Source organism: Bufo gargarizans, chromosome 2 (assembly GCF_014858855.1).
Source record: "Bufo gargarizans isolate SCDJY-AF-19 chromosome 2, ASM1485885v1, whole genome shotgun sequence".
Classification (NCBI taxonomy): Eukaryota; Metazoa; Chordata; class Amphibia; order Anura; family Bufonidae; genus Bufo; species Bufo gargarizans.
The window spans coordinates 493174668-493318846 of NC_058081.1; the positions used below are offsets into that span (position 1 = coordinate 493174668).

A 144179-nucleotide genomic window follows, 5' to 3' on the forward strand; every position below is an offset into this window, starting at 1 on the left:
AGGTAGTGCTAGATTCCAAAAATGTGGGAACTGAAGTGTTTATTGACAGTGGGGCATGGGTTAACCTAGTTGATGGTCAGTTCATCCGTAAGCATGGGTTGACAACAAGTGCATTAGATAAAAATATTTCGGTGTTTGCAATTAATTCAGCCCACTCACACAGAAATGTTTGTCACAAATGGTGCAGGACATCAGTTTAAAAGTGGGTGATTTTCATCAAGAATCAATTTCGTGTTTTGTGCTAGAGGGTCTGCCTGCTCCCTTGGTGCTAGGTTTACCATGGTTAAGCAAACATAATCCTACCATTGATTGGCAAGCGAGACAAATTCTTGATTTGAGTGATTATTGCATAGACAACTATCTTATCACATCGCTTTCTGTTGTAACCACTAAAGTTGTACCTTAGTTTATTTCAGATTTTTACGATGTATTCTCTCAAAGTGGAGACCAGGAGTTACCTCCACATCGGGAGTATGATTGTCCCATCAACCTCATTCCCTGAGCTAAGTTGCCCAAGTCCTGGTTGTATAATCTTTCTGAACCTGAAAGAGCTGCCATGCGAGAATATATCACAGAGAGTTTGTCAGCCACAGAGAGGTCATATTAGGCCATCCAAATCCCCAGTGGCTGCAGGATTCTTCTTTGTTAAGAAAAAGGATGGAACTCTTAGGCCATGTTTAGACTTCCGTGAGCTTAATTGCATAACTGTCCGTGATCTTTACCCCCTTCCTTTGATCCCGGATTTGTTCAGATTGTTGGTACCTAGGTGTTCTCTAAATTGGATTTGAGGGGGGCATATAATCTGGTAAGGATTAAGGAGGGGGACAAATGAAAGACGGCCTTTAATACCCCTGAAGGTCATTTTGAGAATATGGTCATGCCTTTTGGGTTGACCAATGCCCCTGTGGTTTTTCAACATTTCATCAAAGACATCTTTCATCATCTGGCGGGCAGGTTTGTGGTGGTGTATCTGGATTATATTCTAATTTATTCTCCTGACATGGAGACACATCAGGATCACGTGAGACAAGTGTTACAGATCCTAAGAGAGAATAAATTGTATGCTAAGATGGAGAAGTGTGTATTTGCAGTTCCGGAAGTGCAATTCCTGTGTTACCTACTCTCATCTTCAGGTTTTCGTATGGATCCTGAAAAGGTCCGTGCTGTGTTGGACTGGGATCGACCCGAAAATCTAAAAGCGCTTATGCGATTTTTGTGGTTCACCAACTACTACCGTAAATTTATTTTGAACTACTCGACTGTGGTCAAACCTTTAACGGACATGACTAAGAAAGGTTCTGATGTCTCAGTCTGGTCTGATGCGGCATTAGAAGCCTTTTCTGTGGTGAAGGAGTGTTTTGCTTCTGCTCCTATACTGGTGCAACCTGATGTGTCACAACCATTCATTGTGGAAGTTGACGCATCCGAGGTAGGGGTAGGAGCAGTTTTGTCGAAAGGGTCCTTCTCCTAGTAAATTGCGCCCATGTGCTTTCTTCTCTAAGAAACTCTTGGCTGCAGAAAGGAATTATGACGTGGGTTATAGAGAGTTGCTGGCCATTAAGTTAGCTTTTGAGGAGTGGCGTCATTGGTTGGAAGGAGCTATTCATCCGATTACGGTGATTACCGATCACAAAAGTCTGGCTTACCTGGAATCGGCTAAACATCTGAACCCAAGGCAGGCCAGATGGTCGTTGTTTTTTTACCAGATTTTATAGTTGTCACCTATCGCCCTGAGGTTAAGAACATCAAGGCGGATGCTTTGTCGCATAGCTTTCCTGGAGGGGTGATTTGGAACATCCTGGTCCGATATTGGCTGAAGGGGTGGTAATATCCACCCTTTATCCCGACCTTGAGGCAGAGGTGTTGGAGGCCCAGGGAGATGCACCGGATTCCTGTCCTCTGGGGAAGTTGCTTGTTCCTTCTGAATTACGACACAAGGTGTTCGAGGAACATCCCTGTTCTGTACTTACAGGACACCCTGGGAGCAGATCCACTGTCGATCTCATTTCTCATAGATTCTGGTGGCTGGGGTTGCGTAAATGTGTTGAGGGCTATGTGTCAGCTTGTGGAACTTGTGCACGTGCTAAGGTGACACATACTCGGCCTTCAGGATCTCTACTTCCGTTGTCCATCCCGTCCCAACCTTGGACTCATTTATCCATGGACTTTATCAGAGATCTGCCGAATTCCTCAGGAAAGACTGTGATTTTGGTGGTTGTTGATCGCTTCAGCAAGATGTTGCACTTTATAGCATTATCAGGTCTACCTAATGCTATAACTCTCGCACAAGTGTTTGTCAATAACATAGTGAAGCTACATGGTATTCCCTCTGATGTGATGTCTGATAGGGGGAGTCAGTTTGTTTCCGGATTCTGGAAGGCATTATGTACTTTTCTGGGGGCACAATTGTCCTTCTCTTCGGCCTTTCATCCTCAGTCAAACGGACAGAATGAGCGCACTAACCAGAAACTGGAGACTTATTTGAGATGTTTTGTCTCAGAGAATCAGGAGTGGTCTTCATTTCATTCTTTGGCCGAGTTTACCAGAAATAACCGTAGGAGGAGTCCACTGATAAGGAGTCATATGGGTTCCATCCACAGTTTGGCACATTTTCTGGTACTAAGACCTCTGGTATACCTGAAGAGGAAATATTCTCCTTATCTTTGTCATCTATTTGGCGGAAAATTCTAAATCATAAAAAAAAAAAATGGCCAACAAGTATAAACGGATGGCTGACAAGAGACTTATTAATTACCTGAGAGTGGGTTATTCTGTGTGGCTGTCTACAAGAAACATTAAGTTGAAGGTACCTTCATGAAAGTTGGGTTCAAGGTTTATTGGTCCATATCAGATCTCTGCCATGATTAACCCGGTAGCCTTTCGTTTTGAACTTCCGCAGGCTTTAAAAATTCATAATGTTTTTCACAAATCATTGCTGAAAAGATATGTCGAACCTGCTGAACTGTCCTCCTTGCCTCCTGCTCCTGTCATGGTGGACGGTAATCTTGAATTTCAGATCACCAGGATAGTGGACTCACGTTCACTGGAAGGGTTACGGTCCAGAGGAGAAAATGTGGGTTCCAGCGGCCGACGTTAATGCAAGTCGCCTTGTGAAAGCTTTTTACAGGGCTTATCCAGATAAGGTCGGTCCTGGGTGTCCAGAGGTCACCCGTAGAAGGGGGGGGGGGTACTGTCAAGGTCCCTCCTGTGACAGAAGGTTAGAAGATCTGAGAGACTGGCTGCACAGTAGGTTATCTGACAGCATATCTGTCTTCACTTGTTGCAGTGTTGTTGTTGGTAATGACCACACATCTTGTCTCAGGTGTAGCTTGTGGTCATTACTGCTCCTCTATTTAGTCTGGACTCACACTTCATACCATGCGGTTGATATTATCTGCCTGGAGTTGGAAGAGCTGGTGTGTGGTCCTCATCTGAGTTCCTGATCATCCATTTTCTATTGATGATAAGTGTACTGCCCTTTGTATTTTGTTGTTCCCATTTGCTCGTTGTTTACTAGGCCTCAGTGAGACGATGGTTTGTTTATCTGGGAAGGAACCAGTGGTCTCAGACTCTGACACTACTCCTAAGGATATCCAGGGTTACTAGGGTCTAGGTTTCCGGTGTATGAATATTCCCACCTTTAGGGTCTATTAATACTGACAGGAGTTAGGGCTAGGTTTAGGGTTTCCTAGGTGGTGACTGTCTCCATTTCCCTAGCCATGAGGCCTAGTTTCTGGTCATTTTCCTTCTGTTGTCATGCTATGTACCTCCCCTCCCCCTACATTGTGACACCTAACCACCACCAGGCAAACCCTAAAAGCCCATGGTGTGCCCTGAGGGGAAGAAGGGTTGCACCCCTCCTATCACTGCTCATGTGGCCCAGGAGAGCCCTGAAATCAGGATTAGCCACCGTAAGGACTACAACCACCTTCATTGCCATTAAATTGAAATGTGGACACCTAAAGAGGACTATGGCAGACAGCAGGGCTGGCACTGTGCAGTGGCACTCACAGACCTATGGGCTGTATCAGCAGGAACATAGAAAAAGCAGAGGCAGGGTATGGCAGACTGTAGCATCTGGTTCTCTGGAAAGGCACTCAAGGACAGCCACTGCCGTACCCTGCTCCAGCCGTCTCTATGCTTTACCCACACGACACACCCACTCCACTGTGCCAGTTTCTACAGTCTGTGAAGAGGGTTGCGCTACGACCTGGCACAGCACAGGGTCACATGTGGCTTAGGTATTTTTACAAATCTGGGGCATTTGTTAAAGTTGCATATTTTAAACCTCATTATAGAAAGGTGAGTTTTGTAAATCCCACTGACTACAACCTAAAATCCAGTAGAATACAACAAATGCCAAAATGTCCGTACGGCCCTAGGGCCACATAGATCAGTCCCCCTAGTGGCAGGAGCATGTAACGCATGAAAGATACCTGCATAGTTTGTTAGGCTGACAGCTATCTCTTCCTACTCCTACACAGACATGCTTACTTCACTGGAGAGAGAAATGATAAGCCACTGCCTGACACCTCTGACAACGCTTACATCCCAGGGGATGTATTGGAGTAGGTAAAAAATATCATCTTACACAGGAATGTCTAGACAAGATTCAATTGTGACAAACCTGCTGAAATAACTATAATGAGCTGAAATCTGTGCAGGCTTCGTCGTGTGGATGGAAACAATGTTTCACTTCACTGACAACAATCAGAGATTTTGAAAACTAAATTGGAAAAAACAAGGGATACACTACTGACATAACGTAAACTGTATGGGGGATGAATGATCACTGTAATGATTGTTCGTTCCCCATGCAGTTTTCATTGGCAGGTGTGAAGGTACTGTATATCTATGGGACAGCAGCGGACAGGAAGAGAGAAGGTGGACGGCAGGTGCCTACTGCACGCCGTCTCCTCAAACAACTGATCCACAGGGGTGCCGGGTGTCAGACCTCCGCCAATATGATATTGAGGACCAATCCTGAGGATAGGTCATCAATAGAAAAAGCCTGGACAACCTCTTTAAAGGGAACCTGTCACCAGGATTTTGTGACTAGAGCTGAGGACATGGGTTGCTAGATGGCCGCTAGCACATCCGTAATACCCAGTCCCCATAGCTCTGTGTGCTTTTATTGTGTAAAAAAAAAAACGATTTGATACATACAGTTCCGAGAAAAAGTATGTGAACCCTTTGGAATTATATGGATTTCTGCACAAATTGGTCATAAAATGTGATCTGATCTCCATCTAAGTCACAACAATAGACAATCACAGTCTGCTTAAACTAATAACACACAAAGAATTAAATGTTACCATGTTTTTATTGAACACACCATGTAAACATTCACAGTGCAGGTGGAAAAAGTATGTGAACCCTTGGATATAATAGCTGGTTGAACCTCCTTTGGCAGCAATAACTTCAACCAAACGTTTCCTGTAGTTGCAGATCAGACGTACACAACGGTCATGAGTATTTCTTGACCATTCCTCTTTACAGAAGTGTTTCAGTTCAGCAATATTCTTGGGATGTCTGGTGTGAATCGCTTTCTTGAGGTCATGCCACAGCATCTCAATCGGGTTGAGGTCAGGACTCTGACTGGGCCACTCCAGAAGGCGTATTTTCTTCTGTTTAAGCCACTCTGTTGTTGATTTACTTCTATGCTTTGGGTCGTTGTCCTGTTGCAACATCCATCTTCTGTTGGTGGACAGATGGCCTTAAGTTCTCCTGCAAAATGTCTTGATAAACTTGGGAATTAATTTTTCCTTCGATGATAGCAATCCATCCAGGCCCTGACGCAGCAAAGCAGCCCCAAACCATGATGCCCCCACCACCATACTTCACAGTTGGGATGAGGTTTTGATGTTGGTGTGCTGTGCCTCTTTTTCTCCACACATAGTGTTGTGTGTTTCTTCCAAACAACTCAACTTTGGTTTCATCTGTCCACAGAATATTTTGCCAGTACTGCTGTGGAACATCCAGGTGCTCTTGTGCAACCTGTAAACGTGCAGCAATGTTTTTTGTTTGACAGCAGTGGTTTCCTCTGTGGTATCCTCCCATGAAATCCATTCTTGCTTAGTGTTTTACGTATCGTAGATTCGCTAACAGGGATGTTAGCATATGCCAGAGACTTTTGTAAGTCTTTAGCTGACACTCTAGGATTCTTCTTCACCTCATTGAGCAGTCTGCACTGTGCTCTTACAGTCATCTTTACAGGACGGCCACTCCTAGGGAGAGTAGCAGCAGTGCTGAACTTTCTCCATTTATAGACAATTTGTCTTACCATAGACTAATGAACAGCAAGGCTTTTGGAGATACTTTTATATCCCTTTCCAGCTTTATGCAAGTCAACAATTCTTAATCGTAGGTCTTCTGAGAACTCTTTTGTGCGAGGCATCATTCACATCAGGCAATGCTTCTTGTGAAAAGCAAACCCAGAACTGGTGTGTGTTTTTTATAGGGCAGGGCAGCTGTAACCAACACCTGCAATCTCATCTCATTGATTGACCTCCAGTTGGCTGACACCTCACTCCAATTAGCTCTTGGAGATGTCATTAGTCTAGGGGTTCACATACTTTTTCCACCTGCACTGTGAATGTTTACATGGTGTGTTCAATAAAAACATGCTAACATTTAATTCCTTGTGTGTTATTAGTTTAAGCAGACTGTGATTGTCTATTGTTGTGACTTAGATAAATATCAAATCACATTTTATGACCAATTTGTGCAGAAATTCATATAATTCCAAAGGGTTCACATACTTTTTCTTGCAATTGTATGCAAATGAACCTTAGATGAGTCCTGTACCTGAGATGAGTCCAGCGTGAAGGAGCCCAGCACCGCCCCGCATCCTCAGAATCTCCTCCTTGCTCCCCGACGTCAGAAAGCTAGAGCACCGTAATCTCGCGATGCTAGCTATAGTGGTATAGACAAATTTTGTGCAGGTCTAGACAGCCTAAGTTTATGTCGCTTATAGGCAGGGGCGGATTGGCTACACTTAAACTCTCCTCACCGCCACAAGCTGGGTACATAATGATCTGATTCTCTCCTACTCACCTGGCCAGCAGCTGCAGGTCCCTCCTGAATTCAACTGTATGGACATCCTCAGGACAGCTATGCAGTTGAATACTGTGGCGCAGTATTTTGTGCTGCACTGTGATATTTGGTTAAGCTGGGGAGGTTTATTGCTCTGCCCTATGGCATTGCTGGCCCTCCTTCTTCTGTGGCCCTGCCTATTATGTCGCTTTTTTCCAAAATGGACCCGCCTGCAGCTTAGGGGCACGTTTATGTTTTTTTTTTCCAGGGCCACTTTTAGTTCCCAGTGCGCCCCTACCTATAGTATTAGTAAATCTGGGCCACATTGTGCAAAAAATGCCACAAAAACCGTGGGTCTACTGTCGTAGAATAACAGCATCATAGTGATCTACTTCAAGCCTGACGATGGGTCTACTGTCCTCGACTCACAGCATCATAGTAATCTAATAGTTCCAGCACAACCGTGGATCTACTGTCCTAGACTCACAGCATCATAGTGATCTAGTTCCCACCTAACCATGGGTCTACTGTCCTGGAGTCACAGCATCAAAGTCATCTAGTTCGAGTCTGACCGTGAGTCTACTGTCCTGGACTCACAACATCATAGTGGATCTAGTTCCCACCTAACCATGGGTCTACTGTCCTGGACTCACAGCATCATAGTAATCTAATAGTTCCAGCACAACCGTGGATCTACTGTCCTAGACTCACAGCATCATGGTGATCTAGTCCCAGTCTGACCGTGAGTCTACTGTCCTGGACTCACAGCATCATAGTGATCTAGTCCCAGTCTAACCGTGAGTCTACTGTCCTAGACTCACAGCATCATAGTGATCTAGTTCCAGTCTGACCGTGAGTCTACTGTCCTGGACTCACAGCATCATAGTGATCTAGTTCCAGTCTGACCGTGAGTCTACTGTCCTGGACTCACAGCATCATAGTGATCTAGTTCCAGTCTGACCGTGAGTCTGCTGTCCTGGACTCACAGCATCATAGTGATCTAGTTCCCACCTAATAATGGGTCTACGGTCCTAAACTCACAGCATCATAGTGATCTAGTTCCAGTCTGACCGTGAGTCTACTGTCCTGGACTCACAGCAACATAGTGATCTAGTTCCCACCTAACCATGGGTCTACTGTCCTGTACTCACAGCATCATAGTGATTTAGTTCCAGTCTGACTGTGAGTCTACTGTCCTGGACTCACAGCATCATAGGGATCTAGTCCCAGTCTGACTGTGAGTCTACTGTCCTGGACTCACAGCATCATAGGGATCTAGTCCCAGTCTAACCGTGAGTCTACTGTCTTAGACTCACAGCATCATAGTGATCTAGTTCCAGTCTGACTGTGAGTCTACTGTCCTGGACTCACAGAATCATAGCGATCTAGTTCCAGTCTGACCGTGAGTCTACTGTCCTGGACTCACAGCATCATAGTGATCTAGTTCCAGTCTGACCGTGAGTCTGCTGTCCTGGACTCACAGCATCATAGTGATCTAGTTCCCACCTAATAATGGGTCTACGGTCCTAAACTCACAGCATCATAGTGATCTAGTTCCAGTCTGACCGTGAGTCTACTGTCCTGGACTCACAGCAACATAGTAATCTAGTTCCCACCTAACCATGGGTCTACTGTCCTGTACTCACAGCATCATAGTGATTTAGTTCCAGTCTGACTGTGAGTCTACTGTCCTGGACTCACAGCATCATAGGGATCTAGTCCCAGTCTAACCGTGAGTCTACTGTCCTAGACTCACAGCATCATAGTGATCTAGTTCCAGTCTGACTGTGAGTCTACTGTCCTGGATTCACAGAATCATAGCTATCTAGTTCCAGTCTGACCGTGGGTCTGCTGTCCTGGACTCACAGCATCATAGTGATCTAGTTCCCACCTAACCATGGGTCTACGGTCCTAAACTCACAGGATCATAGTGATTTAGTTCCAGTCTGACTGTGAGTCTACTGTCTTAGACTCACAGCATCATAGTGATCTAGTAGTTCCAGCTGACACATGAGTCTACTATCCTGTACTTACAGCATCATAGTGATCTAGTTCCCGTCTAACCGTGGATCTAATGTTCTGGACTCACAGCCTCATAGTAATCTACTTCCAGCCTGACTGTGGGTCTACTTCCTAGACTCACAGCATAGGGCCCCAATCATACGACCGTATTTTTGTGCTGCATCTGATCCACATTTTTTGCAGAACGGATGCGGTATAATTCATTTCAATGAGGCTGAAAAAAATGTGAACAGCACACAATCTGTATCCATATGTCTGTTCTGTAGCCTCGCAAAAAAGATAGAACATGTCCTATTCTTCTCCATTTTGCGGACAAGAAAAGGCAGTGTTACAACGGAAAAAATATGGACGTCATCCGTATTTTTTGCAGATCCGCATTTTGTGGATTGCAAAATACATACAGTTGGTTGCGTGATCTAGTTCCAGCCTGACTGTAGATCTACTGTCCTGGACTTACACCATCACTGCGGGGGTCTTCTCAACCCCTCTCCATTCACCAGAGCTGCTGAGAACTTGGATGAAGGTCACATCTGGCGTACATGTAATGTTCCTGTACCGCACATGTGAACAGAATCCTATCTACATTGGCCTTTCATAACCCAGATACAACTCAGGAATGGCTACTTATCTGGAAACCCCTGACACAGTGCAATGTTCTCCAGAAACTACAACTCCCAGCATGCCTTGGCACTTTACGCTGGGGGTTGTAAGTGTGCACAGATTAGAGACCACTGCCTCATGAACTACAACTCCCAGCAAGCCCTGGCACTTTACGCTGGGGGTTGTATGTGTGCACAGATTAGACCACTGCCTCATGAACTACAAGTCTCAGCAGGACAAAGCGCGGACGAGGCATGAATGGGGCTCCAGCTGACCCTCAGCCCAGATCCCCGCCCCTTCCCTCCTCCCCACGGGCCCGGCGGGAGCGCGCACGTCGGCGTGTCTCAGAGCGCGTCCCCGCACAGCCCATCGCGTGGTCTTCCTTGGCTTCCATATTGCGGCGATAGCCTCGGGATTCCGCCCGGTGATCGAGCGTCCGGTGTCCAGCGATCTCCTCCTCTTATCCTTACGTGATCCGTGCAGAGAGGGAAGCCCGGCTGGTCGGAGCGCTGATCCCCGCCCGGGTGGTGGTGGGCAAGGGAGATGGCGACTCAGGTAGAGGCTCCGCTTATGCCACCGCCGCCCCTGCAGCAGCAGCCACCACCGGACGCGGAGGAGAGACGGTCGGAGGGAGGCAAACCAGAGCACGGGCAGGACGGCGACGATGGGCCGGGGCGCAAGGAGTTTGTGGAAGCTCCACCGCCCAAGGTGAACCCCTGGATCAAAGGCAATGGGGGCCCCGGGGGGCCGGTGAACGGACAGATCTCCGCAGGTGGGTTATCGCCTTGTGCTGGGGGGTGCACCGGTCTCTGCATGGGCACGCGGCTGCAGGGTGGCATGTTCTGGACTTTAGTTGTTTGCGGGCGGTGCTGCCAGGGGCTCTCCAGGGCCATGTGCTTGTCATGAGCGGCTTTTTTTTTTTTTTTTTTTTTTTTAATGTAATTTTTTGGGGGTCATTATGTTCGACTTTGTATGAATTATTGAGGCGCTTATAAGGTCACCTGCTTGTCCCCCCCCCCCCAGGCTTGTGACACGGGAGATATGGGGGGCGGTGACTGGTCGAGGGGGAGGAGGTGGGGTGTCCATTACCCAGTCCACCCTTTGATGACACTGCAGTCTGGCCTGGGAGGTGGGTGGAGGATAGCTGGCTCCTTACCAGCAGCACCCCCAGACATTCGATGGGTCCCCATTGCAATGCGTGTGACGCCATGTGGGTGGAGTGTGCTGCTGGCGGCGGAGGGGTTAATCGCAGGGGTCCGCTGTGGAACGTACCACTCGTGTGGGCCAAAAGAACGTTTCCTAATGGACCGTTCCATTCAAGAACGCCCAGAGTCCAACGTTCCATTTTGGAGCGTTCACGGTCCAACGTTCTGCAGGCCCCGCCCACCTCGGCTACCCAGCATTCCTCTGCAGACAGGCAACGTGGGTCGCTGTACCTAGGCCTGAGCGCCTGTCTGCACCGTGCACACGGGCCCTGCTCGCCATGTGGGTGCGCCGGCGGCCGACTGCCTTATAGGCGCCTCCGTCGCCTGACTGGGCCTTGGCGAGCCTCCCGTGCTTGGCTGGCACTCTGCGCGCCTGCCCTGCGCTCATATAAATAGCTCGGGTGCTCTTCCCAGGCTATAAGTGGCAGTGGGACTTGGTACAGCTCCCATGTGCAGCCAGACGCACGTATGTGTGCAGCTGTACTTCAGGTGACAGGCCCTCCGAGATACCAGGGCTCAGCTTATGGTTAAATGTCATATTGTCATCACCCTCTGCTGCCCCAGACTCGGTGGTGTGTCCAGGGTGGTCCGTAACGGGGCTTCCAGCCTGCAGTTATGGATGACTGTGTACAGGACCCCCGCCAGTCAGCTGGTCATCAATATTAAAGTTGTGGAAAACCCTTTTTAATATCAGATCGGTGGGGGTCTGACTCCAAGCACCCCACCGATCAGCTGCAGGCTTGGCCACTACAGAGCGGATGGAGCCTTCTGCTTCTGGGTCTGTCTACTGTTTCCTGCAGCTGATCGATCGCTAGGGGTCAGGGGTGCCGTCGCCCAATCCCCCCTCCAAATCTCATATTAAGAACATCCGATTACATGGGGTCCGCGATCTGCTACCAACTGTCCACACCGCAAAAAAGTAGTGCATACGCTATATTTTTATTTTTTTTGCGGTGTGGAGGCAAGGACAGAAAACCCACGGAAGCATTCTGTAGTGCTTCAGTGGGCATCCGGTCCGCACCGCATCTCCCGGATTGCGTACCCATTCAAGATTGCAGGGTGCACACAGTTGTTGCCAGCACTTTGCGGGACGAGCCCTTACAAATAGTATTATGGCATTTGTGGGGAATGTTCTTCTCAGACATGGCTGGGCAATATTGACAACAGAAAATGCTTCCAGTTAATCTTAAATTGTGAAACATGTTGGTTTCCCATAATAAGTCGAGCCTTTTTCTGGGTAAAGGGCATCTGTCAGCAGTTTTGTACCTATGAAACTGGCTGACCTGTTACATGTGCACTTGGCAGCTGAAGTCATCTGTGTTGGTCAGAGAACAACACAGTCTTTAGGAGCAATGGGGGCATTGCCCTTACATGTAGAGGCTATGCTCTGTAATTGCCAACCCCCTCTCCACTTTGACCAGGCAGTGAAAATGTAATCGCAGAACCTCTAGGTGTACCGGCAACACCCCCCTTGCTCCTAGAGACTCATTTGCATAGATTAAAACTTTATTTTTTGGAGCAATGCGGGCGCATATGACCATGGGACCAACACAATGTCTTCATCTGCCAAGTGCACATGTAACAGGTCAGTCAGTGTCATAGGTACAAATCTTCTACAAAGGTTGCAAACTCTGAGATTGCAGCTTTTGAAACGTCATTTGCGTAAACATTTTTTGCTGAAATGGCCTTTTTTATATCCCACACTTGCCACTTCTGAAAAGGGCAGAATTGCCATAGTTTACACCAGTGTTCAGACGCAAGAGATGATTGAAATCTATGCAAGAGTTGATCTCATTCTTGGCACGTGGACTGCTGAAGGATGTGCTTAGTTTATGACGAGGTGGGTGCCTCATTGTAAATAAGGGCCACTTCCGGTGGATGGGGGGGATGTCAAAACGGTTGTAGAAAATGTCAGTCTTGATCAGTAGTGGCCCCCATTGTTCTTAAAGTGTATCAACTCTTTTGCATTAATCAATCTTAGGCTACATGCACACGAACGTTGTTCGTTTCTGTGTTTTTTTGTTTTTTTTACGGATCCGCAATTTGTGGACTGCAAAACGCATACGGTCGTGTGCATGTAGCCTTACAATTTTTGTCCATTATATGACTTGAATGTGGCATTTTTTAGCATCTCCTGTCCACTGCCAACAGGTGGAAGAGGAGACTGACATGAATGTGCTCGATCAAGGAAATGCGGTCCATGTGTCAACCACAGCTTTTTTGACCCCCAACTGACTGAATCATAGTGATTAATACTGTTAGTTCCTATAATAAATTCCTATGATAGTCAGGAGAGCTAACGGAGGACATTATAGAGAAGTACTGACCCGCATGGATGTGAATAAAGCACTTGGGCTGACACAGAAGTTGCCTATTTGGTGCAGTCTCTTTGTATGTCATGTCTGTAATCTGATTCTTCCGTGAGCTTGTCCATCTGGACATTGAACAGAAATTTCATAGTTCCTTTTGGACAGCTGATAACTGGAGAAAAATAAATTTGTTTAAGGCATATTACAAAGTTTCGTATAGTTAATTGAAGTATTCATTTATACAAAGTTGTAAAAAGTTATTGATTATTTAAATTGTTGCGTTTGAAATTGAGTAGGCAAACCTGTGACGCTGCTCCTTGTATAAGCTGCCCTTACACATAAGAGAAAAGTTGCTCCACTGTCTTAAGAATTACACGAGAATGTTTGTGATGGCAACGGTGGACTATTGTTTTCCAAAAATGTGATGTCAGTGTTTTTTGTTTTTTCATCCGTTGTCAGCTTAAACTCGGTGTATAGCATGATCAGCAGGTCATTTGACACTGTAAGCCCACTTGTGTGTTTTTTATTTTATTTATTCTTTTCCCCCTCCATGATCTGCCAGGTAAGTCTGGCTGTGGCATCAATATCAATGAAATGTCACATTGACAGTCACGTTCTGGTGATGCAATATCACACCTATTTTTACCGTAATGTCTTATTTCTCCATTTTTAGAACAGTGTGTCCAGATCTTTTATTTCTGTAAAATTAAAGGGATTGTCCATTGAGGAGATCCACTTTTGCTAATGCAGCCTCTCGTTGATGATTGGATTACTCAGGATCCAGCAGACGATAGCCAAAAAACATCCAGTAGTCAGGTGGACCCTTCACAACTCAGACAGTAAGAGCTTATGCACACAACCTCAATTGGTGTGGGAAACACCCATGTGTTGGCCACATCTTCTGAACCAAGCATGTTTCTTTTGACCCAAACTAAGATCATCGTAGTGATTTATGATGCAGTCAGTTCAGGTATGGAAGACGCAGCTGACAAGCCGGATGTGTTTCCTTATCCGAGCCAGAGCCTTAATGACTTGTGCTAACTACCTTTAGTCATAATTCAGAATTTGATAAGTATATGAATATTTGCTGTGGTAGACCTTTTTGCAATGAAGAGCAGCCATTTTGGTTGACAACTTTGAACTAGCTTCTTGGGTAGTCGTTGAATTGTTTTTGATGGAATTTATGGATTATGGATAAATGGTTAAATTTCATCAGTCAACTCATTTCCTGTTAAAAAAAAAAAATGGCCACCTACTACTAAACCGAAAACTGCCCATATCTTTAAGTAAATCAAATGTGTTAGGCTCAGTGCCAAAATGTAGGTGAGAGCTTTGGCAGAGCTCCATATGAAATGGCCAAGCAAGGAAGTGTTGCCTAAAGCTATCATCTTTGGAAGCGTTTGAGACGGGAGTTAGAACGGTTGCTAACAGCGCCGGAAGGATCCTGTCAGTCTATTATCCATAAGGAGAGCAGAGAATAACTCATCTGCCCGGAGTCTGAATTGTTGTAGTTCATACACAGCCATATTGTGCCTTCTTATGGCAAAATTATATAAGTAATGATTCTAGAAGATTTTTTTTCCTGTCAGACTCCTTCAGAAGAAACCATTGCATACAGTGGCTGCTCTAGGATGCTAAATCATTGAGCCAAACGTGACCACAGCCTGCCATGGCTGGACAGCGCAGTCACTTGACATTACTTCATGTTAATGCTATGTGACTGCAGCCACCAATCCTTACTAAGGGTTTTTTGGGCAGACAAGTCAGAATCCTGAACAGCCGCCTTAAATTTCTCATTTAATGGTTCCATTTATCTATAGTGTACATTTTAGGTTAGGTTCACGTTTGAAAAATCATTAAAATAAAGTAGCCTAAATGGGAGGAAACCCCAAACACTGAAGCGTGTTTATAACCGGGGGAGCAATTCCTCCGCATGTGATCCTTTGCTAGCGGCAATACCCAGCAAAAATGTATACAATGGAGGATGTCGGCAGTGGACCATATGAACCACAAAGGCATCCTACACAAGATGGAGTAGTGTGTGGATGAAAATATACAAACGCAAATGGTGATCTCACTATGGAGGTATGTGGGAGCTTGGCTGTAAAGTTGTATCTTGGCACCTCTCAGGCCATGTTCACACACACCATAGGTAGTCTAGTGGTAGAAACCCATGCCACACTGAGATACCTTGATGGTGGTGCAAAAGGGCTCTGTTGTGTTCCTGACTGGAATACATTGGCTAAAGTCTTTTTTTACCTCAGCCTGAGGGATTAGCCAGTGTTGTCAGTTGCATATCATTCTGGTGCACCTTTTGCAGTGATTTTAGGTTCACGTTTGGGTTAAGCGCAATGGTTCTTGTCGAGCTGAGACAGAAACCAGCTGGACTCCCGCCGGATCCTATTATAGTCAATGGGATCTGACGGTGAACGGCAGTATCCGTCTAGGCCGCTCACAAGTGTGAACCTACTCTAACTTTTAATCTTCAGAGTCTCACTGAGGTTTTTTTTTTTTAGCGACCTCCTAGACAATGGATGTGAGGCCATATTGAGTGCCGAATGATGAAACAAGTCCGTTGATGCTTGTTCAAAGTGCCTTCACCCCAACCGGCAGCACATTCCCAGTTGTCCCAAGCAGTGCTGCCAACGGGTCAGATTTTTCACTGGACTGTACTGTGTGGTAGACTGCCTTATTCTGTCCGTTAAAAAAAAATGGTAAAAAAAAGTCAGCTTAAGAGTCCAAAGACTGCCTAGTTCAAGACAATGTACATATCGTGGCATAATTTTGACTGACTCTGGGGTATTCAAACCTATACCTCTAGGAAATTCCCTTGGGGTGTCATAATGCTATGTGAACCCAGCCTAAATCATTGTTCCTGGGCCGCAGAGCGCTGTCTAGAGAAGACCGCATGATCTGCTTCCTAGGAACGATGACTGTGGTGTCCATATCTCGGGATCGTTTCATTCGATGAACGAGCATTTCAATCCTTCGAGTGATATGCTCGTCCTTTACACAGGCCGATTCTTGAGAGCAAGCGTTTATAGGTAGTAGGAACGCACTTTCCAGATAATCGGGCTGTGTAAATTCGGCTTTCAAAAAGTGCCCACACCCCCTGGGGAGTTCAGAGACATAACGGGTCAACTTTACAGAAACTAGTGCTTACACCAGTTCTGACAGGACATATGTGAACAATAAAGTTACCCTCATTCACAGTGCGCATCATCTCCTCATACAGCTGATCCGGTGTCGGACCCCTGCCGATCTGATATTGATGACTTATCCTGAGGACAGGTCATCAATATTAAAAGCCTGGGCAAGGAAGTATAACACAAGGAGTGACTTCAATAAGTCATAACTAGAGATGAGCAATTTTTCCACTTATGAAATTCGTTCACACTGCGTTTGGTGGTAAAAGCTGAATTGAGTTACGGATTCCATTACCACAGACCATAGCGCAATTCTATGACGGAATGCTTGTGAAGGCATTCCGTCATAGAATTGCGTTACGGTCCGTGGTAACGGAATCCATAACCCAATTCACCTTTTACCACCAAACGAAGTGTGAACGAATTTCAAAATATGAAATTCACTCATCTCTTGTCATAACCAGAAAACAATTAATCTGTTTTACATATAGACTGTTAATATGCGATGAAAAAAACGTAGAAAAGAATAAAAAACTCCTGGGGGGGGGGACGTGATTTCATTAGGGTGTGTTTCGCTGCCACTAATGTTATTTAATACATTAGTTTATGAGAAGTTTATTATATTTCAACACTTTACTACCATTTGCTGGTCCACATTGGAATATACCTGCCATAGGCTGGGGCCTGTACAAGGCTACCAGGCCTATCGCCTCCAAGGTACGGCTTTTCCAATCTCACCATCTTTAATGCTGTGGCCACAATTGGCCATGACATCTGTGGGTTTGCAATAACGCGGATCAGACATTTGACCCAGGTGTCCTCTGTGTGAAACAGCAGGCACCTAGCAGCTATAGTGCCCACTCCTCTGATCTTTAATGGGAACCTGCCATCAACTTTATGCTGCCCGTATTAACAGCAGAATAAAGTAAAGACAGGGGAGTTGATTTCAGCGGTCTGTCGTTTAAGTTAAAAGTAAGTGGTTGCCGAGAACCAACATCACATTCATTGCAGACTGGGCCTGGAAAAGAGTCATGGTTATTCATGATCTCCTGCCCACCTGCTGATGACTGACCGTCTTCTATCTAGTTTTCTCCCTTTCTCTCTAGGAGAGAACTGCCAATCATCAGCAGATGGGTGAGAGTGCAGGAGATTCTGAATTTGGTCTCTTTTCCAGGCCTGTGCTGCAATGATTATGATGCTGGTTCTTGGAAACCACTTTTAGCTCATGAGTGACACACCGCTGAAATTAGCATTTCTGTCACTGTGAGGTCAGCATGGCGTTAATGACATGTTCCCTTTAAAGACCCATGTACAGCACATCTCCTCGTCAAGGGGTTAAGTTGTACTCCTTTTACAGTTGGATGCATACCCACAACAAGCTAATGCTCTATATTTGCCACTTAAAGTGGCCATAAGATAAGCTGGCTGGACCCGCTGATGAACTTCTGTGTATGTTCTTCTTCTAAAGGTCCTTTAAGCAGGCCGATCATCAACAGTTGATCGTATGAATGCTTGTTCTTGAGGAAACGCTTATTCATCAGGTGAAAGCACCGTTGATGTGGACACCAAAATTGTTTCTGGACAGAAGATTGTTCCCGAAACAAAGAGTGGCTGGTCTGGCATGAGTGCTGTAACTGGCTACTCCAAGAACTCCCATAGAAATTATTGTGGGAGGGGGGGGGGGGGGCATTCCACAGGGTATGGGGTCCCCTGTTCTTGTGATCTTTGGGGGTACCAGCAGTAGGACCTCCACCAATCTAATAGTTATCCCCTATCCTGTGGATGTGGAATAACTTCCCATAAACGGAATACCCCTTTACCTCTCTCAAAGGCAGAATAGGGGAAATCAGGAATCGGCATGGTCATGGTTGAGTCAGAGCAAACGGCTGGGTCCTTTAACTCTAAGTGGAACCTTGGGTGCACACCCCTCTGTTCAGAATCGGACCAAAAGTTGTTGTTTTTTTTCCCCCCCTTTAGGCAGGAAAGGGGCATTAAAAGGACATGCATGAACTATATCTGTTACAATTAGTTCTTTTCAATTGGTATTTTCACACAAGATTGTATTTCGTTAAGTATAGCCTAGAAATTTGAAGCAAGCCCCATAATTGTTTTCTCATGGATCCAGCTATTCTATTAATCGTGGCCTTCTACAGCCAGGATATAATTTACAGTGTTTATGGCCAGTTTATAGGGCAGAGGATATCTGTATCTCTTTAAAGAGTTTGCGCACTTTGGAATAAATACACCACAAATTATCTTGATTGAAAGGTTGCCCTGCCAGGGCTAACTTGAGTGTCACTAAGTTTTCAAAAAACTGTTATGTCATAGAGACACAGTAAAGGTTTTGAATGTAGGGGGTCTGAGTGCTAAGACCCCCACCAGTCTCTAGAATGAGAAGAGACAAGCACCCATCTCAATTCCATCCTCTGCAGTGAGGAGAGAGAACGTGTTGTACGAGCTCCTCTCTAATCGTTCTAGGGTTCAGTGGGGGTCTTCACACTCCGATCCCCAACAATCAAAACTTTTGATTTGTCTCTGACCTTCCAGGGTATGTTAATATTGAAATACCATAAAAGGCCTTTTTAGTGTGAGAACTACATGCACCATTACTGGGCCATATCCTAATGTCCTAGACAACCCCACAGAAATACACCTGGTTCCTTCCCTGGATCTACCTACACTAACTGTTAAGTTGTCCGGTTAATATGAAAACAAAAATCGGACATCATATAGTACGTAATCTATTTAGCTAGAACCAGCCTTGTACTTGATATGAATCCAGAGCTCCCCCATTCATTCTAGTTGCACTGGATGATTTTCTTCAAGCTGGCAGTGCAGAGGACGTATCCTTTCTCGGGAAAGAGTCCCTTCTGCTGCAGTTTAGCAGGTGTGTCCTTTCAGCTGAAGCTCACTCCCTGTAAGGCCGAATGCACACGGCCGTGAGCGATCCGTGGAACCACGGGTTGGATTCCTGCTGAGAGCAGGAGCGCACCGTGTCATTGGTTGCTATGATGCTGTGCGCTCCCTGCTGCCGCCGCAATACAGTAATGCACTGGTATGATCTATACCAGTGTATTACTGTACTGTGGCGGCAGCAGAGAGCGCACGGCGTCATAGCAACCAATGACGCCGTTCGCTCCTGCTCTCAGCAGGAATCCAGCCCGTGGCCCTGTGCATTCGGCCTAACGGTCACAGCTGCTAACAGTAAATGCAGTTGGAAGCAACTGAAGTATGGACCTGTGCCTGGTAAACTATAAAGGACATGGCACTGCAGCCCTTTCAGTCCGTTAAGAGTAGAATGCCCATGGATCTTATATTAAAGGGGTTCTCCAAGTTTTTGTAAAAAGGGGGTAGTTAAAAAAGAGAACCATACTTAAATTTAAAATGTCCTGTGACAATCCACCTATCCATGCTGTATCTATATGGATGACATCACTTTCATCTGTCCTGTGACTGCTGCAGCTTGCTGTGTTCACATGTACCATAAATGGCTGCAGGCCCACAGGGAAGCGGAACAGCGGCGCTGGGCATTTTAAAGGTAGGTGCAGGTTTTTTCTTTCCTCCGTGAAATTTTTCCAAAGTCTTGGAGAACCTCTTTAATGAGCAATCCTAAAGACATAAGTCCTGGATTACCCCTTTAATTTTCTTAGTGATTCGCCTTGGATCACCCATATTGTTTTCAGGTCTACGCTTCCTGAGAGAGTAGAAATTTCACCCGATAGTTGATTAGTCAAATGAGTTAATTCCAGTAGATTGTGGCCAGCTTTAGACTTTCTCCAAAGCTAGCATTCAGCCTGATTTTCCAAAGCGGTGCATGATAAAATAAAAAATATGGAAAAACAACTAAGTATTTACATACTGGGGCAGGTTGTGTGCATTTTCAGAGTGTTGGTATTACATCCTGACAGGTGCTTCACATAGAGGCAACCACGATTATGCGTTTTGTTCCGTTAATCACTTAATCTCTTCCATTCCAGCTAAATACATCTGCTGTATAACCAGGGCGAGGGTCAGATCAGATGCTGCCGGCATATGTTGGTTTTTGCCTTCATATTCAGGGAAATAAGCTTCATGTTTCGGGTGTCCACTTAAATTTGTTGCAAGATATGAAATCCATGTGGTATCTCTTGATTAGTCCTTCGGAGTGTGTGAAAGTGGTGTTCTGTGCCATAAATGTCTTTAGCGTGTCAGTTCCCTTCACATAGCTGAGGAGGAGGCCATAGTGCTTCCAGTGTGGACAGAAGATTCACCTGGACTAGGAGAACATGGAGTCTGCTTTTCCAGAACAATCCATTATACTTCTATTTTGGGACAGAAAAATGTCCTTGAGACAATCGTAAGCCTTTTGCAGTCCACAGACCATGGCTCTGCAAAAATACAGATGCATCTGTATGTCCGTTCCGCAAAGGATAGAACATGACCTATACTTGTCACAATTCAGATCCATGAATGTAGCATACATAAGGACCGCATCCGTATTTTGCAGATGTGTGGTTGCAGACCACAAAATGTTTACGATCGTGTGCATGAGACCTTAAAGGAGTTGTGCAGGCTGTATATATGGATGACCTATCCTCAGGATAGTTCCTCAATACCTGATCTGCGGGGTTCCAACACCCAGCATTCCTGCTGATTAGCTGCTTCCTCTAAATATGGGCGCATGCACACAACCATGGTTTTGGTCCACATCCGATCAGGTTATCTTTTCCTGGGCAGGTTAACCCTTTCTTGATTTTCATTTGTATTTTGGACAATGTCATCTGAAGATGATGGTGGAACAATGTGGGAACACAACCTACTGTATTAGTTTGTGTAGAGACCATTTTATGTAGAAAAGATCAAGCATTTTGGAATCCAGTGGTTAGGGCTGTCCCCGTTTAGGCCCTTTCTACAACACGTCCTGGAGATCCGCTCTCCCATATCTTCAAGAAGAAGGGACACAGTCTTACTGTACATTCAGTTCTACCAGTGTTAAACCTGGCAGGAATGCATTCCCTTTGACAGCAGGGAAGGAAACACCTTGTCAATTTATTTATACATTTATAGTAGGAAAAAGAGGAATGGCAAAATGTACAGGACAGTGGCTGTGCTTGGTATTGCAGCTCAGCCCAAATCATTTGGATGGGACTGAGCTGTGCCTAGGCCATGTCATGAATGTGACCTCATTAGCCTAGGAAGAGGCCAGAGTACCACGGCCGCTTCACGTAGCTGATCAGTGGGGGTCCGAGGATAAGCAATCAAAATCTCAAACCCCTTTAAAGTGAATGTCATTTGAAAATAACATTGTTTACATTTCAATTTAGTGTTAAAAGTATTTTTTTTAAAATATATATTTATGGATTTTTTTTTAATACTAAAACACTAAATTGAAATGTAAATGTCATTTTCATTGTCATATTTTTTTTTCAATGTCACAATCTGTATTTAAAAAGGTGTATAATCCTGCAGTATTCACTGGGTGTATGTGTGTATGTATGTATGTATGTATATGTATATATATGTGTATATATATATATATATATATATATATATATATATATATATATATATATATACACATACAGCTGTGCGCTACTGAGGGACACTTCAGAGTCAGTTTTTTTCATACAAATTTACTTAAAGGGGATGGCCATCTTCTGGTTACTGATGACAAATGCGTTTGTAAGATTATACAGCAATTATTATGGCCTTTGATGAAATTCTGCACCCTTTTTTACTTCATGAGGTATGCCCCTTGTTTACAAAGTCTTATGTAATGTCCAGAGAACTTTTACATAAAATGGCTGCTGATGGAGGTGATTTGCCTGGTCACATGACCCTCTATGTCAAACACACCTGTCATATGTACTTGTACTGTTGGGAGTTTAGTGTATTTGAATGGAGGTGATTTGGTCACATGACCCTCTATCAGCAGCCATTTTATGGACAGGACCTCTGTGTGGACAGCACAAATGGCCAGACAAACAAGGGGCATACCTTATGAAATATCAGAATTTGAACAAAGGCTATATTAGTAAGTGCCGTAAAGTCATCTCACAAACAGTGGTCAACCCCTTTGATAAAATATATATGAAAAACTATCCTTATCATTCCCCAACACATTACAAAAATTTTTTAAACAATGGGATATTTTTGTTGGTGACTTATTCCCTTTTAAAGGGAACATGACAGTTTGAAAATGCAGTGCAGTCTGCAGGCAGCATGATATAGAGCAGGACGAGCTGAGAAGATTGATATATAGATCAGTGGGAAAAGATTCAGTATAAGGGCTCGTTCACACAAACGTGTGAAGCCCGTGCTGTGGACCGCAAATTGCAGCCTGCAATGCCGGAGGCGCATGGAGATGGCAGACCAATTCACTTGAAATGGTTTGCGATCCTTCCGTTCCGCAAAAAGATTAACTTGCTCTATCTTTTGGTGAGGAAGCACAGAACGGAACCCCAGAAAGCACTCCGTAGTGTTGCGTTCCGCATCTCCGGATTTGCGGACACATTGAAATGAATGGGTCCGCATCCGTGATGCGGAATGGCCACGGAACTGTGCCCGTGTATTGCGGATTCGGCATCAACGAGCCCTAACTTGTATTTCTTTCATTTAAATTTCTGCTCATTCTTGGCTTTGAAGTCATGGACCTCCTCCTCCGACCATATGTATTTTGCGGTCTGCGGATGACATCCGTGTGCATTCCGTATTTTGAGCAACGGAACAGCTGACCCCCTAATAGAACAGTACTATCTATATCCGTAATGCGGGCAATAATAGGCCATGTATTTTTTTTTCCGGAACAGACATATGGAAACGAAACGCACACGGAGTAACTTCTGTGTTTTTTTTTTTTTGTGGGCCCATTGAAATGAATGGTTCCGCATACGGTCTGCCAAAAAAACTGACTGACACGGAAAGAAAATACGTTGGTGTGCATGAGTCCTTAATCTGCTCAGCTCCTCCTGTTCCGATACCACGTGCAGCATTCAGTCTTGCCCAAGGCATGTTTAGATGGGGCGTTAACAGCCCTTGTGTATGCAGCACATGCCCTGTATGTTGTGTCCCTATGGGTAAAAATACAGACCTTTAATTGCCATATGGTGCTCCCATAGAAGCAATACTTTTGGGCCATAATTCTTTCATAATGTGAAAGTCATTAATATGTCGATTAGAAATCTGGTGGTTTGCATGGTCACCATTTTGTCGTATGTAGCTGCAGGCTCATCTGTTGGTCTTAAAGGGAACCTGTCACCGGGATTTTGTGTATAGAGCCAAGGACGTGGGTTGCTATATGACAACTAGCACATCCGCAATACCCAGCCCCATAGCTCTATGTGCTTTTATTGTGTAAAAAAAAAAAGATTTGATACATATGCAAATTAACCTGAGATGAGTCCTGTATGTGAGATGAGTCAGGGACAGGACTCATCTCAGGTTAATTTGCATATGTATGAAATCTTTTTTTTTTTTACACAATAAAAGCACACAGAGCTATGGGGACTGGGTATTGCGGATGTGCTAGCGGCCATCTAGCAACCCATGTCCTCAGCTCTATACACAAAATCCCGGTGACAGGTTCCCTTTAAAGGGAGAGCATCACTAATATTTTGCCTTGAATTTTCTCCACTACAACGCCTGTCCAGTTTGTGTGGTTTTTGCGGTTGTGGGACTGTAGGTACTGTATTCATGATTGCCAGATATATATATTTTTTTTTGTAATTTTTTTTTTTTTAACCCTTTGACCTTCAGGACCAAAGCCCTGTATATGCACAGTACATCTGCTAACAAAATGCACCACCCAGCGCTGGTCTACTTCACTGCAACAGTGGGGAAGACTAACCTAGTTTGTATAGGCACCTTGGCAACTGGCTGGTGACTGACTCCTCTATGACTCCTATGTTTGTTTTTTGATCCCTATGACACCTTGTGGCTTTGAATCCTGAAGTTTGTAGTAACGGCGGTGCTGTTTGTGTTCACTCTATGGCCTCTATATAGCGCCTGTCAGCACTATATGAACCAGTTACTGTGCCAATAGATTTTGGTGTACAGGCCTGGCACTGCATGTGGTGGATTTCCTGCGATTAGAGGTTTGACTATTTGTTTGGGTGGGGGTTGCTTGTATTTGCTTATCCTCTGCTAGATGTGGAGGAGGGGAGACCTGTTTATCCAGCCCCACCCATTCCCTTGAAGACATTAATTGAAGAAAAGAGTCCCAGTGGTGGTTGACCTGGGGCACGTTCTCTAGAACCAGTTCTCGTTGAGTGGTATGGCCTGTGGGTAGGTTCACATGGAGTTTTTGGAGAAGGTTTTGAGGCAGATTTTCCTTCAGGTTTTTCAGCCAAAGCCAGACGTGGGTTTGATCGGTATGGGAAATATGAAGGAAGGACTTATACTTCTCCTTCCTGCTGGATCCACTTTTGGCTTAGACCTGCATAAAAATCTGCCTAGAGGTACATTTACATGACGGTATATCTTTTTCTATCTGCAAAACAGGGATTTTTTTTTTCTCCTCTCTTCCCCCATCATCTGTTTGCTTTCCGCATCCATATGTGCGTTCTGAAAAAAGATAGAACATGTCCTATACTTGCTGGCAAAATGCCAGCAAGTGAATGGGTGTGCCAAACGCATGTTTAATGGATCACAAAATACATATGGTCTTGTCAATGTACCCTTAGGCAGACCATACACTGCAGGCAGCTGTTCCCCTTGTCTAACCCCACACTTGATGTGTGAATAGCGAGAGGGGAGTAAGGCGCTGTGAGACTCCTCTGGCCAATGGCTTATCTCCCCTGAAAACAAATGGAGCAGGTATGCTGAAATTCAACAGCTACATCCTTCTCGCCACCAAAATCTCCTGTTACGTGAAGTCTAGACATCTGCATACACACTAGAACGGTGGCTGGTTCTGAAAAACACCACCATAATATGTAAGGAATCAAGTATGATGGTGATTTGGCAAAACCTCTTAAAGGGATTCTGTCACCTCTATCTGTAAAGAATAAATCAAGGCAACGGGACGTACTGTAGATTTCTTGATTTTATTCTTTACAGATATACTATGACCTGGATAAATGAGAACCTTCACAGACATTGTCGCCTCGTTTTCGGTTATAGAGATACGGACATGCACAGCTAGATCGCTGCTAGCATGTCCACAATATACCGGTCCTATAGGGCTGTGTGCTTTTATTTTGTTTAAAAAAAAGTTTGAGATATGTAAATGAGCCTTGTAAGGTGCCCAAGGGTCTGTACGAACCTTCCTGGTGCCCAGCCACGCCTGCCTGTGAAGGAGCCCAGCACCGCCTGTGTCCTCCGAATCTCATCCTTTCGTCAGTTAGATTGCCGTAATCTTGCGATGCGCAGTGCCAGTATAGTGTTCCTCCCCTTGCTGGCATCAGCCTCAGGGAAGGAACTGCGCATCGCGAGATTACGGCAATCTAACTGACGAAAAGGAAGAGATTCAGAGGACATAGGCGGTGCTGGGCTCCTTCACAGGCAGGCGTGGCTGGGCACCAGGAAGGTTCGTACAGACCCTTGGGCACCTTACAAGACTCATTTACATATCTCTAAAATCATTTTTTAAACAAAATAAAATCACACAGCCCTATAGGACAGGTATATTGCGGACATGCTAGTGGCGATCTAGCCGTGCATGTCCGTATCTCTAACCAGAAACGAGGTGACAGAATCCCTTTAAGACCTCCATACATGTTAACTATTGTCTTCCAAACTCAGTCTATGCCCTCCCTAAAGATATCATCTTTCACTAGGTAAGTCTTTGTCAGAAGTGTCTGCCAGCGCCTTTATCCTCACATAAATCAAGTCTGTATGTAATTGAGGTAGCTGGGCGCTATAGCTATCAGCAGGTAACTGCTGAAGGTGTATGGGTGCCTTTTTAGAGCTGTATCCAAGAACAATGGTTTAAAGGGGTTGTCTCGCTTCAGAAAGTGGCATTTATCATGTACAGAAAGCTAATACAAGGCACTTACTAATGTATTGTGATTACCCATATTGCCTCCTTTGCTGCCTGGGTTCATTTTTTTTCATCACATTATTCACTGCTTGTTTCCATGGTTACGACCACCTTGCAATCCAGCAGTAGTGGTCGTGCTTGCACACTATAGAAAAAAGCACCAGCCTATGTGAGCCCCCACCATCCTGGCCACCAAGAGAGGCAGGCACTTTTTCCTACAGTGTGCAAGCACGGCCACAGCTGCTGGATTGCAGGGTGGTCGTAACCATGGCAACAAGCAGTGTATAATGTGGTGGAAAAATGACTCCAGCCAGCAAAGGAAGCAATATGGAAAATCACACTACATTAGTAAGTGGCTTGTATTAACTTTATCTACATGATAAATGGGATTTGCTGAAGTGAGAGAACCCCTTTAATTCTTCAAGGTAGAAGACGCATGCTCGAAATATAAAGCGGATAAACTTGGCCCTGGTTGTCACTATGTGACCATCCTTGATATTACTACCATTGGTTACAAGGCAAAGCCATATGACTGTGTAGTTCTATGACTGGTGGATATTGTCACTGCTGCTGGTTATCTACCCAAAATCAGGGCGGAATTATTTAATATGCCAGTCACATATAGTCTTTCAACCCATTATATTCTCTCACCGTTGTTCACTAGCGTTAAAGGGGTTGTCCCTGCTGGACCTTCTCAGCATATGGATAGGAAATGCCAGATAGAAGCAGGTCTAATGGGTGGGAGACTTATCTCCAGAACATGGTCCTCCAAGAATAGAGATGGGGTCTGAGATCATGGGTTCCCTACTGATGGCATAAAGTAGTTAATTTCTTTAACCTGTCACCTATTTAACGGGATACCTCTTAATATAGAGTTGGCTGGTTTTGTCTTCACTCTATAAAGGACCAGTATATTTAATATGGAGTAATATGGTAGTACTGGCACACAGTACCTATGGGCCCATATGGCATACAATATGGACTGTGTATCGCCATATAGGGCCAGATTTATCATTACACTTACATCTTACTCAACTTTTACATATGTACAAAGTCACTTGGCTAAGGCTACTTTCACACTCGCGTTTTGTGCGGATCCGTCATAAACGGATCCGTTCAGATAATACAACCGTCTGCATCCGTTCAGAACGGATTATTTTGTATTATCTTTAACATAGCCAAGACGGATCCCTCTTGAACAGCATTAAAAGTCAATAGAGGACGGATCCGTTTTCTCAGTGAAAACAGATCCGTCCCCATTGACCTCCATTGTGTGCCAGGACGGATCAGTTTAGCTCAGTTTCATCTGACTGACACCTGAACTGATGCATTCTGAGCGGATCCTTTTCTATTCAGAATTCATTAGAATGCAAACTGATCCAATTTGGACCGCTTGTGAGAGCCCTGAACTGATCTCACTAACGGAAAGCCAAAACGCCAGTGGGAAAGTAAACAGTCAGATTTATTAATGGTCCTTTAATAGTGTGATAAATGAGGTTTGACGGTAGCAGTTTATCCTTCAGTAAGTGGCTTTAAAAAAGTTGCACGTCTTTACGAAAAAGTCGCACGTTTATAGGTTTCTGACAAGTCGCAAGATTTACTTATCAGTTGTACCTAAGAGAACAAGGTAAACATGGGCCCATCTTTGACAGATCTTTTTGATGATGATGATAAAAGAAGTAAACAATTTTACAGAAGCCGAAAAAATATTGAAAAGGTAAAAAAAGTGTAATAAGTGTGTATAGTGTAATATTTGAATGTGAAGTGCGTATTTTTTTTGTTGTCCCTTTTTAACATCCATTGTCATCTGTTCGTGGGATCGGCGCATGCAGTTATAGGACCCATTAACTTTAAATGTGGTCTGCGATACACATCAGACTGTCCTCGTTTATAGAACAAAAAAAAATTTTTTAACAGTGCAAAACCAAAAATTTTGGAATATATTTTTAGGAAACTAAAAAAAAACTTGTTATACTTTAATATTTAACCAAATATACATTAATAAAACATTATTAATTCTAGTAAAACAAAACTAAATTTATTTTCAACATTTTTACATTTAACTTTCAACATTTTTATAGGTTAAAAGATAAACTTTTTACTTTTTTTTTATTTTTTTTTCACTCACTGGAGTGAAATTACGCAATTTATTGCGTCTTTTAAATTGTCGCAATATTAAATCTGGCTAGAGATTTAATTACATAAGAAAACACGCCCACTTTCAGAAAACTGGCGAGCATAGCGCAGAGCCATAAAGTCGCACATTTGTGCGCAGTTTTACCAATTGCGCAAAGGTTTGCAACTTTTTTACGCCATAAATTTGACTTTAGCCAATGATTAATCTGGCCCATAGTGTCCATACGTGTGTATAATGCCATAGCTGGGTAGGTTATGGACTTAGGAGCCTGTGTTCTAGTTCGGCTACTACCACACTGGCAGTTCGGCAGATGCCACACTGGAGCAGTTTTGCTTAAAGGATAACTGTCATGTTTTCATAAACAAAATAATCAATTTTAGCATATGTTACTGCTGCAGCAGCATTATGCATAAAGCAATCTTTATTTTCTTCACTAATCACTGTTTTCCTTGAGTTTTCCCCTTAGTTAGTGTTGTTTTGAATCCTATATTATGAGGATCTTCTCAAGATGGCTCCTCTGCCAGTTCTCTGAGGACAAAACTGCATTTCCTCAGGTCACAAACTTGCTGTAGCCAATCAGATTGGATTACTGAGAGACACGCCTCCTCACTCTGAAGCCTAATGTAGGCATGCAGTGTGAAGGACCGCCCCTCTGTCTTAGCCGGAGACAGACAAGCCATAGTAATGGTCTTTCAAGGGAGCAGTGGAAAGGGACAGGAGACATTAATGAAAGCTGCTGTTATAAGGTAATTACAGATCTTTTGGCAGTCATTGACAGACTAAGGCTACTTTCACTCTGGCGTTTCTGGGTGCGCTTGTGAGATCCGTTTCATGGCTCACAAGTGGCCCAAAACGGATCAGTTCAGCCCCAAAGCATTCTGAATGGATAAGGATCCATTCAGAATGCATCAGTTTGGCTTTGTTTGGTCTCCGTTCCATTTTTGAGGCGGCGTTTTGGTGTCCGCCTGACGATGCGGAGCCAAACGTATCCCTCCTGATGACTTGCAATATGGTGCAATTGAAAACAGATCCGTCCCCCACTGACTTTCAATGTAAGTCAGGACGGATCCATTTTGACTTGGACTTTTTTTTTTTTTTTAAAGAATAATGCAAACTGATCCGCTCTGAACGGATACAAGCGTTTGCATTATCGGTGCGGATCAGTCTGTGCAGATACAAGACGGATCCGCCCCGAACAAAGGTGGGAAAGTAGCCTAAGTAGCACACGAACATTAGGGCTCGGTGCCCGTGCTGCGGACCGCAATTTGCAGATGCACGGGCACAGACCGCTGAGCAGCGCATGTGGATCGCGGACCCGTTCACTTAAATGGGGTTCTCGATCTACATCAGACGGTCCGCACCGCAAAAAAAAGTGGAGCATGTTCTACTTTTTTGCTGTCCGGAGGCACGGCCAGAAAAACCACTGAAGCATTTTGTGGGCTACCGATCCGTGCCTTCGTTCCATATGTCAGTGATTGCGGACCCATTCAAGTGAATGGGTCTGTGATGCGGAATGCACACGACCAGTGCCCGTGTATTGCGGACCCGCTGTATGCGGGCGGCAATACGGCCACGGGGGGCACACGGTCGCGTGCATGTAGCCTAACTCGGGTATACATGCCTAGCTCTAACAAACTGGCAAATAAAATCTGACAGTTATCCTTTAATGTATGCTAACCAGGGCTGCAGGGCAGCTTTCTAAAGCGCTACCAGGGCTGAATGAGTCAGTCATGTTACAGGGCTCAGTAATGCTGATGCAACAGGTTCTGGTGGCTTCCTGGAGCCCCAGACCTTTGCAAATCCTGCACAGCCTGCCAAGTACTTTGCAAACTATGATGCTGCTTTGTTTCTTTGGCTGCATATGTGTACTTCTTGGAGTCGGAGTACATTGTATTTTAACCAATGGGTGGGGGTGATGGAGGGGTGGAGCAAACCCTTCCCAGCTGCTGGTTAGTCTTCTATCTGAGCTTGAGCGGAGCTGCAGATCCCGGTGATGGGCCATTGATGATCTTGTTTCTGTGGTCATGGTAGGGTGGGGTACGTAGAGGTGGGGTTTTTATCTCCTGGAGTACGGTGGGGGAGGGGGGGGGATGCCAAGGACACTGAATTGTTAGTGTCCATAAATAACTTCTCTGTTGCTGGTGATGGGTATGGTGGTCTGCACGTTTCGGCTTTTTCTAATGTATATTTTGTTGGAGTGAAGGAGGTGTATTCGTAAGCATGGCTAGAAATGTACCAAAAATATCCATACGGGGGGGGGGGGGGGGGCGGCGGCAGTGGTTTTGAGCGTAGCAGATGAGGTGACCTCTGGCTGAAAGATGTCACATTGCAGGTAGTGTCCAGCGTGTCCTGCTATTTGGTGGATGTGTGTGCATTGTTACCTCGTGGATCAATATATTCTCTGTGGACATATTGTACCATGGCTGTGCTATGGGCGTACTGTAGGATATCATAGTTGTATTTGCTTTTCTAGTACATGACTGTTGTTAACCCTTTACTGCATCACTCAAGGCTGGCATTGTTCTGGCACTGCTTGGATTTCAAGTACAGTACCTGAAGATCAATGGCGTGCCATGACTTCCATCTGTAAAAGCCTTTTAATAGAAGTGCATAGTTTCCGTTGCACCCATTCCCAGGAGTCCTGTCATGTGCGCAGAGTGTCCAGGGGGCACCATACCTTTTTTTTAAAGGGCTGTGTCACCTGGTTCTGCGTAGACTCTGAATGGGTTTGTAAGTCAGCAGTTGTGTGGTCCCTGCAGATCAGCCCGTGTAAGGGGAGAGAGTACTGGACTTCTGGGATTCCGTTAGGAACCAGGAAGCTCAGTATGAACAGTGCTACAGTCCCTTTTGAGACATTCAAGAGTGAATACGGTACATGAACTAGTGGTAAAATCAGTCAATAAGGCCTCATGGAATAGCACTGTACTGTGCTAGTCGTACCCCTTTCCTTGATCGCCCATCGATGGTGACTTCTATGATTCCTACTCTTGCTGAGAATGAAGGGGTTGCTGCAGCGCTTTGTCCCCTTCGCTCTTTTGACCCCACCGATCCTAAACTGATGGCATATCCCAGTAGTAATACTCCTATAGCGGCTTTAAAGAGACCCAGAGTTAAAAGTAGGAAGGCTAGGCAACATGTCTGCAGGTGCAGGACTGCGCTAGCATAGTGTTCATTTAAGATAAGTCCCCAGCTGGGCGGAGGTTTCCCGAAACTGCAACCTAAGGCCTCATGTGCACAAACGTATTTTCATTCAGTGTCCGCTCTGTTTTTTGCAGACCGTATACGGAACCGTTCATTTCAATGGGTCTGCAAATAAAAAAAATAAAAAAAAAGGTACTTCCGTGTGCATTGCGTTTCCGTATGTCCATATTTTCGTTCCGCAAAAATAGAACATGTCCTATTGTCTGCATTACGGATATAGATAGTACTGTTCTATTAGGGGCCAGCTGTTCTGTTCCGCAAAATACGGAATGCACACGGATGTCATTTGTATTTTTACGGATCAGTTTTTTGCAGACCGCAAAACACATACGGTTGTGTGCGCGAGGCCCAAGTCAAACTTTTCATTAACTTTCACTGGCACTGAAAGGAGGAGGAGATAAAATTTATAATTATTTAGTAAATTTTCTACCAAGGTGATGGCACAAATCCAGTGGTAGGCAGCGTACTTTACACTGCAACCAGATTGACTTTTCTACTGCCTAAAGCAGCGATGTCCAACCTGTGGCTCTCCAGCTGTTGCAAAACTACAACTCCCAGCATGCCCAGACTGCCTTTAGCCTACAGCAGGGCATGGTGGGAATTGTATTTTACAACAGCTGGAGAGCCACAGGTTGGCCATCCCTGGCCTAAAGTATCTAAGAAGTTTGCAACTGCAGTAAGTCCGCCGAGGTTTTGGGCATGTCCCTACTACTGCCATAGGAGAATCTTGCTGGTCTTGATACTGGTGTAATGCGATCTTTACACTGTGATTGCACCTGAATAAACGTCACGTGGCTTTTCACCAAGCAAGGACCAAACTTATCAGATGTGAGCGCAGGGTATGAGCTGTCTCCCGGTGATTGGCGAGCGCGCTGTGCCTCCTGTCCTATAGGGATTTGCTGATTCTCTCAGCAGAAAATGGCTGTATTTCAATGCAGTTTTTATTCTCTCGTCATGCAAATAATGTTTAACAACAAGCTGGTTTTACCATATACCTGTACATTTGTTTTTTTTAACCCTTGTTTAACAGGGTCTAGTAATTGGAAATATTTATTCATACACACAGTCTGTGATGGAAGTGATCACACCCTGCGCTCCAGCATTCTGGTTTCAAAAGGTCGCAAAATGGGGACACTTTGAGCTTATTTACCCCGCATATATGAGCATTTTAATTTAAAGGGAACCTGTCTCCATGTTCTGACATATAAAACCCAATGTACCTTAATGCTTGTTTACCCTGATAGTTCCCAGCGATCGATCCATAATCTTCTCAGGACTATCCTATCCCGGCCAGTAGTGGTCATCAGCAAAGAGGTTCCTTCTGGTTTCTACAGTATCTGGAGCAGCCTGAAGTGTAGGTGGACTGACCAGTAGATGCTTGCAGTATAGGATCTGTTCACACGTGCATTGTGGTTTCTATTTATTAAAGGGGTTCTCTGGAGGTGTACCTAAAAAGCTTCTTTCTGCTGACCTGTGGAGAGAAGACACTGAGTAGTACTTACCCGTCTGTCGTTTAGCTATCATGTGACTACTGGCTCTTCTGACCTGGTGACCAGATGTGGCCCTCTTTCTTCCTGTTCAGCTAAATCTACATTATGCAGCTGAACAGGAGAAGAGAGAAGCACCATTGGTCGCAACGTCACAGGAAGAGTCTGCAACCAGTCCCAACCGACATCGCAGAGGGTAACTGCACCTCAGCTGTCTTCTCGCCACAGGTTGTTAGCTGAAAAGTCATTTTTTGTGTTTAATTGACATGTTTTAGCAACTACTTGCCTTCCTCATGTAATAAATCTGGAGCATCTATTATGCCTCTGTAGTAGAACCATTCCTTTATTCCTGCTAGAAGATATGAGTGAATTACTAGCAGTTTGCAATGAAGGTCCAGATGGCTGTTACCAGTTGGATGAAAGGGGCACAGCTGCACAGTCTTCCACTGGCGCAGTACTCATTGGATAGTGTCAGTTTGTTCAAGTGCACACCCTCAACTGGTAACACCCTTCTGGACCTTCATTACAGACTGCTAGTAATTCGTTCATAATGTCTGAGAGTCAGGAGAATAGATGACTTACAATTATTACATGGTTTATAGAACTTGTTGCTCAAACCTACATGAGAAGTGACCAATCCTTTTTAGAAAGCCGCAACACAGTGACAGATATGTTGCGCGGTAAACGCTATCAGTGCCGTTGCATATGATATATTTCCCATAAAATAAGGATCAGGTGTGAACAAATGTGCGATTTGCGCTGCGACCCCTTGTTTCTATGGCTGGCCTACGCTAGGATACTTGGGGTGCAAAATTGCCATGTACCCTAAGGGTAAAGGCACACGTTAAGTGTTTGTGTGGACAATCCACACTGAAATCTGCAGGTGTTCGCAGGGAAATCCGTGTGGTCATTCTGCACAATTGGTGCGGATTTTACTGTCCCCATTGAAGTGAATGGAGAAAATCCGAACAGTAAAAATAAAATAAATTGACATGCTGCGGATTTTAAAATCCGCACTGAAGAAATCTGCATCATGTGCATGAGAATTTCAATTTCTCATAGAAAACAATATTTGACCTACAGTGCGGATTTTCTCCACGCAGAAAATCAGCTCGCAATCCTGATTGTGGGCATTTAGCCTAAAAGTTTAGCTGCTCATCCAACCATGGTAAGTTGTCAGCCCCCCTTTCACCAAGCCATGTAATGGGCCCTTTAAACAAGTACCGATCGCTCATTTATTCCCCCAAATCTGCCCATGTAAAAGGTCCCTTATAAATCCCGTTTTCGAAAGGAGACAAGTGGCTGCCAGATATCTCTGGTGCTGCTTATCTCCCCCTATTAAAATGATGTGCACACTCTACTCAGTCGATGTAAGAAGAGATTTTCCCTGGGCTAGAGTCTGTCCTCGGAGAAGCTTGTAGCACTGGGATGTCACCTGTAGATCTCTCCAAGGTTTCAGTTGCTGTTTATTTGTAACCTGCTTTCTCTGGAGAAGTGTGTGTTGGAGGCAGGGCGGTATCTGTATCATGAAATTCCATTAATCTCTTCTTAAATATAGCTGAGACCTTGGCCAAAGTCACAGCAAGAAAGCATCCACTCAATGAAAAACGTACACCTAATCCCTTTCTCCTCTTGAAGCTGGGGAGACCTCTCGTATTGACTCAGGTGCTGGTTCTCATGGCTGCTCACCTTGTGCAAGAAGCTGTCACTTTTCCATCTTGAAATAGCTTTGCCTTGAAACGCGTTTTGGTTTATGCATCATCCAATGTGTGAGGGACACGTTTGCCTTCATATCGGTGACTGACGCCTGCTGCTGGCTGGTCAGGTGTAGACTCGAATGAAAGGACACATGGCTTGTTGATACTTTCTCAAAACTATGAATGATCCCCGACAAAACAACATGGAGAGATCATTACTTCCCTCCACTCTTACTCATTTGCTTAGAGTTCTGACACTGAGAATTTAAAATATCTTCCCCCATTTACCCTCTTGTCGGCTTCTGAAAAAAGTCCCAGTCAGTTGGTGAAAACTTGCTTTCTTCATAGAGGATAGTAAATTGGGTAAAGGGCATCATGGGAGTCATTTACAAAGGCTTGCGGTTTACCCCAGTCTGTTCCCCCTCCCTGCGCTGGCGGAGAAAGCACCTAATTTATGTCGAGGCTCGGGCCTGGTCATAAATTAGGCCTGTTTCACCCCTGCGTTGTGGCTTTTTGGGTTTGACATCCGGTAGAGGATTTCAAAACCGGGCCAAAATGGGTCAGTTTTGTCCCCATTCATTGTCAATGGGAGACAAAACTGATCAGGATGCGTTCAGTTCTGTATTTTATTTTACAATGGAACTTTAGTGTTTGGATCAGTCTGAGGCATCCTTTTTAACATGTGTATTTTTTTGTATATGTTAAACGGATGGGAAAAACTTAATGTGAACCCGACCTGACACTGTCTGAATATTGGACGGGATTAGTAAATCTGCCCCATTGTATGGACAACCATGCCCAATATGGTTGTTTTGGTGGCCATGTTAGTTGTCACACAGTTTTGGTGTGAACAAGCCTCGGGAAAGGCCGAATAGTCTTTTTACCAGCTTGACTCCTCAAGGACCCTCCTCTAATACATCTGCGATTATCTCTGGAAGATTAAATGGGCAGTGAACTTACCTCTTTGAGTGTTTGAGGTGTAATTGGTCTCTTATAAAACGTAATAAGCATACATCCGCCCTAAACAAAAGTTTGCTTTGTGTGCACTTTTGAGGAGTCATTCTGTGAGGGGCTCTTTCCACCGCCATGTTTTAGCTGCGGGGCATGAAATAGCAGCCCTGTCACAAGCCAGCATGTGTAAAATCACATGGGCCCTGATCCTGCTTCGCCCTGCCCCCTCTCAAGCTGGATTTTTCTCCTTATGTAAATGATCGCTCTTTGCCCCTTCCCTCATCTTGGGAAGGAACGTTTGCTCCTTAACCGCTTGTGTTCTGTGTGTGTCCCATGTGTGCTGCTGACATGCCCCGGGCCCTGTCACTGCGTCTGCAGGCCACGTCACTCTAGCTACTTGTTCCATATGTTTTCTGAAGGACACCTTATCACTCATTAAATGCGTGCGCTCATGCTGCAGGCCCCTGATACACTGACGGGTCATAATCCGCCAGTGAAGGCTAGATAAATGTATGGCGATACCCTCGCCAAATACACGGTTGGTACATGTAGTAAATGTGGGTTTTAGGGTTTTCCAAATAAACTGCTTATAGTGTGTACATATAAAGTATGTATAATCTCACGGCGTTCAGAAAAACTGAAAGGGCCTTGTATCAGCTTCCCCGGCAACGGAAAATTAATTGCATATTATACATGTTGAGTTTTTTTTTTTTCTTTCTTTTTTTATACTGTTTAAACTGGAGCTGCCTGGGTTTGCCGAAATCTGGATTATCTCTGCCCATCCCTGTGAACCAGCATTCCTTACACGCTTTTTCTAGATGTTTGAACTGTACACATTTATGAGCCATAGACAAACCTACATTTTTTTTCTTTAAAAGTTACGACGCCTTACACCAGGGCATAGCCATCTTGTGGTGTCACCTTGGTAACCACCTCCCTCGCGCTGGTTCTCCTCTCGTAAAGCTAGTTTGTGTGTTGTTGCTATGGGCCTTGTCATTCCTGTAATTTTCTGCGTATTGGAGTGCAGTCACTGTAACTGGGTTTAGAAACGAAACAATGAAATGGCCTAAAGGGGTTGCACAAGGTAAAGCACGGCTTCTCCTTCCAAATACAGTGCCTCTCCCGTTCTCAGGTTGAGTGGGGTATTGCACACCACCTGCATTCACTTCAGTGAAACTGAACTGCAGTACCAGACACCACCCATGGACGGGTGTGGCACCATTCCTGGAAGAAACCTGACATGCATTTCTAAGGCCTCTTGCACACGGCTGTTGTGGTTCGGTTCCATGCATTGGGCAGCATCTGTGAGGCAGCCGGGACGAAGTCAGACCCATTCAATTTGAATGGGTCCGTAATCGGTCCATTCTGCAAAAAGAACAAGTTCTATAATCTAAAAAAAAATTTTTTTTTTTTTTTGCGGAACGTGGGGTTCCGTTCCGTGCTTCCATTCCATACTGCGTTTGCAGGCCCATTCGGATGAATGGGTCGACATCGAATGCACACGGCATGTGCCCTGTGTATTGCGGAACTGCCGTATGCGGCCCACAATACGTCCACGGGAGTACAACGGCCATTTGCAAGGGGCTTAACTCTGTTTAACCCTTTACAGACTTAACTATTGTCATCACAGTTCGGTTGTTAACACACATGCAATGACTAGTGTTATAATAATTAGTTGTTCCTTTTGCAGATCCTCCGGCGCCTGCCAAGGTGGTGAAAGCTGGTGCCAATCGGCCAAGACGAGGCAGCAAGGTAATGGTTTATTCTTACAATAATCGTTTGTTGCCGTTTGTCAGGCAACTACAGTAATTGTCCGCTGTAGTGAAAAAAAATATTCTGGTACGCAAAAAAATATATAATTAAATAGAAACACTTCTATAGAAATAGAATATCCGTTTTTTTTTTAGCTAAGCCCACGGCATTCCCATGCAGTTCTCAGAGCATTCTGGAAACCGTGGGGGGCCTGGCATCTGGGGTCCCTTTCAACCATGAGGATGGGGGTCCCGTGTCCTCTATTGGTTGAGCATTCGCCCTGCTGCTCCATTCAGACTCTGGAGAGTTGTACTTGGCTGTCTTCGCCAGCCTCATAGACTTTGAATCTATCAGTGGTGCCCATGCTCGACGTCACTACAGTCAAGCGGGGGATAGTGGACAACTTGGCACCGGAATACCCCTTTAAGCTACCCATACATACTGTGTGTATTTGTCCAGCATGGGGGCTGTAGGAGGGAAGGTGCAAACAATTATCAGCCATATTGGACTTCAACATGTCCGATCCCGTCTTCTCTTTGCCCAAAGTGTCTGGCATGTCTGATGATGAAATTTGCTCTAGAAATGTCTGTGACTTGAATATCTGTCCCATTCATATGAATGGGGTTGTCTGTTCTACAAGCGTAATTCAAATGTATGCAGTAGTCACAGATCTTTCTGTATAAATCTGTCTCGTGTGAACATACCCTTTAGAAGATTCTCCAGTTTTATGGATGGCTTTCAGTTGGCAGATGGGCTTGGGGGGGGGGGGGGGGGTTGGTTGGCATTTTTCCCCTTGCACTGTGGATTTACCATCCTTCATAATCTGGCCATAATCCTATCAATCTGCCTTCAGCCAGGATTTCAATATTTCTCACTGTTGCGGTGAAAGTTGAGGAAGAGCCAAACACTGCAAGATATCTGCAAAAAAAGGGAAAATTCTTCTGACCTAACATGACTGGTGTGTCATAAGTGTAGCCCCTAAACCCCTTCCCACTCGGCGCTCTACTGTTACATTGCTGCAAGCAGCTGGTTAATACTCTGCGCAGTAATGGTACATTGCTCTAATGTCGCGTACTCTGTAGCTGATTCGTGCAATCACTTCCGAGTATTGGCTGTTAACTGCCGCCCTATAACAGCTGGATGGAAGATAACTGATCCGTTCATTTCTCCAATGCCATGGGCAATGCTGACCATGGTGTCTGCAAGATTAGCGAGTGGGCACTCTGTCCCCCTCTCTACATCCTAAAAGTATTCAATCATAGAATTGCGTTAAGGTGTCTGTGGTAACGGAATCCATAACGCAATTCTACTTTTACCATCAAATGAAATGCAAACTAATTTCATAACATGAAATTCGCTCATCGGACGCTCACCGATCGGATACCGACGACCTATCCAGAGGATACGTCATCAGTTGCAACATCTTAAAAGGGTTTTCCAAGATTTTATCATTGTTTTAAATTGAGACCCACTCTTTAAAGGAGTATTCCAGAGGATAGGGAAGAACTATCAGATCTGTGGGGATCCTACCAATGGGACCCCACCAATCACAAGAATGGGGGCCTCGTTCCCCCTGCAGTTGCCCTGAAAAGAACTGAGCGGCTGCACGCATGTGCATAGGAGATGACCTTAACCACCTGGAATACCCTTTAAAAACAAGCTAGTGATGTCCATCTTAATAAACATTGCCTTTCCCGATCCCAGGAGCCAAGTGCTTTTAAAAAAAAAAAAAAAAAAAAAAAAGTTACTAGCTTTTGTTTTCTGTTTTTCCGTTGTCTATTGATGATGGGAATGCGTTCCATTTGGTTGCATCTCCATCGCGGACAGAATAACACTGCAAGCAGCGTTTCTCTGTCTGCGATGTGGTGCGGAGCAAGACGGATCCGTCATGACTCACAATGTGAATTCTGTGACGCAATAGAATACGGATCCGTCGCCTTTTGACTTTTAATGGTGTTCATGACTGATCAGTCTTGGGTATGTTAAAGGGGTTCTGCACTTTATTTTAACTAATGATCTATCCTCTGGATAGATCATCAGCTTCTGATAGGCGGGGGTCCGACACCCAGGACCCCCGCAGATCAGCTGTTTGAGAAGGCAGCGGTGCTCCAGCAGCGCCGCGGCCTTCTCATTGTTTACCGCAGGCCCAGTGATGTCATAACTAGTATCAACTAGCATGGGCGGGGCTAAACTCTGTTCACTTGAATGGAGCTTAGCCCGCCCACGCTAGTTGATACTAGTTGTGACGTCACTGGACCAGCGGTAAACAGTGAGAAGGCCGCGGCACTGCCTTCTCAAACAGCTGATCGGCGGGGGTCCCGGGTGCCGGACCCCGCCGATCAGAAGCTGATGATCTATCCAGAGGATAGATCATCAGTTAAAACAAAGTGCAGAACCCCTTTAAAGATAATACAACTGGATCCGTTTAGAACGAATGCAGACGGTTGTATTATGACGGTAGCGTTTTGCTGATCCATGATGGATCCAGCCAAAATGCTGGTGTTAAAGTAGCCTAAGGGACAATGTTGTAATGAGGATGTCCGATTGTGTCGTGTCTAGGCACTTTATTGGGGGTATTTATGTTACTAATGTATATTGATGGTAGCCAGGTATATGTGATTACTGTCACTTTCGGCAGGTTGGAGATTTTGGTGATGCCACCAACTGGCCAACGCCTGGAGAGATTGCCCATAAAAGCACACCGGTAAGAAAATGTTAATAAATGTAACCCAGCTGTTCTTTTGACATCAATAAAATATTAGTTGAATTCACTAAGTGCTGTTCTTTGCATTGGGTCTCCTACTATTTGGTTGGACCAACATCTGTAGCCATTTGTTATATGCACTGTTGTGTATTAGAGGGGTATTTGTATCAACATTTGTGGCACATTGCCAGCATGTGCCACAAATATCAGATGGGCATGGGTCCCACCTCTGATAACCACTCCTATCTCCAGAACAGGGCCCCTCTGGTGAAGGTAGAGCATCTGCGCATGTGTGTCTACCTTTTATTGACCGCTATTAGAGTCCTGAGAATAGCCAAGCACTGGCTCGACTATTTCCGGCAGTCCCGTAGTGGCGAATGAAGAGGTGGCCGCACTTGCATGGTGCGCTCTACACTCAATACTATGGGACTTCTGAAAATAGCCAAGTGCACTCACTTTTAGCAGTGAATGGAGGAGGGTGGCCGCGCATGCGCAGTGTGCTCTCCTTCACTTCAGGGACCTGGTTCTGGAGATAGGAGAGGGTCCCAAAGGTGGGCTCTACACCTTTCGGACATTTGTGACATCCTTGCGAGGGTTATGATGCACTCCATAGTAGAGTTGTTGCGATACCAATTTTTTGATTCGGTTTCGATACCATGAAAAAGTATTGCGATATTCGATACCACGCGAAAAAAATAAACAAAAAAAGCCACGTGCATTCCTCATTTTTAAAAATGGCGAATCGCGCAGTTTTTATTTTATTTTTTCTGTTCCGGCATTCACCACCTAGATTTTTTTTTATATATTTTAATAGTTTGGACTTTTCTGACGTGGCGATGTAATATGTTTATTATTTAAATATTTTATATGTGAAATTGGGAAAAGGGGGTGATTTATACTTCATATTTTAGTGTTTGTTTGTTTTTTTTACACTTTTTATTTAATGACTATTTTCCCCTTAGGGGCTAGAACCTGGGATCTTTCATCCCTTTTCCTATTCAGCCTGATAGATCTCTATTAGGGTGAATAGGACTCCACACTGTCCCTGCTGCTCTGTGCACACAGCATCAGGGATGTTACCATGGCAACCAGGGCTTCTGTAGCGTCCTGGCTGCCATGGTAACCGATCGGAGCCCCAGGCTTACACAGCTGGGGCTCCGATCAGAAGCTGCCACTGCACCACCAATGAGGGGGGGGGGGGAGAGAGGTCCCTGTGGCCACTGCCACCAATGATTTTAATACTGGGGGGTTGAGAGGGGCCGGCACACTGTGCCACCAATGATTTTAATGGGATGGGTGGGTTGAGGGGAGGGGGTGCAATGATAACTACCTCTTTATACAGGAGGCGGGTACTGGCAGATCAGCGGCAGTTAACTGCCGCTGATCGCAGCTCCCTGTCAGGGGCAGGGTGCCGGCAATGCGATTCTGCTGCCGGCACCCGCCTCCTGTATGTGTTAAAGACTGACTACTGTATATGAGTCCAGACTTTTACTATCAGGCCACACAGAGCGGCGCCCAGCAATGTCCCAGCACTCACCATTAGTCCTGGGCGCCGCTCCGTTCGCCTGCAGTGCTCCATTACTGTCTCCTCTCCTGCTCCACATGCTGCTGATTACTATCGGAGCGATGGGAGGAGACATCAGATTCACTAGTGGGCGTTCCTTCTCCCTGGCTGTAGCGCTGTCCAATCGCAGCGCAGGGAGAAGGAACGCCTACTAGTGAAGCTGATGTCTCCTCCCATCGCTCCGATAGTAATCAGCAGCATGTGGAGCAGGAGAGGAGACAGTAATGGGGCACTGCAGGCGAACGGAGCGGCGCCCAGGACTAATGGTGAGTGCTGGGGCATCGCTGGGCGCAGCTCTGTGTTGAAATAATCCTATCATTGGTGGCGCAGTGCGCCCGCCCCTCCTCCGCCCCTCTCTTCTCATTGCCGGCGCTGCCCCTCCTCCGCCCCTCGCTTCTCATTGCCGGCGCTGCCCCTCCTCCGCCCCTCGCTTCTCATTGCCGGCGCTGCCCCTCCTCCGCCCCTCTCTTCTCATTGCCGGCGCCGCCCCTCCTCCGCCCCTCGCTTCTCATTGCCGGCGCTGCCCCTCCTCGGCCGTCGCTTCTCATTGCCGGCGCTGCCCCTCCTCCGCCCCTCGCTTCTCATTGCCGCCCCTCCTCCGCCCCTCGCTTCTCATTGCAGCCCCTCCTCCGCCCCTCGCTTCTCATTGGTGGCAGCGGCAGCAGCAGCACAGGGGGAGGGAGGACAGCTTCCTTCTCCCCGTGCTGCTGAGAGAGAACATGAGCGCGCCGATAGCAGCGCGCTCATGTTCAGAGATACTAGACTGCGCAGAAGCGCAGCCCAGTATCGAAAAAACGGAAATCCCGGTATCGTATCGATACCGGGACAAAAGTATCGATTGGGTATCGAAATTTCGATACCCGCAACAACCCTACTCCATAGCTCCATTATACATAGTGGGGTCTGTCTTGCACCATTAGTTTGATGGTTGGATCCTGCACACCCATTATTGCTATAGTTCTGTTCCTATGACTAGTCAGAACAAAGGTGATCATTAGCGAAAATGTGAAAAGCAATTTGTCTTCCATTAATTGCCCCCCCCCCCCCCCCCCCTCCCCGTGTGCACGTTGATGTGGAATGCGTTGGGACTGGCGTGAATGGCAGCAGTCAGCCCTGGCCTTGTACTGCAGTCACATTTGAAGCAAGAAGCTTGGAAGGGGCTGTGACACCAGGAATAGCACAGACTGGTCCCCCCGAGCAGGATTTCCATTTAGGGGATGCCCTCCTTCCAAGTCCTCCCACCAGGTCTGCTGCTGGCAGTCTCTATTCTGGGACTGGAAGCCTCCGATGCAGCATGCACTGCTCTCTGGGCGAAGGCTTCATCCTGGGAAGTATTTTTAGGATCCTGGGTAGAGTAACTTGGCTTGGGGGTATGTGGAGATCTCGGGTTTCATTAGCTCTTTGAGGACACAGGTAAGGGAGATGTGTGGTCACTTGTTTGGAAGAGAAAATCAGTGTTTAGCCGGTTTCCTGCAGTTTAGAAATGGAGGGTGTTAGGCTTGAGGTAGTTCTGTGTACAAATGCAGCAGAGCTGGGTCTGTGACGTGTTCTGAGCTGGGTGTATGCTTTTGACACAGCATGTTATTTGTGGCTTTACATAGGAATGCAGTTAACCCATTAAGCATTGTTCTTGAATTTGACACATTCAGCTCTGCTTCATCTGGACTCCTCATTGCAATTCTTCTGTCGTCCTCTTTTTCTCTTACTCGAATGGTCATCACCTAAGCCTTTTATCCCCTGGTTAAGCTGCAGATTATGCCTCCTCTCACCTCCAGGACTAGGTAGATTATGGGTCTAGGCTGCAGTGCGGATTCCTGGACTTTCAGGAATGTGTTATCTGTGTTGGTATGCTTGGTGACTCTCGTGCTGCGGCCAGTGTAATGAGGCCAGTTTTTATTAATGAGTGGGTGTGTCCTGCCCTGTGGTGGGTACTGTGACTGACCAGAAGTCGGTTCACAGGCTTTGGATCTGTAGGAGTTAGGGTCTGATATGAGTTGTGGGAACGAGGGTCTGATAGGAGTTGTGGGAAACGGTTTCTACATTTTCAGGGAGTCATTATTGTCAGGGTTAAGAGATGTGTTATGGGAGACATTTTCTCTCTTTTGCAAACTTAATTATGTGTCTAAAGCTGGTCATATACATTAGATGTGCGCCTGCTGAATCTAATCACTTTTGGTAGGACTGGCCAACCTATGAATGCTTGTTCCCGATAATTGCCACAAAAATTGTGCCGTCTAATCGGACCCTAATACGTAAAGTTTGGGAACCAGAAGCAAATTTGTATGTGCATAGGCCACCTGACTAGCCCCATTTTCCTCATGTGCACCATGGGTTCATTCACCATCAGCAGGCCTTTCTGCCAACCCCTGCAGGAGGTAGCATACTTTCCTGCTCCTCACGGTTGGATTCCGACTCCCTTCAGTCCGCTGCTGCCTGCAACGGTCTACCCATGTCAACTTCCTGTTTGACACTGGCCTCGCAATGCAATGTCCACCATGTGTCATTATCATGTGACGAATGGGGGCTAGAGATTCATTGGAAGAGAAACCTGGACAGTAAATAAGCTGGGAGGCTCCATGCTTTTCATGTATCCAATAGGTAAAAGCACCTATGTATGAAGGTCGTTGTCTGTAATGTAGGATAATGCATGTTGCTTTATTTTGTAGTATGTAAGTAGCCCATAACTTGTTTGTCTTCCCTAAAGCCTCCTCAGAAACTACAGCCAACCAGGAGGTCATTCGTAAAAAAGGAGATGAAAGAAGAGAGTGCTGACGGAAAGGAGAACCAAAGAGTAAAATCTGATGAGTCCAGTGAGGAGAAGAATGGGGATGATGATGGTCAGAGATCATCTCACAAAAAGAAAGGTGCTTTTATATTGACCACCATGTATTTTAAACCTGACCCATTTTAGCATCTCAAACAAAAATGACTAAGGCAAGCAGACATTGAGGTAGTTCTGGAGAGGTTGCCAATGCAAATGAATTGGCTATTCATTTAAGTGACCAGCTCTAGGTCACCAGAGGTTTCTGAAGGTGAACTTTGAGAGAGGTTGAACTTGATGGACTTGTTTCTGTTTTTCAACCTATGTAGCTATGAACTTGCAGTCAGCTGGTTGCCTCTTTAAATAAAAAGGAAGTTGTGGAAGAATATGTGGAGAACAAGCGAAGCAACAACTTGAAACTAGTAGGCAACAATGTTAAAAGGGGTTGTCCCATCTCACACATTGGACCAGTCTGACCTGACGGCCAGGGTTCCAAATAATTTCTCTAAACTTTGTAGGCTGAAACTTGTCACATACTAAACAAATTGGGGTCTTATTAAACCTAAAGACTTTTGAAAGCAGGTCATACACATTAGATGTTTGTTGGCCAGACCCACCAGTTTTGGTCAACCCTCTAATTTGTATGGTGGGTACCTGACACTCCCCTGATGGCAGATGTCTGGGGAATGTCAGGTGGCCACCGTACACATGGGCATTTGGATTTCAGTTGCTCTAAGTTTCAATGCTTACCGGTCCTTCATGCTTCATGCATTTCCTGCATGTCGAGACAGGACCAGGCAGTAGTTAAAGGGTAACTAGACCTCTGAAAAAAATTAAGCAGAAACTCCACTCCTTGCTCTGCCCTTTTTGGCTTTTGTCAGCTCTGCTTGGCTTTTCAGTGTATGGCTACATATCAATAGAAAGCGTATAGCAAGCATACTACACATGCTCAAAAAGCCAAGTAGAGCTGAGGAAAGCCAAAGAGGCGCTATGATGGAGATTCTGTCTCCATCTTTTCAAGAAAGGTGTAGTTATCATTTAATGGTGCACATATTCTGGTGATGGTGGTGGGAGTAGTAGCTGTGGCAAACTCATTTGCTTTGTGGCTGCTTTCCCCTAGTGGCCTAAAGTGCTCCCATTCCTAAAAGTATGGCCACAGGTTTCTGCATGCAGCTTTGGAAGTCAAAATCTAGCAGTTTCCTTTCATGAAATCCCAGGAATGTTTTGTGCTTTGCTTCTACTTACTAAAAGGGTTGTCTCATGATGACCTCTATGTATTCCACCACTCGGAGCCCCCGTCTACGATCTAGATCCAGGAACTGCCATTTAACGGAGTATTCCCATCTTGGACATTGATGCTGTATCACAAGGATATGCCGTCAGTGTCAGGTGCGGGTCCCACTCCTATCTCCAGAACCCGAGCCCCTTAAAATTGAGCGCACACCGCACAAGCGCAGTAGCCCTCCGTTCACCATCATGGTAGTTTCAGAAATAGCTGAGCACTGGCTCGGCTATTTGTCACTCCCATAGAAGCGAGTAAAGGGTGGCTGTTCTTGTGGAGTGTGCTCTCGTTCACTCCAGGGTCCCCATTCTGGAGATGGGTGTGGAACCCACACTTCTCAGTCGTTGATGGCATACCTTAGCAATATGCCATCAATGTCTGAGATGGTCAAACTCCTGCTCTGTCAGATCCGTATCCTCTATGCCAGGGATTCTCAACCTGCCGCCCTCCAGCGGTTGCAAAACTACAACTTTCAGCAGGCCCTAATAGCTGTAAGCTTTTCAGGCATGCTGGGAGTTGTAGTTTTGCAACAGCTGGAGGGCTACAGGTTGGGCATCCCTGCTCTGCATTACAAGGACGGCCGTTCATTTGATAATGCTACGTTTCCCCTGCATTGTATGCAACTCTCTCATTCTTTCATCATATTATTTCTATTTCTGTTTAACAGGAAATAAACACAAGTGGGTTCCCCTGCAGATCGAAATGAAACCAGACGGGCCAAGAGAGAAAACTGCTTCAAGGAACAATCGTCAGAATGAGCAGCAGCGTCACGCCCTGAACAGGAGTGACCCCAAAGGTATCATTGCCCCCTCTGGTCTCACTGTACCATTTATATACCTGCCATTATTGGCACAGGAATGGGTTAGGGTACTTTCACTCTTGCGGCAGAGGATTCCGGCAGGCAGTTCCGCCGCCAGAACTGCACAAATGCATTGCAATACCGGATCCGTCTTTCCTGTTGTCATCCGGAAAAACGGATCCGGTTTTTCTATATTTTTTTCAGATTTAATGTGCGAAATCGCACTGAAAGAACGGATCCGGCACTAACGGATAGAACGGATCCGGCACTAATACATTTCAAGTGTTCAGGATTTTTAGCCGGAGAGAAAACTGCAGCATGCTGCGGTATTTTCTCCGGCCAAAAAACATAAGAGGGACTGAACTGATGCATCCTGAACGGATTGCTCTCCATTCAGAATGCATTAGGATAAAACTGATCAGTTCTTTCCGGTATTGAGCCCCTAGGACGGACCTCAATACTAGGAGGAAAAAAAAAAGCTAGTGTGAAAGTACCCTTACAGTTTTATAGGTGGCAGCTTCTGACAGGATGAGCGATTATTACATCCAATATTTACATAGCTTTAATTATTGGAGCAAATATTTGCATTTTTGTCCCTTAAGACATGTGCGTTATAGGATGTGGCTCTCTTTGCCAGATGTCTTCTCTTACACGTATCATTTAATGTGCCCTGCACACCTTTCAGCTACTTAATTTGAAGATTTTAAGGGTTTGTACCAAGATTTAAACATATCCCTAGCCATATAATGTGAATAAGCATCTGATCAATTGCTGGGACCCTGAAAATCTAAATGCAGGTTATCAAAAATGCAGACAGCACACCTCAAAAAAGATAGATCATGTCCTATTCTTGTCTATTTTGCGGACCAGAACAGGTATTGTTACAGTGAGTCTACAAAAAAAACATGCGTAACACAGACAGTCTCACGGATGTCATCCGTATTTTGCAGATCCGTGTTTTGCTCACTGCAAAATACCTATGGTAGAGTGAATGCCTCTTAACTCTCATTTACATCAGTCATTAGCATACATCATGGTGCAAAGGTATGGCTACACCTAGCAGGCATAGTTTTCTGGTGCACGGACAGGTGATAGATGCACCATATTTAAAGTGGTTTTCTGAAATTTACTGAGCCCCTAGCCTGCATCTCCTACTGAAAACGTCATGCTTACCTGCTTCCCGCAGCGCCGGTCTCATACATTGGCTCCCATTCCATATTCCGTGGCTTGTTTTCTACTAGCCAGGTGTGGACATGGTCTTGTGCGCCGCTGAAGCCAGTCGTTGGACGAGACCGTGTCCATACCCCGTCCTAAAGATGGAGGAATGGGAGCCAGCATGCGGGACCAGAGCAGTGGATGGCAGATAAGTATGAATCTTTTAGTAGGCTATGCAGGGTTAATAATTATTCCTGGAAAACCTTTTTAAGACTGGCCAATCAAACGCTAGTCTTACTAAATTCTCCCATATTTTATGTATTTTTGCCTGCAGATGAAGAGCTAAGCAATGGCTTTGTTAGTTGAGAAAATCTGACTAGTGGAAATGGGATTCATTACTTACATCAGGGATCAGCAACCTTCGGCACTCCAGCTGTGGTGAAACTACAATTCCCAGCATGCTCCATGGAGGCAAATGACCCACTCTTCCTCCATCATATTGTGATTAAGCTAAATAAAAACACTGACAACTTTTTTTTCTTAATGGAATAGAAATGGCCCAAGTGCTTTATTAAGGGTAACCAAGATTAAAACCAATAAATAATTTAATTAATTAATAATAAAAACCATAACAATAAATACCAATTTAAAACCATCCATATAGACCAAGATCCCCTCAGCATCAGCTGAGCGATACAGCCCCTCTAATAAAGCACAGCGACAGATAGCACAAAATTAAAGGGGTGGGAGGGCGGGCGCTGTCCAGATCCGCGGCGACCGCCCTGAGGTAGCGGTGAACCTGGGAATATAAAGGGGACAAATTTCCCGCCTTGCGGGCAGGGACAGATCACAGAGCTGGAAATCTCCCCCAGCAACAGGGCAGCAACCAATTAGAAGCTCCTCTTCAGTTGCCATACAGAATCTCCAACATAAACAAAACCAGCTCCAACCGGATTCTTCTTCTTTGACCTGTAAAATAAGAGCGGGAAAAAGACGGGGGGGCAGAAAACACATACTGCCTAGTAACGGACATAAAATATGGGGGTCATTGCCCCATGTGTCCCCCAAGCTAAACGCTCTGGTGGGCCCTCACATTCATTTCTATGTGAGTTCTTAGAAGAGGAGAGTAAGTATGCATGCTGTAGTTTCACAACATCTGGAGTGCTGGAGGTTGCCTACCCCTGACTTACATTATGAGCAATCATTGGGCACCTCAAGAACTGCCATTATGGAGGTATAGCAATAAGTTGCTGGTTTTGCATTCATTATATTCTCCTGTATGTTGGCCAAACCTCAAGCAGCTTCAAGTGCTTGCTCTGCTGTGGATAGACTTTGGGCATCTAAAGGACCTCATACACATTGTGTTGTCGGACTAATCCTTTGGTTTTGTAGTCATCTCATTTTATGTTCATTATATTTTCATGTTTGTAGGCCTATTCTCAAGTAGCTTTAAAGTACTTGCCTTGCTGTGGCTGCAATTTAGCTCCAATTCTGGTTATGTGGAGTTATCCTCTAGCCACAACATAAGCAATAACTATTAGACTGGTGGAGGTCCTACTGCTGGGACCACCAGTGATCACAAGAATGGAGCCTCCATCCCCCTGAATTGATGGAAGCGACAGGTCCATTCATCTCTGGAGTTCTGGAAATAGCGGAGCGCTGTTCTAGGCTGTCCCCGAAACTCCTGTGGAGGTGAATGGAGCTTCAGTTTGCATGCCCGACCTGACATTCAAATCATTTTGCCTTGCTCCTAGAGGTACGGGGTTGACGGCTATTAATTGTGTATGGCAACTTTAAACACAGGGTTATTGATCTATGTGTTGTGCTTTCCCCAATAGCTTGGTATCCTGATAACAAGCAGGAGAGGGACTGGCCTGATTATGATGACACTTCCAGTGTGAAAAGTGAAGGAGCAGTCCGAGGTGGCTTCAGAGGAAGGGGCCGTGGACGGGGAAGAGGGAGAGGACGTGGGCGTGGTGGCACTCGCTGTAAGTACAAATAAGACTTTAGGACCCATCCTCCTACTATACTACACAATTACATCCACTTCAGTTATAAACACTACAATGGCCATAGCACTAATAGAATTTCCGCCAAACCTCATGATATTGGCCCACACGAGTCCTGTTTTTGTCAGGGCGCTTTGAGGTTGAACATGGCCTTACTAGAAGACAAGGTGGGCCTGTCTCTGCCCTATGTAGGCATATGTATTTACATTGCATAATACCCCCACTGCAACACTGCACCCCACATACCTATAGTTACTGATGGAGAGGAAGTTGTGAGGATCCATATTGATTGACGTTCCGTTTTTGAAGCGGAAATAGCTGGAATGGTTTAATTTTTTTGTTATTCCTTGTGCAAATATGAATTAATTGCCAAATGGATATTAGCATTCTCCTCATCAATAAAGATGTCCCTACATACACAGTCTGACCCTCGTGGGAGGTCTGGCTCCCAGCACCTCTGTTAATCAGCTTTCTGAAGAGGCCGCGGCAATCTTTGGGTTCTTCATGGTACAACAAACACAGTACATGGTATTAATTTGAATGGGACTGAGCTGTATAAAGGCCATGTGACCGGTGGACATGATGTCACAGGCTGAGGGAGAGACCACAGCACTCCTCCAAATGCTGGGGTCACTGCCAACAGCTGATCAACAGGGTGCCGGGTCAAACCGCCAATCATCATAAGTATTTATCTCCTAGAAAAATCCCTTTAAAGCAATGGTGAACCTTACAATAAGCTTTATTTTTCTCACAGCTCATTTTGACTATCAGTATGGATACAGGAAATTTGACGGTACCGATGGGCCTCGGGGTCCTAAATATTCCAGTAATATTACTTACTACTATGACAACATGAGCAGTTCGGAGCTGTACAGCGTTGATCAGGAGCTGCTGAAGGATTACATCAAGAGGCAGATGTAAGTTGACTTATTACCTAGTTGAGAATCTTGTAGTAATGGTGCTCTTCTGGCGGGGTGGCGGCAGTCTCTGGAATTTTTTCACTAGTTCTCCCGTGCATTGAACATGGAGAAATCCATAGTTTAAACTTCCTTCATAGGCTGGAAGGCTGTAGGTTTTTCACACCGTAGTCCAGTGCAGAGGTTTTCAACATGTGGCTCTCCCGTCAGTTGATCTACTATGACTGCCAGCATACCTGTCTGTACATGCTGGGAGTGATTGTTTCACAACAGTTGAAGACTAACTGAAGTCTATCTGTATAGTGCCTCCCGCAGTTTGCTCTTTTTATAATTTCTCTGTCCTGCTCACTGAGAGAAGCACACGCTTGGTTCAGTCCTTAAGTTGCCACCAGCCGTAGTAGAATGGACTCCTCCCCGGGGAAAATGCATGACCCCTAAGCTGCCAACTGTAAGACTCCATGTTAGCGGCCAACCTCTCTACTATTAGATGACCTTCCCCATTTGATGACCTCTTGGGACATGGACCTAAAAAGTGAAATTGCTTTGTATTTAGTGCAATGTACACAAATTTGGTAATCTTTCTGTCTGTTTTCCAGAGAATATTACTTCAGTGTGGACAACCTACAGAGAGACTTTTTCCTGCGCAGGAAGATGGATTCTGAGGGTTTCCTGCCCATCGGGTTAATAGCAAGCTTTCATAGGGTGCAGGCTCTCACCACTGACGTCGGACTGATCGTTAAGGTGAGGCAGCTGATCTGCTTCTGCGTTTTCCAGGCCTCATACTGTTTTCTGAGGCTCTGTGGTGGTCTACGTTTTAATCATTTTTATGAATATTATTATTTATTTTTTTCCTTCAGGCGCTAAAGGATAGTAAAGTCGTAGAAATAATTGATGAAAAGATCAGACGGAAAGACGATCCCGATGCTTGGCCTCTGCCCGGCCCTTCTCTCACCGATGCTTCTCAGACAGACTTCACCCAGCTCATCAACTGCCCAGAGTTTGTACCAAGGCAAGGATACCAGAAAGAGACGGGTGAGTGTACATAGTAGGCCTCATTTCCCACAGTAACCAATAAGAACTCGGCTCTCATTTTTTTAAACTGTGCTGGTAAACTGAAAGCAGCACTGTGACTGCTTGCTGTGGGATAGTCTTTCCATTACGCTGTTTTGAGGCCTGTATTCGATTCTTGGCCACTGCATGCACCATTGTTACTTAAGTGCAGCTTCATGTTTAATATTTTGATTTTACTTACAGAATTCCCTATAATTTCATTTATCCACCCAATAGGATATTGGAGTGTGAAGAGACAATCGTACAGCTCCTGAAGTTGTTCATGCATTACAGTTGCACGACAGGTTTATGAACCAAGTCTTAAAATTTTTAAGAACATTTTCAAAACCCACTTTTTAAGGACCAGTTCAGGTCTGAAGTCACTTTGTGGGGCTTACATAGTGGAAACCCCCCATAAATGACCCCATTGTAGAAACTACACCCCCTCAAGTTACTCAAAACTGATTTTTACAAACTTTAACCCTTTAGGTGTTCCACAAGAATTAAAGAAAATGGAGATGACATTTCTAAATTTCACTTTTTTGGCACATTTTTACATTTTAATAAAAAAAATAATTCTTTAACACATTGCGGGTTAACAGCCAAACAACTCAATATTTAGAAAAGGAGCACCATATGGTTTTTAGAAGGCAGATTTTGCTGAACTGTTTTTTAGATGCCATGTCCCATTTGAAGCCCCCCTGATGCACCTTACAGTAGAAACTCCCAAAAAGTGACCCCATTTTGGAACCTAGGCGTTAAGGTGCTGATTTTATTGGTACTATTTTGGGGTACATATGATTTTTTTATTTGCTCTATATTAAGTTTTTTGTGAGGCACTGTTTTTACTTTTTATAGAGCAGGTTGTTACGGACACTACTATATCAAATATGTCTATTTTCTTTGTTTTAATTTTCCTTAATAAAGCATTTTTGACAGAATAATTGTTTTTGTGTGCATTTTCTGAACGCTTTTTTTTTATGCCGATTGTCTTGTGCAGGGGCTTTTTTTGCAGGAAGAGTAGACTTTTTTTTTTTTTTTTTTTTTTTTTTTATTGGTACCATTTTTGGGTACTTATGATTTTTTTGATCATTCATTATTACACTTTATGTGGCAAGGTGACCAAAACATTGGTTGTTTTAGCTGTATTTATTTATTTTTACGGTGATCACTTGAGGGGTTAGATCATGTGACATTTTTATAGAGCAGATCGTTACGGACGTGGCAATACATAATGTGTATTTTTCTTATTTAAGTTTTACAAAATAGCATTTTTGAAACCAAAAAAATATTCTGAGAGCCATAACTTTTGTTATTTATTTATTTTACACTTTGCGTCCCCCATAAGGTCATACAAGACCTCTGGGGGACATTTAACTTCACATAAATTCCGCCCCCCCCTATTTATTTCTCCTGTAACTGGGGCCGACATAGTAGCCCCAGTTACAGGGAAAATACACCCCCCAGAGGCGCTGTACAGCCTCAATGCAGGGCTGATTGAGGTCTGTGGAAGACCCGACAGCTCCTGCACTCTCCCGGCCCTGGCAGTCACATGACCACTGGGCCAGGACAAGAAGTGTATAGCGGTTCCTGATGTGTATACACAGCGCTCTAGAAGGCAGGGACACCTGTGAACTGTCCCTGCCTTCCCTCTGGGGTGCCCTGCTGTCACGGACAGCATGCCCCCCCCCGCTTGGCAGCTGCACGATTAACGTGCAGCTGCCATCTCTGGACGTTAAGGAACATCCTTTCGGAGATTAACGTCCACCCATAGGACGTGTTACATATCCTATGGGCGGGTGTGAAGTGGTTAATGAAATGAAGGCTGCACTGTCATTGGCTGTTAGTGGCCACAGTCAGGGGTGTTTTGTGTTAGGTTTTTTGCTTTATTTTTCTTTAACATTGTTGCAAATATCCTCCAATGCGCTTTTTGCTGAAGCTCTATCCAAACTGGTGTGAAGGAGAAGTGGCTTAGTAGACCATAGCAATCAGATTCCAGCTTTCATTCTTCAAAGGAGCTCTAAAAAATGAAAGGTGGAATCTGGTTGCTATGGTCTACTAAGCCAGTTTTCCTTTACACCAGTTTAAATCTTCCCCTTTGTGTCTTTTCGTGGCCCATGTTGCCGTCTTTCATGGCTGAGCTGGGAATAACCCACAGTAAGCGCTGGTCCGGGCCGAAGTTATGGTTCTTCGCTGTCTGTAACTGTCAATTCACTGAACACGAACTATGCAAATAGCACAGCACTACTACTACACTTCTACTCTATTTGCGTAGCTCCCATTCACTGCTATGGGAATTACACGAACAACGGAGCACCGACACTTCCATAACTCTGCCTCCCCAGGCCGGTTCTTTCTGTGGATTATTCCCTTCTTGCCCATGAAAGGGTGTGATCACACATATCCTTTAAAAAGTATTGGTCTGGTGCTCCCATCAATCTCTTTTCTTTTCACAACTGCATCATCTGTTCCAGTTTTAACCAAATCTTAGATGTAAATTGCTAAATGTATGAAACTCTAAAGTCCTCCCATTGCCAAGTAACGGTATGGTCCTACAATGTGTTGCGACTCTGCCTGACCCCCTGTCTCTTTTCAGAATCTGCACCTGGCTCTCCACGGACTGCCAGCCCCAATTTGCCTACTAAAACTGAGGAAGTGAGCAACCTAAAGACTATGCCAAAAGGGCTTTCTGCCAGCTTACCAGATCTGGACTCTGAGAGCTGGATAGAGGTGAAGAAGAGGCCACGGCCCTCACCAGCCAGAGCAAAGGTAAGAATTTCAGGGCAAAAAAAAAAACCTTTTTGCTTGACAAATATAATCCAAAGTTCAACATTGGGTTTACTTAATCCCAGTTTGGAGCCATAGCTTGCTTGTCCTTTGAGTACATTCTTGCGTTCATATTACTTTGCCAACATTCTCCACATTGTAGATATCCGGCTGTTGCAAAGTTACAACTTCCAGGTTGGGAACGTCTGCTGTAGGGTTCATTTACACAGCCATAGGGGGCTCCGTGCCTGTGCTGCGGTCCTCAAATAGCAGGCACTGTGAATCCTGTATTGCGGTGAGGACCCATTAACTCGAACGGGTCCACGGTCCGTAAAAGATAAGACATGTCCGATCCTTTGCGGTGCAGAAGCACAGACCCGAAAGCGCTTCAGAGTGTTTCCGTGGGTACCTCCACTCTGCAAAAGATAGAGCATGTGCTATCTTTTGCAGATCGCGGACCCATGTAAGTCAATTGCGGTCCGCAATAGGAACACAGAGCCTTTACTGTTGTGTGTATGGGCCCTTAGGGCTCATTCACACGACTGTATCAATGTGCTGTCTACATTTTGCGAAACGTAAAATCCTTCTCCATGATAGAAATGCCTATTCTTATCTGCAAATACGGACAAGAATAGGACATGTTCTATCTTTTTTGCGGGGCCACTTAATGGACATACGGTTGCGTTGCCATTGAAATGAACGGGTCCACATGTGATCCACAAAATTGCATTTCCATCTCGACCTTCCAAGAACCATAACGTCTTTATTTTTCTATAAGTGTAAATGGTAGGGATTGTTTTTGCTTGATAAGTTTCCTTTTTTTGCTGGTACATATGGATGGAGGTACATATGAAAAACTGCATTCGCAGGGCAGCATTAAAGACATGCTAAAATTATTTTGCCAATCAGTGTGGTTATGGCTTTACCAAATTTTTATACCATATTTTGGACGCACCTAGGATTTGGAGAGGAAAATAATATATTAAAAAAAAAACACGTACCTCACTTGCTCTGAATGGCACTTCTGTAAAGTCACTGCTCCCTGGTCATCTTCTGGCTGTGGTGATGCACTGTGACCTGATGTCGCACACCGTTGGGTCATAGTGCGCTCCTTCGCACACTATGTCCTAAGGCTGTACGCAGTTGGGGCCCAGAAGAAGATTAGGGAGGATGAGTAGAGCCAGTGCAGCACTTCCCGCGCCTCTCACATGCTGATGACTGCTTCCATCATGGAACGGTCATTAGTATTTGGACTATTAAGTTGCACTGCCGCTTTTCCTTTTTTTTTTTTTTTTTCTACTTTAACACTGGTTCTATTTTGTATATCTTTATCCCTTTTTTTTTTACGGTACACTTTTTTATTTCTGGTTGAGATGAATGCAGTATATTCTACAGAAAGTTTGGTTGAATGACGTTGTGTTCTTTCCATGATCCTCCGTTCTTTCCAGCTCCAGGGATGCTAGTAGTAACACCTCTTTTAAATTAACCTAGAAGCCAGATGAGGTGAAGCAGCCTGTAGCGCAGACGACACCTGCCCCAGTGACAACCCCGAAACCACCCAAAGAGCAAGATGAACCGGAAGAGCTGGACTTTATGTTTGACGAGGAGATGGAGCAGATTGATGGCAGGAAGAACACCTTCACTGACTGGTCGGATGAGGACTCGGATTATGAGATTGATGACCGGGATGTAAACAAAATCCTTATTGTCACTCAAACCCCACCGTCACTGCGCAAGCATCCTGGAGGAGATCGGACTGGCAACCATACGTCTCGGGCGAAGATGAGTTCAGAATTTGCCAAAGTAATCAATGATGGCCTGTACTACTATGAGCAGGACCTGTGGACGGAGCAGTTTGAGCCAGAGTATTCACAGATCAAGGTTAGTGCAAGTGGCACAATCCTAAACCCAAACATGTTGCCAGGCTGATCGAGGGGCTACTTTACTTTATAATACCTGGTAGGCTTTATGCAGACAACTGCTCATAATGGTTTCCAAGCTTGCCGGACTTTACCGTTTCCATTATAGCCGGATCCCCATTGTCTGTATTGGGAACTGGCAGTAACCCGCCCATTTTCTGGCATATATGCTGACGAAAAATGTGTGTAGCATTTTTATTTTATTTTTTTGTCCTGTTATTGGCTGGTATATATGCCGGAGTTCACAATGCTGATGTGAACCCGGCCTTAGAGATCATACTTGCTATATGGCAGAATACACTAGAGCATTATGTTACCAAAAACACTGATTTATGGGGAGCAGTTTAAGAATGTCATTTAGATCTTTGCAGGTATCAGATTTACCCATAGTAGCTTCACTGGAGAGTGATCAGAAGACTAGGGATTTCCTTTTACTGAATGCAGACTGACTGGTATACAACATACTGTAAAGGAAGAAAGCTTCTGTGAACGTGCAGTTCCCCATATTTTCAGATGATTCCTAATATGTAATTGCTATGTGAGTAATTACCTAGTCTGTAGTATTAGGGTCCATTCACATGTCCGTGGTGTGTTGCGGATCCGCAACACACCCGGCCGGCACCCCCTCTAGAAATGCCTATTCTTGTCCCCAGAATACGACCTGTTCTATCTTTTGCGGAGCTGCGGACCGGAAGTTCGGGGCCACGCTCCGCAAATGCGGAAACGGAGAGCACACTCTGCTTCTCGTTCGGCCCCATAGAGAATAAATGGGTCCGCTCCCATTCCGCAAAATTGCGGTACAGGTGCGGACCCTTTTGCGGACGTGTGAATGGGGCCTTAGTCTGTTGTGATCCTCTTCAAGGCGTTTCACTTAAAGAGCATCTGTCAGCAGATTAGTACCTATGATACTGGCTGACCTGTTACATGTGCACTTGGCAGCTGAAGGCATCTATGTTGGTTCATATGTGGGGAAAAAATGAAGTGTTCATATATGCAAATGAGCTTCTAGAAGCAATGGGGGCGTTGCCGTTACTCCTAGAGGCTCTGCAACTGCCACGGCCCCCGCACGGTAATTGACAGGACCTTGCAGTCGTGATGATTTTTTCACTGCCTGTTCCTGTTATTTAACATGAAGAGGGCGCAGGAGTTGCAGAAAGAGCAGAACCTCTAGGTGTAACTGCAACTCCCCTATTGCTCTTAGAGGCTCATTTGCATATATTAAAACTTAATTTTGTCAGCAATGACTAAACAGATGCCTTCAGCTGCCAAGTGCACATGTAACAGGTCAGCCAGTTTCATAGGTACAAATCTGCTGACAGATGCCCTTTAAATGAATGTTCACTAGGCATTGGTTCTTAAAGGCTTTCTCTGGGAATAAAGAAAATTACTTAAATATTTATAAATTAGCAGGGCAAGTTACTTCATAACACTGAGGAGCTGCCTCATCCTCCTCCCCGCTCTGCTTGTCAGGGATTATGGCTCTGAATACAGTTTAATATAATCTTCAGCAGGATCTCTGTAGAAATGGAGTTCATGAATAGACATGAAGTACAGAGAGGAGGTGGTGATGTGACTGATGAGCAGCAGCCCTTGTATGCAGTCTACATTACCACAGTCTGTCCTGTCCATCTTCTCTCTCTACTTCATGTCTCCTCATGAACTCCATTCCCCAGAGATTCAACTGAAGATCTTATCAGCTGTATTCAGTGTTGTAAAGTAACTTGTCCTCTTGTGTGATTAGGACGGCGGCCATTTTATTTCTCCTTAATGATTGCTCCCTAGACAAAACAAACCATTATAACTAATGAAAGTTTTTTGTATTATATTTATTTATATATTTTTTATTTAATTATTCCTGGAGAACCGCTTTAATAAAGTTATGGTATACATCCCCCTGGTACAGCAGAGGTATGTACCCTGTGATGGTTAATTGTATTGACCGTGTGACGCGTTCTTGTTAGTCACATGCTTTCACAGCACTTTCCAGGTCCGGCCTTTCATTTTGGATAGTCTAGCCCTGTGACTTGTCAATGGGTACATTCTAGTGCTGTTTACCTGCACTAGTGCTGGGCATGATCCGTGAAGTGGTGATGGGGAGGCATACAATGCCTTGTCTTTGTGAAGAACCTCTGGAACAGATCACCACCTCATTTCAGAGAAGGTTGGCTGGGCTTCAGACAAGGTCCTGTTATTGGTAGTACGTTGTGTACTAGCACTGCCTTGTGTTTCCTGAAGGTACTGGTAGATTGTGCTCGCCTCTAATGGCTCTAAATATTCCAATATTGGTTTCTTTTCGCATTGGGCTGCATTTTATGTTCCCAATTAACCAGTTTGCGGCTGATGTTTTATTAGTGACATGACTATAATTAAGAACAATCTACTTTGTTCTAAATGCAAACTTGCCATCCTTGAATACTCACTATGGTTTAAAGGGTGTAAAATAAAGACTTTTATTTTAAATCCCGGAGTGCGGTACTGTATGGTTAAATAATTGTGACTCTGATTTTATAGCCTTAAGCTAATTGTCTAGTGCTTGGTTAGAGGTAACGTCATTAATCAGAGCTGTAGGTTTCTGGCCACTTACCAAAGGTGGATTTGAAATAAATAGGGGACCCATTTCCATTTAAGTGTTAAATGAAAGTGTGATGTTCCAATCTCCACAGTGTAATACCTACAAGTCTGCTCCCTTTAACAATCTACTTCCTTTTTCATTGTAGCAAGAGGTGGAGAACTTCAAAAAGGTGAACATGATCAGTCGGGAGCAGTTTGACAATTTAACCCCAGAACCACCTGTCGATCCAAATCAAGAAGTTCCACCTGGACCTCCGAGATTTCAGCAAGGTAATTTTTTATCATTTATTACGTCCTCCATAACAGCACACGTGGAGGATGTCCTTATATACCTCTAAAGGGGCAGGAAAAGCAGAGGTGTTAAAAGACCCCTCCCTCCCCTCCTACACCAGTGTTCTTCCTGTCCTTTACAGGTCAGCAGCGAGGGGATCCCTGTTATGGGGGAAAGTTTATGCTTTGGCATAGGAGCCTCGCCTTCCATCCCTGAATCGGAGGGCTCAGCTAGCTCCCCCCAGCCTTACCAGTACCTATTGAGACCGCGTGGTCTGGTTGCGGTGTCCGCTTCCTCTCTGGAGAGGCTCTCTGCACCGTACTGCATCCTCCTTCTCCGTCGGCGTTCCACATGCAGGGCACAGCCATATTGAAGGCAGTCCCAGGGGTGTCGTGGGGAGGGGGGCCGGGGGCTCTTTGTTTTTAAAGATGTAAGAATTATTTAGAGGGGAAGTCTGTCCAATTAAACAAAAAAATATATTATACCATTGTGAGCATTAGTTATATAAGTAATGCTCTTCCAAATCCCTACTGCTCCTGTTCTGACGCTCCCTGGGTCCCCTGCCAGTCCTTAACACAATCGCTGGCCTCAGCCTGTGAATGTCTGAGCAGTCACATTTTCTGTGTCACGATGGACCCTGAGGGGACTGGAGGAGACCCGGGGGAATCAATTGATGGGGGTATGACTGATTTTGTTTTACACCATTGTAAGCCATATTTAAAGACTTGTAATGGGCTCAACAACCACTTTAATTTCATGCGCATCCTGGAAATTAGGGCTCACTCTGTTATTAATTTTCAGTTCCCACTGATGCCTTGGCTAATAAACTGTTTGGTGCTCCTGAACCCTCCACAATTGCCCGCTCCCTACCAACCACAGTTCCTGAATCTCCAAATTACCGCAATGCTCGGACGCCCCGTACGCCTCGGACACCCCGGTTGAAGGATCCCACACTTACTCCTCGGTTTTACCCTGTTGTCAAGGAGGGCAGGACGATCGATGCCAAGGTGAGAATGTCTTGATAATTTGAATTGCCCTGGTCATTCCCAGGTTTTATGAAGAGCACTCGGTTATAATGGCCAAACATATCCAAGTTTTTCACCACGGGGGACATGTGGGTTTGATTTGACCTTGAATGGTATCAATGGGGCAGACTATCAAGGATTACAAAGGCTGCTTCCATTCCCAGTTAGGCTGGTAAGTCCTAGAGCCACATCCAGTTTGCTTTATGTCCTATTTGATGTCCATAGAAAACTGTAGCTGCAGACTGAACATCTGGAACTAAAGCATATTGGTGCTATGTAGAGAAAATGTCCAAAGGGCCTTAGTCATGGTGATTATTGGTGTCCCAGAAGTCATTTGAACATATTCAAGCAATCGCAATCTCTGACTTGGGTATAAAATGCCCTTTATCAGACAGACCTCTGAGATGATCAGCACAGGATTGCCCATCACTAATCTTCCTGAAATGTTTTGTCTTTAGACTCCTCGAAAAAGAAAAACACGTCACAGCTCTAACCCTCCCATGGAATGCCACGTTGGGTGGGTGATGGATTCAAGGGAACATCGACCACGAACTGCCTCTGTCAGGTAAGTTAAGATTTTAGTTTAGAGTAATCTAGCAGTAGCCATGTTTGTATCGAGATTTTTTCAAGCTGATTGTTCCTAACTCATAAGATGTGCAGATCTGTCTATACTTCATTTTGTGAATAGCTTCCATTTATATTTCCTGCAGCTCCAACGCCAGTCCCTCTGAGGGTGCCCCAGCTTTGAGCAACTATGGATGTACACCTCAGTCTCTGCCAAAGTTCCAGCATCCTTCTCATGAGCTGCTGAAAGAGAATGGATTCACACAACATGTTTACCACAAGTACCGCCGACGTTGCCTTAATGGTGAGGAGCATGAGCTAAATGACCTGTAAAGTCCGATGTATAGCCTTTACGCTTTTGGAAATTATAATTTTTTTTGCCTTCTTTGACAGAGAGGAAACGGCTAGGCATTGGCCAGTCCCAGGAGATGAACACCCTCTTCCGTTTCTGGTCTTTCTTCCTTCGAGATCACTTTAACAAGAAGATGTATGAAGAATTCCGGCAGCTTGCTGTTGAGGATGGAATGGAAGGCTACAGGTTGGTAGCGGCTTCTTGGGTTATTTTTCATAAGATCTGAATGTTGTTGTTTTTTTTTTAGTTTTGTTTTTCCTACCTTGAAATTTGTCTTTAGGTATGGCTTGGAGTGCCTTTTCCGATATTACAGCTATGGCCTAGAGAGGAAGTTCCGAGTGGACATATTCAGGGACTTCCAGGAAGAGACCAGGAGGGACTATGAGACAGGTGAGTAATGTGATACCTTGATGATATAAACTGCTACATTTATCTTTGCATCAGGGTAATCCATGTCCATTTCATTTTTCAAAGGTCAACTGTACGGACTTGAAAAATTTTGGGCCTTTTTGAAATATTCCAAAGCCAAAAACCTGGATATTGATCCAAAGTTGCAGAAATTCCTGAGCAAATTCCACCGGCTAGAGGATTTCCGAGTAGATGTAAGTAATGCCAAGTAGATGTTGCTGGCTTTATAGGTGTTGTGCTTCTAGATATTGATGACCTATCCGCATGATAGGTCATCAGTAAGAGTTTTTTTGGGGGGTCTGGCAGCCCACGTGATCAGCTGTTTTCGGCAAACACTGGACTGATATAGATGCCAAAGTCTCCGTCCACTGTGTAGTGGTCCTGACCGGTGTACTACAGCTCAGTTCGATTTTGGCAGCTGAACTGCAGTACACTGACAGCACCACTACACAGTCGATGACTGCTCTATCCACTGTTTCCAATGGCAGTCCGACAATGGCAGCACTGATTGGATAGAGTGAGACTGTGCAGGTACACACCCCCAACTGGTTACCACCCCTCTGTACCCTTACTGCAGACTGTTAGCAATTCATTCATAACTTCTAGTAGAAATAACACTGGAATGGTACAACATAGAGCCATAAGAATAGATGCTCCAGAATTATTACATGGGGAATGCATGTAGCTATTAACCCGTTCGCTACCAGCACCGTACATGTAGGCAGAGACCTGCGGCTAATTACCGTGACTGGCAATAATGCTGATTGCGGTAATTAAATTATTTTAGATGCCGTGACCAATTGAGGTCACAGCATCTTAATGCACAAAAACCCGGAAGCGCTTCCTACCGATGCCCCGTGTGGCCAATTCAGGCATCTGTATTTGCACTGAATACTTTCAGCCTCGCTGATGAGGCTGAAAGTGTTCATGCTGCAGTTCTTATTTTGGCCACCAGATTGCAGGCCAGTGTAAGAAATAAGCAAAATTGAGTTTAAATGGCATTTAAAAAATCCCTGATAGACCAAAATTTTAAATAAAAAAACATGATTTGGTGGCTCATATGAGCCTATAAATTATTACAAAAAAAAGTTTAAATCGCCCACCCTTTCCGTATAATTAAAAAATAAATACCTAAATAACAATAAATATAAACATGGGTATCGCCACGACTGAAAACGGGGGGAGGGTCAAAATGGACTATTGCCATTGCTTTTCTTGCCCAATGGCAATCAGTAAAAACTACAGATTGTTCCGCAAAAAATGAGCCCCTAAACAGCTCAGTAGACATAAGTATAAAAAAAAGTTATGGGGGTCAGAATATGGTGATATAAAATTGATCAGTTTAAATTTATTTTTACACTATTTGGACATAAAGAATCTATACATATCCCAGGGTATCGTTGTAATCATACTGACCCAGAGAATGAAGGGCATGGGTCAGTTTTGCCATAAACAAAACCCGTAAAACAGTGGAGAAATTGCGCTTTTATTTTTTCAATTCCACTCCATTTGTAATTTTTTTTGTAATGCGTCCCACTATATTTTTGCCATAATTAATGGTTGCATTAGAAAGTGCAACTTGTCCCGCAAAAAATAAGCTCTCATACAGCTATGTGAATATTAAAAAGTTATGGCTCAAGGAAAATAGGGAAGAAAAATGAAAATTAATTAAAACCAGCTCAGGCAAAATGGCAGCCCCCATAATCACAATCAGGAAATACTATAAAATTTATAATCTGTAAATAACAGATTAACAAAACAATAAAAGTTACTATCTTGTAATTTTGATGACCCATCCCCTTCAAGACGAGAGTAAATTGATATTTGAATACACCTGTAGTGGTACTACATGGACTTCAAGTTATTATATACCTTTCTCATGTGGAGCTGTAATTACTACTGTACCTCTGCATTGTAGCCCTTTGTGGCTGTTATCACCTTATTCACACTCCAGAGTCATTAATATAATGGTTTTTGGTTGTGTGGATATTTAAAGGAATTAGAAGAACATAGACTCTTTCTAGAAACAGCACCACCCTTGTCATAGGCTGTGCCTGGTGTTGCTAATGAGCCCTCTTCATGTGACACCACCTCTTAATCAGTGGCACGGTCTCTGGAAGTAACCATGCATAACTAATGTTATACGACTTACTGATACTCAATCGTTGTTTATTTTAATTTCCAGCCACCAATGGGAGAGGATGCAGGCTCCAGGAGGCGTTCCTCTCTGTCAGCAGGTGAAGGTAGGAGAAGATATCCTTCTCAGTCTTCCAGCAAAGGCTCAGGTCACCAGTCATCAAATAACACAACTAAGGAGGACACCAAAGGCCAAAGCCAACCCTCATCTGCCACCTTGGATTCCGAAACGTCAAGAGGAGGAAATTAGAAAGCTTGGAAACAATGATGGTTTTTCTTTGGGGGGGGTGAAGATGTGGGAGATTTCCTGGCCGTGGGGAGGAACGTATGATTCACAAACTTGAGTGGGACTTCCCATTGGAAATAATTATACAAAAATCAGAGACTCCATGTGCTGGAGAAAACTGACTGATCCCATGGCTTTCCTGCAAGGGTGGCGGATGCTTATCCCAAAACAAAGAATTTTAGTTTGCTTAGGGATATAAATTTTAGTTTTTCTTTTAGCAGGAACCTGGAGGAAGGGGCTTGTGTTAGGGAGATATATTTTTTTTTTTTCCTTTTTAAATTATTGACATGCCCTGCCTCTGAGCAGGGGGCTGCCTGGGTGGCAAAATGAGTGCAGGCCTCATCTCTGCTCTGATTGCTGAATGGACGACCAGAACTTTGATGTTACAGGCTTTGAAAGAACAAGATGTCATCACACACGTCTCTGGTGGAAAGTTTGAAGCCTGTTGGAGTTTACCTGCTGTCATCTTGCGGCTCTGAAAGCATTCTCTTCCGGTTGCTACGTGGAGGATCTAGCAGTTGTCCACCAGATGGCGCTGTATCTCTTGGTTTCATTTGCAAGTTCTTCACAGCTCGTTGCTTTCACGACAGCCCTGCTTTTATTTTTTTTATTTTTTCCTTTTTAAAGATATATATATATATTTTTATTTGTTTTTTGTTTTATTGTTACTTCAGACTGTGAAAGAGAAAACTACAGAAGACTTTACTAGCAAATGGCTGCAAAAGAAAAATGGTAAAAAAAAAAAAAAACTTAAAAAAACTATATAAAAAAAAAAACTGCCTTCACTTTCCCTTTAAAATTATTGTAAGCGATGATTAAACAGAGTACAAAAAGTTGCCTTATTGTAACCTTGAAACTTGCAGAGAGCTGCCGTTTTCCTAAAAATTGGCATCAGTCAATCAAAAGCAAAGACTGCAGAGCGGTGACAACGCGTGGCAACAAATTCACGCCCCCTCATCACTGCCACCCATTTCAGATCTTTGTCGCTTGCTGTCTCCAGAGGGTTGTTACTGGGTATTTACAGAACTGTTTCACTCAATGCAGAGAATGACCGTCACCCCCCCCCCCCTCCTTTTTTTTTTTTTTTTTTCTTTTTTCTTTTCCTATCCCCTTGAATTATGGTCATTGGGTATTGGCGTGTGTGCACATATGTATGGGCGTGTATATCTTTTATATACGCATGTATACATAGGTGTATACACACTTTGTGGGTTGGTTGTTGTGCATCTGCTGTGTCTTTTAGGCATATAATTCTACCAAATGTTAGGAAAAGTCCTGGTCCTCCATGTCCTTGATGATCTTGGGTTCTCGACAGGTTGAAAGTAACAAAAACAACATTTTCTTGACTGATCAACCATATCACTGCCACATTGTCATCTGGGCTTTTGAAAGCTGGTACGTCTGATTAGAAAAATATATACCACCAAGTAGGACGGCTACTTCTCAAAGGTTGATGGAGAGCAGTGCAAACAAGGTGCAGAATCCTTTTGTATGTTTTAGGCTAGGCATAAACTGCCATTCCATGCAATGTGAACTGACATTTCATACTCTAGGTTGGGTCAAGGCAAGCAATAAGGGTATCCCCTCAGAAGGTAAATGTGATGCCGTGTGACAAACGTAATGTTATGATCCTCAAATTACTGTATTCTCCCGTGGCTTTCACACCCCACATAACGAATGGTCCCTATGCATTGGTCGGTTTTGTTTTACAAGAGTCTCAGATTTCAACATAAACTTGGCGTCCCCACGCGGGCGGCCATTTTGTGAGCTGTTTGTATTCACTGCAAAGTGATCATGGTCTCAGCTCACAGAATTGGTTCCCGGCTATTTTCCGATTCAGCAGCCGCTGACATCGAGAGGTCGTCATTTCCTTAATTTTTATTTTTTGTACTCCTTTCGAGTACTCCGTTCTCACTGCATGCTGCAATTATCCAGTTGGGTTTCATTGCATAAAATTTAGGGCTGGATCCTTAAGGAAATATAATGCTGGTGACTTAATGGAAGCAGATGGTTCCCTTCGTATTCCCTGCAGCTGAAAAGGAAAAGTAAAAAATAAAATAAAAAAAAGTTCACCATTGCTGGTGTCTGGGTACCGGCATTTCCCTACTTTTCTGTTAGCGGTCTTTTGTGGAGTGTGGTTGAGGGGTAGGAATGAGTGTATGTAACCCTCAGAATCCCTTTGAAGACATCTTGATGGTGCTTTAAGACAACCTCTCAATACCCCTCCTTTTTTTTTATATTTATGCAGTGGAAAGGGTAAATCGTAACCCAATATATGCTTTTTTTTTTTTTATTTTTTTTTGGGAGGGAAGGGAATGTTTGCGCTAAGAAAACATATATCTTCTATTATGTATAGATATATATATATATAGATATTGGTCATGACTACATGGTTACACCCTTATTTGGCCTAACTTTTTTTGTAATATGTTCAGGTTTTTTTTTTTTGTTTTTTTTTTTTGTTTCAATTGTTCCTCTTGGAATTTTGATATTTGAGGGGAAAAAATACAATTTCCAAATTTGTTGCACCTTAAACTAGATTTTTGACTATTCTAGTACTGGTAGAACTTAACTGGTACTGAGCTACCTAGTGCCGGTACAGGGAATACCATTGCCTACTTTTGAGCAGCTTTCTCAAAAGCTACCTGGTGCGTAATTCTAGTGGCATTTTTAGCCCTGGGATGGGCTTCACTTCCCACTTGTTAGGGACAACACACTAGGCTTTACAACTGTTCTAGATTCTCAAGACATGAAACTCTTGGCTTCCAGATAATCGGGTTCTGGCATTGTCATTATCTCCAATTACCCCCCTTTTTCCCCCATGCAATCATATGCCAACCTCCAAATACCATACACATGCAAAGGTTTGACTCCATGCAAGCTGCTTTCCCTCAACATGGAATGCTACAAGTACCTACTCCTGACCCTTATAGACCAATAAATAATTAAAGAACAGAAAAATTAAAACCTAAAAACAACAAAAAAAATGTAAAATACTTGAATGAGCGCTTGTATTATAACATTAATATTATTCAGAGTATCCATTCTTATTGCGTTATGATTTTGCTTATAGCTGTGCTTTAGTCATGGTAATTTGTGGTAATTCTACTTTTTCCTTTTTAATACAAAAAAATGTATAAAAATAAAAACCTTAAAAGACCAAACTCTGTTGTGATTGATTTTCTTATATTCACTTTTTTTTTTTTTTTTTTGAGAGTTTGATATTGATGGGCCTATCCTCAGGATCGTTTAGGCTTATGATCTCATGTTCATCAGTCACATGGCCTAAATTCAGCTCAGTCTAAGCAAATGGGTCAGAGCTGCAATACAAAACACAGCCTGGGGATAGGTCATATGTATATTAAATGCCTGGAAAACTCAAGATTAGTGTATGAAACGCCAGTCTTGATTGCCACTAGGGGGAGCTTATTGCTTGTATCTCCAATTCAGTTTAATAGCGTTCTCTAGTATTGGCAGCAGGCAGACAGAATTTACAGTGAGGAAGAGAAGTGTTTGAACACCCTGCGAGTTTGCAAGTTCTCCCACTTAGAAATCATGGAGGGGTCTGAAATTCACATTGTAGGTGCATTCCCACTATAGAATGGAAAAAAAAAAAAAGGAAATCGCATTGTATGATTTTTAAAGAATTTTTGTCTTGCACTGCTAAACATAAGTATTTGAACACCTGAGAAAATCAATGCTAATATTTGGTACAGAAGCCTTTGCTTGCAATTACAGAGGTTAAACGTTTCCTGTAGTTCTTGACCAGGTTTGCACACACTGCAACAGGGATTTTGGCCCACTCCTCCACACAGATCTCCTCTAGATCTGTCAGGTTTTGGGTCTGTCGCTGAGCAACTCGGAGTTTCATCTCCCTCCAAAGATGTTCTATTGGATTTAGGTCTGGAGACTGGCTAGGCCACTCCAGAACCTTGATATGCTTCTTACGGAGCCACTCCTTGGTTATCCTGGCTGTGTGCTTTGGGTCGCTGTCATGTTGGAAGATCCAGCCACGACCCATCCTCAATGCTCTGACTGAGGGAAGGAGGTTGTTGCTCAAAATCTCACATTAAATGGCCCCATTTATCCTCTCCTTAATACAGTGCAGTTGTCCTGTCCCCTTCACAGTAGGGATGGTGTTCTTGGGATGCAACTCGTCCTTCTTTTTCCTCCAAACACGACTAGTGAAGTTTAGACCAAAAAGTTGTACTTTGGTCTCATCTGACCACATGACTTTCTCTCATGCCTCTTCTGGATCATCCAGATGGTCATTAGCAAACTTCAGACTGGCCTGGACATGTGATGACTTGAACAGGGGAACCTTCCGTGCAATGCATGATTTGAAACCGTGACGGCGTAGTTTTCGACAGACAGTGACCTTTGAAACTGTGGTCCCAGCTCTCTCTTTATGTCATTGACCAGTTCCCCCCTTGTAGTTCTGGGCTGATTCCTCACTTTTCTTAACAGTGATACTCCACAAGGTGAGATCTTGCATGGAGCCCCAGTCCGAGGAAGACTGATAGTCGTCTTTAGCCTCTTCCATTTTCTAACAATTGCTTCAACAGTTGATCTATTTTCACCAAGCTGCTTGGCAATTGCCCCATAGCTCTTTCCAGCCTTGACAGGTGCTACTAAGTTAGATCAATAAGTGGACTTTTTAAAGGCACAGTAACAGGTCTTTGAGAGGCCAGAATTCTTGCGGTTTCTTAGGCGTTCAAATACTTATGTTCAGCAGTGCAAGACAAATACATTCTTTAAAAATCATATTATGTGGCTTCCTGTTTTTTATTATTCTGTCAGAGTGGGAATGCATCTACAATGTGAATTTCAGACCCCTCCATGATTTCTAAGTGGGAGAACTTGCAAAATCGCAGGGTGTTCAAATACTTCTGTTCCTCACTGTATATCATTTAGGGTGCATTCAGACCACCATATTTATGGGTCCGCAATTTTGTGGAACGGATGTGGACCCATTCATTTCAATAGGGCCGTAAATGATGCAGACAGCACACTGCATGCTGTCCGCATCTGTACTTTGGTTCCACAGGACAGTAAAAAAGGTAGAGCATGTCCTATTCTCGTCCGCAGTTGCGGACAAGAATAGGCATTTCTATCACAGGGCTGGCCGTGTGCGTTCCGCAAAATGCAGGCTAGGTGACCAGTTAACGAAATATGGTGCTCTGCAGAATCCAGAATGGCTGGCTGTGGCTGCTCTGTTTAAACTTATAGAAGGAAAGGTAGCTCTGGAGGTGAAATATATTGTAGGAACAGAAACCTTCATAAACATCCGTGGTCATCGGGGTTGCCAACCATAATTTTCTTTTTTTGGACAACTTATCCCAAAGCCAACAGTTTTTACAGACAAATTTGAAACCCAATGAACGATAAAGATTCTAAGTAATCCATGTCTGTAGCTCAACATATTGATAACACCTCTTCGTTACCAGCATTTACTGAGCAGTAAAATGGTAATTACCACCAAAAAAATCCAGCCTAAAAAAAAAACTCATCAATTTATTTTTATTTTTCATGGACTGTCCAGAAATTTCTGGATGGTTGGCAACCCTGGTGGTCATATAGGCTCTATATAAACTATGAACAGGTGACGAGGAAAGAGGCAGACACATGTTTTATAAATTATACCTTTACTATTTTATTCCAGGTTAACGCACATTCAGTCATACTTCATTTTAAATATGAAATGTGAAAAGACAATTCTATCTGTACATTTGTTAGTTATTGAATTAAAATAAAAATGATTATTGCACTCTTTAATACATTCAATTATTATCAAGTGTTCTACCCGGCAAGCTGTGGTCCATGCAGGGTCATCACCACGTTCATCATCAACTTTGGCGCTATCATTCTAAGTCTAAAAGAATGGTCCGCTGCCTGTGGACTCTTCAGCTGTTGTGCAAGTACAACCAGCCATGCTGGGAGTTGTAGTTTCGCAACAGCTGAAGCACTACAGGTTGGAGGCTGCTCTTTTGACTTGTAGGGCTGTCAGGCGATGAAAACTGACAAAATGGGACATGTCCTATTTTTTTATGGCCATTATTCACCCTTAAAATTGACTTGTAAATGTTTGGACCCGACCCTGGTAATGGCTAGAAAATGGCTACAGAAAAACTAATGTCCCAAAGTGTGAACTCAGCCAAGCGAATAAAAGCACTTTGGTATTTGCCTATACAGAAACCATACAATTCCAGTATTGGTAAAGGAAAGTCCACCAGGATGTTATTCTGTTTTCTTGGGTGGATCAGGAATGCTTTGAGTCAGAGGGGTTAAGCTCAGTAATAATATGTGTCTGTCATAGGCCTTGGTTTGCTTGAATATCAGGTCTGTGCCATGCAGTCGGTCAAGAATTCCTAGCACTCCATAACATTGGGTAAATCTAGAAGAGAGGAGTGGAAATAAAAATGCAAAATGACTATTTTGTCTCCAGTTGGTGAATGAGACGCTGCAAATTTTTATTAGAAAATATAAATTCACTAAACGGAGGGAAATTTCCTAGAGCACCTTTCACCGATTATGACATTGTGAACTAAGTATACAGACATGGAGAGCGGCGCCTGGGGATCTCACTGCACTTACTATTATCCCTGGGCGCCGCTCCGTTCTCCTGCTATGCCCTCCGGTCAGAGTTATGGTAGGCGGAGTCTGCCCTTGTTCTTCTGTAGCGCTGTCCAATCGCATTGCAGAGCTCACAGCCTGGGAGAAAATAACTTCCCAGGCTGTGAGCTATGGCCAGCGCTATAGAAGAACAAGGGCAGACTCCGCCTACCATAACTTAGTGACCGGAGATACCGGAGGGCATAGCGGGAGAACGCCGCTCTCCATGTCTGTATACTTAGTTCACAATGTCATAATCGGTGAAAGGTCCTCTTTAACAACTTTTCAGTCTTGTTCTGGAAGGGTGGATACGTTTTTTTTCAGTCTTTGACAAAACCCTCTTTTTAAACCTCACCCTCTTTGTACCCACACCCCTTTTTGTGACTTTCAACACCCCTCAATGCATATTTTTGTGTCTGCCTTAGGCCTCAGGCACATGACCGTTGTGTTTTGTGGTCGGCAAAATACGGATGGCGTCCGTGTGCGTTCCGCAATTTGCGGAACGGCGTGGACAGCCATTAATATAACTGCCTATTCTTGTCTGCAAAACGGAAAATAGGACAGGTTAGGCTACTTTCACACTAGCGTTCAGAGCGGATCAGTCTCAGACGGATCCGCTCATATAATGCAGACGGTGGCTCCGTTCAGAACGGATCCGTCTGCATTATATTGTTAAAAAAAATTCTAAGTGTGAAAGTAGCCTCAGACGGATCCGTCCAGACTTTACATTGAAAGTCAATGGGGGACGGATCCGTTTGAAGATTGAGCCATATTGTGTCATCTTCAAACGGATCCGTCCCCATTGACTTACATTGTAGGTCTTGACGGATCCGCACGGCCAGGCGGACACCCGAACGCTGCAAGCAGCGTTCAGGTGTCCGCCTGCTGAGCAGAGGCTGAACGCTGCCAGACTGATGCATTCTGAGCGGATCCGCGTCCACTCAGAATGCATTAGGGCAGTACGGATGCGTTCGGGTCCGCTTGTGAGCCCCTTCAAACGGAGCTCACAAGCGGACACCCGAACGCTAGTGTGAAAGTAGCCTTATATATTTTTGGGCGGACCACGGAACGGAGCACCGGTTCTTTTGCGGCCCCATTGAAGTGAATGGGTTCACATCCAAGCCGCAAATACTGTAGCTCGGATGGGAACTGAAAACAACGGTCGTGTGCATGAGGCCTTAGTCTCAGGCACACGGCCATGTTTTGCAATCTGCAAAACATGGATTCTGGCTCTTTACGTGCTGCCATTTTCTTTTTAACTTCACTAGAATTGTCCTATCCTTATCAGCAAAACTGACAAGAATAGGACATGTTCTCTATTTTTTGCAGGTCTGTGGAAAGAATGTGCGCATGAGGACAGCATCTTTTGCAGCCCCATTGAATTGAATGAATGGTTCAGCATCAGGTCCGCAAGAAAAGGCAGACCTAACATGCTGTCGTGTGCCTGAGCACTAATTATGCTGTATCCTGATGCCACACACAGTGGAAGTTAATGGGCTGATTTTGAGGGGCAAGCACCCCTTCATATGACACCTTGGAGATTTGTCAGCTCTTCCAAGAAGGTCTCCTCTTTTCCATAAGCCTCCTGGACTTTTGGGAGAGCTGGCAACTAAGGGTACTTTCACACTAGCGTTTTTATTTTCCGGCATAGAGTTCCGTCCTAGGGGCTCTATACCGGAAAAGAACTGATCAGTTTTATCCCCATGCATTCTGAATGGAGAGAAATCCGTTCAGGATGCATCAGGATGTCTTCAGTTCAGTCTTTTTGACTTCACAGGAAGGAGATAATACAGCAGCATGCTGCGTTTTTATCTCCGGCCCAAAAAACTGAACACTTGCCTGAATGCCGGCATTTTTTTCCATAGGAAGGTATTCCGCTCAGACCTTTTTAAAAATGTAAAAAATATATATATATACCGGATCCGTGTTGCCTGATGACACTGGAAAAACGGATCCGGTATTGCAGAGGATTTTTTGACTGATCAGGCATTTTTCAGAATGATCGGGATCCTGATCAGTCAGAAAAAAATGACATGCATACATTTTGCCTGATCCGGAATCAAACAGCGCAAGTGTGAAAGTACCCTAAGCTAATGCTGTTAGGGTACTTTCACACTTAGTTTTCTTTTCCTTTCCTGCACTGAGTTCCATCCCAGGGGCTCTATACCGGAAAAGAACTGATCAGTTTTATCCTAACTCATTCTGAATGGAGAGCAATCCGTTCAGGATGCATCAGGGTGTCTTCAGTTCAGTCTTTCACTGTTCAGGACGGAGATAATACCGCAGCATGCTACAGTTTTATCTCCGGCCCCAAAAAACTGCCTGCATGCGGGATCCGGCATTAGTACCGTATCCGGTGTTCAAAATACCGCAATGCCGGATCTGTTTTTCCGGATGACACCAGAAAGACTGATCTGGCATTTCAATGCATTTGTAAGGCTACTTTCACACTAGTGTTTTTCTTTTCCGGCGCTGAGTTCCGTCCTAGGGGCTCAAATCCGGAAAAGAACTGATCAGTTTTATGCCCATGCATTCTGAATGGAAAGTAATCCGTTCAGGATGCATCAGGATGTCTTCAGTTCAGTCTTTTTGACTTATCAGGCTTTTCAGAAAACCGTAGCATGTTGTATTTTTATCTCTTGCCAAAAATCCTGAACACTTTGACTGAACGCCTGCTCTGGCCTTTTTCCCATTGACTTGCATTAACGCTGGATCCGGCGCCGTGTGTTCCGTCAAAACAGATCCGGCTTTTGCATGTTAAACCCGAAAAATTTGGATCCGGTTTTTCCAATGCATTTTTTCATTGTGATCAAAATCCTGATCAGGATTAAAATGTAATCCGTTTTCACACGTTTTTCCGGATCCGGCGGGCAGTTCCGTTAACGGAATTGAACACCGGATTCAAACACCGCTAGTGTGAAAGTAGCCTAAGGCCTCTTTCACACTTGCGTTGTCCGGATCCGGCGTGTACTCCACTTGCCGGAATTACACGCCGGATCCGGAAAAACGCAAGTGTACTGAAAGCATTTGAAGACTGATCCGTCTTCAAAATGCTTTCAGTGTTACTATGGCACCCAGGACGCTATTAAAGTCCTGGTTGCCATAGTAGGAGCGGGGAGCGGGGGAGCGGTATACTTACAGTCCGTGCGGCTCCCGGGGCGCTCCAGAATGACGTCAGAGCGCCCCATGCGCATGGATGACGTGCCATGCGATCATGTGATCCATGCGCTTGGGGCGCCCTGACGTCACTCTGGAACGCCCCGGGAGCTGCACGGATGGTAAGTATGCTGCTCCCCGCTACACTTTACCATGGCTGCCAGGACTTTAGCGTCCCGGCAGCCATGGTAACCATTGAGAAAAAGCTAAACATCGCATCCGGCAATGCGCCGAAACGACGTTTAGCTTAAGGCCGGATCTGGATCAATGCCTTTGAATGGGCATTAATTCCGGATCCAGCCTTGCGGCAAGTCTTCAGGATTTTTGGCCGGAGCAAAAAGCGCAGCATGCTGCGGTATTTTCTCCGGCCAAAAAACGTTCCGTTCCGGAACTGAAGACATCCTGATGCATCCTGAACGGATTTCACTCCATTCAGAATGCATTAGGATAAAACTGATCGGGATTCTTCCGGCATAGAGCCCCGACTACGGAACTCTATGCCGGAAGACAAGAACTCAGGTGTGAAAGAGCCCTAAGACTGATCAAAATCCTGATCAGTCTTACAAATGGCATCAGTTGGCATACGTTTTGACAGATCCGGCAGGCAGTTCCGGCGATCGCTCTGCCGCAAGTGTGAAAGTACCCTTAGTATAGGAACTGAATGTTAAGGCTATATTTAGGGTTGACTAAGATGTGGCTGTGCAAAGAGGGAAGCACACTCCCCCCAGTACTTACTTGAGATGATGAAAGTCATGGAACTCTGGGGAAGGCAGGAAGGGCAGGTGGTACCCACAATGTGATATGGTGGTGACAAACAGAGCAAGACTAAACCATAGCATGATGGTAGTTACGTGGGATCCCATCAGCATTGGCCCAGCTATGGATGGTAACATGTTGGAAAGCTGCAGTTGGAAAAAATAAAAATAAAGACCAAAGTGACTAGCAAGAATGAAGGACTTTGTGAGGAAAATAAATAAATTATAAGACCTTGAATGCTTCCCACATCGTAAAGGGGTTTCCATGAATAAGATTAATATAAAGATTCAGGCTTATCTGCTCCCCGCCACTCCGTGCTGGCTCAGGTGTGTCTATGTTCTGGTCCCCAGTTTTTCTTCCAGCGCAGTATGGTCACATGCTCAACTGCAGGCAATGACTGTCTTCAGGGGTGACATGGTCACAAGCAGCAGGACACAGCTGAAGCCAGTCATTGGCTGCAGTAGAGCATGGACATACTGAAGCCAGTGTGGAGACGAGAGCGGCAGGGAGCAGGCAAGTATTAACTTTTGGCTTCCTGAAGCAGGCTGGGGGCATTAGGTAAAAACGTATTCCTGCAGTAGAGCATGGACATACTGAAGCCAGTGTGGAGACGAGAGCGGCAGGGAGCAGGCAAGTATTAACTTTTGGCTTCCTGAAGCAGGCTGGGGGCATTAGGTAAAAACGTATTCCTGTATGCTGTCCGCAAAAATGTGGATTTTTTTTTTTTTTTGCGGATTAGATGCTGTTCCATTCACTTCTATGGGGCCCTTTTCTTCCATTGCACGGCTCGGCAAAAAAAAAAAAATGAAACCTGTCCTATCCTGAAAATCAGGACATGGCCCTGTTGAAGTCCTATGGATCAGCAAAAAAATGGAATGCAATCAGTTTTTTTTGCGGACATGCATATGGCCGTCTGAATGAGCCCTTAATCCCATGTTCATATATCTCCACATTGCTTAAAAAAAGAAATGTTTAACATATGCAAATGAGCCTCTGGGAACAACAGGGGTGTTGCCATTACACCTAGAGGCTCTGCTCTCTCTGCAATTGCTGCGTCCTATACACTTTGACAGGGTCAGGCATGATGACATGTCAATCAAAGTGGAGAGGGTGTCGCAGTTTCAGAGAACCTCTAGGTGTAATGACAACGCCCCTGTTGCTCCTAGAGGCTCATTTGCATATATCAAAACATAATTGTGCTCAGCAATGCGGACACGTATGAACATGGGACCAACACAGATGTCTTCAGCTGCCAAGAGCACATGTAACAGGTCAGCCAGTGTCATAGGTATAAAACTGCTGACAGGTCCTTTAAGTGAATGAATGCCTTGACAACCACTTAGCACCCTGCTATTGTGTCGAGGAGGGACACCTTCCCTCTAACTGCTCAGATGCTGTGGTTCTCTGAAGGGTTAAGGCCCCTTTCACACAAGCGAGTCCCACGCATCGGACTCACATCGTGCCTAAAGGAGAGCAGCCGTCCTGACCTCCCAGCACTGACGGGGTCGCACAGCATTATATTGATTTATGATGCTGTGTAACCCTTACAGTTCTGGAATGTATTGGATAACACTGACAGCATTATTTCAGTGTTATCCAAAACATTCCAGAACTGTAAGGGTTACACAGCATCATAAATCAATATAATGCTGTGCGACCCCGTCAGTGCTGGGAGGTCAGGACGGCTGCTCTCCTTGAGGCACGATGTGAGTCCGATGCGTGAGACTCGCTTGTGTGAAAGGGGCCTAAAAGGATTTTCTAGGAGTTTTACGCTGACCTATCCTCTGGATAGGGTATCGGTGTCTGATTGTGGGGGTCCGACACCTGGAACCCCTGCCGATCAGCTGAGAAGGCACCAGCACAGTAGCACTGTGGCCTTCTCTCAGCAAACTTGTGCTTGGTATTGCAGCTCAGCCCCATTCACGTCAATGGGGCTGAGCTTCGCCTAGGCCATGTGACCAATGAAGGTGACATCACCCAGCCTAGGAAAAGCTGGAGAAGGTCGCAGCTCTACTGCGGTAGGTGTCAGGTGTGTAACCTACACAGACCACTCCATACATTCCCTTGAGACCTGTGATGTATATGTACATCATTAGTCATCAAGGAGTTAAAGTTCCAGGCCCAAAAGTCTTGGTCTGCACTACGTAAAGATTGTCACATGGAAAGTAACATGGCATATAAATAGGCATTGGTTGTCATGAGTTTCATAAAGTGTTACCTATCCTTTATTTTTTGGGGCTTGGCTACATGGCAATTTTTGGTCACAACAGTGTCACGTGACCAAAGATCGCAGTCTAGCGGGGCTGCCATAGGAATTAATAGGGTTTGCTGCAACAGTGACCCAAAAAAAACAAAAAAACAACAACACTGTTGGAGAAAAATCAAAGGGGCAGTAACAATTAAAACGTGATGTTTATTATTATAACTAAAACAAGTAAAGTCCCCTTACAAGACAAACAAACAGATACGGTCGGGTCCTGTGTACAGGTGTGTCACTGGATCAGTGACCCATTGTACCCAGGATCCCTAGGGCGAGCCCTTTATAAGGTTGTGCGGACCCCAAAGGTCAGGAGGTGCCACAAACAGTGCTAATAAACCCCGGCAAGGGTGTCCTAGATCCCACTTGGAGAGCAGGAACGAACCCAGGTGGGATAGAAAATAAGGATGGGTCTTACCGGTACCGGGGCAAACCGTGCTTGATGGTAAACAGTCACGGCAGACGACCAAGGTAAGTTCTTATTCTAGCACATAGATAGGGTGTTCCGGTCCGGGGGAAGGGTACTTCGTAGGTAGGAGGTTGCCTTTTGGAGAAGGGGCCGCAGGGGGAACAACTGTCCCCACCCTAAACGGTGCTTTCACCGAACTTACACGCATATATAAGGAGCACATCAGCTCCTGGTGGGAAGTACAGGGCCTAGACCAATACATAAAACAAGGCATAGTACCACGTGGTCTCCGTATATCCCTGACTCCTGCCAATCGTATTAGAAATCTCGACCTTCTGAGAAAGTGGGAGAAAGAGGCGACAAACAGTTCTCTTAGGTTCATGCAGATACTCTTAGATGAGGAAAGGATTGTCCTTGAACGAGTAGAAAAAAACCTGGGGGATCAGATCGAAATCACAAAGAGGTTCCATCAAGATCCCGAGTTCAGTAATAAGGAAACACAACTGCAGAATACCATTGAGCGTTATCAGTATCACCTCAAAGAACGCAAACATAGACAGTTTTCCAGAGACTCACAGGACTTCAAAGAAAACAAAGCATACCTTTTTCTGACAAACCCCGATAACCCCCAGAAAACAGATCAATCCTCCACCGAGACTGACATCTCAGATAACGAAAGAGAGAGACAACCCATAACTAGGGGCCGGGGAGGGTATAGAGGAAGGCGTCGGGGGGGTCGCTATAACACAAACCATTATAGCAATCAATCGCAATGCATTCCCCCCACCTCACAATCATCCTCCTCATCATCTACTTTTTTAGATCAAGGGATGCATTACGATCTGCGGAATCGTATCAACCAACCCCCGGCAACACAACAGCGTTAACTGACGATAGGCTTGTGATTAATCTGTCATCTCGACCTCTGACTCCAACTGAGGTCAAGATTTTGAGACGGGGCCTATCGTTTGTACCAACCAGCCGATTTGACCTATTTCGCTGGACCAAGGATCTCCACCTGTTCGCACGCAAACTTAGGTGGCATAAACACTTCCAACTAAGGGATAAAAAAGAAAGTCGCGAACTGGGAATACCGGTGGAGATCCTTGGTGATGTTCGCTTTCTGTACAATCTGGATAGCATGCCAAGCAACCCTGAAGGTAAAGGTCCTTTTACGGACCTGAGAAATAAGAGCTCTAAAATGCCGCCCACTGGGGAAATCTCGTGCATTGACGTCTTCCTCAAGCATACCCTAACACAACTCTCCACCTTGGACTCATCTCCCATGAGGTTCAACTGTAGCAAGGGAGAGAGGGTTGCACTACAGACATTAGAGAAGGATAGACAAATAGTGATTAAACCCTCAGACAAAGGGGGCAATGTAGTTGTTATGAATACCTCAGACTACAAAGATATGTGCCTTACCATTCTCCAAGATACCCAGGGATATGAAATTCTGTCCACCAACCCCACCTGTAGATTCCAAAAAGAACTACTAGATATCCTTACCCAAGCTAAGTTGGATAAGCTCATCAGTGTGGATGAGTTCGCATTTCTCTATCCCCCCCACCCAGTAATGGCGACCTTTTATTGCCTGCCAAAGGTTCACAAAGAGACAACACCCATTAAGGGACGTCCTATTGTGTCGGGGGTAGGGAACCTCTCACAGAATGTAGGTATCTACGTGGATCGGATACTGAGTCCTTTTGTACAAGCGCTGCCTTCGTATGTGAAGGATACCGGGGATCTCCTAACTAAACTTGAGAACATAGAGATGGAACCGCATTGGCTCTTGGCGTCTATTGACGTGGAGGCCCTGTACTCGTCCATACCGCATGACAAGGGTTTGGATGCAGTGGCTCATTTCCTAAGAGCCAGGGGACTGCAGTACACTGCACACAATAACCTGGTCCTACAACTTCTTCACTATGTTCTTCATAGTAATTTTTTTCTCTTTGATGGTCGTATCTTCCACCAGCTCAGGGGCACCGCCATGGGCAGTTCGTGTGCGCCCTCCTACGCGAACTTGCTCCTGGGCTGGTGGGAGGAGACACTGGTCTTTGGTGATACACCAAGAAGGTACCTGGAACATGTGGTCCTCTGGTCCCGCTACATAGACGATATTTTCGTTCTGTGGAGCGGGCCAGAGGACGCGTTCACCACGTTCGTAGAGGACCTGAACACCAATAACATAAACCTCAGGTTTACCTCCGTCATAGTGAAGGATCACCTTCCGTTCCTAGACATCTCCATCTCTAGGGGTAGTGGCGGTAGGGTACAAACAACCATCTACCGCAAAACAACGTCCACGAATTCCCTTCTCAGGTGGGATAGCTGCCACCCTACCCCACTTAAACGGGGCATACCGGTCGGACAATATTTAAGACTAAGACGCAATTGCTCCGATACCGGGGAGTTTAAGCGCCAGGCCGACGACCTGAGAAGGCGCTTCCGCGAACGTGGTTATCCAGACAGGACACTTAAGGGGGCCTATCAGAGAGAGTGCACTGAAACACGCACCTCTCTTTTACACCCTATTAAGAACCTGGTCAGCGAGCCTAGGAGACTGATACGGGTCATAGGGACTTTCGATGCGGCATCCACCAACGTAAGAGAGATCATAGGCCGCAACTGGGGGACCCTTTTGATGGACCCGGACTTGACCACGGTACTAAGCCCTCAACCCTCCGTGACCTTTAGGAGAGGCACAAACCTGAGAGATAAATTGGTGAACAGCCACTACTGTCCACCTGAGAAACCCAGAACGTGGCTGGACAACCCGGTCAAGGGCTGCTTTAGATGCGGACATTGCAGTTTCTGTGGTCAGCTCACCCAAAGCAAATCCTTCGCGTTGGACCCAGGTGGCCATGCCTATCACATACGTGATTTTATCAATTGTCGTACCACAGGTGTGATTTATCTTATCACCTGTGAGTGCGGCAAGCGATATGTCGGGAAGACCCGCAGGGAACTGCGCAAAAGGATGGGTGAGCACCTTGGGGACATACGGAACGATAGGGACACTCCAGTGGCAAGGCACGTCCAGCATCACCATGGGGGCCGTGCATCTGCGGTGTCCTTCCTGGGCATTGAATATGTCCAGAAGCTCCAACGTGGAGGCGATTGGGATAAACGTATACTTCAGTGTGAGTGTTGGTGGATTTTTAAATTAAAAACCACCCACCCACTAGGCTTAAACGAACAATTGCATTTTGGTTGTTTCCTGTGAAAGGACCATAAGTGTACATCGCCTACTTATGAACTTATGAATATACTTTCTTCCAGGCAAACCCTCCTCATCTGGTTCTCCCCCCCCCCCCCTTTTTTGATTGGACCTCATTTGGGCTCATAACCATAGTACCATATGTGACGTCTAATCCTGCTAGGGTATGCAGCAACCTTTTTTTCTTTATAATTGCTGCTTATTTGCTTGTCTCTGTAATAACAATAAAGATAGGGTACCTATTGCTAGTCATGGTGGTTTTCCCTGCCATTAAATATCCACTTTGTTGTCCGATATGGAGGTCCTGTAACTATGATCCTCCATGGACCAACTACCTGCGAGTGGCTTGTAGCAGCTGAGTCTGAAGGATACACTCAGCTCCACCCTCTCAGCCTCTCGGAGATGCCGCGATCTCCGCCCTCCCAGCGTCAGCCAGCTCCGCCCATTCAGCAGCGGTCACCGGCCTGGTGATGGACGGACTGGGATGTGGGCGTATGCATAGCGGAGGGACGGCCGCGGCGCTCCTGACTGATGACGCTGCACACGTGACCCAGAACTTGGGCCGCGTCATCAGACTGGGACCGTCAGGTCTTCTGACTGCGCCTACATCATCAACCTGCGCCACCCATTGGAGAGTGGTGCACGCATGCGCAGCGTCCCCTTACGATTTAAAAACAGTAGCGGCGCGCAGAGTAGCGCTGCCAGACGCCATACATCCGGCCTCAATAAAACGGAATGACGCCGGCCTAGCCAGTTGGATGCCATACGCACCAAGGCTTTGACTGTAAGTACAAGCATCTTTTATTGCCAGAATCCCCACCTTTATGTTTGGAGATTATGTATCCACATATTGCTTTTAGGGGATCATTGTACTTTTGTATGCTGCCTTTTCTTATTTCAGTAGTTCATGGGGCGTTTGTACGCTTTTTATTCTTTGTGTTTCAGATGTACCTGGATATGCCATACGCACTCTAGCTACAGAATCAACCACGTTATTCACCATTAAGTGGTTGGAGGTAGCCAGTACCTCCCTCCTACTAGCCCAGCATAAGCTTAGTTTCTTATGTGGCTGTTAGGACTCTCGTAAATAGACTAAGTATACCTAATGACCTTTTCTAGTCTGGTCTAGGCCACGGGCGTTCAGTACTACAACACCGACGCCTGGTGACTTGGACCACAGCCACTAGTACCAACCCCTGTCCCCTGATGACTCAAGAGGTTGTCAGTACTAGTACTCTTTTTATGTATGTTCCATTTTTGACGAAACGCGTAGGGACATATGAGCATACCACTTACACTTAGGGGCATATGAGCATTTCCTCAATTTGCCCACGGTGTTATTACCATCTTAGTCCAACTAGATTAGGTGTTCCCCTCTCCATTACCCTGACAGGGTCTCTTAGGGACCTTATTGCAGGGCAAGGTTCCGGACGGGACCACCCCTTGCGGGGCACGGATCCCGTGTTAGGGTAACAGGGTCACAGTAGGTCAAGTAGGGCGCTACAGGGACAGTTGTTCCCCCTGCGGCCCCTTCTCCAAAAGGCAACCTCCTACCTACGAAGTACCCTTCCCCCGGACCGGAACACCCTATCTATGTGCTAGAATAAGAACTTACCTTGGTCGTCTGCCGTGACTGTTTACCATCAAGCACGGTTTGCCCCGGTACCGGTAAGACCCATCCTTATTTTCTATCCCACCTGGGTTCGTTCCTGCTCTCCAAGTGGGATCTAGGACACCCTTGCCGGGGTTTATTAGCACTGTTTGTGGCACCTCCTGACCTTTGGGGTCCGCACAACCTTATAAAGGGCTCGCCCTAGGGATCCTGGGTACAATGGGTCACTGATCCAGTGACACACCTGTACACAGGACCCGACCGTATCTGTTTGTTTGTCTTGTAAGGGGACTTTACTTGTTTTAGTTATAATAATAAACATCACGTTTTAATTGTTACTGCCCCTTTGATTTTTCTCTTACGCTTGACAGCAGTATCTTGGTGAGAGGTGCGTCCGCACCGTTCTCACCCTTATAGGACAACTCAATTAATTTTTTTCCTTTAACAACACTGTTGGATTTTTTTGTGATTCCTGTGTCACGGTTGCAGCAAATGTGTGAGTCGCAGTATGACCTGATACCTATGGAAGCCCCGCTACACTGCAATACGATGGAAAATCGCTTGTTATGTCTCATACTTACAATGTGTTCCACTGGATGAGCGTACAGTGACACTACTCCTATCGGTGCTGTCCACTCGTGGTGCTTTTTATGGATTTGTTTGTAAAGGCTTGGGTGATGGAGCAATCTACAAAAACAAAAAGTTGCTGATTTCTGCTCAATAGCATATTTATCTACTTTCTGAAAAAACCCTTTAAGCCAAATACATACCATGGTATTGGGCCACGCCAAAAATAAAAATAAATAAATGTGGGCACAAGCCCTTAAAATTAATACCCACCCTGTAATACCATTTTGCTTGTTTTTTTTTTCCAGTTCTAAATTAAAAAATTTAGTGGAGAATAATTTCCTAATATACTGCATCTGGCATGGAAACTAGCATATGTGCAGTACCGTGCATGGTATTACTCGAGGTAGGCCACTAATGTATGGTGGTCATGTGCCCCTCCATCAGCGGCCATGTTGGGGCAGGATCATTATGTATATACAGGAGCTGGTGCTGCACAGCATGGGACAGGAATGCTGATCATGCTCCTTTTACAGCCTACAGGAATAGCGTAAAAGGTCCAACCCCTTGAATCCACCCCATTGTCCTTTTCATATTACCTGTGTGAGTAAAAGAAAAGTATTTCTTCAACCATCGCGAAGACTGACAATTCTAGTAGTACCCAGTGAAATGTAGGCAGCTCCGTACCACATGGGTTGCCCTTCCATTTAAGGAATGGATACATGAGGAAGACCATGGGAAAGGATAGGAAGAACTGGTTAAACAAGACAACTTTGACTGCATGTTTGAGCTTTTCTGGATCCACCTAGAAGAGAACAAAGCCATTTACATTATAAGCATCGTATATAACCACTATTTCCTCCAAATGTATCAAACGGCACACGTTTGTTAAATGTAGCTCATCATTAAAGGCATTAATCAACTTATTTTTTATTTATTTTTTATCACAGCCTTTCAGAGTGGCTGGACCCACGGCGTGGTTTATCTGGTTCATACTTATCTGGTTCCAGCTCCACTGCCACCTCTGCAGGTTCCAGGTCTCTGGGAATCAACATCGTTTCGACGGGGCAGACCGCATGTGACCGCTGCAGCCAATCACCCATGTGCATGTAACCCAGTGATGTACCACATGAGGCCACATCACCACTGAGGCTGTAGCGGTCACATATGTACTGCCCCGGCAACAGGATGCTGATTCCCAGAGAATCAGTACCATGCGAAGTCAGCAATGGAGCTGGAACCACCCAACGGCTGGGGACCAGGTAAGTATGAACCCCAACGCAAGACCAGCCACTCTGAAGTTTAAAGTTGGATAACACATTCAAACCTAAAACTTTTTTCTAAAAATATAACATTTTTTTTTTCTACACTACCTCCCTACTAGAGTGGCCTTGGAACTTTTTAGAGACTTTTTTTTTAAATGTCACAGTAAATCTGTAGTGAAACAGCATAGCTAACCATACCCACTTTTTCAACTATTTTTCAAAATTCCCCCCAAATGTTCCTCTCCACTATTGCTTTTCTGGTCCTGTAACCAACATAAAACATACACTCACACAACCAGTAAGTAAAACTAGAGAGAGAGGCAAGAGTGAACTAAGAAATTAATAGCGGTTATAGTGTAGAAGGAGTGGCACTGCACTTGATCACAGCAAATCCCTTTTATATTAACAGGATCGTCACCGGGATACTTAGCGGGGGTGCATCTAGGGCACCGCAGCTGTCGATGGTGCTCTGCCCAACATGTAACCAGGCAGTTACTGCTTCAATAATCTTGCATATAAAAAAGACAAAGGGCAGCACTCACCATTGCTTGTAGAAGTTTTTCCTTTATTCCTGGTCCAGACAAAGCACTGAGGTGTGAAACGGCCGTCCTAACCCAGCTGGTGCACGCTTGTTATGTTGTCCGCTCTCTACCAGGAATAAAGGAAAAACTTCTGCAAGCAATGGTGAGTGCCGCCCTTTGTCTTTTTTATGTGCAGAACTAAGAAATTATCCCCCACGTATCCTGAAGTGGATGAAAAGAAAAGTCAACCATTCATTCTACGTGGGACTGCCAGGAATAGCCAAGCGCTGTACTCGACAGTCCTGTAGAAGTGAAAAGAGTGGTGGTCACGCATGTGCTCAGTCAGTACTAAACCCGACTTTGGTTTGCTATTTTAGATTGTTTTTAAAGACGCAGATGTGATTACCAAATTAATTCACTGAATGTCTCACGCGTCTTTGGTTGAAACAAATTTTGCCTACACGGAGGCAATACATTTTAATGCTGTACGGAGACTGCATTAAAACCAAAGTGTTTGAACAAATCGATTTCTGATCACTGATCCGAAGCTCGATGCACTCAACACTACCTGTGACAGTTCAGGGAGAGAACCGAAGCAGAAAGGACAGGATCAGCTCCAGGTTCATGTGAGCCCTTGGGCAATAAAGTCTCAGTGGCATTGTGCATGACACACGCAGCAATGAAACAGCATGTTATATATATATATATATATATATATATATATAAATAAAATGGGACGAGCTGTAGTTTTTACCATTTTTGCATACATACACCTTTTCGGGGTATAATATACCCCTATATAGTGCCCACAGTAAATCCCCCCATAGTTCTTCTCTCCCCCCTTTCCACGTAGTTCCCCCTCATAATGTGTCAGTACAAAATATCCCTATATAGTGCCCCCAGTAAATGCTCCCATAGTGCTCCGCTGCCCTTCCGCATAGTTCCCCCCCATAATGTGCCAGTAGAAAATGCCTATATATAGTGCTCCTCTTCCCCATAGTGCCCCCCATAATATGACAGTATAAAATGCCCCTATATAGTGTCCCCAGTAGATACCCCTCATAGTGCTCCTCTTACCCCCTTTCCCACAGTACCCTCCATAATGTGTGCCAGTACAAAAAGGCCCCTATAAAGTGTGCCCCATAATGTGCCAGTAAAAAATGCCCCTATATAGTGCACCCAACAGCATTGTGCCAAATAAATAAAAAAAACACTAATACCTCCGTGCTTCTGGCAGCGGCCTGTGTCCTGCGCTGTACACTACCGGGACAGGCGGCACGACGATGATGACATCATCGCGCTGCCTGTGCCAGCCTCTGATAGGCTTAAGAGGAGCGGGGAAGGAAGATGCCGCTCCTGTGCCCTCCTGCAGCATCCAACTGTATTGCTGTGCTGAAAACGGCAGATTAATGTAGAAAGAGGAGCGCTCTTTTCCCATGGCCCTGCTGCTGCCGCCACCCCCTACTTGTCTCCAGGGCCGTGCCGCCTGAGCCGATCATCTCAGCTCACCTATTTGGTGGTACTGCCCTGGGGCCCCCCGGCACTTGCCTGGGTATGCCGGATGCTGACACCGTGCCTGGACACACCCCTTGAGCTGAAAGCCTGAAGAAAAAGTAGCAGAGCAGTTGGAGCGATCTCTGGATCTATGTGATGTACATGGCTAATTCTAGAAAGAGACTGTCATGCACTGTATAATCTCTCATTTTCATTTTTTACATTACTAAGTGGAATAACCCCTTTAAAAATGTCTGCCCACAATTGAACTTGGGTGTTATTTCTTTTTAGTAAGCCCCCCTGCAGTTAACACAATTAGCTTGCAGCTCTGGGGTTTCATTCTGTACAGGAATAATATAGGCATGGAGTTTGTATGTTCTCCTAGTGCCTGCTTTACTTTCAACTGAGCACTATTATAGTCAATGGGGACGGAGCAGCGGCACGGCGAAATAGCGGCAGGACGGATCCGACAGGGTGAACAGCCTGTCGGATCCATCCGGCCGCTAGCGTGAAAATAGCCTTAAAAGAGTTTTTCTGGGGTTACAATATTTATGGTCTTCAATTTCAGATTGCGAGGGTTCAACTCAAGTGAATGGGACTCTAGCTACACTATCGGGCACTGCCAATAGAGCACAGCTACAATGAAGTAGCTGATGGTGGGAGTGCCAGGAGTCAGATCCCACTAATTTGATATAGATGGCCTATACTAGGGAAATCTACAGACGAGCATTTGGTTCTCCATACATACCGGGTCATTCTTTCCAATTTGAATTTTATACTGAGTTAAAAAGTTTGGTTTTCCGGTCAAGTCAATCATCATCAGGATTGCATTGTACATCCAAAAGGAAAGACTGGGAATTATCACGACCCCTGAACAAAAAGATGCAAAAAAATAATAATCAGACCATAGATAAATGATTTACAATTAAACAACAGTACAGAGGGCCATTGTCAGCACCAGGCGCACTGGGCTTGGTAAACATACTCGATTGGGATAGACAGGGGACCTATAGGAAGTCCAAGAGCCCATATACACCTCAAACCGGCCCTGAACATAAAGCAGCATCAACTATGTGTTTATCTACTCAGCGGCAAACAAGGGCCTAGGTTCTGACCCCAGCCAAAACGGAGCCCATTAATTCTGGCACTGGGCAAACCAATCTGAAGCTCACAGTTGAGAGGATTACTTACTGCTGCCATTTATTTTTTTTGACATTTTTGGGTTATTTCTTCTAGTCCTTATTAATGGTATGGACATTGCATGAAATTATGAAAACACTGTGACATACATCTGTTATGGTGGGTAATGGTGGATTTGAGTGTTCCTCAGTGGTGTAACTGTAGGTTTTGCAGCGGTCAACGTTGCAACTGGCCAAAAAATCTAAGGAGCTGTGAGAAATGAAAGGTGGAATCTGATTGGTTTTTATGGGTAACTAAACTAGTTCTATTTTACACCAGTTTGATAAATGACCCCATAAATATTTATATATTTCAATCTGCTCAGAACCTCCTCATCTATAACATGCTGCTGGTGAAAGGTTCCTTTTAAGATATAGTACCAATAGTGTCTTGGAGATTATGAGCTCCTTACAAAAGAACCACTGGTAATCTGGATTAAAATACCAGCATTGCCTAACTATGCCTGGAATGTACAGTATATTGGCAAACATCAGGTGGTACTACAATATATCACAAGAGAGAGCGAGTGTTTTCCATTTCTGGAGTAATTAGATATACAGTAACGCTAAAAAAATAGCAGTCCAACATCATTAACCTGATAATGACTGGTTTTGGTAGAAGTGCTAATTCTACCTAGAAAATAATTTACTTATAAGGCTACTTTCACACTTGCGGTAGCAGGGTCCAGCAGGCTGTTCCCGCGAGAGAAAAGCCTGCCGGATCCGTGCTAACGTTAGCCCACTGTGCCGCTGGCAGTCCGCTCCGGAGGTCTGGCTGCAGCACGGCAAACAAGCTGAGAGGCAGCTGGAATAAAACTACAGCATGCTGCTGTCCAGCAGCCTCTCGGACTTCCTGAGGCACAGTGGGCTACCGTTTGCACGGATCCGGCAGGCTGTTCCCCCGCCGAAACAGCCTGCTGGACCCTGCTACCGCAAGTGTGAAGGTAGCCTAAGTGTAGTAGAGTACTAGAAAAATAATTGGGACCCAACAATTAGGAGGTTGGATGCCACTGATTCTGAGTAATTGAATCATTCATTGAAAGGGGCTTGTTGAAAATAATAGCAGTGAGGATTTAAATTGGTTGATTCATTCTGTGGAAGAACAGGTGTTCATTTTGGTCCTTGTTTAAAGTAGTAGGCGATGGGCAAATATTGCACATGTTGGTTATAGTGCGCCTGAAATACTGGGGAAAATGGGATGCCCCAGACATTGTTCTTATGAAGAAAATACTTTGATTAAAAAGTTCATTGGAGAGAAAAAAACATATTGAGAAGTGCAGCAAATTATAGGCTGCTTAGCTAAAATGATCTCAAATGCCTTGAAGTGGCGACCAAAAGACACAGAAGTAAGTGGGGAACTACTGTCCGAATGAATCGAAGAATAACCAAAAGGGCTAAAGCTCAGCCAATGATCGCCTCCAGAAAGATCAAGGAAGATCTGAAGTTACCAGTGAGTACTGCTACAATCAGAAGACACTAAAGTAAAACCTAGTTACCAGCAAGAACGCTCCTCAATGTCCCGAGGTTAAAAAATGCATCTTGACATCTGCGTCTCTCCTCAGGACACCTCTCGATTCGTTCAAACCTGGGGCCCTTGGGAAACTTTCCGAGGATCAGACGAGTTTTGTAATGCCCGTCTATAATCCCGCACTCCCCCACCCTCTCCTTCCCCTGTACCTTTCCTCTTTGTCTGTGGTCTACTGTTATGTGCCCTCCTTTGCTTGTTTTTTGTTATGTACATGTCTTACTAGGCTTAGATTCATATAGCCTTCTCTGCTTCATGTAAACAATGTGATTCTCTTCCTCATGTGTTGCCACATGTTCTTACTGCCTTTACGTATGGGAAATTGTACCTTGTTACCTCCTTTGTCTAGAGATTACTCTATAATGTATACGGCATTGCATGACATTGCAATATGTTACCTTTTGTATCACATTTTCATCTACTTATTTAAAAAACTCAATAAATTCTTGAATGAGAAAAAAATACATCTTGAATAGGTAAAAATTTGCTAAGGAACACATTGACTGGCCCAAAGAGAAATGGTGCAACATTTTATAGTCTGATGAAGGCAGTATGTCAGACGACCCCCGAGAACTGGATTCACTATGAAGACAGTAAAGCATGGTGGTGAAAAAAATCATGATATGGGGATGTTTATCATACCATGGTGTTGGTATTTATAGCATATGAGGGACCATGGTCAAATATGAAAATACTGGAGGAGATCGTGTTGCCCTATTCCAGTGATGGGCAAACTGCGGCTCTCCAGCTGTTGTAAAACTACAAATCCCATCATACCCTGCTGAAGGCTGATAGCTGTAGGCAGACTGGGCATACTGGCAGTTGTAGTTCTACAACAGCTGGAGAGCTGCAGTTTGCCCATCCCTGCCCTATGCCCAAAAAAAATGCCCTTGAAATGGTTTTAACATGACAACGACCCAAAACACACCAGTAAGCGAACAACATCTTGGTTAGAGATAAACAGAATTAATGAAAGTGGCCAACCCAATCCTCTGACCACACTCCCATAGAGAACTTGTGGGGTGACATCAAAAATGCAGTTCATGAAAGAAATGCAGAAGAACTGTGGAATATAGTGCAGTCGTTCTGGACTGGAATACCTGTTCAGAGGTGCCAGAAGCTGATCAACTCCATGCAACACAGATGTCAAGCAGTTCTCACACACAATGGTTATACTAAATATAGTCCAGTAATTCAAAGTAAAGTGAAATCTCAAGAATTTTCTAAATTAAATGTTTGAGTTTTTAAAGAAAAATGCTGCCACTGCTATTTTTTTTGAACATCCTAATATTCCCTTTTCTTTACTTTCTGTAAAGGGTTAACACCAACTGGATATATTTTGTTTTTGATTCGGAATTGAATGTGTAGTATTTCCAGTGCATTTGCTTTTATGGAAGTAAAAGTTTTTATAATGATTTTGAAATTTATTGGATTTTTTAAACTCAGTGATATTTTTTTAAACTCTACTGTACAGTTCCTAACACACAATTATATTCCTTATATCAGATTGATTATATCACATAGATCACATAATTTATAATACCCTACAAATCAGGAAGTCAAAGATTTAATTACAAAAGCATAGCAAATAAGACAAGTTGAATCTGACTCAGACTCACCCAGAAAGTATAAAACAAGTTCATTGCCCCCAAAATAGTTGTGCAGCTTTCCCCACTGGGCTTGCCAGAAATCGCCAGAGGCACCCCAAAAATGCTGTAGATGCCTAAGATAGAGAAGAGCTAGTAAGCAAACACAATCGAGCATTGGTATATGTATATATAACATGCACAAATATGCCCCTACCACCCTGCATTTATCCTCTTAGGGCTCCATGGTGACTTTAATTGTGGTAAAATAATTTCAGTAAAGGGAAGTGCAAGAACAACTGAATTTTTTTTTGATATGGTTCAAATTTTTTTAAATCATCACCAGCCGCTACTTCCCCCATGGGAGAACATTACAGTCACATGATTGTCGCAGCAACACAGAGATTATCTCGTATTGGTTTTTTGCCCTAACCTCCAGCCACAATTCATCTGCTTCACCATACAAATCCTATAGGCCCAGATTTACTAAGCCTGTAAGTGGAGTAAGCTTAGACCTGCCCAGATTTATCACAGTGGCTCAGGCTAGATGATGAATTTTGCACAGGAGCAGACACTATGCGCTGACTCTATACCAAGTATTGGTTGGCTTACTTTGAGAAACATTTTGCATCAAACTTTTGGCACAAAATGCCACATTTTAGGTCCTGCCCCTTCCCACTAAGCACTGCCCACTTTCCATTAAGCCCTACCCTTTTTTCATGTGTATTGGAAAAAAGTGTAGAAACCCTAGATGCGCCACATATTCTTCATCCTGTCCTGGATCTTTAAATAGCATCTGCACCAGAAAAATAAAATGAAGCTTAACCCCACCCGATGTCCAAAGAAAAAGCACATCCTGGCACACACAATAAAGGACATATAGTACTTCACTGTACTGGAAATTATAGCGGCTAGAGGCTAATACACGTGTGTGTTTTTTGCAGAGAGGTGGATATATAGGTTTCTTGGATCTGACTCTGAGGCATTGTATGTTGAGTTTAGTTTCAGATACAATGACCGAAAAAGACTATTGTAAGGCTAGTTTAACAATAGCTTTTGAGAGCTCCAGCAGGGAACAGCCTGCCGGAGCTCTCTGGTTCCGGCATTAACAGACGTTGCCTTAATGCCCCTTTAACCATAATGGGGGCCGACGGAGATCCTGCCACAACCCGGACTAAAACCGCTGTGCGCATAGTTATAGTTAATTAAGCCGGCGGGAATTCAGGCAGCATCCAGCAATGCTGGAACCAGAGAGCATGGACAGGCTGTTCCCTGCCAGGACAGCCTGCCAGATCGCCCAAGCGCTAGTTTATTTTGAGGAACCACTGTACATGTAAATGTACCCTTAAAAAACTGGGAAACCCTCTTTCTTTAGGGGACCCAAAAATGTATGTATAGTAAATACAGCGGGTGGTGTGAAGTCCCACCCCTTCTGTTACGTCCCACCACTTTTTCTGTGCCACTTGGAAAAAGTGGTAAGAAGCTTAAAAACTTGCAAATTATGGTGCAAATATGGCATGCGCCATAATGTGCTGCCTGTTTTACACCACAATGGATTAATAAATGTTCCTCTTTATGTTTAAAAAATTATTCAATTGTTTAGCATGTTTGAACTTTTCAGGACGATTAGGTCATCAGTCTGTGGTAATTGAAGAAGAACTGCAGTAAACCTGAGTCATAAGACCTACCAGATTTCTATAAACTGGAAGGTTGATATAGTTCCCCTTTTAATCCACAATGCAATATACAGACGGATGTATTATTAAAAGATGTTATATATAATAAGAAAATAGAATAAAAGTAAATTAAACCAATTAAACTAGGAACTGACATAAAAAATAACTGAAATCTATGACACCTCAGAGCTGCCATAGATTTATTTTCGGCGCATGGACTGCTGAAGTAGAAATTTAATTTATGACGAGGCCTGCGACTTGTCATAAATTACATGGCTTCTCCAGTGGCTTAGGCCTCATCAAGTCCAGCGAAGCAGATGCCAGTCTTGATGAATCAGGACCAAAGATTCTTCTTTGGAAATCTATTTTCTTCCAACAATCTTTGACCCCTGCACAGAATTCTGGTTCCTCAAAACCCAGAGCTAGTTTTCTGTCTTAGGAAGAAATATTTTGAAAGCTACTAGACAAATACATTAATTCATTGAGCATATTGAGCCATCACCTCATCTGGTGCAGAAATGTCATGTTCCATAACTGAAATGGTCTAAGATGGTTAGATATGCCCCTTGCGTGTTGTATGACCATGAAGAAAAATCATTAAGGCTCTATTTTATTGGTTAGGTTGACTGGCACTTTGGAAGGTCTTAGGTGCACTGTGGTAGGGTTAGGGTAGCGCTCTCCTTAGTCCAGGTAATCAAAGAACCACGGCACTCCGAGATGAATGCATTGATACATATGCTTTTTATTAATAATTCAACATAGGAATGTAAAGGACAAGCCCACATAGTGGTAATGGCCAATGTTTTAGTCTCTCCTGGACATTGGTACTGGCCTTCCTGTGGGATCAAGTAGCACATGTAGCATATCCAGCTGTTCTCTACACACACTGCGTGACACCACAGGAAGGCCGTGACAAATGTCCAGGAGGGACTGAAACGTTGGCCACTATCACTGTGTGAGCTTGTCCTTTATGTTCCTCTGCTGGATCATTAATTAAAAGCATCAGTATCAACACACTTATCACAGAAGTGCAGGGGTTCTCTAATCTTAAGGTTGTATTACACAAACAGATTTTCTGACCAATTTCTGTCCAATCAGACCAATAGTTGGTGTGCATACCAAAAGATCTGTGTGTGTAAGCAGCCATATGATTGGTCAGAAAATCTGTGGTTGTAATATAGCCCTTTTAGACGCATTTCCCTAGGCTCTGACTGCAATATCACCTGAACCATCCTATTATTGGCCCTACACCCCTTATTTTAGTTCCTTTTCAGAAATGATCTTGTTTTCCTGTGTTTCAGCGTGTATCATACCCACATCTCAGTGTCTTCCAATGACGCCGGCAATCGTTAATTTCTTTACGAATCACCATTGGGGGCAAACATTTACTGACTATATGCAAACAAATGTCAAGATACAGACGGGGTGGCACTGCACGAATTTCTTTTATAAGTCTCTGCTCTCGAGTCAGGTCTTCTCCCCCACTATCGGCGGTGCTCTACTCTCAAGTCTTCATGCTCATGTCCCACAAAAGAAAAACACATGAGCGGCGCTCAAAAACCCCCATCTTTTTGGTGAGTGCCGCTCATGTGTTTTTCTTTTGTGGGACATTTACTGACTATATACTCCTAATATAGGTTTGCACTCTACAACATGTTTTTTCCTCACCATGTGACTGTGTTCCTGAAAGCAGCAAAGATAAGAAGTCCAGTACCCAATACAAAGGCTGTTTTCTTCACGGAGTCCCAAACCTGACCATCCTATGAAGTGAAATAAAATATATCTATCATTAATTAAATGGACACTATGGGAGAGATTTATCAAAGTCTAACATTTTACACTGGTCTTTAAAATCTCCTATGTTGCTGGATGATGCGCCTCATTTATCATGAGACGCCGGCCTAATGATCTATTTGGTGCATCATCCGGCAGGGTGTGCGCCTGAATGAAATCTATGCCAGCCCTGGGCTGCCGTAAATTTCTGTCTTCATTTGCACTTGAAAGCAAGAGCAAATGAAGATAAATGTAATGGACCTGCTGGCCCAAACGCTCACCATGCCCAAACATTGTGAGGGGGTCTCAGAAGAGCCATCTGCGTGTTTGCGATTTTTTTTATGCCACAAAAGTGGTGCAGTAAGATGATAACTCTCCCCCCTGTATGCGCACTATTTTATCAATATTCTTTATGTAATACACAGCTTACCTGGGCCTGACGTTCTGGGAGGGCAGAGGTTTTACTTTTACCCATCTGTAAAGAAACAAAAACCCACAAAGTTAAAAGTGCAGCTTTTGAGTAACATCCCTACATAATCTCTCTTGGCAGAGGTTCAGAAGCCCCTTGGTCCTATTTCAAAATCTGTAGCAGCCCCACACCTACCATGTCTCATTAATGGTCCTGGTGTTTACTTATGCAGCAAAGGAATTTTAAGCCTCCTCAGGCACCATAGCGTGGGTGAGACTGCTACCTCTGCACCCCTCACAGCTATGCTTTTGCCTCTTGTTCTGCTATGTGTGACTTCTACATATGCTAGGTCATGTCCTATTCATAACACAATCTAAGAGTACTTCGGTATGAGAGAATCAGGGTAGATAGCTCTCAACCAAACAGGTGTTCAAGCGACAGGTAAACCATGTGTATGGCCACCCTTAGGGCCCTATAAGACTGCCTGATGATTGGGCAGGATGAGCGCCAATCTACAATAAACACTGATTGGCACTCGTTTACATCAGCCTATTACACAAGTGGACGCAAAAGGAATGGGGGTTAGAATGATTGTTACAACAGTTGCTCTTCCCCCATTTAGTTCAAATTATTATCGGCAGCACATTCCTGATTATGTAGGGGAAAAAAATTTCAACAATTACAAGGGACAAAAAAAACAAGACACGGACAAGAGAGAGAGAAACGACAAGGGAGAAAGGAGGGGAGGAAACGCGGGAACCCTATACGGAGACTTGCTACAGACTCGATTCCCGGAATTCGTCAGAAGTGCGAAACAGCTCCCAGGGGCTCCATACTTTAGTAAAACGAGCAACATCTGGAGGGGCAACACAGATCAGCTCCTCCATTCTTTGGTGAAGAACAATTTCCTCAAACCACTCCTTGAGTAGAGGGGGGGAAGATGACTACCAATGACGAGGGATGACCGTTCTAGCGGCTTGAAGCATATATTTCAGGAGGGAGGCTTTGTAGGCCGGGATAGTCAGGTCAAATATGGACAGTAAGAGGGATTCAGGCGTATTGGGAATAGGGATCCCTGTCACGCTCCGCGTGATTTTATGCACTGAGTCCCAAAAAGGGTATTTGTATTTTTTATATTATGTATGTGTAACCACTCTTGATGTACAGTGCCAGGAAATTAATGGAACTTTCAAATAAATAATAGTAATAGGAAATTAATGGAACGGCCACACACATGCCCAACTGGCCACTCCGTTCATTTCTGGGAGACTGCAGGGGGGTATGGGGCCCCCGTTCTCGTGATTGGTGGGGGTCCCAGTGATAGGGGATAATTTAATCTAACCAGAATACCCCTTTAAGTGTGAGTGCCAAGTGCGAATGTGCCCATATCCTCATACAATTCCAGCTTTATTATATTTCCACCTGGGCAACTTATCTAATTGTAGATAAAAAAAACAACAAGTACAGAACAATAAAAAAGACAAGGACAGAGGGCACCAGTACATTTCTTATCTGTCACGCTAAGAAGAAACTGTCAGCATTTAATTTGTACCTTTTTACCTGGAAATAGTAAAAATTAAAAAAAGCTAATATTCAAAATTATTATGGCATCTTTACTCTTGTAGAATTAATTAATTGATGTGCCATGAAAGTTGAGATTCTTACCTATACTGACAATGAGGGGTATCCAGTCTGACCAATTGCCTTTATGGTGTCTACCAAACTTTTATAACACAACTACTTGATCTATGTTGCCCTATGATTCTCTCTAATCACCGGGTCTCTCCAGCAGTCCATAGTGGAGTTGCTTGGTTGGCCTTGTTTCCACATTGAAGCTATGGCTTTTTGGCTGCAATTCTTTCATGAAGGCCACTGGACTGATTCTAAATTGAATTTGAAACATTTGCCTGTAACAGAAGGCAGTTTGTTTGATGAAGGACTGGAGATTGGTTAAATAATGATTGTCTGGGGCTGGGGCTGCATTTCAGCAAATAAAGTTGGGGATGGGGTCAGGATTAATAGTGTCCTCAGTGCTGAGAAATACAGGCAGATGCTTATCCATCATGCAGTACCATCAGGGAGACGTCTGATTATCTCCAAATGTATTCTGCAGAAGGACAACAACCCCAAACATACGGCCAATGTGATTAAGGACTATCTTCAGCATAAAGTTCCTTCAAAAACTGTGTGCAAGTACCGTATATCTAGAAGAACTGAGCTGTTTTGAAGGCAAAGGATGGGCACTCAAGAGTTTGTTAATTGATAATAATAAACCATTAACACTTCTTTGAAGCATTTTTTCACAGCTGACAAACCTTTATTTTTTTATTTTATTGACAAAGAAACATACTAAATTATTTTCTATACAGCTTAATCTTCAACATTATTAAATTTCTCATTTTTACCACAAAACATCCCCCCCCCCCTTCCTCCCTGCGGTGCGTCTCCTATCTCCTCTGTCAACCAAGACGAAAAAAGAGCTAACGGTGGGGTGAACGCCAGAGGACTTAAGACTTCCAAATCCCCCATACCTCATTCCATTTCTCCTCAATATTTCTTTGTTTATATAAGATTCTTTCATATTCCTTAATCTTATTGATACATACACACTAGGAGTATTTCGTGAAAACCAACTTCGCGTGATTAGAAGTCTTGCCAAGAAGAGTATTTTAATCAAAAGGAATCTTTTATACTTACACACTTATCACAAATAATTTGGGAAAAATCACCCAGGATCCAACATTCCACACCAAAACATATGTAAATAACCAGCCCCAAGTGAATCGCACCATGGACAATTGGACGTATTTCTCAACCGACATTTATTGAGCCATACTCTATGTATAATATTAAATTTAACCAAACATGATTAAAATTATGTGACACTAGTCTTAAATTAGTCATTATTTTCCCCCAATCATCTGGTTGGATCCTTGAAACAGATTCACAAGCCTTTTGTCCGGGGGAACATATACTATTAAAAAGTGCTTCAAGAAGCGATTCATAAAGTTGAGAAATTTTTAACTTCTGCCCCAAATTTCCCACTAAATCATTCAGAGGTGTACAGGTATCTATCTGTAACCCCTTTACACTAGAAAGTGCTGAACGTAACTGTAAATATCTAAATTAAGATAAATTAATTATATGCTCTCTTTGTGTCAACTCCAAAAAAGGAAGTATATCTCCATTGCTCACCACTTGTGCAACATACCGAATATTGTTTTTTTGCCAGTATTTATCTTCAGCTAAATCATTCAACTCTCGTAAATAATAGTTATGCCAGAGAGACGTACAATGGAGAGATCCCCTTATTCCCAACCAACCTCTAATAATGCTCCACGTCTTGACAAATAATGACAGAGTCCTGCTGAACTCTGGATAATAACCCAGACTCTAATAATGTAAACATGTTATCATATGTAGATCTACTCAACAAATTCCTACAAAGTGGACCTTCATCCCAGTGGTTATAAAGCCATAGTTGTGAAGCTATAAAATAGCCCTTGAAATAGGGAAGTTCCATCGGCTTATAAAGATATTCCAATTTAAGCCTCACCCGCTTTCTTCCCCACAGCAGATCATTAATAATTCTCTCAATTAGTTTAAAAAATGTGTCCTCAATCCACACTGGGGAGTTCCTGAGAACATAGAGGAGTTAGGGTAATATCACCATCTTAACCAGGGATATTCGGTCAGCTCTAGATAGAGGAAGTCGAAGCCATACCATCACTTTTGACCTCAACTTACTTATCAATGGAATTTGTTTTAGATATAAAAAATCTTCAACTTTAGGGGATATAATCATGCCCAGATATTAAAATGAATCAGAAATCCTAAGTAAACTCAAAGGGACCCTCAATAGAATAGTCAGGTATATCCACAGGCATAAGCGTCATCTTTGGCCTGTTAATATCAAAACCCGATGCTGCACCAAAGGTATTAACTATATGAATAAATTTGGGAAGTAAGTGTCATTGGGAGCCGGCGACGCACTCTTCATTCGCAGGGCCGCTGGCATCCCACGCATTCAGAGGAGCGAGGACGCAGTCGGCATCCTAGTCTCCATGGGGACCAGGGGGCGGGGAGGACCCAGCCACGCACGCCTCCTCAGCATGGCAGTCGTCCTCCATCCCCTAGATAACGAGAAGCATGTTAATGAATCGGCGCTCAGCAGTGTTATGAGCTGGCCACATCACGTGACTCACCTGTAGGGGTTATTTAAACAGGCAGCCTGCTGGCCACAGGTTGCCTGTGATTGGTCTTACTACCCTCACCAGCATTTTGTATTGCGCCTTTCTATGTGTGTTTGGACATTGGCTCTGTTTCTGACCTCGACCTTGTGACCTCCCTGGAATTGACATGACCTCTTGGCTTCTGACTCCGGATTGTGTTTTGACCTCGTTATTGTATTGCTCCCTGTGTACCTGCGTGACCTCCTGGATTTGACCTTGGCCATCCTGATTCTGTTACTGTACTTCTTTATCTTCTTAGGCCTCTGCACGTGTCTAAGCGAGGGACTGCTGCCAAGTTGTACGCCGTCGGTTAGGACTGGCCGTGCAAGTAGGCAGGGACAGAAGTCGGGTGGAGTTTAGGGCTGCACTTATCCCTACCCTCTGTCGTGACAGTAAGGTATTGGTATGATTTATAAAAAAACAAAACATCATCCGCATATAAAGAAATACGGTCCTCTGGTCCTAATATCCCCAAATAAACATACACAATACCCAGTATGAATTTTACTGTGGTAAACTAGAAGTATCTGCAAATATTAATGGAGCAGGTTGTAAATAATTAATCTTTCCACAGTACATATGATCCTCAAAGAATTTTTCATCTTATCAATATACCTCAATACAAACAAGTTCAATGTACAGTGCAGTAAAAGCAGAACACGTCTGTCGTTAAAGTGCTGAAAGGGTAAACAGAAGGAGATCAATACTAGAGCACAGGGCTTCTGTAATTTTCTATAGTTTGTAGGCAGCACAAGCATAAATGGGTTAAAGCCCCCTAGTTACAACCAGACAGAGATATGGTCAATAAGCAGTAATTATCAATTAATTATTCATCATAGATCCTATAAAGATGAGCAGAAAGAAGTACCTATTGAAGCAATGTATAATTTATCAAAGGGAGGCAAAGTTGGCCTGCCTACGAACTAGTACATTTTTTATTTTGCTGGTCGTCCTACGGCACCAGAAGCACAAATGGGATACATAGAAGACGCCATTTCAAACCCTCTTCTTCCAGATTTCGAGCCATTTGCAGTGAGAATGTCTAGCCTGAAATGTTTCATGAAAGGTAAAGAAGTTGACCCAGTGACAACGTCGCAAATTAGTTCTAGTGGAATATACCCCAGTTCGGTCCAGGAGGTGGCAGTGGAGCAGGTAGAGTGCTCCATAAAGAGGAGGCTGAAGATAACTCTAAGTCCACCTTCACATCACCATTAAGTTTTCCGTTCTTATGAAGAACTTTTTCTCTGGTCTAAAATAACGGATCTCTGACGGAACTGACAAAAACAGATCCAAAATGAGCACAAAGGATGCTCAAAATAAAGGATCTGTTTGGGGGTATTTTTTCCTGTTCTTCTGACGGACCAGCTAGAAAGGAAAACTAAACAGATGAACGCGGCCCTAACAGTTCCCTTGAAACATTGAGCTAGAGACATTACATGCTCTCTCGTTCTTGTTGGGCCCTTGATATGGAAGAAACAGCACCTCTGATTGTCTGAAGGTATCTGTCTTTTGGATGTATTTTAAGAAAGCCCTTCTAACATCAAAGAAGTGTCAATCCTCCTGCTCCTGACCTTGTTGATATGGAAACTGAAACAGTCTCCTAGGCAATTGTTGGTTGATGGAACTTTAGCGAGGGAAACTAGGCATGGTTCATAAAAAAAAAAAAATTGACAATCCCCTAGATTTCTGAGATAAGGTTCCTTGCCTTGTCTTCATCATGATCTGGACTTAAATAAAAAAAAAACACAGGCTCCTTCATTCTGCTTACCTTCATAGGGTCTATGGTGATGAATTTTATTAACTGATTGATCGTTATTACTGTTTATTAACCCATCTCTGGTTGTAGCTGGGGGACTTTAACCCATTTGTGCCTGTGCTGCTGTAGACGACCAGAAAGAGGGATTCCCATTTTCAACATTTTTGCCATATCAACAGGATATACCATTAAATCCTCAGAGGTGTGGCTAAGCCTACCACCTCTGGGATGCTCACCTAGTGGGAGAATGGGAGTCCAGTGACAAGCTTTCCCAGACTCACACCAGTGGAGGTGTCCATGCTTGTGAACAGCCCCTTTCTGAGCTGGAAAAGACACAGGGGCTCCGTTCTCCACATTGTCAAGGGTTCCAAACCTGACACCTGGATTTATTAGGCATTTATGGGATAGGATATACCATAAATTTTAAAGATGAGAAAATAGGAATGCTCCCGCAGAGGCAACATTCTGCCTTTGCAGCCACTCTTATTTATTTACTTTAAAGGGAACCTGTCAGCGGGATTTTGGGTATAGAACTGAGGACATGGGTAGCTAGATGGCCGCTAGCACATCCGCAATACCCAGATACCCATGTATCAAAACAATTTGATACATATGCAAATGAACCTGAGATGAGTCCTGTCCCTGACTCATCTCAGGGACAGGACTCATCTCAGGTTAATTTGCATATGTATCAAATCATTTTTTTTATACAATAAAAGCACACAGAGCTATGGGGACTGGGTATTGCGGATGTGCTAGCGGCCATCTAGCAACCCATGTCCTCAGCTCTATACCCAAAATCCTGGTGACAGGTTCCCTTTAATGCATCTGCTGTAAAAGAAGAAACATTAAGCTACTTTGCAAATAATCTTAACTAAAAATCTACTCTTTTGCATCTACAGCGCCTATGGGTCTCCATAGCAACAGACTACAAACAAATCCTGTGTAGTCTGATTCTGCAGTCATACTCCTATTTCCCCTAGCTCTTGCTAGCATATACTTTATCTGTAGGTTTACAAGATGTAGGGACAAAGAAAAGAGAAGCTAGTAATCGGTTGCAGTAGTCACATTATTGCTGAAACGGGACCATGAGACTGTCAGCTCTTTCCTTTAATCTATCTATATATATATAAAGAAGGACGTATGTGTGTATGTTCCACATTCACTCAAAAACGCAAACATCGATTTCAACGAAACTTGGTGTACACATCCCTTGCTACCTGGAAACAAATCTTGTGGGGTCACAGATCTCTGGGACGTACCGTTCCTGAGGTATTCCCCAAAAAATTACCTGCATTAGCCAATACAAGCCTGCAAGTCTTTCTTTTCATATTCCAACTGCCATACACACGGTCACATGTCCTTTATCAGCCAATAGAAGCTCGCAGGCCCTTAGTCTCCACATACACACAGTTTTACAACCCAGCCATTTTTCTTCACTGCTGTAGGTCAGCTTTAGGCTAGGGCTACACGACAACAATAAGTCGCACGACACATAGGGCACAACTACACTGCTACATGAGTCGCACGATATTGATGTCGCAACAATGTTGCGCGACAATTTTTATAATGATAGTCTATAGTGTTGCTCTGCGACATGTGACATGCTGCGACTGCGATGTGACAATCGCAGAAAAATCCATCTTGGATAAATTTTTTGCGACTGTCGTGTCGCAGCATGTCACATGTCGCAGTGCAACACCATAGCCTATCATTATAAAAATTGCTGAGACAAAATGTTGTGCAACACATGTTGTCGTGTAGACCTAGCATTAAAGACGCAGGGCACTTTGGAGGTCACTTTTAAAGGGGCGGGCACTGTGGAGGTCACTGTTAGGCCTCATGCACACGACCGCTGTTTGGGTCCGCATCCGAGCCACTGTTTTGGCGGCTCAGATGCGGACCCATTCACTTCAATGGGGCCGCAAAATTTTCAGACAGCACTCTGTGTGCTGTCCGCATCCGTTGCACCGTTCTGTGGCCCCGCCCAAAAAATATAGCATGTCCTATTCTTGTCCGTTTTGCGGACAGAAATAGGCATGTCTACAAGGCATGTCTTTCAATTTTTGTGGATCCGCGGTTTGCGGACCTCAAAAAACAGCACAGTCGTGTGCATGTAGCCTTAAAGAGGCGTTCACTGTGGATGTTACTGTTAAAGGGGCATGCCGCTGTGGAGGTCACTGTTAAAGGGAAGGACACTGTGGAGGTCACTGTTAAGGGGGCAGGGGCCACTATTAAAGGGGCAACTGCTGTGGAGGTCACTGTTAAGGCAGAAGTGTACTGTGAGGACACCGTTAAGGCATCAGGGTACTTTGAGGACACTGTTAAGGGAGTGGGATGCTGTAAAACTCACTGTAAGGCCCTATTCACACGTCTGCAATTTCATTCCGCATTTTGCGGAACGGAATTGCGGACCCATTCATTTCTATGGGGCCGCACGATGTGCTGCCCGGATACGGAACTGCGGATCCGCACTTCCGGGTCCGCAATTCCGTTCCAGAAAAAAATAGAACATGTCCTATTCTTGTCCGCAATTGCAGACAAGAATAGGCATATTCTATTAGTGCCGGCAATGTGCGGTCCGCAAAACGCGCTACAGACGTGTGAATGGAGCCTTAAAGGGGCGGGCTGCTGTGAAGGTCAGAGTTAAAGGGATGGGCTGCTGTGGAGGTCCCATTTTAAAGTGGCGGGGCACTGTGTGGGGGGGGTCAGTGTTAAGGGGTGGGGGGCTGTGGAGGTCACTGTTAAAGGGGTGGGGTACTGTAGATGTCACTGTTATGGGGGATACTGAAGATATCTTGTAACAACACACACAAACATTAAATTAAATAAATGAAATATACCCGAGGAAAGTCCTTCTGCCAGTATGTAGGATAAGTCTAACTCCTTACTGCTGGGATGCCAGGAAATGTTAATTTCCTGTGGTTTCCATGAACATTCATCAGAAAGTCTTAATGCACATTTTGAATACTCTGGTAAACTACAAGGAACTTCAAGAAAAGAAAGTAAATATGGATCCCTCCAGCATCTTTCATGAACATTTCCCATATTATCTTTCAATTTGTTTGAAAATTAAAATTTACAGGGGTTGTCCACTGTATAAAGTGGTTTTCCAGAACTTTAATATTGAATACCTTTGCATGTACTCGGCCGCCCTAATCATTTGTATGGAAGTTCCTGAGATAGCCCAACCATCTGCTCCACGTTCATTTCAGGACAGCTCCACCAGGTTCTCGTGATCGGTGGGGGGTCCCAGCAGTAGGACCCCTACCGATCTAATAGTTATCCCCTATTCACAGGATTCATATAACAGGAATACCCTTCCAAGCACCTTTCGGATAAAGAAACTTGTATCCCACCCCATTCTAGACTAGACCCTTCTTAACATATACAAGTCAGTATTTTGTAGATTCATTCACACACCATAATACGAGATCATACGCAGCATGCAAACCTCATACCCTGAGCTGCAGATCTACATGCATTGCTTTCAAGTGAGACAAAGCCAACCCCCTGCTTACAACAAATCCAGTGATAACAGGGACAGTAAGAAAAGGAACCCTTTGTGTTCAGCCCAGCATGCTTCATGCATTTGCCATTCCAAGTCCTAAGCTTTGATTTATGGAAAGTTGAGTGACCACTTCTACCTTCCCTTGCTGCTTACCCTTCTTTCTCCGGCTGCTCTTCTTCAGCCTTTCCTGGGCTGCCCTGCAGTTCTCTAGTGTTGTTTCTTTTGACAGCCTCCCAAGCCTTGTCCCCACCTACCCCTATTGCTGAGCCAGTTAGGACAGGAAGATGACACGCCTTTTAAAGATACAGTACCATCACAGACGTGCACAGAGCTTTACCAGACAATTTGCAGTCTGTTATATGATTTCTTTGTAGACTAGAAGATCACCCAGTTAAGTGTAAAACTGAGCTTCATGTACAATAGTATATATGCGGAATACTGAAATAAGGGGCACACCAATACAAAACGAGTGCCAACCATGGTACTAAAAAGCAACCATAAAGAAAACAGAAAAATAAATGCTGCACCTCTAGTAAAAAAATATAATTTATTAAACACAAAAACTCGGAGAGAGAAGAACATTGTATACAATGAAAACAATGTGTGTGCACTGAATATATGTCCACCACACCACCCTATACACACCAGCTTCTAAATGGAAACATACATGGGCTCAGCCGCAATAATGTGCAATACATAATAATTAGGACATCAAAAAGGCATCAAAAATTGCAGATACTAAGGCTAGGTCTACACGATTTGTGCAACACAATGTTGCGCGACAAATGTTGCAGTGTAGTCGTGCCCTATCTGTCGCACTACTTATTGTCGCACGACAAATGTCGTCTTGTAGACCTAGCCTTATCATAGTATGCAGATCGGCGAGCATGGTCTCTAGGGAAGACATGCCCCACGCGTATCGCTAGGTACAACTGGCTTCCTCAGGTGGTTTTCACAATATATATGCAGCACTTAACTTTTTTTCCATTGGTGGTTTAGTTGTCTATTTCTAATTATGTTTTCCTTGCGGTAATGGAATGTCCATGCACTGAAGGTCTGTGACTAGAGCTGCAAAATAACATATAGAGGGAGGAAGGGGACAACAGCCAGTGCCTCTGACGGTGGAGCAAGAGGTGGATTATGTTGTAGTTAAGGGATTATACCCGATTAGAAAAACATGGTTGCTTTCTTTCAAAAACAGTGCCACACCTCATCATAGGATGTGTGTGGTATTGCCACTTAGGCCCATTCATGTCAGTGGAGCTGAGATGCAACCCATGGACAGACAACTTATACTTATATTCTATATATTAGGGTCTGCTTGACACTCCCTATATTTGTCAGAGAGGATGGCTACTGCAAAAAGGGGTTCTTCCACTGCAGCCTAGGCTCTACTCGAAGGCCCATTTTTAATCAGCTCATTTTCAGGGTATGATGTTATGTGCTAAGGCTTTGCCCCAGCCATACTACCCCTGTAACCATGGAACAAAGCATCATGGGAAATGGGGCATTCAATTATTGGGGATGATGTTGCCTTTTAACATAACTGCAGTTGTGTGCGTGTGGAGAATCTTGTAACAGGGCAGCTCCTCTTTAAAGGGGGGAGAACATTCTTTCAAAAAGGGTCATAAACGGTTTATAATAGCATCGGTGACACACTCTTACCTCAGCCGGTGATTGGGTGACAGGGAATTTACAGATATTTTCTGTGTGTCAAACTGAGATCCGCCATCTCTTGCATGTCAAACTGGGATCAGCCATTTTCTGTGTGTCAAACTGAGACCCGCCATCCCTTGTGTGTCAAACTGGGATCAGCCATTTTCTGTGTGTCAAACTGAGACCCACCATCTCTTGTGTGTCAAACTGGGATCAGCCATTTTCTGTGTGTCAAACTGAGACCCACCATCTCTTGTGTGTCAAACTGGGATCAGCCATTTTCTGTGTGTCAAACTGAGACCCGCCATCCCTTGTGTGTCAAACTGGGATCAGCCATTTTCTGTGTGTCAAACTGAGACCCACCATCTCTTGTGTGTCAAACTGGGATCAGCCATTTTCTGTGTGTCAAACTGAGACCCACCATCTCTTGTGTGTCAAACTGGGATCAGCCATTTTCTGTGTGTCAAACTGAGATCCGCCATCTCTTGCTTGTCAAACTGGGATCAGCCATTTTCTGTGTGTCAAACTGAGATCCGCCATCTCTTGCTTGTCAAACTGGGATCAGCCATTTTCTGTGTGTCAAACTGAGACCCGCCGTCCCTAGTGTGTCAAACTGGGATCAGCCATTTTCTGTGTGTCAAACTGAGACCCACCATTTCTTGTGTGTCAAACTGGGATCAGCCATTTTCTGTGTGTCAAACTGAGATCCGCCATCTCTTGCGTGTCAAACTGGGATCAGCCATTTTCTGTGTGTCAAACTGAGACCCGCCATCCCTTGCGTGTCAAACTGGGATCAGCCATTTTCTGTGTGTCAAACTGAGATCCGCCATCTCTTGCTTGTCAAACTGGGATCAGCCATTTTCTGTGTGTCAAAGTAGGATCATGAAGTGGGATTTTTTTTTTTTTGTTACCCGTTTGTGGTGGTCAATTTTCAAAACAATTCTCCCTCCCCCTGGGAAAACCCCCATTAAGTAGATTAATTTACCAGATGGTCTACAGGAATGCAACGTATACAAATGTCAGTGCCTCTTTTAGGGCCACTTCACATAGAGTAACATGGTTTGTTACGTCCATCCAGTTCAGCCTGCAAAGTCGATCCTGAGGAAGGCAAAGAACCCCATAAAGTAGAAGACAATTTTCATCATCTTAGGGGTAAAACATTTCCTCCCGACTCCAGAGATCTGATTCAGTTTGAAATGCCTGAACTGACTGCATACTTTTCTATGGCATCGTTCGTATCATCCTGCACATCAGTTTTTATGCCAGATGTAAAATAGGTTGCCTTTGTGGCAGCTCTTCCTTTATCAGAGTACAACCCATGTGCTGACACACCCGGCTGCAGCAAATGCCAGGCTCCCATGATAATCCTTCCAAGCATGAGTAGCCCTAGAACACTATGAATGCAGGGAAAAGGTCACTGAATGTAACTTAAGAATTGTGTTCTTCTGAATAGAAGGACAAAGCAAAACTTGTAAATGTGAAACTGCCTTGAGTGCAAAATAACATAAACTCCCTTCATATAATTAAAGGGGTTGTATGGTTTAGAAAACCCAATTTTGTATGCCCTATTTGAGAAATCTGACTTAGGCCTCATGCACACGACAGTATTTTTTTGTTGTCCGCAAAAAGGGGTTCCGTTGTTCCGTGATCCGTGTCCGTTTTTGTTTCCGTGTGACTTCTTTTATTTTTGGAGGATCTCCAAACATGAAGGAAAGTAAAAAAAAATGACAATCTTGTGTGCATCCGTGTTTTTTCACAGACCCGTTGCCTTGAATGGGTCCGCGAACCGTTGTCCGTGAAAAAAATAGGACAGGTCCTATTTTTTTCACGGACTGGAAACTTGGATCACGGACGCGGATGACAAAAAAAATCACGGAAAACAGAACAACGGACACAACAACGCTGAACCCGGACATACTACCATTTTCACCCCGGCAGCCCCCTGACAGGAGCATCGGAGCAGTTCATGCTCCGATGCTCTCCTTTGCCCTGCGCTAAATCGTGCAGGGGAAAGGCATTTTTGGGAAATCCGGTGACGTACTGGGCCTCTCCGTTGCAAAACTACAACTCCCAGCATGCCTAAACAGTCTACAGGTATCAGCTTACAGCAGGGCACTGTGGGAGTTGTAGTTTTACAACAGCTGGAGGGCCGCAGTTTGAGGATGCCTGACTTAAAGGGAACATGACATGATCTGCCAGCAGCATGGTGTAGAGCAGGAGGAGCTGAGCAGTATAACTTGAATTTTTATTATTTAAATTTCTGCCCTTTCTACGCTTTGGAATCCAGTAAGTGGCCGAACTTGGTGAATGACAGCTGTCTCTGCATTCACTGTCAAGTCAGGAAGGCTGTCAATCACTAAGTAGGACTTCCCACTGAACAGGCGCGGATTAAGTGCATGATGGGCCCAGGGCTGTCCACCCAACTTGGGCCCCTCCCTCCATTTTTGCTTAGGTTTTTTTTTGTATGAAGAGGCTGCAGTGGTTTGTGAATGCCACAGTCTCTTTCTAGGCCATATGACATCACATTCATCTAGGACACAGCAGCATACCGTGCTCCAGACAAAAAAAAATACCCACTGGCTTCTAAACTGAAAAATTTAGGAGCCAAATTTAAAATACATATAATTATAATAAAAAAAGACTTGGAGGAGAATACAGCAGCACCACATAACTATTACATCCAGTGACATCCCCTGTCATGTAGACCTTCTCTAGCCTCTTCTCCTCCGTTTGACCCAGACCGCCATGAAAAATTCTTTCAGCCGCATCTCGTCTCTACAGAGTTTGTGACATAGAAACATTAGATTTCTCAATTTTTCCATCAACCTCCCTATCCTGGTGTCCCAATAATGTCATCCTGCTGCCACCAATACTGTGCTCCCCAATGCTCCAGGTACTATACTGCAGAAAAAATTGTGACCCCAGTAGACATGATTGAGGTCATTTATCAAACTGGTGTCAAGTAGAACTGGATTTCCAAAGGAGCTGTCAAATATGAAAGGTGGAATCTGGTTGCTATGGCCAACTAAAGCCAGTTCTACTTTACACCAGTTTAATAAATTACCCCAAATGTCCCTACAGTGTCTACAGCAGTTATAATGTCCCTAGAGTTTCCCTAGTAATAATAATAACACTCTATATTGTGCTCCAGGTAATAATCCCTGTATAGTGTCCCCAAAGATAGTGTCACCAAATATGTCCCTGTAATAGAAAGGTCCCTACAGTGCCTTCCCAATAGCAATGCGCCCACACTGCCACTATATAGTAATTTACCCCCATACAGTTATTTCCTAGTAATTTTACCCACACTGCCCCCACATAGCAATCCTCCCATAGTAATTTCCCCCCACCCAGTAATTTCCCCCACACTGCCCTCACATAGTAATTTCCCCCACACTGCCCCATATGGAAACCCTAATAGTAATTAGCCCCCATGCATTAATTTCCCACACACTGCCCCATATTGTAATTTCCCCCCACACTGCCCCCACATAGTAATTTCAACCACACTGCCCCCCATAGTAATCCCTACCATAATAATTTGCCCCACACAGTAATTTGCCCTCCACACAACCCCAACATAGTAATTTCCCCTCACACCGCCCTCACATAGTAATTTCCCCCATGATAATTTTCCCCCACATAGTAATCCCCCCATAATAATTTGCCCCCACATAGTAATTTCCCCTCACACTGCCCTCACATAGTAGTTTCCCCCCACACAGCCCCCATATAGTAATTTGCCCCCACACAGCTCCATATAGTAATTTGCAACCATGTAGTTAGTAGTTTGCCCCCGATGTAGTAATTTGCCCCTACTGCCCCTTGTCTAATATGTCCCCCAAAGTTGACACATAAAAAAAAAAAGAAGCTAATACTCATCTATGTCCAGGCACTCACGCGCTGCTGGTACTGGCCTGGCAGGCGCGCACACGTCACTGTGCTGCGTCCTGGCACAGTTGCGCAATGACATCATTACGCCCGCCTGCGCCAGGATTTTACTACCGCATAGGCCTCACATTGAATATACTTATTCCGCTCCCCGCAATGCTCCTAGTCCCCGCACCACCGCTGCTGCTTCTCCCTGTGCGTAAATGAAAACATCCGGTGCCGTGGGGAGCAGCCAATGGCAGGCGGGGACGAGCCTCCCTAGCATCACCCGTGATGGTAGGGAGGCTCGTCCCTGTCCCCGTCTGCCATTGGCTGCTCGTCCCCGACACCAGATATTTTAATCCGCGCACTGAGAAAAGCAGCAGTGGCAGTGTGGGGACCAGGAACGGCGCAGGGAGCGGGTTAAGCATATTCAGTGTGAGGGTGTCACGGACGTTCTCGTGGCAGGTACCAGGAGATCGGAGAGACTGGCAACTCGTGGGTTAAATTGACAAGTTCACTGTGGATCTTATTGTGTCTGTGTTTTGGTGAATGCCACACCCCTTGCTTCAGGTGTTGTTTGTTGGTAATTTACCTTTCCCATAAGTAGCCGTTTCTCACTCTTGGAGGTGCGGTTTATAGATTTTCTTCCTGCCTTCTAACTAGCTGATCGGTTGTACTCTGTGGTGCTTCTGGAGTTGCCAGTTTTCTACTTTCAGATAAAGCTACTTTCACACTCGCGTTTGGTGCGGATCCATCATGGATCTGCCCAGACGGATCCGTTCAGATAATACAAACGTCTGCATCCGTTCAGAAGGGATCCGTTTGTATCATCTTTAACTTAGCCAAGACGGATCCGTCTTGAACACCATTGAAAGTCAATGGAGGACGGATCCGATTTCTATTGTGCAATTTTGTGTCAGAGAAAACGGATCTGTCCCCATTGACTTACATTGTGTGTCAGAACGGATCAGTTTGGCTCAGTTTCGTCAGACGGACACCAAAACACTGTAAGCAGCATTTTGGTGTCCGCCTCCAAAGCGGAATGTAGACGGAATGGAGGCAAACTGATGTATTCTGAGCGGATCCTTTTCTATTCAGAATGCATTAGGGCAAAACTGATCCGTTTTGGACCGCTTGTGAGAGCCCTGAACGGATCTCACAAACGGAAAGCCAAAACGCCAGTGTGAAAGTAAGTATTTTCGTTTCTTATTGTTTTGTGTTTATTATATTCCCTGTTGTTTGTATCTGGGCCTGAGACAGAGACTTCCATTCGTCCATCTGGGGAGGAATGGGTTGTCTCTGGTCCTAACCTCATTCCAGGGCCTTATAGGGATATAAAGGCCTAGGTATACAGCATATGAATATTCCTACCTTCAGGGTCTATTCATATTGATAGGTAGTTAGAGCCCGGATTAGGGTTGTTTAGGAGGTGACCTGTTCCTTCCCTAGTTTTCAGGCCCAGTTACTGTTCCCCTTCCCTCCTGTGCTTAGTGTGGAGTTTTCCCCCACACTGATCGTGACAGAGGGGCCTGGCATATGGGGGAGCTTTTTATAGTCTCTAATAACCCCTTTAATGCACTGCTGAGCTCCGTCTCCCCTCTCTGGTCACATGATTGAGAGGTCATCGCAGGTCCTTCATCCCCTCTTCTCTGTTGAGCTCCGCCTCCTGCATCTGACATCATGGCAGGTCCTACATCTCCAATAGAAGAGTGCTGCTGCTGTCCGGAGCTGTCAGCACTAGGGTAATGATTTCTCTTATACGTGAGGGAGGGGACCTTACACTGCATTGTGAAGTGCAGCTGTTGAGCTGTCCGCCCGTTTGCTTCCACGGACGTTCAGCTGAACAGCAGCACTGAAGCAGGGAGCCCTTTAGATGATGGGGGCCCTGGGCAATTGCCCAGTTTGCCCCCCCTAGACACAGAGCATGTCCCCTCGTCCTGGGAATAGAGATCTCTGTACTGACCCCTGATATATTTATACATAGTTATTAGATCTCCCCTCAGTCATCTTTTTTCTAGTGAATAACCCTAATGTTGATCATCTTTCAGGGTACTGTAGTCCACCCATTCCAGTTATTACTTTAGTTGCCCTCCTCTGTACCCTTTCCAGCTCTTCTATGTCTGCATTGTTCACAGGAGCCCAGAACTGTACACATTACTCCATGTGTGGTCTGATTAGCGATTTGTAAAGTGGTAGGACTATGTTCTCATCACGGGCATCTATGCCCCTTATGATGCAACCCAATATCTTATTGGCCTTGGCAGCAGCTGCCTGACACTGGTTTCTACAGCTAAAATTCCTAAGTCCTTTTCCATGTCAGTGTTACCCAGTGTTTTACCATTTAGTATGTACTGGTGACTTGCATTATTCCTTCCCATGTGCATAACTTTACATTTATCAGTGTTAAATCTCATCTTCCACTTCACTGTCCAAGCCTCCAATCTATCAAGATCCCATAGCTGCTGGGTGCCTTCTGTTTTAAACAGCAGGCCGCTAGTGATAATGTATGCGATCAACAATAATATTGATCGCACATATATAATCCTTTAGATGCTGTGGTCAAATGTGACCACAGCATCTGTGAAGTTAAAAACCCCAGAGTGCGTGCTTCTTTACGTGCACCAGCTCCCCCTAGCAAGGATCAGGGGAGCCAGATGGTGTGTGCAGCAGCCTCAGTCCTCCTCAATGATCCAAGGCTGCCGCAGATGGGTTCCATAGGGTTCCATAGGGTTCCATAGGGTTCCATAGGGCTCCATAGGAGGAACATAGTGAAATGTTCATTGACTCCAATACTGATGATTGCTTCTTGACGGGAACTATTAAACTGTTAATAAGTGTAATTAAAGAACAAAAAGTTATTTAAAAATAGAAAAAAATCTATAAAATGTAAAATCACACCCTTTTCTCCAAGATTAAAATAAAAATCCATACATTTTTTTGTTAAATATACATCATGGGCATCGCATACATCATGGGCTTCGAGTGTGAAAATGTCCTTACTATTAAAATATAAAAATATTTATCCCATGCAGCAAGTGAAAAAAGTGTTTTTTGCTCACTTCACCTCCCACAAAAAATAAATAAAAAAATATCAAAAAGTCATACACACACCAACGTGTGAAAAGTACAGATTGCTGCTACAAAAATGAGCCTTAACACAGATCCATACACATAAAAATGAAAAAGTTATGGGGGTCAGAATATGGTGATGCAAATAAAAGAAAATTCCAAAGTTGTTGTTTTTTTCAGTATTTAAATACAAGAAAAACTATGCATATGTGGTATAATTGTAATCATACTGACCTAAAGAATGAAAGTAACCAGTTTTACCACAGAGGAAACGCTGTAAAAACAAAACCCATAAAATTGTGTTTGTATAATTCTACCCTATTTGGAATTTTTTTCCTGCTTCCCACTACATTATACTCAACTGTAAATAGTGCCATTAGAAAGTACAACTTGTCTAGCAAAAAAATAAGCCCCCATACAGCTGTGTGAATGGAAAAATAAAAAAGTTATGGCTTTGGGAAGGTTGGGAGTAAAAAAACAAAAATGAAAAAAAAAATGGAAAATCGCCAGGTCATGGGGTTAAATTAATAAAAGTCACGTTATACTAAACATTTCAATCTGCTCAGCTCCTGCTCTATAACATGGTGAAGAGAGACTGGATAGCATTTTCATAGTAACAGTGTAAAAGGGAATATTAATTAATGATAATTTGGGTACGCTCAATAATTAATATTCATAAATAGGCGTGAGTCGTCTAGTGCCTATTTATACTTTAAATGAAAACTAACTCTGTTGCCTCAAACTACACTGAGCTAAACTACATGCGACATACTGCTTCTACTACGGCTGCGACCATAAAAGTCTATACACTGTATTATGAACAATATAGTATATTTATTAACACAATAACACGTCTACAGTCTACTAATACACTATATCTAGATATATATAGATATATCAATGGTTATAAATATATATACATATAGACGCACACACCACAGTACAGTAATAGCACTACAATAAACACCTAGCTACACTTCACACAATACAATACAGTTCCACCCCACAAACTAGCTATACAATACACTCACTTACAGACACGTACATAGCAGCAGCTCCCCCAACCTATCTCTACACTGTCCCTACGGCACAAGGGGTTAATTCAATACCAGCAATGCAAGGGTTGATGCAGGGACTGGTTAACACATGGTAATGGCCAATGCAGGGCTTGTTGGGGAGTAATGCTCTGCAGGGCAGGGATAGAGTACAGGGGTTAAGGAAAGGGTAGATGCAGGGAAAAGGGTTACAGTCGGAAGGCTGGGGCTGATGCAGGTGGGGTACAGTTGGTGGTATAGGGAAGTAAGAGTTACTCAGCCATCTCCAGGGGCACGTGGAGCTCTGCCTCTCTTCATGGCCTCTCTACCTTCATGGAGCCGTTCGGTCCATCTTCCGTCATGGAGCTGCTCAGTTCATCTCTTTCTCTCCCATGTATTCCTGTTTGAGGTAAAGTCCAGAGACAGAGCCTTTGTCCTGCTTGGGCTAATATAAGCCCCTTCATCAAGCTAAGATGCAGGGATATGACATCATTGTGTGTTCGTGACGGAAAGCTTGCACTCAGACTGCAACAGATGACTGCCAGTTGGCCCCTTGAGGCTCAGGATCTTTACAGACAAAGGAATCAAAGGAATTCCTGCCCAAGGTGTAAATAAGAGCATCCCCCTAGATACACCATGGCTCCACACACACACCCATGTCATTACAATCCCTAAACAGAAGGTGGGGGAGAGTATAATAACTAGGCTGATCTGATATATATATATATATATATATATATATCTTACACAACCTGGGGATGATATAAGTATATATATATACATACATATATATCCACACAACTTGGGGGCACTTAGGTATACATATACACATACACATCCCCCCCACACACATATATATATATATATATATATATATATATAAATATTAGCACAAGGACTATTTCATTTAATGTTTGTGTGTGTTGTTAAAAGATATCAACACTATCCACTATAACGGTGACCTCCACAGCCCCCCACCCCTTAACACTGACCCCCACAGTGCCCCGTTCCTTAAAATTGGACCTCCACAGCAGCCAACCCCCTTAACTTTGATCTTTACAGCAGCCTTCCCCTTTAACAGTGACTTTCACAGCATTCCACCCCCTTGACAGTGACCTCCAGAAGGGCCCTCCACCTTAACAGTGGCCTTTACCGGATCGGGGGCGTGTCCTTTTGAACAGCTCACTCTAAATCAGCAGCACTGTACTGTCTGAGTGTGAGCTGCAGGGAGGAAGTCACTGTCCCTTCCACTCCTGCAGCTGACAGAAGTTGATTTTTGTTGTAAACAATGTCCAGCTCCCCTGCGGTCTCTATCCCTTGTATCAACTTCCTGGATGCACGGAAACCTTGGTAAGACCGTGAAATAGTAGAAATGAAGCGATGGTTCCAGCATCGAAGTTTAGAAAATAATGTGGGTTCCTTTATTTAGTATAGTACAAATCCATACAGTGACAGCATCACCTCAATGTTCCAAATGAACGTCTACGCGTTTCGAACAAACATGTTCTTAGTCGTGACTGATCACATATCCAACTGGCCATGTTTATATAGGCTAACTGCTACCTCTCCTCCCACCTCCAGGTGAGAGCTAGAAGGAGCTGATTGCAGCACGCCCAAAACACAACCAATAGGAACAACTGAAATTAACATTAGTGCAAGTTTAACATCTTTAAAACCAAGTGAGTGCACATGAGATATATACTATTCAGACTCCTGTATCAGAAATAACAAAATGTGCCAGTCTCCGAAAAATTAAGTGATGAACGAGACATTAATGAAAAACACACAAAAATATACGAATTCTTGAAAAAAACGCATGGTCTGAATAGTGATTCACAATGTTAAAAACAGAAAAATGCAAATCAAGCATGGCGAAAGTATCCTCATAACTGCTGATCTGGATGGAACAGCACAATGGAAATAAAGTATATGATATATATATAAATATATATATATATATATATATATATACAGTTCAGACCAAACGTTTGGACACACCTTCTGAAGGCATCAAAACTATGAATTAACACATGTGGAATTATATACATAACAGAAAAGTGTGAAACAACTTAAAATATGTCTAGGTTCTTCAAAGTAGCCACCTTTTGCTTTGATTACTGCTTTGCACACTCTTGGCATTCTCTTGATGAGCTTCAAGAGGTAGTCACCTCAAATGGTCTTCCAACAGTCTTGAAGAAGTTCCCAGATATGCTTAGCACTTGTTGGCCCTTTTGCCTTCACTCTGCGGTCCAGCTCACCCCAAACCATCTTGATTGGGTTCAGGTCCGGTGACTGTGGAGGCCAGGTCATCTGGCGCAGCACCCAATCACTCTCCTTCATGGTCAAATAGCCCTTACACAGCCTGGAGGTGTGTTTGGGGTCATTGTCCTGTTGAAAAATAAATGATGGTCCAACTAAATGCAAACCGGATGGAATAGCATGCCGCTGCAAGATGCTGTGGTAGCCATGCTCGTTCAGTATGCCTTCAATTTTGAATAAATCCCCAACAGTGTCACCAGCAAAGCACCCCCACACCATCACACCTCCTCCTCCATGCTTCACGGTGGGAACCAGGCATGTAGAGTCCATCCGTTCACCTTTTCTGCGTCGCACAAAGACACGTGGTTGGAACCAAAGATCTCAAATTTGGACTCATCAGACCAAAGCACAGATTTCCACTGGTCTAATGTCCATTCCTTGTGTTCTTTAGCCCAAACAAGTCTTTTCTGCTTGTTGCCTGTCCTTAGCAGTGGTTTCCTAGCAGATATTCTACCATGAAGGCCTGATTCACACAGTCTCCTCTTAACAGTTGTTCTAGAGATGTGTCTGCTGCTATAACTCTGTGTGGCATTGACCTGGTCTCTAATCTGAGCTGCTGTTAACCTGCAATTTCTGAGGCTGGTGACTCGGATGAACTGATCCTCCACAGCAGAGGTGACTCTTGGTCTTCCTTTCCTGGGGCGGTCCGCATGTGAGCCAGTTTCTTTGTAGCGCTTGATGGTTTTTGTGACTGCACTTAGGGACACTTTCAAAGTTTTCCCAATTTTTCGGACTGACTGACCTTCATTTCTTAAAGTAATGATGGCCACTCGTTTTTCTTTACTTAGCTGCTTTTTTCTTGCCATAATACAAATTCTAACAGTCTATTCAGTAGGACTATCAGCTGTGTATCCACCTGACTTCTCCACAACGCAACTGATGGTCCCAACCCCATTTATAAGGCAAGAAATCCCACTTATTAAACCTGAGAGGGCACACCTGTGAAGTGAAAACCATTTCAGGTGACTACCTCTTGAAGCTCATCAAGAGAATGTGCAAAGCAGTAATCAAAGCAAAAGGTGGCTACTTTGAAGAACCTAGAATATGACATATTTTCAGTTGTTTCACACTTTTTTGTTATGTATAGAATTTCACATGTGTTAATTCATAGTTTTGATGCCTTCAGTGTGAATCTACAATTTTCATAGTCATGAAAATAAAGAAAACTCTTTGAATGAGAAGGTGTGTCCAAACTTTTGGTCTGTACTGTATATATATATGAAAGAGCACACCAGGAATGGACCTAATACTAATAGAGATACATGAGTTCCTTTCTTAAGTTTAAACCATTCGGATGTCTTGTTTTTAATCGTAATATCCAAAACGCTTCCCTTTGTATTAGTCGCCTTTGGAAATCGCCCCCTCGAATAGAGGGAAAAACTCGCTCGATTCCAAAGGCAGAGAAAGTTCATAAGCTCCTACCATGCATCGAAACAAAGTGTCGGGCAGCATTCGAAATATTGACATAGGAAGAATTTGTGACATAATTCAAATGTTCGAGGATTCTATTCTTCAACCTTCTTATGGTGCTTCCCACATAAAGGAGATCACACTGAGTACATCTGACAACATAAATTACCCCAGTGGTATTACAATTTATATAGGTTTTAATAGGGAAGGTTGAAATATGTTCTGAGTCCTTGAAGATTTTGGTGGGCACAACATAACCGCAGGGATGACTGCCACACCGTGTGAACCCGGTATATTTCAACCATGTGTTGGTCTGGGTTCTTTTCGAAGCTGTTTTGAATAACGTGGGAGACCGTCTGGCTGCCACAAAGGAGCCATCCTGCAGCAAACCATGTAAAATGTCATTGTCATGTAGAATCGATATACATTCCGATACTACCCGTTTGACCTGCTGAAATGTATTACTGTAGGTAAGAACCAGAGTAGGTAGGTTGATGCGATCTTTTACTCCTACTTTGTTTCCTTTCTTCCCTGCTCTATCATTTCCCCCAAAGAGTAATGTCTTGCGATTTTTTTGTCTGTGCTATTTTTTCAGCTCTCTTGATCATCCAAGTAGGAAGTAGAAGTTGATTTTTACCTTCATTTTTTCAATCTGCGTCGGCTCAGGAGTGGAATGGGGCGTGGCCTAACCAGATCTGGGAGTGGCTTAGCGGGACCTAGTTGATTTTTAACTTCATTTTTTCAATCTGTCGGCTGAGGAGTGGGAGGGGGCGTGGCCTAACTGAATCAGGGGTGTGTCCTTTTGAACAGCTCACTCTAAGGAAGTCACCCTCCCTCCCACCCCTGCAGCTGACAGAAGTTGATTTTTACTTTAATTTTTTTCAATCCCTGTCGGCTCAGGAGTGGGAGGGTGTGTGGCCTAATCGGATCAGGGGCATGGCTTAGTGGGACCTGGGGGCGGGGTTTTAAGTCTTTTGAGGGTGCACACATTGTGGCAGGGGGCGTGTCTGGGCTCCTTCCTGCAAGAGTGACGCCCCTCTGGGCACCTTACTGGCTCATTTGCATTTTAAGTAAACTGGATTTTCAGAGGATAAAAACATCTATTGCTGGAAAAAAGGCACATCTGGAAATAAGTTACTAAGTGCTATTAGGCTAAGGCTTTACTTCAATAGTGATTATCCTGGAGACAGATTTCCTTTAAAGCTCATCTATAGCAGTGAAGATAAATGGCTGGGTTGTTATGGAAACTTGAAGTAAAACTGTATGTGGAGGCTGAAGGACCTGAGAGCTTCTATTGGCTGATAAGGGTCATGTGACCAAGCTTCTATTGGCTAATGCATTTTTTTGGGAATATCTCAGGAACGGTACATCCTAGAGAGCTGAGACCTATTCTAAAACCTTCCCGGACACCTGATGTACCTGTGTGCCAAATTTCATGATTGTAAATGCAACGGTGCAGATTCCTTTAGCGGACATACACACACACATACACTCAGCTATATGTATATATCTACTAGCTGAAGGACCCTGCTTCGCTCGGGTATATTTAATCTATTTTATTTAATGTTTGTGTGTGTCGTTAAAAGATATCAACACTATGCACTATAACAGTGACATCTACAGCATCCCGCCGCCTTAACAGTGACCTCCACAGCCCCCCACCCACAGTGCCCCTGTAACATTATACTTCCCTACTTCGTGAGATTTACCTACCCTCGTCACTTCCAGTCGCACCGGACATGACGTGCAGAGGTGTGCAGCGCCGCGCAGGCGCACAACGACGGATTATGGAAATTTCACAGCAGAGTGCGCATGCGCCGGGAGCCTGCAGCGCCGCGCAGGCGCATAACGACGGGTTAGGGAAATTTCACAGCAGAGTGCGCATGCGCCTGGAGCCTCGCCGGCGGTTAGGGTAGGGAAAAAATATGGGCCAGTGCGCAGGCGCGGTGATCGGATGGATGTTCACAGCTGGAAACAGGCTGACAGTGCGCATGCGCTGGGAGCCTCACCAGTGGTTAGGGTAGGGAAAAAGCACTGGCCCGTACGTAATTTTTCCCTTCCCTAACCGCTGGTGAGGCTCCCGGCGCATGCGCAGTTTAGGCCGGTGTCCAGCTGAGAACATCCATCCGATCACCGCGCCTACGCACTGGCCCATAATTTTTCCCTACCCTAACCGCCAGCGAGGCTCCCGACGCATGCGCACTCTGCGGTGAAATTTCCCTAACCCGTTGTTGTGCGTCTGCACGGCGCTGCACACCTCCTCACGTCATGTCCGGTGCGACCGGAAGTGACGAGGGTAGGGAAATCTCACGAAGTAGGGAAGTATAACGTTACACCCCGTCCCTTAGAATTGGACCTTCACAGCAGCCCACCCCCTTAACTTTGACCTTTACAGCAGCCTTCCCCTTTAACAGTGACTTTCACAGCATACCACCCCCTTGATAGTGACCTCCACAGGGGCCCTCCCCCTTAACAGTGGCCTTTACAGCAATCTGCCCCTTAACACTGACCTCCATAGCAGACCATTGGACCATTCACTTAACTCTGACCTCCACAGCAGTCTGCCCCTAGGGTGGCCATAGTTCCAGTTTTAGGCCGGACAGTCTCAGACTCCCTGTCCTCCATCTGGCACAGGGCCTGGACAGACACAAGGATGTCCCTTTGAACAGGTCACTCTCAGACAGCAGCATTGTGCTGAGTGTGAGCTGCAGGGAGAAAGTCACCCTCCCTCCCACTCCTGCAGCTGACAGAAGTTAATTTTTAACTTCATTTTTTCAATCCCTGTCGGATGAGGAGTGGGAGTGGGGCATGGCTTACTGGATCGGGGTGTGTCCTTTTGAACAGCTCAGTCTTAGACAGCAGCACTGTGCTGTCTGAGTGTGGGCTGCAGGGAGAAAGTCACCCTCCCACCTCTGCAGCTGACAGAAGTTGATTCATTTTTTCAATCCCTGTCAGCTAATAAGTGGGGGGGGGGGCGTGGCCTAACTGAATCTGTGGCGTTGCCTAGCGGGACTCAGACGTTGATTTTTTACTAAATTTTTTCAATCCATGTCGGCTAAGTAGTGGGAGGGGCGTGGCTTATCCAGATCAGAGCGTGGCTTAGCAGGACCTGGGGGCGGGGTTTTAAGTTAATCTTTTTTGGGTGGACACATTGTGGAAGGGGACGTGTCTGGGCTTCTTCTGTCTCATTTGCATACCAGATAAACTGGATTTTCAGAGGATAAAAACATCTATTGCTGGAACAAAGGCACATCTGGAAATAAGGTACTAAGTGCTATTAGGCTAAGGCTTTACTTCAAAAGCGATTTTCCTTGTGATTTCCTTTAAAGCTGACCTACAGCAGTGAAAATAAATGGCTGGGTTGTTATGGAAACCTGAAGTAAAACTGTATGTGGAGGCTGGAGGACCTGCAAGCTTCTATTGGCTGATAAGGGTCATGTGACCAAGCTTCTATTGGCTAATGCATTTTTTGGGAATATCTCAGGAACGGTACGTCCTAGAGAGCTGAGACCTGTTCTAAAACCTTTGCGGACACCTGATGTACCTGTGTGCCAAATTACGTGATTGTAAATGCGACGGTTCGGATTGCTTTAGCGGACATACACACACACATACAACCATAATATCATGGCATAGTATTTTGGCAAATTGTAATTTAAAAAAAGGGTAATGATAAAGTGGACCACATGGGGCAAGTAAAAAAGACAAAACACATTTTAAGCAAAAATCTAGTTTATTTAATCAAACAATCGTATATTCAGCAATATAACTCCTTCCCACCCAAAAAAGTATTGGACTGCTGAGATAAAAATCAAAACGTTTGTGCACGCCTGAATCCCAAACATTAGTTGGTTCTGAAGGGGTTAAAGTGAAACTATTCATACACCTATCTACAACTGAACTTGCATTACATAAAATCTACCTCAGAGGAGAATCACAGATATAAAAACAAAAAGGAACTGCAGCGAAAGTCCCTGATGAAAGTCCAGTGGAGGGAGTTGGAAAAATGTTTTCTGGGGTAAAATTCAGTCACTGAGGAACAAGGTCACAAATATTTCACATGTACTGTACAGCAACGGATACGTGCAGGGTCAGCTATCTGGTGGAGATAAAGTCCCTGCCAGCAATCAATTCATTTACACAATAAGATAGCCGCTAAATGTTAGGTAAAAATGTTACCTGTCAGAGTAAAGATCATGAAGGCCATTCAAAACTAACAACCAGCTACCAATAGAAGAGATAAGTGGAATGACAGTCAGCTCCAACCTCTCATAATAGGGGACACCCGTGCTCGGAACCCATAGTAGGCAGGACACTGTATAGCACTGTACAGGCAGGGGTGCACCACCGATGAGGCCAGGTGAGGCGACTGCATCAGGCAGCACCAGGTAGGGGCAAGAGGGGGGAAGCGGAAGGCCCACGGGCAATAAGCGCTTTCATTGGGGCAAAGGGGTTAGGTTAAGAAATTGGCATTGGGGAGGCGCCATTTCAGTTTTCGCCCCTGTGTACAGCTGAGGTCATGAGTAAGGATTTCCGAAATGTGCCAACTTTGCATGTGGTACCTGCTCACACAAGCTTTTTAATGGATATTCAACAAATCTTAGGTTTTTATGGAGACATGGGATTCTGGAGTTTTGTTTTTGTTGTTTAATAAAATGTCACATTTTAGAAAAATAAGAATAGATTCCTGAACTTACAGTGAAATTTAAGGGAGTTTCCTATTTTATGTAACTAAAGCTTAAAGGGGTTTTCTAAAACAACTAAAAATCTCAGAGAAGCTAAAATAAAAATGGATGTTATACTCATCCCTTTCGCCAGCACTGTTCCCTGGAATGCTGGCCTGGTCCTCTTGCAGCTGCTTGTTTACACGTGACCGCTGAAGCCAACCATTGCCTTCAGTAGTCTACCTCTGAGGACAGTGATTGGCTGCAGCAGGTACATTCTGTAAACTGGTACATCCCCACTGCAGTTTGTGTATAAGCAGATGAAGAAGAACAAGACCAGCAGTATAGAGAATGACATTGGAGAAAGGGACGATTTTAGGAAATTTCATTCCTTAAACCCTTTAAGGTGTCACCACAAAATGCAATGCAATTTACAGGCAGCATGCTATAGACTGGGAGAAGATGAGCAGATTGCTATTTTGTGTGACCACCCCTTGCCTTCAAAACAGCATCAGTTCTTCTAGGTACGCTTGCACTAAGGCCTCTGTAACACAACAGTTTTTTCCCCGTTTATGCCCCTTTTTTTGCGTTCCGTTCTGTTTTTTGGGTCCGCAAAAAAAAACTGAACACATACGGAAATGCATCCGTATGTCTTCCGTATCTGTTCCGTTTTTGCGGAACCATCTATTGAAAATTTTATGTCCAGCCCAATTTTTTCTATGTAATTACTGTACACTGTATATGCCATATGGAAAAACGGAACAGAGACGGAAACACAACAGAAACAAAAAACGGAACAACAGAGCCGTGAAAAACGGACCGCAAAATACTGAAAAAGCCATACGGTGTGTGAAAGAGGCCTTAGGGTACTTTCACACTTGCGGCAGGACGGATCCGACAGGCTGTGCACCTCAAGCTCTTTTGAAAAAGCACAAAGAAACTGTCAACATTGAGGACCATACACACAGTGGTCGTCCAAGGAGACTTAGGATTTCCATTTTGCCTCTATTTTAACTGACATTTGGCCCAGAGAAGGCAGCGGTGTTTCTGGATCATGTTAACATATGGCTTCTTCTTTGCATGATACAGCTTTAGGGCTCATGCACACGAACGTATTTTCTTTCTGTGTCCGTTATTTTTTATATTTTTTTGCGGACCATATGTGGAACCATTCCTTTCAATAGGTCCACAAAAAACGGAAGTTATGTGTGCATTCCGTTTCTGTATTTCCATGTGTCCGTTCCGCAAAAAAATAGAACTTGCCCTATTATTGTCCACATCACGGACAAGGATAGTACTGTTCTATTAAGGGCCAAATGTTGTGTTCCGCAAAATACGGAATGCACATGGATGTAATCCGTATGTTTTGCGGCTCCGTTTTTTGTGGCCTGCAAAATACATATGGTCGTGTGCATGAGGCCTTAGCTTGCATTTGTGGATGGCACGGCAATCTGTGTTCACAGACAGTAATTTCTGGAAGTGTTCCTGAGCCCATGCATTGATTTCCAGTACAGAATCAAAATTCTTGTTTTTAATGCAGTGCTGCCTGAGGGCTCGTAGATCCAATATTGCGACAGTCAAGCCTTATCCTTGTACACATTGATTTCTCCAGATTGTCTGAATATTTTGATGACAATATGTACTGGAGATGGTGCAATATTCAAAGTCTTCACAATTTTCCATTGCGGAACATTTTTCTGAAACTGTTCCAAGATTTTTAGACAGTCTTTCGTAGATGGGTGAACTTCTGCCGATCTTAACCTCTGACATGCTCTTTTTATACCCAGTCAGTAGCAAATAGCTCTTCTAGCAGTTTTTTTTATTAGTACCACTTACTTTTCCAGACTTTTGTTGCCTGTCCTGACTTTTTTGAGATGTATTGCTGTCATCAAGTTCTTAACATATGATATGTGTTATACTGTGATTAAAATATGTTATTTGCAAATCATTGCATTCTGTTTTTATTCACATTTTACATCCTGCAAAAATAAGCACCATATAATCATTATAGACTATATGCGATGTCCGACAGCGGCAAAGGGTCCATTTAAGAAATATTCGTGATACCAGTTGCAGTGAAGCAACAGCGGGACAGAGTCCCTTTAAGAAATGGTGTTAGTGGTGGTACCCAGGTGTAGGAATAGCCGAGTGGTATAGGGTGGCCTACAATATCCCTTAAAGTAATGTTCTGTCACGGTGCTCCTACCTGGATACGCTGGACACCAGGCGTTGTATTCCGCAGCAGAAAAAGGGGAAAAGTTAACTTGGGGATGAAGAATAAATTGAGTTCAGACCTTGTGATGACGTTCAATAACAGCTTTACTTTGCATAAACGTTTCTCAAAACGGTTTACAGACTTTTTCTTGGTTCCAGCAGGCTTTAGCATTAGAACTCTGGCAGGCAAACTCATCTCCACTACATCTGTTGCTCTCTGGCTCTGTTGTACTAACAGGCTCGCTGTATAACTTAGTTTATTCTTTATGCTGCAACTTCTCTCTTTGTAGTCTGTCTGTCTCTAGATTTGTCCAGGGAAAACTCCTCCTGGCTTCTGAGTCTTTAAGCTGTGGCCTCCATATCCAGCAGAGCTCAAGGTGCTCTTGCTGGCTTGGCTTTGTTTAGCTGGGGCATGTCCAACAGCGATGCATTCTATCTACATACAGCTGTGTCATGTTTACTGCCACCTGTTGGTGAACCAGGCACATTACATGTGAACATAACAGTTGCATAGCGGACTTCCGGTTCCGGTGCGCACATGTGATGATGTGCAAGTAAGGAGCTCCGGACACTCAGGCAAATATCGCGGGGAATTAGCCAAGGATTGGGGAGATAAAACCCCAAAAATAATACTATACACGATCGCGCAACTACGAATGGAAAAATTAATTGTGCGCCAGCAGAATCTCCTCTTCCGCAGCGAGAGAATGGCATACAGCAAAAAGGCAAGATGGCAGACAGAAGGCAGAGACTGACACACTCCTCTTCCCAACCCCCTCCTCTGCTAGAAAATGGTGAGTCCAAGACCACAAAGATAGACATGCACCTGCAAGTATAAGGACTTGAAATTCCTTGCAAGGAACTTGCGATAGCAGTAGCCAACTTGCTAGCGCCTGATATTAAGGCCACGTTGGAGGCAACAGTCGCCTCTTCTCTGAAACAAATTTGAAGTGAGGTGGCGCAGCACTCAGCGCAAATCCAAGAACTGGAACAGAGAGTGGGACTAATAGAGGATGAGCTGGAGAGGATGAAAATTCAGGTCAGGGAAACTCTCAAGATGAATCAAGCCCTAAGAGATAAAGTGGAGGATTTAGAAAACCGCTCACGAAGGAACAATCTTAGGATTTTAGGCCTACTGGAGACGATACCTCCAAGCCAGCTTAGTCAAATGTGCGCAGCGTAACTGCCACAGGCCTTGGGAATCCAGAGCCCAATGATAGTGGAAAGAGCCCACAGAATTGGTCCTATGACAGTATCACACAAAGAAGAGCTCAAGCAGAGGACAAGACCTGTGATTGTTAAATACCTTAATTATGCTGAGAAAGAATCCCTCTTGATCAGATACAGGCGCAAAACTCAGCCGCTTAAAGTGAGGGGACACAAGATTTTACTCTTTCGAGATTATTTAGCGGAAGTGGCCAGAAAGAGAAGAGCTTTCTCCTCCATATGTACACAGCTGGTAAGGGAGAAAATAAAATTTGAGCTGATATATCCTGCGGTTCTGAGAGTTTTCAGACAAGATGGAACCATAGACACATATTTATTACCTAAAGAAGAATGGCAGCATTGGAGAGGAAATCAAACAACAAAGGCAACAATGTGGAAAGGCCATCCAGGGGACACATTTCACAAAGAGGTGGACACCAACAAGGGAAATCTCTTAAACAATCCCATGGTTCCTCCCCCAACGCGCCTAGACTAGAGCCCAATCCAGCATTGAGTCCGGAATGGGACTGAGGAAAATAAGTCTTGGATTTAATCCAAGGGGTACGGATGGACACTACCCAACGTGGTATATGAAGAGATGAGAGTAATAAGATATATAAGTTATATAAAAGTTATATACCTCTTGTATGCAAGAAAGATTTTTAGCTTTAGGGGAGGGTTCTGTTGGGATACTGGGCAACATAATAGAAAACACCTGAGTTTGAAGGAGAGATAGAAAGTTATTGTGAAATTATTGAGTTTTTCTGGAACTAAAGAAGTGTGGCGACTCTAGCCAGAAATGTGCAAAAAAAGTGAAGTCCAAACAGGTGAAATGCTGGTTGCCAAAACCTAGACAGGGGAGGCAGGTTAATGGGGTTGGGGGGGGGGACAGTTTTATGTTTTGTTCAGCTCCATGGATACAATGTTATTGAATGGAAGGTTGCTCTTGGTACAATGAGCAGGATGCGGGTTATACACACTGACGCTAAATTATGCAATGTCTGGGTCATGTGCAAATAATAGTCTATGTTTGTTCATGACGCCAATTGCAGTGTGCGCAAGGTATTGTCACAGGGCCCTTTAAAGGTGTTATAACTCACGTCTCAGGTTAGGAATGCCAAAGTGGTGTAATGTCTCTGTATGGCAGTGGCAATTGTGTCAATGGTGTCTCCTACCTGGATATGGCTGGACTCCTGGCTCACTTTCAATAAAATGAGTGTGGTGATAGGAGGAGTAATAGAGGGATTTTGCAGCAGAAATTGACATCCAGACCTTTGATAAAGTTCAAACTCGTCTTTACTGAGGGTAACTTTCATCCAAGCAAGGTACAGCTTTAGTCTTAGGTCCCAGCAGGTTTTCAGCAATGGTTGGCAGGAATTTATCTTCTGCTGTATTAACCTGGAGCTCGCAGGAAAGGACGTCTGCTTTGTAGCTCTAAACTGTGGCAGGAATTTGGCTTCTGCAGTTTCTATCTTCTGCTGTATGGGAACTGACTAGCTGAGGAGGAATGGCTTCTCCTAGGTCTCTGGACTTGACTCACAGTTTTCTTCTCTGGGTATGCTTTCTTCCTGGAACTGGAGGTTGTCTGCTGTTTCATCCAGCTAAGGCTGCAGTGCTCAGGCTGGGGATTTGATCAATGTCTCAGCCGAGACAAGATCCTGATTTGCTTCCCTATATCTGGGAGCTCCTAACACACACAGCCTTCCCCAATAGGGGTGGCTGGCACACACACTCTAACTTCCTTCTCCACCCAAGCTGCAGGATGTGGACTGCAGCCCACTCTGCTCACAGAGGGGGAGCTAAGCTGGAATGAACTATTCCAGCTTAGAAATACTAAACTGAACCTAAATCCTTACCAACACATTGCTGCCACCTACTGGTGAACATGGAAATTGCAACAATAAACATTTAACATGGTTAAAGTCTCTATGTATATACAACGTATACGGGTGAGTCTCTATGTATACTACACATTAAGATTTGACCATGAAAATTGTGACATGGAATGTGAAAGGCCTGAGAGCCCCACAAAAAAGAATAATAATTCTCCGTCACCTTAGGAGATTAAATACAAATATTGCTCTGTTGCAGGAGACGCACCTGGAGGAGGCTGATTTCTGGCGCATGAAACGCCTGTGGGTGGGGTCAGTATTCAGATCCCCCTCAGACGGTAGGAATGCTGGAGTCTTGATGCTTTTCCATAGACGTTTACGTCATAAAATCATTTCAGTAGATCAGGATGGTAAGGGACACTTACTAAGGATAAAAATGGAAATGGATGCCGGGCAGCTCACTATATTCAATGTACAGTCGTGGCCAAAAGTTTTGAGAATTACATAAATATTGGAAATTGGAAAAGTTGCTGCCTAAGTTTTTATAATAGCAATTTGCATATACTCCAGAATGTTATGAAGAGTGATCAGATGAATTGCATAGTCCTTCTTTGCCATGAAAATTAACTAACTCCCAAAAAACCTTTCCACTGCATTTCATTGCTGTCATTAAAGGATCTGCTGAGATCATTTCAGTAATCGTCTTTGTTAACTCAGGTGAGAATGTTGACGAGCACAAGGCTGGAGATCATTATGTCAGGCTGATTGGGTTAAAATGGCAGACTTGACCTGTTAAAAGGAGGATGATGCTTGAAATCATTGTTCTTCCATTGTTAACCATGGTGAACTGCAAAGAAACGCGTGCAGCCATCATTGCGTTGCATAAAAATGGCTTCACAGGCAAGGATATTGTGGCTACTAAGATTGCACCTCATTAAACAATTTATAGGGTCATCAAGAACTTCAAGGAAAGAGGTTCAATTCTTGTTAAGAAGGCTTCAGGGCGTCCAAGAAAGTCCAGCAAGCGCCAGGATCGTCTCCTAAAGAGGATTCAGCTGCGAGATCGGAGTGCCACCAGTGCAGAGCATGCTCAGGAATGGCAGCAGGCAGGTGTGAGCGCATCTGCACGCACAGTGAGGCAAAGACTTTTGGAAGATGGCCTGATGTCAAGAAGGGCAGCAAAGAAGCCACTTCTCTCCAAAAAAAACATCAGGGACATATTGATCTTCTGCAGAAAATATGGTGAATGGTCTGCTGAGGAGTGGGGCAAAGTCATATTCTCCAATGAAGCCTCTATCCGATTGTTTGGGGCATCAGGAAAAAGGCTTGTCCGGAGAAGAAAAGGTGAGCGCTACCATCAGTCCTGTGTCATGCCAACAATAAAGCATCCTGAGACCATTCATGTGTGGGGTTGCTTCTCATCCAAGGGAGTAGGCTAACTCACAATTTTGCCCCAAAACACAGCCATGAATAAAGAATGGTACCAAAACACCCTCCAACAGCAACTTCTTCCAACAATAGTTTTGTGAAGAACAATGCATTTTCCAGCACGATGGAGCACCGTTCCATAAGGCAAAAGTGATAACTAAGTGGCTCGGGGACCAAAACGTTGACATTTTGGGTCCATGGCCTGGAAACTCCCCAGATCTTAATCCCATTGAGAACTTGTGGTCAATCCTCAAGAGGCGGGTGGACAAACAAAAACCCACTAATTCTGACAAACTCCAAGAAGTGATTATGAAAGAATGGGTTGCTATCAGTCAGGAATTGGCCCAAAAGTTGATTGAGAGCATGCCCAGTCGAATTGCAGAGGTCCTGAAAAAGAAGGGCCAACACTGCAAATACTGACTCTTTGCATAAATGTCATGTAATTGTCGATAAAAGCCTTTGAAACGTATGAAGTGCGTGTAATTATATTTCACTACATCACAGAAACAACTGAAACAAAGATCTAAAAGCAGTTTAGCAGCAAACTTTGTGAAAACTAATATTTGTGTCATTCTCAAAACTTTTGGCCACGACTGTATATAGGCCTAACTCGTCTCAGGCTGCCTTCTTCGGAGAGCTGGAGACAGCAATCCTGCAGGAGGAAATGGGACAGATACTAGCGGCGGGAGACTTCAATGTAGTATGAGACGTGCAGGAAGACTGCCGCCACCAGAGAAGGGATTCACATATAAAACATTAGAGAGGATACACTCTCGAGCCTTTCTTAGGGTCCACAAATCTTACAGATGTATGGAGATTCTTTAATCAGACGGAAAGAGAGTTCACACACTACTCCCATGCTCAACAATTCTAGTATAATTGCCACCATAGTGTCCACATGTGCCAGCAATGTCCCCAGTAGATGCCCCCATAGTGTCCCTAATGATGTGCCAGTAGATGCTCCCATAGTGTCCCCATGTGCCAGCAATGTCCCCAGTAGATGCCCTCATAGTGTCCCCATGTGCCAGCAATGCCACCAGTAGATACCCCCATAGTGTCCACATGTGCCAGCAATGTTCCCAGTAGATGCCCCTATAGTGTCCACATGTGCAAGCAATGTCCCCAGTAGATGCCCCCCATAGTGTCCCAAATGATGTGCCAGTAGATGCCCTCATAGTGTCATCTTTGTGCCAGCCATGCCCCCAGTAGATGCTTCCATAGTGTCCCCCATATGCCAGCAATGCCCCCAGTAGATACCCCCATAGTGTTCATGTGTTAGCCATGCAGTCAGTAGATACTCCCATAAAGTTGCATATGTACAAACAATGCCCCCAGTTTCGCCACAGAAAAGCAAAAAAAAAAACTAAAACACTTACCTCCCTCCTGTCAGCGATGCGATGCAGGCCTCTTCCAGCCTGTGTCCCGCGATGTACGACTAAGGCGGCGCGATTACGTCATTGCGCCGCCTGCACCCACCTCTGATAGACTGCTGGCCTTATGCCAGCAGCCTATCAGAGGAACAGGGAAGGGAGACGCCTCTCCCTTGCCCTGCTGCAGTGTTCATCTGCAGGACGGTGATACAGATGAATGTAGGGAGATGAGCGCTTCCACAATGCAAGCGCTCATATTTAACCAAGACTTAAAGATCCTGTCAAAATTGATGGCAAATAGGCTCGCAAACTACATGACAGATCTTATAGGCTCACATCAAGTAGGGTTTACTAAGGGGAGAGCAGCAGTAACAAATATAAGAACAGTGCTAGCAGTTCAAGACTATATTGGTCACAACAGGACAAAAAATGTCACCCAGCCCTCCTATCAATAGACGCGGAAAAGGTGTAACTCCTGTGACAGGTCTTAGAAGGTCTGACAGCCTCTTTTGGTTTCACTTTTTCTGTGTGTTGCTGGTATGTCCACACCTCCTGTTCAGGTGTGGATCATGTGACCTTTACCCATCCCTATTTAGTCTGACTTTACCCATCAATCCTTGCTTTGGATAGCTTTATTTGGTTTTGGAAGAGCTGGAGTGTGGTTTGTGTTGAAGTCCTGTTTATCCATCATCCTCAGAAGTTAAGTGTTCCGCTTGTTGTGTTTTGTATCCCCCCCCTGGTTATTTACTAGGCCTCAGTAAGACGCTGGTTCCTTCACCAGGGAAGGAACGGGTTGTCTCTGCCCTGTCATTACCTTTACGGCATCCGAGGGTCACCAGGGTTTTCTAGGTTCCTGTGTATGGGCATCTCTACCATCGAGAGGTGCCCAAACAGATAGGAGTTAGGGCCAGGAGCAGGGTTTTATACCCTTTTCCTTCCCTTCCCTAGCGGTGAGGCCTAGTGTCTTTCCCCTTCCATCTTGTTGTCTTTTGGTGTTCTCCCCTATTACATCTGTGACATTATCCAGAGCCAATACCGCCATTTTTGTTCTGATCTGTGCAGCTATGGATACTATGTCTGCATTGGTCGAACAGCTGCAGAATCTGACTTTGGAGGTAGCAGACCTCCGCGCGACGGTCTTGCAGATTCAAAGTCCACAGGCTGCTGGTTCCGGAGTTGGGTCCCAGTCATGCCCTGAACCGAAGGTGGCTCTCCCGGACAGGTTTTCCAGGGGTAGTGACAATTTCATCCGGTTCAGGGAGTCATGTAAATTATACTTTAGGCTGCGTCCATACTCTTCTGGGGATAAGTGTCAACGTGTGGGTATGATTATTTCATTGCTTAAAGAGGACACCCAATCTTGGGCTTTTTCTCTGCCGACCGGATCACCGTCCCTCCGGTTGGTAGATGAATTCTTTAGAGCCTTGGGTCTTATCTACGATGACCAGGATCGGATCTCTCAGGCCGAGATCAAGTTATGGGGTTTGCGGCAGGGAGAACGTTCTGTGGAGACCTATCGCTCTGAATTTAGGAGATGGGCTACCTATACAGAGTGGAACGATCCTGCTCTCCTTAGCCAATTCTGTCAGAGTATCTCTGAGAGACTGCAGGACGCATTGGCTTTTCATGAAAATCCTGAGTCATTGGAAGCAGTTATGTCCCTTGCTGTACATCTTGATAGATGCCTGAGGGAGAGATCTAGGGGTCCTCACCTTCAGGAAGTACTGTCCAATAAGGGTACTGATTCCTTTGACACTTATGGTGGAGAGACACTGGTGGTTGCGCCTTGCAAGGAGCCTATGCAATTAGTAGGAGCTACTCCTGGAACTTCTGGCAAAAGTTTTGGTCATGTGAAAGGAGTCTGCTTTTGTTGTGGCAACAAGGGACATTTTGTGAATATTTGTCCGTACTTGCAGCATCAAGGTGTAAACAAAAAGAAAAAAAACGTTTAATCCCCAAATTACTATTGATGGTGTGGGTGGGGAGCAAGAAAACCTACTTTTGTCTTTTACTTGTAGCACCCGTTTTCTCCTGTCTGCCGAGGTGGCGCTAGAGTCCAAAACTGTGAAAATAAAAGCATTTATCGACAGTGGGGCAGGAGTTAACTTGATTGATGGACAGTTTGTATGCATTCACGGGTTGACTACTAATGCATTAGAGAAAAGTATTTCTGTCTTTGCAATTGACTCTGCACCTCTCACCCAAAAATGCCTGTCGCAGGTAGTGAATAACATTCATTTAAAAATTGGTGATTTGCATCAGGAATCTATCTCCTGTTATGTGTTGGAGGGTCTGCCTGCTCTGTTGGTGTTGGGTTTACCATGGTTAAGCAAACATAACCCTAACATTGATTGGCAAGCGAGACAGATTCTCGATTGGAGTGATTTTTGCATAGACAACTGTCTTAATGCACCGTTCTCTATAGTTACCACTAAAACTGTACCCTCGTTCATTTCCAAATTTTCTGATGTGTTCTCTGAGAGTGGTAATCACGAGTTGCCTTCGCACCGGGAGTATGACTGTCCCGTCAATCTTATTCCCGGAGCTAAATTGCCCAAATCTCGGTTGTATAATCTTTCGGAACTCTAAAGAAAGGCCATGCGAGAGTATATTACCGAGAGTTTGGCAAAGGGACATATTAGACCATCCAAGTCCCCAGTGGCTGCTGGATTTTTCTTTGTAAAGAAAAAGGATGGTACCCTGAGACCATGCCTGGATTTCCGTGAGCTCAATCATATTATTGTCCGTGATCCTTACTCCCTTCCTTTGATTTAAGATTTGTTTAGTCAGATTGTCAGTGCCAAGGTGTTCTCTAAATTGGATCTGAGGGGGGCATATAATCTGGTAAGGATCAAGGAGGGGGATAAGTGGAAGATCGCATTTAATACACCTGAGGGTCATTCTGAAAACCCGGTCATGCCCTTTGGGTTAACCAATGCTCCAATGGTTTTTCAATACTTTGTCAATGACATCTTTCATCATCTGGTGGGGAGGTTTGTAGTTGTATACATTGATGACATACCGTACTAATTTATTCGCCTAATATGGAGACTCATCAGGATCATGTGAGACAGGTGTTACAGATCCTAAGAGAGAATAAGTTGTATGCTAAGATGGAAAAGTGTGTATTTGCTGTACAGGAAGTGCAATTTATGGGTTACCTGCTCTCATCCTCAGGTTTTCGTATGGATCCCGAGAAGGTCCGTGCTGTGTTGGACTGGGATCGACCCGAAAATCTGAAAGCTCTTATGCAGTTTTTAGGGTATACCAACTACTACCGTAAATTTATCTTGAACTATTCATCGGTGGTTAAACCTTTAACAGATTTGACTAGGAAGGGTGCTGATATTTCTATCTGGTCTGATGCTGCATTACAGGCCTTTTCTGCTGTGAAAGAATGTTTTGCTTCGGCCCCTATTCTGGTGCAACCGGACGTGTCTCAGCCATTTATTGTTGAGGTTGACGCGTCCGAGGTAGGGGTAGGAGCAATCTTGTCCCAGGGTCCTTCACCCAGTAAATGGCGCCCATGAGCATTTTTCTCTTAAAAACTCTCGACTGCTGAAAGGAATTATAATGTGGGGAATTGGGAATTGCTGGCCATTAACCACTTCAACCCCGCTAGCTGAAACCCCCTTAATGACCAGGCCACTTTTTACACTTCTGCACTATACTACTTTCACCGTTTATCGCTCGGTCATGCAACTTACCACCCAAATGAATTTTACCTCCTTTTCTTCTCACTAATAGAGCTTTCATTTGGTGGTATTTCATTGCTGCTGACATTTTTACTTTTTTTGTTATTAATCAAAATGTAACGATTTTTTTGCAAAAAAATGACATTTTTCACTTTCAGCTGTAAAATTTTGCAAAAAAAACGACATCCATATATACATTTTTCGCTAAATTTATTGTTCTACATGTCTTTGATTAAAAAAAAATGTTTGGGCAAAAAAAAAAAATGGTTTGGGTAAAAGTTATAGCGTTTACAAACTATGGAAAAAAATGTGAATTTCCGCTTTTTGAAGCAGCTCTGACTTTCTGAGCACCTGTCATGTTTCCTGAGGTTCTACAATGCCCAAACAGTAGAAAAACCCCACAAATGACCCCATTTCGGAAAGTAGACACCCTAAGGTATTCGCTGATGGGCATAGTGAGTTCATAGAACTTTTTATTTTTTGTCACAAGTTAGCGGAAAATTATGATTTTTTTTTTCCAGGGCAGTATAACTACGCCACAAGTGACCCCATTTTGGAAAGAAGACACCCCAAGGTATTCCGTGAGGGGCACGGCGAGTTCCTAGAATTTTTTATTTTTTGTCACAAGTTAGCGGAAAATGATGATTTTTTCTTTTTTTTTTCTTACAAAGTCTCATATTCCACTAACTTGCGACAAAAAATAAAAAATTCTAGGAACTCGCCATGCCCCTCACGGAATACCTTGGGGTGTCTTCTTTCCAAAATGGGGTCACTTGTGGCGTAGTTATACTGCCCTGGCAATTTAGGGGCCCAAATGTGTGAGAAGTACTTTGCAATCAAAATGTGTAAAAAATGGCCTGCGAAATCCGAAAGGTGCACTTTGGAATATGTGCCCCTTTGCCCACCTTGGCTGCAAAAAAGTGTCACACATCTGGTATCGCCGTACTCAGGAGAAGTTGGGGAATGTGTTTTGGGGTGTCATTTTACATATACCCATGCTGGGTGAGAGAAATATCTTGGCAAAAGACAACTTTTCCCATTTTTTTTATACAAAGTTGGCATTTGACCAAGATATTTATCTCACCCAGCATGGGTATATGTAAAATGACACCCCAAAACACATTCCCCAGCTTCTCCTGAGTACGGCGATACCACATGTGTGACACTTTTTTGCAGCCTAGATGCGCAAAGGTGCCCAAATTCCTTTTAGGAGGGCATTTTTAGACATTTGGATCTCAGACTTCTTCTCACACTTTAGGGCCCCTAAAAAGCCAGGGCAGTATAAATACACCACATGTGACCCCACTTTGGAAAGAAGACACCCCAAGTTATTTAATGAGGGGCCTGGCAAGTTCATAGAAATTTATTTTTTTGGCATAAGTTAGCGGAAATTGATTTTTTTTTTGTTTTTTTCTCACAAAGTCTCACTTTCTGCTAACTTAGGACAAAAATTTAAATCTTTCATGGACTCAATATGCCCCTCAGCGAATACCTTGGGGTGTCTTCTTTCCAAAATGGGGTCAGTTGTGGGGTGTTTGTACTGCCCTGGCATTTGAGGGTCTCCGCAATCATTACATGTATGGCCAGCATTAGGAGTTTCTGCTATTCTCCTTATATTGAGCATACAGGTAATGAGATTTTTTTTTCCGTTCAGCCTCTGGGCTGAAAGAAAAAAATGAACGGCACAGATTTCTTCATTCGCATCGATCAATGTGGATGAAAAAATCTCTGCCAAAAAAAAAATAAAGGAGGGGAAAGGCGTCTGCCAGGACATAGGAGCTCCGCCCAACATCCATACCCACTTAGCTCGTATGCCCTGGCAAACCAGATTTCTCCATTCACATCAATCGATGTGGATGAATAAATCATTGCCGGGATTTTTTATATATTTTTTTATATACAAAGTGTTTGCCAAAGCATAGGAACGCCGCCTCCTCCTCAGCTCGTATGCCTTGGCAAACGTATCTTTTACTGCAGAGTAGAAATCTCGTCTTGGAGCGCCGCATACACCGACTTGCGTGTAATCTGACAGCAGCGCAATGCTTCTGTCAGAATGCACATCAGTGCTGCAGCTAGTTGATCGGTTGGTCCACCTGGAAGGTAAAAAAAAAAAAAAACAGGCCGCAACGCAATAATTTTATTAACTTTGGAACAGAACATATAAACTTTGACTTTTTGAACTAAACATTAACCTTTTTGCTTACTGGTGTTTTTTTTTTTTTTTGTTTTTTTTACCTTTATAGAACAAACCTCTCCTTCCCCATGGGTCAATGTGCAAAGCGCAAATCGCCCAAAGATGTGGCGAAGTGTGTTATGCACTTTGTCCCAGGTGAAAGGAGACGTTTGCAGCAGCTGTGAGTGAATGGGCCCTAATAGCCCTGTGTGCCTGTCCTGGTGAGATGTGATCCCTATGCTAGGTGTACCTGTGTGTGGTACTTCCGGAAACACTCTCCAAAGCATAGGGCAGGGTGGTCAGGACAGTCAGGACAGAAATAGCGGGTGTCACGCCTTATTCCACTCCTGCTACAGACACGACATCTTTTTCGGGGTGACGGTTGGGTTGAGGTACCAGGAACGACATTGGGGAAATTTCGCTCGTGTAGACGGCTAACTACACTGGTGGATGGGGCCACGGAACCTCCTGGGTACAGGAGGTTCTCGATGATCTCTTCCTGAAATTTGAGGAAGGATCCAGTTCTCCCAGCCTTACTGTAGAGAACAAAACTATTATACAGAGCCAATTGAATTAAATATACAGACACCTTCTTATACCAGCGTCTGGTTCTGCGGGAAACTAAATACGGAGACAACATCTGGTCATTGAAGTCCACCCCTCCCATGTGAAGGTTATAGTCGTGGACTGAGAGAGGCTTTTCAATGACACGGGTTGCTCGCTCAATTTGTATTGTCGTGTCTGCGTGAATGGAGGAGAGCATGTAAACGTCACGCTTGTCTTTCCATTTCACCGCGAGCAGTTCTTCGTTACACAATGCGGCCCTCTGCCCCCTTGCAAGACGGGTGGTAACGAGCCGTTGGGGGAAGCCTAAAGAGGGCCACACTTGTGTAGAAATTGTCCACATAAAGATGATACCCCTTGCCGAATAAGGGTGACACCAAGTCCCAAACTGTCTTCCCACTGCTCCCCAGGTAGTCAGGGCAACCGACCGGCTCCAGGGTCTGATCTTTTCCCTCATAGATCCGAGAATTTGTGGGTATAGCCTGTGGCCCTTTCACAGAGCTTATACAATTTGACCCCATACTGGGCGCGCTTGCTTGGGATGTATTGTTTGAAGCCAAGGCGCCCGGTAAAATGTATTAGGGACTCGTCTACGCAGATGCTTTGCTCTGGGGTATACAAATCTGCAAATTTCATGGGACGGGAGGCGGTGTTGTCGCTAAAGTGCAGGAAACGCAGGATGGCCTCAAAACGTGCCCTGGACATAGCTAGCAGAGAACATAGGCATGTGATGAATTGGGTTCGTGGACCAATACGACCGCAATTCACTGCTTTTTAGTTAGACCCATGTTGAGGAGAAGGCCCAGAAAAGTTTTAATTTCGGAAACTTGGACTGGTTTCCACCGGAAAGGCTGGGCATAATAGCTTCCCGGGTTGGCGGTTATAAATTGTGTGGCATACCTGTTTGTTTCGGCCACGACTAGGTCTAAGAGCTCCGCAGTCAGGAACAGCTCAAAAAATCCCAGGGCCGAACCGATCTGAGCTGTCTCAACCCGAACTCCAGACTGGGCAGTGAAAGGGGGAACTACAGGTGCGGCTGAAGTTGGGGACTGCCAATCAGGGTTTGCCAGCACCTCAGGGATTCTAGGGACTCTACGGGCCCGTCTTTGCGGTGGCTGCGACGGGGTCACTACTGCTCGTGCCACCGTACCAGCTTCAACTGCCCTTCTGGTGCTCGCCACTTCACCAGGTTGTACGGCAGTGCTGGTACTAGGTCCAGGGAGGGCTGCGCTGCTGGTGTATGCCTCACCACGTAATCCGACAGCGCCAGCCCCACTCTGCTGCTCTTGAAGCGGATCCTGCGCAACCTGTGGTCTAGCGACACGGGGCCGGGTACGCCTGGTGCTATCAGGGACCTCAGCCTCCTCGTCCGAACTTTGGGTCAGAGAGCCACTGCTTTCTACAGGTTCGTATTCTGACCCGCTAGATTCATCAGATGAGGGTTCCCATTCCTCATCCGACTGGGTCAGAAGCCTGTAGGCCTCTTCAGAAGAATACCCCCTGTTTGACATTTGGGCAACTAAATTTAGGGGTATTCCCTGAGACTACCCATGAAAAAAAAGCAAGCCTGTCTTACAAAGGAGAGGCTAGCGAAGTACCGGAGGCCGCTGCGGTTGATAAAAAATATCAAAACTGATTTTTTTATCGCCGCAGCGCGTGTAAAGTGAATGTGCAGTGATCAAAAAAAAATTTTTTTTGGTCACTGCGGTGGGGCGGGTGTGGGCGAACGCACGTGTGGGCGACCGATCAGGCCTGATCGGGCAAACACTGCGTTTTGGGTGGAGGGCGAACTAAAGTGACACTAATACTATTATAGATCTGACCGTGATCAGTTTTGATCACTTCCAGATACTATAAAAGTACAAATGCTGATTAGCGATACGCTAATCAGCGAATCAGTGACTGCGGTGCGGTGGGCTGGGCGCTAACCGATCCCTAAACTACCTAACCAAGGGGCCTAAACTATCCTAAAACCTAACGGTCAATACCAGTGAAAAAAATTGTGACAGTTTGCACTGATCACTTTTTTCCTTTCACTAGTGATTGACAGGGGCGATCAAAGGGGTGATCAAAGGGTTAATTGGGGTGCAGGGGGTGATCTGGGGCTAAGTGTGTACTGTTGGTGCTACTCACTGTGAAGCCTGCTCCTCTGCTGGATCCAACCGACGAAAAGGACCAGCAGAAGAGCAGGGCAGCCATATAACAGATCATATTTACTAATATGATCTGTTATCTGGCACTTGATTGGTTTTTTAAAAAATCATCAGCTTGCCAGCCGCGATCATTGGCTGGCAAGCTGATGACGCGACCCCCCCTTGACGAAATGCCGGCCCGAACTGCGCATGCGCGGGCCGGCAAAGCGCGTCATCTCGCGTCTCGCGAAATGACGCGTATATGCGTGACTCTGCGCAGCGCTGCCGCCTCCAGACCGCACATCTGCGTTAGGCGGTCCGGAGGCGGTTAAGTTGGCGTTCGAGGAATGGCTGCATTGGTTGGAAGGAACGATTCATCCTATTACGGATCACAAGAATCTGGGTTACCTGGAGTCGGCTAAGCGACTGAACCCAAGGCAGGCCAGATGGTCATTGTTTTTCACCAGATTTAACTTCATCTTCACTTACCGCCCTGGGGTTAAGAACATAAAGGCGGTTGCTTTGTCGCATAGCTTTCCTGGGGGAGTCTAATGACCCTATTCCCATTTTATCTGAAGGGGTAGTCATATCCGCTCTTTATCCTGATCTCGAGGCCAAGGTGTTGGAGGCACAGGAGGATGCTCCGGACTCTTGTGCTCCATGGAAATTGTTTGTTCCCTCCTAATTGGTCACAAGATGTTCGAGGAACATTACTGTACGGTGCTTGCTGGGCATCCTGGGAGCAGATCGACTGTCGATGTCATCTCTCGCAGATTCTGGTGGCCGGGGTTGCGTAAGTGTGTTGAGGACTATGTGTCAGCCTGTGGTACCTGTGCACATGCTAAGGTGACACATACTCGGCCTTCCGGATCTCTTCTTCATTGCCCATCTCGTCCAGACCTTGGACCCATTGGTCCATGGATTTTATCACGGATTTACCGAATTCTTCGAGAAAAAACTTGATTTTGGTGGTGGTTGACTTTCTTAGTAAAATGGCACACTTTATTGCATTACCTAGTCTACCTAATGCTAAAACTCTTGCACAGGTGTTTGTCGACAACATCGTGAAACTACATGGCATTCCCTCTGATGTGGTGTCCGATAGAGGGAAGGTTTGTTTCCAGATTCTGGCTGTACAATTGTCCTTCTCTTCGGCTTTTCATCCTCAGTCGAACGGACAGACGGAGCGTACTAATCAGAATCTGGAGACTTACTTGAGATCTTTTGTTTCAGAGAATCAGGAAGAGTGGTCTTCATTGTTGCTGTTTTGTCGAGTTTGCTATAAATAACCGTAGACAGGAATCCACTGATAAGTCACAGTTTTTTGGGGTATATGGGTTCCATCCACAGTTTGGTACATTTTCTGGTGCTCAAAATTCCGGCATTCCTGGGGAGGAACGATTTTCCTCTTCTTTGTCTTCTATTTGGCGGAAAATCCAAAATAACCTGGAAAAGATGGGCAACAGGTATAAGCGTGCTGACAGGAGACGTATGAGTGGTCCAGACCTGAGAGTGGGTGATTCTGTGTGGTTGTCTGCAAGAAACATTAAACTTAAGGTACCTACTTGGAAGTTGGGCTCAACATTTATTGGTCCATATAAGATCACTGCCATTGTTAACCCTGTAGCCTTCCTTCTTGAACTTCCTCAGGCATTGAAAATCCATAACGTATTTCATAAATCGTTGTTAAAGAAATGTGTCAAACCTGTTGAGCCGTTCTCCTTACCTCCCGCTCCTGTCATGGTGGACGGCAATTTAGAATTTTAGATCAGCAGGATTGTGGACTCCCGAGTTCTCCGAAGATCCCTCCAGAGGAGAGAATGTGGGTTCCAGCGACCGATGTTAATGCTAGTCGTCTGGTGAGAGCATTCCACAGAGTTCATCCTGATAAGGTCGGTCCTGGGTGCCCGGAGGTCACCCGTAGAAGGGGGGGTACTCCTGTGACAGGTCTTAGAAGGTCTGAAAGATTATCTGTACATGAGTCATCTGACAGCCTCTTTTGGTTTCACTTTGTGTGTAAGGCTACTTTCACACTTGCGGCAGGACGGACCCGACAGGCTGTTCACCCTGTCGGATCCGTCCTGCGGCTATTTCGCTGTGCCGCCGGACCGCCGCTCCGCCCCCATTGACTATAATGGGGATGGGGGCTGAGCTCCGGCGCAGCACGGCGAAAGACCGCCGGACTAAAATTACTGCATGTCAGGCCTTTTAGTCCGCCGGCTTTCTCCGTGCACCGCCGTGAGCGCCGGAGCTCCGCCCCCGTCCCCATTATAGTCAATGGGGACGGAGCGGCGGTCCGGCGGCACGGCGAAATAGCCGCAGGACGGATCCGACATGGTGAACAACCTGTCGGATCCGTCCTGCCGCAAGTGTGAAAGTAGCCTTACTGGTATGTCCAAACCTCCTGTTTAGGTGTGGATCATGTGACCTTTACCCATCCCTATTTAGTCTGACTTTACCCATCACTCCTTGCTCTGGATAGCTTCATTTGGTTTTGGAATAGCTGGAGTGTGGTTTGTGTTGAAGTCCTGTCCATCCATCATCCTCAGAAGTTAAGTGTTCCGCTTGTTGTGTTTAGAAGCCTAAAAAAAGGATTCGTCCCCCATTGATTTTGAATGTATTTAGTGCCGGATCCGTTTTTTTCTGTTTTAATTTCACACAACCGCATCTTAACGGTACGGATGCATCCTGATGTGTAAAATCAAAACGGATCCGTTTAATTACGGCATTGAGATCCTCTGCTGGATCTCAATACCGGAAATTACAACGCGAGTGTGAAAGTAGCCTTATACGTCAGCTCCCCGCAGGGGGCTCAGGATTATATTTAGCGGGGCACTGTACATAATATAATAATTTTATTCTACAGGCTGTAACGATTGTGGTGCTATCATTTTTTCTTCAATTTCTCCCCCCCCCATTAACCCCTTCCTGACATCCCCTGTACGTCATCCCGGCCTGGCCGTCCTGTGTGTGGCCGCCCCTCTCTTCCTGCGAGTGGCCTCCCGCTGCCTCCCTAGCCGGGGCTGCGGGGCCTAACCTCCAGATTCTCAGCAGCTATGCCGGGCCCGCAGACCGGGAGCAGAGCCCACGTGTATGCCGATGTAAACAGCCTGAGGAGCTGCGAATACTGGGACTACGAGGCGCACGTCCCGAACTGGGGGTAAGAAGGGGGACAGAAGGGGAAGGGGGGTGGAGGGGAGGTAAGGGGGGGTGAGGAAGAGATGGACAGAGGGGGAAGGCCAGGTACTTACAGGAGGACTATATCTGAGTATAAATTAAATATGTACTAAGTTGGAATAACCTAGGCATCATCTGGATATCTGCTGGTACAACCTGGGTATCTCCTGTATATAATTATATATGTATAGCTGGTATAAGTTATACATCCTCTTGTATATAGTGATATGGACCATGCTGGTGTTGTGGAAATTGTATTAGGATGTGTTTCTAATATATTGTGTATTGTCATCATGTCTCTCAGTGTGAGGGTAAACCATTGGAGTGGATATCTTCCGTGTATGTCCTGTCACAGCTCCTGGGCGCAGAGGTCTCCATCGGCTAATGGTCCATGTGCTAAGCACTGGGCTGTGGGCCGGGGGAGACTGATGTGTTCCACAGAGCAGTGTTTTGTTGGCTGATGTATGGACGCTGGCTAGGGCCCCCACGCAAGACGCAGATTTATTGGCTCGGCGTGGATGCATTTGTTAAGAGAACAATATATGAAAGGAACGTGCGTTTGTTGTCTCTAGTGCGCCTGATCAGCCGCTGGAGATAATGACGCTGTACTGTAAATAAACCTGCATGAGGATCATTGTAACTTTATCTGGCATTGATCACTGAGCAAGGCTGGATAAAGTTCACTCCAGTTGTAATGGGTGTTAGCTGGCTATGTTATTCTACAGGATGGTTTCTTGTCTTCCTATGTCATCACTTCCTGTGTCATCACTTCCTGTATCCTTGTTACATGAAGTAAGTGGTCGGGTGATGGGCCAGCCCCTTTTCTATTGTTACACCTTTTGTGAGTAAACAATAAAAGTGTACAGACTGGGCGGGATCAAGACAGTTGCTCAGAAGAACTCAAGATGGTAACACCTGACTGCGGTTGAGATTTTTACCTTTCTTTACACAAAGCCTGATGCGAGCAAATTTCTAATATTAATATTTCTACAACACTAGATACAGTCCAACATAAAGAAAATGCGACCAAAAGTTTTTTCCAAAAATGGAAGAATTGTATTGTTTATTCTATGTCACACAAAGGAATAAGGGAGCTGATGGTACCCTTTCAAGAAACCAGGTGGTATTTTGAGGAACAAATGAAGGGAACTCTGGGAAAATTACTGTCAGTAGAATAGGTTAAAGGGGTTCTGCAGTTTGTTTAAACTGATGATCTCTCCTCTGGATAGATCATCAGCATCTGATCGGCGGGGGTCCGACACTCCAGCAGTGCCGCTGCCTTCTCACTGTTTACCGCTGGCCCAGTGACGTCATGACTAGTATCAACTGGGTGGGGCTAAGCTCCATTCAAGTGAACAGAGCTTAGCCCCGCCCAGGCCAGTAAAACTAATTGTGACGTCACTGGGCTTGCGGTAAACAGTGAGAAGGCCGCGGCGCTGCTGGAGCGCCACTGCCTTCTCAAACAGCTGGTCGACGGGGATCCCAGGTGTTGGACCCCCAACCGATCAGAAGCTGATGATCTATCCAGAGGAACAAAACTGCAGAACCCCTTTAAGATGAATGATCTACAATAGACTGGGAATGCACAGAAGATAGAAAATCCTGACAATCATCCATGGAGCAGGTTGGGATATGTTAAGAAGTTTCAATGGTATTTGGGGAGTTATATAGAAAAGCAAAAATTGGGGAAGAGAAGATAATCGTACTGCCCTAACTCTTCCCTCCCCCCTTGTTCCAGAGGCAACAGGGTGGCTAGATTCAAAGTATTACACTTTTGGACAGCAACATTGTCAGGCAACAAAATTAAACATTGCATTCTCAAGTAGTGGATAACAAAAAGATTTTTGGGTTGTACTTTCATGAGGATAGAAGTAATATCCCTGTCACTTTGTGGTTCAGGATATCCCAGAGCTTTCATCAAGCATGGCTTGTACAACTACTACAGCTCTGATGCAGAAAAGGGCACCTCTGGCCACGGGGCCAGGTCTGGCTGAATAATATCCCACAGGGCGTTGTTGCTGGCAATGCACTTGGGTGAGGACAGCTGAGGCTGGCCATTCACTTCTGTACAATACAATCTAAATGTGCGGGGGAGCACAAAATTGCCAGGTTTGGGCATAAAAGGCATCTACCACCTCATGTATAAGGCGGAAGGGACTAAAGGACAAACAATCATAAAGAGGCTGCATCAAACTTGTGTATCCAAGGTCTGCGGTAAGAAACAGGGTCCAAAAATGTCCTCAGTGCATTCATGTTTCTGGGAAAAGGGATGTACTCCACAGCCTTCTTACGTTTAGGGGTGAGATGTTTCACCCCAGGGAGGTAGCAGCCATGATCAGCTAAAAAAAGGACAGGAGTGTCATGGCTGCAGTATACATACTGGGTGAGCTCTATGCTCCCTGAGGCATCACCACCCAGGTATACTGTTAACCCTTAAATACCTACTGTCTGGATGTAGTGGTTCTGAAAAGAAACCAAATCAATCACAGTGGAGTGGGTTTACTCTTCTCATTTTTCTTTTTCACAAAGTACAAAAAAGTGTTAAAAGGGGAAACAATCTCCCTTTTTTTTTTTCCAAACAAAAAGTCTCTACAAACATGGACCAGGGAGTTTTATCACTAGCAGCCAACAAACGAAGCTCCTGGTCCTTGAGGGCACTTGTAAGTGTCTTCCTCCTGATATGAGATGCTGGCATGTACTTTTGCAAACAAGTCGCCGGAACTGCCTGCCGGATACGGAAATCCATATGCAAACGGATATCATTTGTAGACGGATCCGGATGCGGATCAGTCTGACAATTGCATTA

General features: G+C 44.6%; 2 protein-coding genes across 4 annotated transcripts; one reads left to right on the top strand and one right to left on the bottom strand.

Moving 5' to 3' along the window:
• Nucleotides 1-9993: 9993 nt before the first annotated feature.
• Nucleotides 9994-67203, top strand: LARP1 (La ribonucleoprotein 1, translational regulator). Of its 3 annotated transcripts, none has more exons than XM_044281186.1 (19): nucleotides 9994-10429; nucleotides 37439-37500; nucleotides 40139-40204; nucleotides 44473-44632; nucleotides 46479-46607; nucleotides 49604-49753; nucleotides 50529-50691; nucleotides 51288-51432; nucleotides 51549-51723; nucleotides 54338-54510; nucleotides 55999-56388; nucleotides 59144-59267; nucleotides 60070-60275; nucleotides 60752-60858; nucleotides 61004-61161; nucleotides 61251-61395; nucleotides 61490-61599; nucleotides 61684-61811; nucleotides 63803-67203. In XM_044281186.1, the coding sequence occupies exons 1-19, from the start codon at nucleotides 10201-10203 to the stop codon at nucleotides 64001-64003; spliced, it is 3021 nt and encodes a 1006-aa protein (XP_044137121.1). In that variant the 5' UTR covers nucleotides 9994-10200; the 3' UTR covers nucleotides 64004-67203. The 3 variants fall into 3 exon arrangements, with proteins under 3 accessions (XP_044137121.1, XP_044137122.1, XP_044137123.1); XM_044281187.1 differs by lacking the exon at nucleotides 9994-10429 and adding an exon at nucleotides 30403-30449; XM_044281188.1 differs by lacking the exons at nucleotides 9994-10429; nucleotides 37439-37500; nucleotides 40139-40204 and adding an exon at nucleotides 43044-43181.
• A 2455-nt stretch (nucleotides 67204-69658) lies between these two features.
• On the bottom strand, nucleotides 69659-103805 carry FAXDC2 (fatty acid hydroxylase domain containing 2). The gene is made up of 9 exons (XM_044277888.1): nucleotides 103711-103805; nucleotides 94080-94124; nucleotides 93545-93636; nucleotides 90234-90337; nucleotides 86660-86781; nucleotides 83231-83436; nucleotides 82646-82751; nucleotides 74543-74709; nucleotides 69659-70433 (listed from the first exon to the last, which is right to left on the bottom strand). Exons 2-9 carry the CDS (start codon nucleotides 94122-94124, stop codon nucleotides 70277-70279), a joined length of 999 nt encoding a protein of 332 aa, XP_044133823.1. The 5' UTR covers nucleotides 103711-103805; the 3' UTR covers nucleotides 69659-70276.
• Nucleotides 103806-144179: the final 40374 nt, after the last annotated feature.

What these genes read in the sequence shown, in the direction of transcription:
- FAXDC2 (XM_044277888.1), bottom strand. Translation starts at nt 94,124, where the DNA reads ATGGGTAAAAGTAAAACCTCTGCCCTCCCAGAACGTCAGGCCCAG. An exon ending in TCCCAGAACGTCAGGCCCAG is followed by an intron (nt 93,637 to 94,079) that starts GTAAGCTGTGTA and finishes TTCACTTCATAG; the next exon opens with GATGGTCAGGTTTGGGACTC. An exon ending in CTCATCCAGTGGAACACATT is followed by an intron (nt 74,710 to 82,645) that starts GTAAGTATGAGA and finishes TTCCAACTGCAG; the next exon opens with CTTTCCAACATGTTACCATC.
- LARP1 (XM_044281186.1), top strand. Translation starts at nt 10,201, where the DNA reads ATGGCGACTCAGGTAGAGGCTCCGCTTATGCCACCGCCGCCCCTGCAG. An exon ending in GATTACATCAAGAGGCAGAT is followed by an intron (nt 50,692 to 51,287) that starts GTAAGTTGACTT and finishes TCTGTTTTCCAG; the next exon opens with AGAATATTACTTCAGTGTGG. An exon ending in GCAGGACGATCGATGCCAAG is followed by an intron (nt 60,276 to 60,751) that starts GTGAGAATGTCT and finishes TTTTGTCTTTAG; the next exon opens with ACTCCTCGAAAAAGAAAAAC.